This window comes from Nelumbo nucifera, chromosome 6 (genome assembly GCF_055504915.1).
Source record: "Nelumbo nucifera cultivar China Antique chromosome 6, China Antique-T2T, whole genome shotgun sequence".
Taxonomy (NCBI): Eukaryota; Viridiplantae; Streptophyta; class Magnoliopsida; order Proteales; family Nelumbonaceae; genus Nelumbo; species Nelumbo nucifera.
The window spans coordinates 32370335-32495435 of NC_142654.1; the positions used below are offsets into that span (position 1 = coordinate 32370335).

The 125101-nt window shown below is 38.0% G+C and overlaps 4 protein-coding genes across 6 annotated transcripts; all 4 read left to right on the top strand.

The window, feature by feature from the left end:
• Positions 1–17379: 17379 nt before the first annotated feature.
• LOC104606385 (Cox19 family protein (CHCH motif)) lies at positions 17380–34664 on the top strand. Of its 2 annotated transcripts, XM_088890544.1 has the most exons (4): positions 17380–17563; positions 22563–22639; positions 33713–33795; positions 34335–34664. In XM_088890544.1, exons 1-3 carry the CDS (start codon positions 17395–17397, stop codon positions 33758–33760), a joined length of 294 nt encoding a protein of 97 aa, XP_088746670.1. In that variant the 5' UTR covers positions 17380–17394; the 3' UTR covers positions 33761–33795; positions 34335–34664. The 2 variants fall into 2 exon arrangements, with proteins under 2 accessions (XP_088746670.1, XP_010269847.1); XM_010271545.3 differs by lacking the exon at positions 34335–34664 and having other exon boundaries at positions 33713–34165.
• A 3262-nt stretch (positions 34665–37926) lies between these two features.
• LOC104606386 (mitogen-activated protein kinase kinase kinase 17-like) lies at positions 37927–38670 on the top strand. Its single transcript, XM_088890344.1, has 2 exons — positions 37927–38209; positions 38261–38670. Exons 1-2 carry the CDS (start codon positions 37927–37929, stop codon positions 38668–38670), a joined length of 693 nt encoding a protein of 230 aa, XP_088746470.1.
• Positions 38671–41843: 3173 nt separating this feature from the next.
• Positions 41844–70524, top strand: LOC104606387 (NAD-capped RNA hydrolase DXO1-like). 2 transcript variants are annotated; one of them, XM_010271547.3, is made up of 14 exons: positions 41844–42024; positions 42242–42610; positions 44082–44329; positions 44824–44889; positions 45000–45078; positions 45243–45322; positions 45417–45440; positions 45563–45687; positions 63181–63397; positions 63852–63905; positions 64932–64978; positions 69097–69181; positions 69949–70012; positions 70104–70524. In XM_010271547.3, the coding sequence occupies exons 2-14, from the start codon at positions 42298–42300 to the stop codon at positions 70214–70216; spliced, it is 1515 nt and encodes a 504-aa protein (XP_010269849.1). In that variant the 5' UTR covers positions 41844–42024; positions 42242–42297; the 3' UTR covers positions 70217–70524. The 2 variants fall into 2 exon arrangements, with proteins under 2 accessions (XP_010269849.1, XP_010269848.1); XM_010271546.3 differs by having other exon boundaries at positions 41961–42610.
• A 21774-nt stretch (positions 70525–92298) lies between these two features.
• On the top strand, positions 92299–97293 carry LOC104606388 (small ribosomal subunit protein uS4y-like). Its single transcript, XM_010271548.2, has 3 exons — positions 92299–92457; positions 92808–93189; positions 96947–97293. The coding sequence occupies exons 1-3, from the start codon at positions 92430–92432 to the stop codon at positions 97128–97130; spliced, it is 594 nt and encodes a 197-aa protein (XP_010269850.1). The 5' UTR covers positions 92299–92429; the 3' UTR covers positions 97131–97293.
• Positions 97294–125101: the final 27808 nt, after the last annotated feature.

Sequence of the window (125101 nt, forward strand, 5' to 3'; positions counted from 1 at the left end):
TCCCAAACATGGACAAGATTGACGAGTGGTGATATCGATTGATAGCCATGGGTAACGCAGCAAGATGGAGATGGATGTTCCCTCTGTTTCTTTCCCTTTATTCGTCTTTTATCTTTTCATGATGTCTTCTTTGTTCTGGTTTAATTCCTAGTTCTTGGTACTAACTTTTTTCTTTTCTCTTGTTTCCTTTGAATTGTGAACTTGGATTATCAAGGGTATAAAGAAAAATATATATAAAAGAATGAGAACACTGCACGCTCAGTGTTCCTGTGGAATGATGTAAGAAAAAGAGAATATTGAAAACGAAATAAAAGCTTCTCTCCCTGGGTCTGAATTTGGGCGCCTCAGAAGAAAAACTTTGGGTTTCAGGATCGAATTCCGTTGCTGTTGGAGGTACCAGGGGTTTCTCCAACATTATTAAAAAGTCTTTTGGCAAAAGAAAATAAAATGGCAATCTCATCCATATAGGGGCAACACAAGAAGGAGGAGAATAAAGATAATAAAAATAATCAAAAGACAAAGGTAGAATGTTTTGGTGAAGGAAAATTTAGTGAGTCAGTGAAGATAGAGATGATAAAATCTTCTCTTGGGAATGTGTGGGTTATACAAACAAACAAATGTTTTTATTCCAGTGACCCTTGTTCAATCTGTGGTAAATGGCAGAAGGCTACTTCGACTGTAATGCTTTCAGTCCATCTGATAAATCTAAGATTTTCAATAGAAATAAGATTTGTCATACTGTTTCCCATGAATCCGGTGAGTTCAAATCAGCCCCCACGAGATTGCCCCCACAACGTCCCACAGCTAGCCTATATCTTACAGGAATGTTTATTCCCCATTCTCCTCTACTGGAGAAAATTTGTGCTCTCATGCATGCTTAGGATTCACGTACGCCCGGGAGTTTTGCATGGCGTGTATGGGGTTTTGTAGGGAGCAACAGTATATTCCAACACCCGAAGATAGTAAATATTGCGCAAATCGACACGCGGCTACAGATTTATCGACTGCCTCAACTCTCACGCACATACATACATATACAAAGTAAACAACCTTTTTCAAACTTGAAGACCTCGAGTTGTGCGAATTCGGATCTGTTACTTACAATGCGTGCCTCACACTAACCTTACAGCATGTTGGGGCCGCACATCGGAAACATTTCCCGCCCTTGAATTTATTATTCATGGAAAATGTTTCCACTACAGGGTAGAATGTAGCTGTAAAGTCGGGGTAAGGCGCGTTATGTGAGGAACAGATTCAAGCTGTGCCAACTGCCAATTATGAATTATTTCAAGTACTAATTCTTTGGAGGGAAAACAAAATATGAGGGGAAGCTATTTATCGAGGTACTTTTACCTCGATTATCAGAATAAAAAGCATGGTTTTCAAAACCGAATCTGACCGGACGGTCGGACCAAAAAAACCGGGAACCACCGTTTTTTCCCAAAATCATTGATGTAGGGTAACCTGACCCAACCCATTATGGGCTGAAAGGCCCAGCCCACTGATGACAGCCAGGGTCCCGGTCCAGCACGACAAGGGCTACCCTGCTCCCCTTGTTCGAAGCCAATAGTGGAGCACCCTAGTGTCCTCGTTCCTCCCGCTGACTGCCCTCGTATGGAACTCATTGGGGGCGTTCATCTCCACCAACTTCCAGGCAGTTCAAGTATAAATACGGAGGTACCCCCCTCCAAGTAAAGGGATCACAGAATACTAACTCTAGCTTTAAACTAAAGTGAAGGACCTTGCCTCCTGGGAGCCTAGTGCATACGAGCACCCTCTTCAGAGCCCTCGTTTGCACTAGATCCCTCTCTTCAACCCTCTTACTAATTTGACCATCAGAGCCTCTGCCTCGGGTTCTCACCCGGGGCCTCTGACATCTACTCTCTTGCAGAACCTCAGACTACTAGGGACTTCACCAATTAGCCGACAGCCCTCAGCTTCTACAGTATTCAAAGACAATCCGCCTCGGCACACCTCCTCTGAATCCCTCAAAGCCTCCGGCCAGCCTTCAGAGCTCAGGAGTGTTTTTACCTTATTGCCCTTGGCCAATCCGGGTAGCAACAGTTATCATTGATAAATCTAAGATTTTCAACAGAAATAGGATTTGTCGTCACACTATTTCCCATGAATCCGGTAATCTATTCGGGGCCATTCGAAGCAAACTTATTTCTTTAAAGGATATCTCTGATCACAGGCATATATAGATCGATCTTATAGGAATGGTTATTCCCCATTCTCTTCTATTGGAGAAAATTCCATTGTGGGAGATTGAACCAATCAAAGCCATCACCGAAAAAGCCGGAGACTGGAAGATTGAAGGTAAAACGTCCATCCAGACTATCGGAAATGGGTACTGCCTTCTTACCTTCACTTCTCAATCTGACTATAATACACGGGTAATCAATGGAAAATATTTTGTCATCATCCCGTGGAAGATTCAACCCTGTCAAAGCAAAACTTGAAACTGCAGATATTTTGATCAGGCTTCCTGGTTTATCTCTTGAGTTTTGGTTCGATGATCTGGAATGCATTTTATGTGATGTTGGAACTGATCTGAAGCTTGATGACGACACAATAAATATGCATCGAATGAATTTTCCTAGAGTTAGTGTTTGGACAAGCCTAAACAGACCCTTCGTTTTATCTATTCCTTTAACTTATGGTGGAGAGGAACGAAAAATTAGAATTTTCTATGTAAACTTGGTCGACCTGTGCACAGTCTATGGAAGCAGGGGACACAAAGCTTTCGCTTGTACTAAGTCAAACAAAATGAGCAATGATAATGCATGAGTTATTGTTAACCGTAGAAGAAGTGAGCTCAAGGAAGTACCTTAGTTTTTAGAACACATATTGAATTAACAAGAGATCAGTCATGGGTAAGCATGCAAGCGTTAGAATTAGGATGGAGATAAAACTCAACCTGTTGAACAGCCAAAGGTCTTGGCTGAACCTGCTTCTTGAACTTTGGCCATATGAGAATGATTTATCACTCAGCAAGGATGAAAATTTTGAAGGAGATAATGGTGACATCAATGATGATGAAGGTGAGCGAGCGAGATGGTGATACGATAACTTACAGGATGGAGAGGACAACATGGGTTCTGATTTGAAGAATGATCCAAATGAAAGTTCTTAGTTGAAATGTTAAAGGGACTGATATGAATGCTTTGTTGTTGAGTCTATTGGCTTCTCTGGGTCTCTAGATATTATGGGATAAGAGTAAATGTAATGTTGGCATTATTTTGTCTAATGATAAGAGTAGTCCATGCTTTTGTTACAGACTTTTCTTGTGATAAATCATGGTTTTGCATTTTCATATATGCTCCCTCCTAGTAAAGCTGAACAACAAATTGTTTGGGATTGGATAAAAGATATTGCTTCTAACACCGATGCTGCTGCTTGGTGTTTGATAGGTGATTTTAATGCCTTTAGTTTTAGCAAAATAAGAGGGATGGAAGACCTGTTCTTCCTTGTCTTATTGTAGAGTTTAACAATCTAATAAATGATTGTACTCTTATGGAGCTAAACATGTTGGGCGATCAATATACATGGAAAAACAGTAATACTTGGGAAAGGCTGGATTGGGTCCTCATAAATGATGATTGGAGGAGGGTGTTTGTGGATGTAGACCTTGTTAACCTCCCCCTTTCTTTCCTTTGATAGAATAAGTCCAAAAACAGCAACCAAAAGAATTGATTGAAGGTGCTCTTATTCATATAGCAAGGAGACTGAATCTCCTATTCTTCTCTTGCAAAAAAGGATTAGCTATTTTCCACTCTCTTTTCTTCTCTTCTCACTTAAAGGAGACAGATACCAATGAATGTGTCTAAAATGCTAATTGACCCTTCACTTCAAGACTAATGGAGCCCAGATTTCCTATTCACTTTTCCTGCCCACTCCCTACCCGCCCTGAATTGCAACCACACATCTCTTAATTCATAATAGAGATGTGTGGCTCCAATTCATGGCTGGTAGGGAGTGGGTAGGAAAAGTGAGTAGGATATCCCGAGTGAGACAAACGAGACTTGTATATATAAAAAGCCAAAGGACAGTGGAGAGTGAGTCCTACCATTCACTAACATGGAACCAAGACAAGACAATTTATTTTTTTCACTACCAAGCCAAGTCAGGATCCCTTTGACTAACATCTAGTATCCATGAATCCCTCCTTTGCTTGTTTGCTTCTGCACATGCATTCCCTTGTACAATGCCCTAGCCTGAGCATGGAGAGGCAGCACCATATATAGTTTGGAATTCATTGGCAACTTTTTGGGAACTATATTAGCCTTGGTTTTGGTTATTTGCATGATTCCTCAAACTACGATGGTTAGCCTACAATTTTCCCTCAACTTTGTGTTTCTCTCTTATTTTCAATCACACCAAACACAAGCTAAGCATGATTACACTTCTTAAAACATATATATTCACTTCAAAGTTCAAACCGTGTTGATACATTGACCAGAAATACAGTATCATCTTAATTGAACTTTATAATAATTTTTAACCATATATTTTCTTGATATAGTTTCCTAACTCAAATAAAGGTGCAAGTTTCACTGTTCAGATAAAGTGGGTTGTTCGTAAATAAAATCCAATAAAATTTTGGAGAGCTTATTTTCAAATGTTAGTTAATAAAAATTTTCTCCACCTCCCAAATAAACACAATGATATCAGTTTAATTTCTATGTATCCAATCTTTATTTCCAAACAATCACTTTATCCAACTATGGGCTTATAAAGAGCTTTGTTTGACTGGTTTGTCAGTAACTAACTTGGTCTCCATCTACCAATATAACCGATTCAATAGTTAAGGAAGGATCGTTGTGCTTGCATATGAATGCAACATTGTCCACAAAGTGAAAGGGCAGATGGTAGATAGGGTGAGTGCAATAATTATGTCTGACTAACTAACTTCCTGACTTTGAAAAGAATAAAGGAATCAGTAACTACCCTTTACTTGGGATCTTATCCATAGGCCGGTGTGGGTATGTGTATGTTTCTTTTCTTTTATTTTAGGTACTTTGCTTGAGCAATTTTCATTACTTGGAGAAGAGGAGAGTGAGACAGTGATATAATGGGTGGACCCCAACATAAAAGGTCCCCTTTCACACGATCACCACCCTGATGAACCAGCTCTTTTTTTTTTTTTTTGTATATCATGGTTTGATGATCCTAACACAAAACCCCAAAAAGAGAAAAATCCCCCAATCTGAAAATCATTTGGACTTTGATTCAAATGGAGCCTATTCATACTCAACATCCATACAATTATCATATATGTACGTCTAAAACCACCCAAGTGGTCAGCACTATCTCTATCTCTAGTGAGGGATCCCCATTGGATCGCTATGCATGCATCCATGTTTATTCTCAAAATCTGATTTCGATCCCCCAAAACCAGCCCCTTGCTAAAAGTATGTAAATAGAGAAAACAAGTGTTCGGAAATTGGAGGCATGTAATCATTTTTGCAAATCCAAGGTGGAAAACGAATGAGGAGACCAGGGGAATAACAATTAAAACTCTTTATCGAGAGAGAACATCCATTGCATGCAAGAGCAAGGAAGGAGAGAGAGAGAACAAAGTGAACTCTTTTTCAGATATCTCTCCTCGCTTTTGCATCCATGAGAGAGAGAGAACAAAGTGAAAATCTCTCCTCGCTTTTGCGTCCAAAAAAGAAAGAGGGGAGAGAGAGAGAACGATGTGTTCGAAAATTGAGAGAGAGAGTGAGAGAACAAAGTGAACTCTTTTTTATGATATCTCTCCGCGCTTTTGCATTCATACAAGAAAGAGGAGAGAGAGAACAAAGTGTCTGAAAATTGAGAGAGAGAGAGAGAGAAAAAAAAGTGAACTCTTTTTTTGATCTCTCTCCTCGCTGTTTGTAAATCCAAAGGTGGAAACGAGATGACCAAGTACTAGATTCTTCTACTTAAAACTCTTTCTCGTTTTGCATCCATTCAAGAGAGAGAGAAAGAGAGCTAAACTATAAAGCAAGCACCTTACAATATTGTTTACCGTCTGCAATATTATCATTAAAATCTGATCAGAGAGAAATCTATGCCACTACCGAGGCAATATCCCATGGGCAGAAATCTGCCCATCCATCGTCTCAGTAGCAGAATTAGCGACGAATCCAATCTTTACGCTCAGTGGCATTGGAAGAGCGCTGGCGATGTTCTCTTTGCCTGCGCATGGGCGACTATAGTGAGCCTGTTTACGACAACGTACCAAGCCAAAGGCCATGATCCATTTGAGAACTATCCAGTGTCCATGTCGTTCTGCGTCGTTGCTTTCTTTGCTTGCTTCTGCACATCCCACCCCCTCGTCGGCCAGACTACTCACCTGACACAGTGCATCTTGGCTTTCGTCAGTATCTTCTCCTGCACGGTTGCATTGGCTTTACTGTGTTGGATTCTTCTGTACAGCAGACTTGGTTGGCTAGCCTACCCATTTTGCTGTTGGCCCTTGGTGTATTTGATCAATATGATGATCCCACTGATCAGAGCAGTGCTGGAATATGTCCAACTCAGAGTCAGGGAAGCCGTCTTAGGGGCGTTGGTCTTACTGGGTAGGCTCCTAACAACTAATAATACTCGTCATCTGTATCAATTGCCAGTATAGTTAATATCTTCTTTTGGGCAATTTGGATTTTTCCACATTTGAAGTTTGAAATACTACATTTACACAATATAATGAAAATTATAATAGGCCTCAGATGGATTTACATTAGAAAGAATTTCTATTTGGGGGTGCAGTATATATAGCTTACAGTTCCTGGATCTGTGTTTACTTAATTTATTTCTTGGTTGATTATAGATTCTGTACTGGACAATATTAATTGTATTTGGAGGATTCGGCATGCTTGTTGACTAGAATTTTTCTTATTACGTAGGCCCGTTTCAGTCTGCATCTCAAGGTTGATGAGATGGAAAATTAACTTGGGTTGTATTTGGTACCATTGATGTTTCTAAAATACAAAATAGAATTCAACTGTTATTTGAGTCTCGATCTTTTTATATATAGTTGAAGCAAGCATACCTTCAAAATGCATATGTAGTGTGGTATTGATCATTGACATACCTTCAAAATGCATATAGTTGAAATAACAATATCTAATAATTCTATCCAAAGCGACTCTCGTATGTGATGTGATAACATATATTCATCAATCCAAAACGTTTCGGGTAAAAACAGCAATGGTACAAAATGCAACCTCGGTGATCATTCACTAAAATAATTAATTCACCATTCAAAGACATGTTCCTTTGTTCAATATTGATGAACCGATAATGATTAAGGCTCAATTTGGTACAAATACAATTATATATATATACTTAAATAATAATACAAAATACAAGGCATACATTGGGAAAACGTTGCCGGAGGCGGAGGCGGGCAGCGGGTGGTGGCAGGTGACGGCGGACGGTGGTGCTGGTGAACAAATGACAAGAAAAATATGATAAACTGTGTTTTTGACATTTATTGATATTATTTTTAAAAAGTTAATCTATTTTTAATTTTTTTAAATATTATTTTTATTGATATTAAACCCTAAAAATTGCCCTTATATGTTATTACCCCATATATTTACTTTACCTATCCAACTATGGGCTTATAAAGAGCTTGTTTGTCATGACTCTGGACTGGTTTCTTATGGTTTGGTCTCCATCAATCAATATAACCGATTGGATACTTTAGGAATGACCATTGTGCTTGCATTTGAATGCTAACATTGTCCACAAAGTGAAAGGGATGATGGTATCGTATCCATGCATCAAAGTGGTTGCATTCGATTCAATATACACTTTAGGATGGTATCTTTTTCAAAAGAATATGAAGGAGTAACTAACTATCCTTTTTCAGCTGGTATCTCATGCATCCATAGGTCGGTGTGGGTACATATGTTTCTTTTTCTTTTATTTTAGTTGCTTTGGTTTTTGTGACTTGGAGAACAAACAAAGAGAGAAAAAAAAAAAAGAATAAAACTCATATAAGAGGATATAGTCATTAGTGAAACAGTAACAAAGAGTTGGACCCCAACATAAAGGGTGCCCTTTCCTTTCACACGATCACCACCACCCTAAACGAGCTCTGATTATCATGGGAATGGTTTGATGAGCTAGCCCTAACACAAAACCCCAAAAGAGAAAACGCTACCCAATCTGAAAATCTTTTGCATTTTGATTCAAATGGAGCCTAGTCGTCCTCAAACATCCATATATAGCATCATGATATGTACCTCTAAAACCAACCCAGTGATCAGTACCATCACAAGTGAGGATCCCTACTAAATCGCTATGCATCCATATGTTTATTCTCAAAACCTGCTCTCCCCCAAAACCAGTCCCTTTACTAAAAGTATGGAGATGGAGAAAGGAAGGTGTTTGAAAATTGATGCATGTTTGTAAGTCGAAAGTGGAAAAAAGGAGACCAAGGGAATATGACCAAGAGAGATGAAAAAGGGGGACTATGGGATCAGTAAACAGAGTTTCCCGTGGAATTCAGCAAGAAAAAGAGAATATTGAAAATGAGAATGTAAGAAGGTCCCGTAACTTACAGTTCCTGGACCTGTGTTTCTTTTAATTTATTTCTTGGTTCTTAGGCCCGTTTCACTCGGCATCTCAAGATTGATGAGATGGCGAAATAATTTTGATCACTAATTGGAATAATAGTTCAACAATAACATTGATGAAGTAATAGTAATTAAGGCTCAGTTTGTTTGCGGTAGGAATTGCATTTACAGTGGTCGTGTAAATGTATGATAGTGCGAATGGGGCAAGTATGTGAATTCTGGTTTATCTTTGTTTCAGAGTGATTTGTGTTGTCTGTTTATGAGAAGTGCTCCAGGTCCAGATAGTTTTGATGGCTTGTTCTTCATTAATTGTTGGGACATTGTTCTTCAACTGATTTTACACTAAGTGTTTGCCAAGGTACCACACTTCAACTTTTATTGTTTTGATCTCGAAGAAAGAAAATCCCAAGTATTTTACAGATTTTAGACCTTTGTAACTTTTGTTATAAGATTTATGCAAAATTGCTGGTAGATAGATTGGCAGGGGTGCTTCCTAAGATTATTTCTACAGAGCAAGGGGCTTTTGTCAAAGGTAGAAATATAAGTGATAATATCAATTTGGTGCAGGAAATGGCTAGGGAGCTGAATAGAAAATCAGGAGGAGGTAATGTTATTCTTAATTGGATATGGTAAAAGCTTATGATAGAATGAATTGGAAATTTGTCCTTTTAACTCTTCAATGTTTTGGTTTTAGCAATATCCCGATGGAAATGATTAAATTGTGCGTGTGTAATTGTTGGTTTTCCATAATTATCAATGACTCTCCAGTAAGATACTTTCATTCGATTAAAGGTTTAAGACAAGGGGACCCTCTTTCACCAAGTTTGTTTATTATAGTAGAAGATGTATTGAGTAGAGGTTTGCATGTTATTTATGAAAACGGATATGTTCCTTTTTATGCTCTTCCTAGAGGTTGTGAATTCATTTCTCATAGCCTGTTTGCTGATGAATCAATGATTTTTTCAAAAGGTAATAAAAGAGGTCTGTAAAACTTGATGCAATTTATTTTGGCATATGAGAAAGCTTCAAGACAATTAGTGAATAAAGAAAAGTCTTATTTCATTGTTCATCAAAACATGGGTGCTTCAAAGGTGAATATGATCAAACAGGTAATGGATTTTCCTCAAAAGCATATTCCTTTTATTTACCTGGGTGCTCCTATTGGAAAAATGTCTTCGAATTAAGGACTTTGAACCTATTTTGCAAAAAGTAAAATACAAAATTGATGATTGGAGGGCCAAGCTTTTAAGTAGTGGAGGGCGTCTGACTTTAATTAAGCATGTCCTCCAAAATTAATTAATCCATGTCCTTGGAGATGGTTCTCCTTCCAAAATTGTGATCCACATGGTCCATTGAATGTTTGCTAATTTTTTGTGGGGAGCCTCAAATTTTGGAAACAAACATTGGAATGGATGGACAAAAAATTGTCACCCTATTAATGAAGGGGGTTTGGGAGTGCGATCCATGTTTGATATTATTAAGGCTTTCAGGTTAAAATTTTGGTTTAAAATCATTAAAAAAAAGGGCATGTGGGCAAAGTTTATGAAATCAAAATATGTAAAATCCACACCTATAACTTTGTTCACTACTCCTGCCTCTAGTAGTAGATTTTAGAAAGAGATGTTGGAGATCAAAGATATTGCTATTGATTCTTGTCAATGGATAATAGGGAAAGGTGAAATTTCCTTTTGGTATGATAACTGGTTGGGTTTTGGGCCTTTGATTTGTCAAATTGATGAAAGTGAAGTTGAAGTTGTGGATTTTACTTTAAATAAGGTTTTGAATCAAGAGGGAGTATGGTCTTTGGAACTATTCCTCATGGTATTCAACAGAGAGCTATAGACTCAAATTGTTTTTTAAGCAATGAAGATGATAGGTTAATTTGGAAATCTAATCAAAGTGGCTTTTTCACTACAAATCTACTTGGAATATCATTAGGAATCATGGGCAGCACATCTACTAGTTTAAATATGTTTGGAAGGTTAATCTCCCAATTAAAATATCCATTTTTATGTGGAGATTTATGCATGGTGTGTTCTAGTTGATGAGATCATATCACGAAGAGGTGTTAATTTGGCTTCCAAGTGTTGTTGTTGTGGTAATCATGGGTGGAATCATTTAATCATTTATTTTCCACTGGAATTATGGCTTCTAAAATTTGGTCCTACTTTAGTAATCTCTTTAGCATTCCCATCTATCCTACTCAACATGTAGTGGATCGAGTTCTTCATTGGTGGAATGTTTGTAAAAAAGATACTCAAGTGAATCTATTTATTTGCATCACTCCGTCTATAATCCTTTAGACCATATGGAAAGAAAGATGTAAACGTATATATGAAGGTAAGGGTTCTTCATCCTTATTACTTAGAGAAAATATTAAGAAATGGCTGAAGGACATCAATACTCTTACTAATGGTCCTTCAAATATGGATAATGACCCTCTTTCACTTCAAGTGCTAAACATTCCTTTGAAAGCTTCGAAACGGAACAGATATAGATGGGTTAGCTGGAAATTTCCAAGTAATTTTGCTTACAAGATGAATGTGGATGGGGCTTGTCATGACAATCCTGGTGAAGGAGGAGGTGGGGGTTTACTTAGAAACTCTTTTGGAACTCTCATATTTGCTTTTCACTGTTACTATGGTCAGTCTACCTCTACTCAAGCAGAATTTTTAGCTTTGTATGATGGTCTAAGCCTTTGTTTGCAAAGAGGCTATAAACAGATTGAAGTTGAAAGTGATAACATGATTATTATTGACATTCTAATGGGTAGATGGGATTATCTTTGGAATTCTGTTTACATCTTGCATAGGATTAAGAACTTAGTGCAGAGAATGAATATTAGGTAGACCCATATCTTACGAGAAGAAAATCGTTGTGCTGATCTCCTAGCTAACAAAGGAATTGATGAAAGACGCATGCTTAAAGTGATCAATGGTAATTCCCAAATTCCTTGAGATTTGGCTCGTCTTATTCATAAAGATAATTTGGGTTTTCCTATCCTTAGAATTAATTAGGCTTTTTTTGGTGGGCCTAAGATGGTGAGGGAGAGCTTTGTATGCTTGGGTAATGGGGCAAGGCAGGCTAATTTCTCCCCTGTTATTACAAATTTTCCTTTTGAAAATGGTTAATAAAATTTAAGGTAGAGAAGCTATTTATCTATTTTCCCCATTTTTTTGCATTTTTATTATTTTCTTTTATTTTAAAAATATAAAAAAATAATTGCTGCTTATCTTGATTAGATTAATAAAACTGCACACTATTAGGGAGAGACCTTTAGGCTTTCCAAGACCTCTTATTTCAATGCATGTTATTATTATATCTAAAAAAGACATTTAAGAGAGAGAGGCCTTTGGGTTTTCAAATGCCTCTTATTTTGATGGATGTAAGAGAGAGAGAGAGAGAGAGATAATAGTAATAATATAAATCAAGGTTTTTAAAACCGAACCGGTAAGATGTCTGATTCCCGGGTCGAATGGTTTGATCATTCAAACAGAACAAATGGCCCATTTTGACAGAGAATAATAAAAAACGGGCAAAGCCGTTGGATGGTTCAAACGTTTTGACTGCCATGGTCAGCGGTTTGCTGACCAAATCAATTGTTTTTGGCGAAATAATGATTCTAGGGTTAAACAGAATAGCCACTTGACCAAATCTCAGTTTTTCCAATCCGGTTTTGAAAACCATGGTATAAATCAAATAATATAAGTAGGTTGAGGTTAAACAATAAAACAATTATTAATTTAAAAATCCACTAAACTTTCACTAAAAATAAATATTAACATAACTTAGTAAATATTAAAAATGTGTTTCAATTCCACTTAAAAATCCAACTTAATAAATACTAATAAAAATAAGAAATTTTAATATAAAATATTAAATGATAGTTTTAATAATATTATTAGATAACTTATGAGTTGAGACCTTAATAAAGACTAATAAAAAATATTAATTGATAGTCTTAAAATACCAACAATTAATTAAAAATCCAAAAAATTCTAAAAACCTAAACATAATTAAAATACTAAAATTAACAATATTTGATATTAATAAGGGTATTTACTAAAAATCAATAAAAAATACAATTAATAATATTTTATTATTAAAAAATACCCAAGCCAGAAATTATTGAAAAACATTGAAAATTAGCTGTGTTTTTTATTAACTATGGTATTTGTTTAGTTATTTAATTTATTTTTACTAAAAGCAAATGCAAATTAATTTTGTAGTGGCTAATATGCCAAAATAAATTATGAAAATACTAGAAATTATTGAAAAAGTACTCATATAAAAAATCACTGAATAATAATGGAAAAACACCAAAAATTAATTAAAAATCCAAAAATTCTAAAAACCTAAAGGTTAATTAAAATACTAAAAAATAATTAATAAATTAAATTAATTGTATTTTATTGAAAAAAATACTAAATAATAATGAAAAAATAATGTAATTTAAATATTAATAGTAATATAATTAACAATAATTATTTTTAAATTGTAATTAACAGTAATTATTTATTTAAGCTATAAATAATAGAAATTTACATTTAATTACCAATTTTTATTTAATTACCATAAAATTACATTTAATTAGTTTTAGCCAAGGAATTAGCAATATTTCTGAAATTATGATAATTTCTAGAAATTACTATATTTTAAATAAATATAGTAATTTAATAATTATAATAGTTTAATAGCTAACAATATTTTAATAATTAATGATAAAAAGTAACAAACCATATATAACTTCACCTAATTTAATGATCTATAAATTTGCATGGTCAAGCAACTATTTTCTCTTGAGTTAGGCCTAGCCGAGTTAAGCACCATGCTCACACATTATCAAGGATAATCAGATCCAAAGTTTAATTGGGTACCAAACTTTTGGAGTCCAATGATGGCTTTTGCGGATAGGGCCCAAGCTAAACAACCTGTAATAAGCTCAACTTTGAAGTTATATGCATATATGGTAAAATATTATTATATAATATTTAAATAACAAATTTTATATTAATATATATAGAACTGTTATATATATATATATATATTTTATACTAGATTAGAATTACATAAAAATTTTAATTTGTAAAAAATCATAGTTTATAATTAACACGGGCTTCTTTATCAACAGAAAATGTGCAAGCTTGAGCCCGAGCCCGACCTGACCATTGAGCCTAGATCTTGAGCCCGAACCCAATCCCGAAGCCCGATCTATACACAAAATATCTTATTTTTAGTATACTTTTATAAACTAATATTATATTAATTTAATAAATTAATAAACTAATTTATATTTCCTAATAATAAATTGATATTTATTAATAATTTAAGAAGCACACACATACACACACATATATATTTATATATAATTTAAGAAGCTAATAATATATATATATATATATTAATTGTTATATATAACATAAGTACTTTTTTATATATGTAATAGTATCAGGGTGGGCTTATTTGAGAAAGCATGAGCTCGAGCCCACGAGTTTGAAATTTTGTCCAATTCTGAAAAATAATGGGTCAGGTCGAGCTAGGCCATTGGGCTACTTGGTCCATGAATATGACTAATTGTATATATAAACAATTGTATACATAAAAAATCATATGAAATAAAAATTTAAACATCTTTTTCATTAAAAAGAAATGGACCTCTCATAGCTTGGCCTGATCCGCAGTCTGGCCTGGCCCAAGGATTGACCTAGCATGACCCGATTTACACCTCTATTTGATCCTACCCAATACTGGGCACAGGGCAGGGAAATTCGAGAATTCCCCATCCTTAATGAGGTGTGGGGTGCCTTGCCCCTGAACTCGCCCAACATTAAGGAAATGAGGAGTGGTTGCTTTGCCTTGGACCTGCCTGACACTAGGGACAAGGTGGGGATGGGGTAGAATGCCTTGACTATGGAGCAGGGACAGGGATGGGATGCCTTGCCTTGAACCCACCCCATTGTCATTCTTATATAATTGTTAATTATTAGTGAAATTAATAAAAATGTTAGATTTAGTAATTATGTTTATTTATTTAAAGTTAATCAAATTTTGATTTAAAAATAATAACAATTATTAAAATTACTATAAATTATTAATAAAACTAAATTTATTAAAAAATATTTATTTATATTAAATTAACAAAAATAATTTTCTGTAAATTAACATTAAATAAAAATAAAATTATTAAAACTTTAGATATTAACAATAACTTTAATACTTTTAATTAATTAACAATAAATTTTGATTATTAATTTAACATTAATTAATAATAAATAAAATTATTAAAATTTTCAGATTTTTTCTTCGCATGGATCCCCGCTAGTCGGACATTGAATGGGAAGATGCGATTGCTTGTGATCCTTTGAGTTGACCTGCAACTGGTTAGTTGTAATCCTTTGATGTTAAAAGAATAAAAAAAGAAAAAGCAAGAAGGATGAGCGGTGAATTCCATTTTTCGTTCATTCTCTGCTCGTTGGGTGTGTGAATAGGGGTAGAGAGGAAGAAAAAAATGAAGTGAAAAGAACGATAGGAGAATTTCGGTAACTTTGATGTCTTTATTATCGATAGAGAAGTAGCTGTAATTTTTTTTTTTAAACTACAGCCTCGTACAGGGGAGGATCTTATTAGGGTCAAAATGTAAGGGAGGCTTATATGATTGTAAGAAAATCCTGGGGAAGGTTTTTACATGTACCCTTATGACAAATCAATTCCACAACAACTAATGGGTCAAGTTATTTGATTTTATCCGCCTGTTGTTTTTGTTAAGTCTCATGATGGATAGGCCCGATTTTAGGGTCTGGGTTCTGAAGTTGAATCAGGCTGGGTTTGGATGAAACTTGGCCCAGCCAAAGACGAAGCCCATATTTAGGAAATGTCCTGATCAATCTGGTAATTCACAAATCTGATTCTATCCAATCCAAAGTCCAAATATTTGGGTTCAATCAATTGGGTCTAACGGATCGGATCAGATTCGAATCACGTATCTAAATCCGATCCGATAGCACAATTGATTCGATCTAATCTAAAGATTTTAATATGATCTAAAGATTTGATTGGATCTTACAAATGCATATTTAAATTTAAATCTGTTAATAATGTCAGATATCTGAATATGATTCGATCCGATTAATTTTTGAAAATTTAAAAAAATATAATAAATTTTATATAAAGAATAAACAAAAAAGTATGAGTATTTTCTTCAATTATTTTCATTATATATATGCATGCATTTTTATAAATAAATAAATAATATAAAAATTATAAAAAATACAATATATAACATACTTATGAATAATATATAGGGGCTTACTCCGATTTGATCTGATTATCATATTATCCAATCTATTCCAGGAATACACGTGAATTCGATCCATTTGCACCCCTATTTGCAAGAGATAACACCTCCATTGGCTATACACTAGTGTAGCAGTGGACCCAGCCAGACCCAATACACTCTCTTTTTAGATAAGTGTGGATCTCTTACTCACAATTAGACTTGTTCATGGGCCGGGTGCCCTGACGGGCTACCCCGGCCCGGCCCAACCCTTGGACGGGCTTGAACAGGATTTTTGGCGCCTGGCCCGCATAAAATTCGAGCCAGGCTCGGGCTTTGCCAAAATAGTCCGACCCGAGCCCAGCCCGACCCGATCTATAGTTAAATCTAAGTAAAAACCCTATGTGATGTCCATTTGAATAAATTTTTTGATTTAAGAAGGTTGTTGATTCCCTTGTAGGCCCATTGTTCATTTAAATAGGGGAAAAAAGCATCTGAATTAAAATAGATAATGTCTATTTGAATAGGGAAAAATTCAAATTTCTTTTATTAGGTCGGGCTTCGGGCTTTTTATTAGGGCCAGGCTCGGGCCCAAGTTGTAGGCCCGTTGGTCGGGCCGGGCTCAGACTCGAGCCTAACATTTTTCTGTTAATAAAGAGTCAAAGCCCAGCCCGAGCACAACCCGGCCCAGCCCATGAACAAGTCTTCCCACAATGATTCTACCTACATCTGCCCAAATAGTAATGCAGTCACACATGAGGAATATCTCATGCTCTTACATATTATTATGGATGGGAAGATGTTCTCAATACACAAAGGTTAGGTGTGGGTAGAGTTCTAGTAAGTTGTAGATAAGAGTAGGGGTGTCCATGAAAAATTGAAAAACCGAATTGAACCGAAAAATGTGGTTAACCGAACCAATCGGTTCGATATTTTTGAAAAACTGAAGGATTGGTTCAGTTTTCAGTTAACCAAACCGATTGGTATATATGTTTATATATATATATTATATAAATATAATATATAGTCTATTTATAAATATATTATATAATTTTATAATATATTATATATTATTATTATAACATAATGTTATACATATATTTATATAAAATATATTATAAATATAAAAATCAAAAACCAAAACCGACGGACCAGTTAACCTATGATACCAGTTCGGTTTCGGTTTGGGGAGATGGAAAAACGGTGTTACCGGTTTGGTTTACCACGGTTCGGACACCCCTAGGTAGGAGATCCGGAGTCTTTTTAGATAGACAAACACCCGGCCAGGCCAGATGAGCCGGATTTACGTCATAGAACTCGAACCAAATAGCGATGGGCCGATGGCGTTGGCATGGAGATTGGAGAGCGATGGTTGGGAATTGGGATATTGAACTGTTGCAAGTTGCAACAAGGAACTAACGCGTGCAGTTTACGCGCGGAAAACAGCAGAAGCTGATATTTCAATTTACGAAAAAAAATCCTCCCTAGCCCACACGGTCGTACACTTCACGTATCGAAATAGACGCGTGTCGCTGTTGTTCACCTAACAAAATGTCACAAACAGTACGTTTTGCGGCAAAGGGCAGAAGCTCAGAATTCACCGCGGAGGAAGATAGAACAGAGGAGACCATGGCGTCGAGAGAAGCTTCACCATCTTATCCCAGCGCCTCCAGACTCTCCGATTCCCTCTGCTATCCTCAATATACAGCGTCTCTTAAATGTAAATTCAAATATCCTCTTCCATATTTGTTTATTTCTTCTTATTTTGTTGTTTTTGTTTAATCCTTTCTGACTAATATGCATCTCAGCAGTAGTCTCGGCGACTTCTTAGCGAGGAAAATTCTTATAATTTTGACACACATTTGACAACTCAGTTAGGTTTTTTTTTTTTTTTTTTTTAATCTTTGGTATCTACTTCCAACTGGGTTCTCACGTCTCAGCAAAATTAGTTTCTTTTTGACCTTTCTCATTGGTCTTTGATTCAAAATAATTCTCTATTAGGAATGTATAAACCACAAAAAATGACAAAACTTTGTGATTCTTTCATATTTAAAACTTACTCTATCACCTTATTGTTTAAAAACTTGTACCGCTACGTCTTAAGAAGTGGTCTATATATGTCCATTGATATCTTTATCCTTGCAAATTGAGACCAATTTTCGATTTCCTTTGTTTGCTTCATAAAGCTCCACAATGATAAAATCATCATTGAAATACCACGACCGCTTCCTAGAGACTGTATGTCTGTATCTCTATCTTGTTTTGAATTGAATTGCACTAGCCAAGAGTCTATGCCAAACACTTTTATTGCCTTCTCATTTTGCAGACCCCAAGCTTTCACTAGATACTCTTTCAGTCCAACAATTCTAATCGGCCGATCGATCTTCTAGAACTCTAATTAGTAATTACCACATGTTTCTTTCAATCCCTTGGGCCATTCAGATCTTTTTTCGCTACTTTGAATATTGTTCCTTCTTCTCCCTTGGAAATAGTGCCCCTATAGCAAGTACTAACTGTTCCACCTTTTTTTTGGGATCCAAGATCACTTCGATAAAGGACCTTAACCCTAGATCTAAGGCTCGCAAACAGAGGTGTGAGAAGAAAGATGGGGTTATAACAGATAAAGGCAACCTTAGGGCCTTAATATCAATAAAAGTAATATTTTTAAAAAAATTTCAAAAATAAATTAACTTTTAAAAAATAATATCAATTAATGGCAAAAACACTGTTCATGTTTTTCCTCTTGCAATCCATTCACCGTCCGTTGCCGCCCGCCGCCATTTACCGCCGTCCACTGCTGCCTCCGTTAACGTCTCCACCTATCTCCGCCCACCTCCGCCTCCGCCTCCAGCAACGTTGCCGAAGAGTTTTCATTAAATGAATTAACAATAACAATTTACACCAATCGTAAAATCCCATCTTGCGCTCATGCTGACAGCCTGAACCAGCTCTGTTATCACCTCTGATGAATCGATTTTTGGTGATGGCCAATTTTTTGTGCTAAGTACCTCGTCATTTGGTCTGCTGCCAAGTGGCTGATGACTCAGGCCGAAGTGGAGAACTTTGGCTGCCGGGCTGAGTCGAGCTAGACAGGCTAGGTGTCGAGTTGCCTGTGAGGTGCTGGGCTGACTAGGTGCGAGCTGACCAGGTGGCGAGCTGCCTGTGAGGTGCCGGGCTGACCAGGTGGCGAGCTGGATTGATGAGCTTCGTTGCTCTTTAGAGACCTGCAAGGAACCAAATGTCAGAGGACCCGGGGTGGCTAACCTAGTGAGGTCGTTTCGAAGCTCAAGTCAGTACTCTCATAGTAGATGGCGAGCTAAAAATCACAAAGTATGAGAGCTAGAATTTGCCTACTTGCTTACTTTTTTACTCGCCCCCATGCCATTGGGGTTGGTGCCTTTATATGGGCATTGTTTGGCATGGGCTTCACGCACCATATTCGAGATTTCTGTAAGGTCGTCTAAGTGGTCGAGATTCCTGGAGGTAACTGCCTTGCACGTTGACCACCCTCCGGGTCGTTCGGCACGTGGTCCAACTTCCAAGGATCGTGGGAATGTTTGGATATGCATGCCGAATTCATTGGCAAGCACGTCTTGCAAGTTGCTAGGTCGGCACATGTGCTAGGTCGCCAAGTCGCGCCTGGGCCAGGCTGTTAGGTTGGTGCCTGTGTCAGGCCGTCAGGTCGCGCCTGTGCCAGGCCGCCAGGTGGGACACCATCAATTTGGCTAAGGCAAGTTGTTGCCAAAGTGGTTCCGGGTGTCACCTATTTGTTTCGAGGTGCCATGTGTCACAATATCATTGGAGGGCCAAATCCACCCTCATCAACCTCCACTGCCACCACCACTACTACTACAGTTTATTACACAATTCAACCACTCAACACTAGGGAGACAAACAAAAGAATTCAAATATTCCAAGGAGGCAAACAACAAAATTGAACCATTATGGACTTGAATTTCTTCTTCCTCCTCTTCGTTGTCGTAGAATTCCGAATTAGGCCAATCTAGTACGCACCTTGGAGATGGTTCCGTAATAGCACCCATCGATACGAAAGGATGTTGTAGAAGCTGCCCGCAAGTCCACCTCTCATTCGGCTCCCTTCTCAGGCACTTATCGAGGAAATCATGACCCAATGCCGACAATTGAGCTGGAAAATCTGGCAGTTCATTGGAAAAACCGATCGACACATCGTTGCAGTGGCACCACCGCAATCTTGCCATGCTGGCTTGCCAGTGATCATCTCAATTACCGTGCAACCCAACGACCAGACATCATCTTCCGGCCCTTGCCGCTCCCGTCGGATTACCTCTGGCGCCATCTAGAGTGGCTTTTTGGTTTGTGAACTTGAGGAATTGCTAGAGAATCTGTTACGATCCATTTGTCCCATGTTGGTAGTATGGGATACTAATGTGAGGTATCCCACATCGATAGAATGGGATGCTGTTGTGGGGCATATATGTGCTTGGGTTCCCTCCCTCTAACAGCTAGCTTTTAGGGGTGAGTTCTCCTAAGGCACATATCAGAATCAAAAAGGCAGATTACTCTAACCACTTGGACCAGAAGGTTCACTGAAATGGGCTACAATCCAATATATATTTCATTTCAGTTATGACCAATTAAGAAATATATAATTTTCAAACACTTGGGAACTTATGCCCCAGGTTGGGGGAGTACTATGATTCATCAGCTTCCATGGCTAGATGCGGTTTCTTCTTTCAGATACCAAAATTTTGCGGTTGCCTTGCATGAATGTAATCAACAACTTGAAATCCTCTTTCAGTGCGAGGGTTCTTCGTTAGAACTCTTATAACTGAAGTTGGATAGTTGATCTAGGAGACTAGGACAGCTGAGCTAATTGGATTGATCTTCTTCAAAAAACCAGGTTTTTAGTTATAAATAAGGTTATGGAGTATATTTCTTTTCATTCTCAGATTGAAGAATCGGTATGGAATTTATATTAGGGTCCATGGAGGGAAAATGATGCTGGAATTACAGGACGGTTGTTTTTAGAAAATTAGAAACTAGAATCATCTTCAGTTTGGAGGGTACAAACAATGATAGGAGACCTTACAAGTTTACATTGATTTCCAACTTTTTCGAGGCACAATAAGGTCAGGTCGGTTGTTTTTAGTAAGGTTTAAGCAGATATAATGTTGCAAAAAACTACATTAGTTATCTAGGATGAGACACCTATGTAATCAAGTACTAAAGTGCAAGAATGAAATCTTGCATAATGCTAGTTCTTTTAGAACTTTTAATACATACAGGAGACTTTGTGGATTGCTAAATGGATCATGGCCTAGTTCACATTGTTCTCATACTTACTTGTTGAGCATAAAGCCTCAAGTGAAACCTAAAGAACACATTTGAGGTAAGATGGAATAGAATTTATTGTTGGTCTCACCCACACGATAAATCCACAAAGCATTTGAATGAAATAGAAACCAAGAGAATTCAATAGCAACAAAAACAACTGAAATTTAGGCAAAGACAAGAAACAAACACCACTAAGAACACCATTTTTCACTATGAAATAAAATGAAAAACAGTACATACTACATCGTGGTTTGCAACCCTTAACCTTTGCACAACCTTTCTCCTTTTCCTCTCTCAACTGGAAGAACACTAGAAGAAAAAAGAATCTACTCTTACATCAAGAGCACCTCTCCAACCTCTATTTTTTTCTTCTCCAACAAGAAAAAAGCCAAACTTCTAAACCATACGTATAAAAGAAACCCTTTATATGTAAAACCTACCTTAACCTAAAGGAGTGACCACACCAACCATTAGATTACAATCTCATCTAATGGTTGAAAAATATGACACAATCCCAACATTTATGCTAGAGACTTGAGTTATTTGCTATTAGCATGATATAGAGAAAATATTTTTCTTTCATGCCTCAAGTTGCTAAACTTGATTGTCAAGCTTATCGTTTTAGTCTTAAAACAAGTAAGAAGTATTTAAGAATCAAACAAACTAATATTTTTAAGCTGGCTTGGTTTTAAAAAGGGCTAGCTCATGCCAAAAGGGGGGGGGGGGGCTAGCAAAAGAGAGAAGGGTTTTCACCATCCAAACCAATGATGGTAAGGAAAGGGATCTTTATTTTCTTTTTACCAATAACCAACCATTTTATTAATAGGAATTTAATGTACGAGTATTTATACAAGTTATACACCCATTAGGGAGGTAAATCTTTTATGTCCCCTTTCAATCTTTCTTACAATTGTGCTCAGAAAGTTTGATCTCTCTTCACCCCTTGTTTGACTAAAACATTGGCCATGCTATTTGCTAACCTTTGTACCCACTGAAATCTCACTTCCATCTCTCTGGTCAGTCATATAAATTTTTTAATTCATTTATGTACTGCCAAAGAGATACCTCCCCATTCTGCATCCACTCCACCACTTTTGAATCTTCTTTAATGATTAGCTTGTTGAAGTTCATCTTCCTTGCCCTTTGTACACCTTCCATGATAGCCATGAACTCAGCTCTTAGAGAGTCCCCTACTCCAATCAGACCTGAAAATAAAGCACTATATGACCTTCCTCATCCCTAAAGATGCCTCCTTCAAGGACTCAAAATGAAAGTGATTCAGGGGAATTTCCTTTTTGGTAATGCAAACACCAAATGAATAGTTTCTTATTTTTAAATATTCCTGATACTTCACCCTTAGTTCTCCTTTTTGGAAATATTAAGTCATGAAGAAAACTTTGCAGGCCTGGAGGAATTTAACTCAGACAAGGGCAAATGTCAAGAGCAATTTGATATTTATAAGGAATGCAAGAAGAAGGAGGTAAAACCCATTTAACTCATCTTATCTCATGGATGTGATTCAGATATAATGAATGCTTTCTATTTTTGAGTGAGTGATGTGAAGATGTTCTTGTGTCTGTGTCTTCCAATCATCTGCTCCTCATATTTGGAAGCATTTTAACCAATATTGGTTGAGCATTACCGTTTACATCTGCTTGGTGTAAACCAAATATATAGGATAGTTCTGAACCATCTGAGCATGGATTTTCTCTGGGCCATACACTTTGGTCTTCCTCTTTTTTCAGTTATCCATCAAAACAAAAATTCATTTTATCAGTCAGTCAGGATTATATGATTTGGTCAGACCTGACCCATTTATCTCTAAGTTAGGGCCTATTAGTTAGGGAAGATGGGTAAAAGGAAAAGAAAAGGGTTGCAGAATATGGCTTCTTCCCTTCTCTTCTAATAAAATGATGAAAGGTGCATATGTAGAAAATATATCCTGTGATTGAAGATATAGAAATCCCAGGATGGAAGGTCAATTAACTACTTTTAATGGACCTTATGCATTTGGATATATGAATTCAATTTTTACCTCCTATCTTGGATGCTACCTGAGAACCTCCAGTGGCTGTAAAATCTTCCCTGCTTTTGATGGAAAAAATGTTAACTATTGCCTCATTAACTCTCCCCCTTTTTGATTACTAGGAATTGCTAGTATCATTCTGAAGTATTGTAAAAAATCTGCTAATTGTTGAATTATTTTGAATTTGTTAATTATTTGTATTGTTCTTATACACCCACAAAAACATTTAGTTTCTTTTATTCAAAAGCCAAGCATGAATCATTTAGTTTCTTCTATTATTGAGATCAAATACAAGGAAGACCAGAAATTGTGTTTTGTATGCTTATATATATAAAATCTTTGATGAAAAATTGAATTCCAAAACCCAAGGAATTCATGGAATTTTCTTCTTGGATTTAAAAAACAATGAATTCCCTTTATTCCTTTGCAAAAAAAAAACCTACCTTTTTTTTCTGGTGGAAGGGTCTGAGACTACAAGATTTGGAAATTGTCCTAACTCCTAATGGTCTTGGTTCTTCCAAGGATGCCTACTCCTGAAAAAGCTTAACTGTTTGGTTTTTATTCCTTTTTTTGAAGGAAAAATGAAATTTCTTTAAAAAAGAAAAAGTTGCATCCTGATAGCTCAATTGGTTTTTATTCCTTTTCTCTTTATAGATTGCTAGATTAGCTCAATTCCTTTTCTCTTTATTGAGTCTTATGTGATAGGTGATAGCACTTAGGCTAAAAGGAAAATTATATATGAAACAGTTGTAAGATCAGCAATGTTATATGAAGCTGAGTGTCACAGAAATGTGCATATTGAGATGGATAAGTGGAAAAGTTATAAAGGTTGTCAGAAATGAAGTTATTCAAAACACATCTTTGTACCTCTTTCTTATTTTATTGAAATTAATGAATCCAATTCAATTATTGATCAAAAAGAAAAAAAAAAAAGAAATGAAGACATTCAAAGGAACCTACGGGTAGCTCCAATAGGTGATAAAATGAGAGAAAGTAGACTTAGATAGTCTAGTCATGTACATGGTAGACCATCTACATCACCTGTAAGGAGAAGCAATCTGGTGCAGGTTGAAGACCTAAAGGGGCTAGAAGGGCTAGGGGCAGACCAAAAATGACATGGGTCGAAGTAATAAGAATTATCTAAGCACTCATAATTTAGCAATGGATATGGTACTAAACAGAATGGAATGGAAAAATAGGATTTGTGGAGCCAACCCCATACAGTTGGGACAAGGCTTAGATGATGATGATGATTTCCTTTTCCCTTTATATGCCACATCAGAGACTAAATCTGAATATTCTTTTTCTTTCTTTCCTTTTTCCTTTGAACTCTCTGAAAAACTCCCGTTGCATCTTAAATAACTTTGGACGTTCCTCAAAACATTCTTCCATTCATTTCCTATTTTTTTAGAGGAAAGAAAAATTCAGGAATCAGAAGCCTTGTTTTCAAAATGCATGCTTATAAGCTTTCAAATAATAAAACCCTTTGTAATTCCTGTTGAAGAATTTGTTGTTCTCCATTTTAGAGAAGAATGAGTGGCTGTAATTTTGTTTTATTGTGAGTGGTTATTGGCCTTTGGAGAAATATCTGCTACATTCTATCATAAGGCTTTAATTGATAAGAGTATTTCATGGTTAATTATGAAGTTGAATGTGTGGCTTAAAAAATTCTTGCTAATTGACTGTTCAATTCAAAAGAAAAATAAAAAAAAATCTTGCCAAGTTTTCTGGGGAAATATCTGCCACCAAAATGTCCCTTGTTTTTTTTTGTAATTTATCAAAAAAAAGGAAATCAAAATCAAAGAAAGAAGTAGAATGCCTATTTCTAAATAAAAGGTGAACTGTCAACCATGAATGAATCATCCCCAGTATTTTACTTAAGATTGCTTCCTTTGGAGTCTGATTCCCTTCAAAAAGGCAATCTCCTGTTTCCTTCACACCTCACAGCCCAGAATACTGCTGAGGGGAGTATGCTCCATGCTCCCTTTCTGGCCTTATTTAAACCTTCTAGACACCATGTCTCTATGAATCCCTTCACATCCGCTGGGAAATACAGCGTTACACCAAACAGACCTACCAGTCTTATCCAGATCCAATGAGTATATTCACAGTGAATCAGCAAATGGCTAGACGATTCCACATTTCCATTACATAAAGGACAAGCCAAATCTGCCACCTCTAAGCCACTTCTGACTAGATTCTGTTTTGTTAGGATCTTATCCAGCACTGCTGACCATACAAAGAAAGCCAGTTTAGGTGGTACAGCTTTAATCCATGTCTTGTCACTTGGAGAGGAAGTGGTAACCTCCCTCACTGCAGATTTGAAAAATGATCTTACAGAATTTACCTAATTTCTCAAACAACCAAATTCTTTTGTCTTCCCCTATACCAGTCGTCCTTGAGTCATACAGAATCTGGAGCTAGCTGATCAGAGAAGTCATCTCCCAATTGCTTAAGTTCCTCCTGAATTGGGGGTTCCACAAGCAATATCCACTGTCTTTCCAAATAATCAGCTACAGTTGCATTCTTATTTATAGTTATTTCAAACAGATCAGGAAATATGAACATCAAAGGACCCTCTTCACACCAATAATCCTTCCAAAAGAGAACCCTCCGGCCATTTCCTACTTTATATTTGATGCCCTTCAAAAGTCGAGGCTGTATTTTCTGAATTGCCTTCCACTTTGAACATCCATAGGCTGATCTGACCTCTTCTGTTTCCCACTCCGTGCTACTAGACCTTCTCCACAGGCTATTTGACTGCTCATTAAATCTCCATAACAATTTTCCAAGCAATGCAGTGTTTACATCTTTCCCTAGTCTGATCCCTAGACCCCCACTTTCTTTAGAGCAGCAGATTTTCTTCCAGTTTACCAGGTTACATTTTGATTCCTCCTTCCATCCCCTCCACAGAAAATCCCTCATCTTTTTTTTCCAAAGCTGCTGCCCACTAATGGGGAATAGAGATAGTAGATAGAACACAGGAAGGGAGGACAACACACTTTTAATTAAAGTGAGTTTGCCCCCTTTGGATAAGTATTTGGTCTTCCACCATGCTAATTTTCTATCCACCTTCTCCAAGATGGGCTGCCAAATGGATTTGGATTTACAATTTTCCCTCAAAGGCATGCCCAAATATTTAGATGGTAGTTTACCAACTTTACAGCCCCAATCATCTACCCATTCTTCCAAATTTGTCACCTCCTCAGCAGCCATTAATTCACTCTTCAGGGTGTTAATATGCAAACCTGTTACCACCTAAAACGATCTCAAGATTGCCTTCACATTCCAAAATTTCCAAAATTTTCCCAAACTGCACAGAAGAAAAGGGTGTCATCTGCAAATTGCAGTAGTGTTATCTCAACTTCTCCATTGCCTACTTTAAATTCTTCTAACAGTCTTCCCATCCGTGCTCTCTCTACCATCCTATAGAGGGCTTCAGCCACACAAATAAACAAGAGGGGAAATAGTGGGTCCCCTTGTCTTAAGCCCCTAAAATTTCTAAACCTCCCACATGAACTCCCATTCACAAGAACTAAGAAAGAGGAAGAAGATAAATACACTTTTATCCAGTTTCTCCATTTCTCCCCAAAGTTCATTCTCTTCGGCATGAACTTATAGGGATGGCAATTTTCCCCATTTCCCCAATCCCCATGGGGGTCCACCCCGAATGGGGTGGGGATGGGGATGGGAAAATTTTCATCCTCGTTAGTGGGGATGTGGTGGGGACAGGGAGAGCACTTCCTGCCCGGTGGGGACTCCAATCCCCACCCCGTGGTTTCCCCGCTAATATATTGTATATATGTATATATGTACATATACGTCTATATATTAAAATCTTTTTTAATAGGATTGTAAATTTTAATTATATTATTTTATTTTTTAAATAAAATAGAAAACAGGCGATCTAGACTACAATCGGTTTTGAATTAAAAAGAAAAAAAAAGGATGAAAATTGAAGAAAAGAAGAGAAGAGAGGAAGAGAAGAAGTATATGAAGAGAGTTTTAGAAAAGAGAGAGAGAAGGTCATAATTTCTGCCGACTCTCTCTTAGTATTTATATAACTATTGGCTAACTGTAAAAGGGCTGAATTACCCTTATTGCTTACATGGCAAATAGAATAAGAAATAACTAATAATAAAGCTGAAATAACTACCAACTAACACTGTCATATCTAACAGAAATATTGCTGCCATATGAACACTATGGGGACCACATCAATGGGGTCCACATCAGTGTTCTCTACACTCCCCCTCAAGTTGGGAATAGATATTTGTCATTCCCAACTTGCATAGATCTGCCTCTAACTTCTTCCTTGGAACAACCTTGGTGAGAAGATCTACAAGCTGCATGCTGGAGGTGATATACAGGAGACACACTTCTTGAGATGAAACCCTTTCTCTGACAAAATGTTGGTCTACTTCAATATGCTTAGTTCTGTCATGCTATACCGGATTATGAGCTATATTAATAGCAGCCTGATTATCACAATACAACATTAAGGGCTTCTCATAAGCAATACCCAACTCCTCATATAGTGATTTCAACCATAGGATTTCAGCCACACCATTAGTCATGGATCTGTATTCAGCTTTTGCACTAGACCGAGAAACAACACTTTGCTTCTTACTCCTCCAGGAGACCAGGTTACCTCCTACAAAAGCACAATATCCAGAGGTAGACCTTCTATCATCAATACTCCCAGCCCAATCAGCATCTGTATAAACCTCTATCTTCATGTGATTATTATTCTTGAATAGTATACCTCTACCTGGGCACCTCTTCAAATATGATAATATCCTCTCAACTGCAAGTAAGTGAGTAGTCCTAGGAGAGTGCATATACTGACTGACAACGCTGACCGCATAACTGATGTCCGGTCATGTGTGACAAAGATAGAGGAGTTTTCCAACTAATTGTTGGAACATAGCTTTATCTTCAAGTGGCTCTCCACCCTCTGCACTAATCTTGTGATTCTGTTCAATAAGTGTATCTGCAGGCTTAACACTTAACTTTCCAGTTTCTTCCAACAAATCTAGAACATACTTTCTTTGGGAAACAAAAATCCCATGTTTAGATCTAGCTACCTCAATACCCAAGAAGTATCGTAGCTTTCCCAGATCTTTCACCTCAAATTCTCGATGAAGGAGTTGTTTGAGAGACTCAATCTCACCATTATCATTCCCTGTCACTACAATATCATCCACATATACAGCAAACAAGGTCAAGGAAGAGTCCACTCTCTTAATGAACAATGTATGGTCTGATTGGGCTTGTACATAGTTGAACCTTTCAAGGGCTTGTCTGAATCTATCAAGCCAAGCTCTGGGGGACTGTTTGAGTCCATACAAAGCTTTATTCAACCGACAAACCTTCTTTCCTGTGTTTGCATCATAAAATCCAGGAGACAACTTCATGTAGACTTCTTCCTGCAAGTCTCTATTGAGGAAGGCATTTTTAACATCCATTTAGAACAAGGGCCAAGAGTAACTGGCTGCAAGGGACAATAAAACTCTAATAGTGGTCATCTTTGGTACTGGAGCAAAAGTCTCCAAGTAGTCTATACCATAAGTCTGAGTAAATCCCTTTGCAACTAACTGAGCCTTGTACCTTTCAATGGAACCATCAACATTATGTTTCGCAATAAATATCCATTTACATCCAACCGGTTTCTTCCCTTTAGGCTGGTCAACTAGCTCCCAAGTATTATTCCTCAAAAGAGCATCCATTTCAACCTTCATTGCATCTTTCCACTCAGGAACTGATAAGGCCTTCTGCACTGTTCTGGGGATAGGAATATCAACAATAGATGTGAGGAAGGATCTATAAGAGGGGGACAAGTGATCATAGGACAAGAACTGGGAAATGCAGTGGGCTGTGGATGTGGTGCAATGTCGTTTGCCTTTACGGAATGCAATGGGGAGGTCAAGGTCATCCGAAGGAGGTAAGGGCTCAACAATGGAAGGTATCTCAGTGGAACCTAGATCTGATAAAGGAACTGTAGTACCTAGATCTGGATCCGCAAAAGGAACTGGGGCTGGCCTGGACTGTTGATGGCCAAAATCAACCTACTTCCACTGCTTATGATACTCTCAAATTCCGGCACCTCTGACACCCCTCCCCATTACATCCCTCATCACTCAATGGAACAGGTAAAGGAACTTCTGATGAGTTATCCCCACACTCACTACTCTCCCCCTGAGGAGAAACCCTAAGATAATAGGGTACATCCTTGAAGAAAGTAACATCCATAGAGACAAATCTTTTCCTAGAAGTGGATTCATAGCGGCAATATCCCTTATTAGTTTGTGCATAACCGAGAAACATACATTTGGAGGCCTTAGGATCAAATTTGGAACGATGAGGTCCAAGAATCTGAACAAAGCAAGTACAACCAAGGTTTTAAGAGGAATAGTGAACAAGTCTTTATCAGGGTATAGGAGGGTAAATGGAGGCTTCATGTCAAGAACCCATGAAGGAACTCGGTTAATGAGATACACTGCTGTAAGAATAGCATCTCCCCAGAAACGAATAGGCACATTGGAGTTAAACATGATGCTTCTGGCCACCTCCAATATGTACCTATTATTCCTCTCAGCAACCCCGTTTTGCTGTAGGGTATGAGGACAAGTACTTTGTTGAATAATCCCATGGTCAAGCAAATAGGAGGCTAATTGGTTGGCAAAGTATTCTTTCGCATTATCGGATTTGAAGTTTTTGATTTTGACCCCAAATTGGGTTAAAATCATCTAATGAAAGATCCGGGTCAAAGTAGGAACCTCATCTCGAGAACGCATAAAGAAAAATGGGTATAATCATCAACAAACAACAAGAAATATCTATACCCCCCCATAGCAATGATGTGATAAGGACCCCAAACATCGGTATACACAATATCAAAAGGATTATTACTTCTTTTATTACTCAATGAATAAGATGTTCTACAATGCTTTGTAAGCTCATAACTCTCAAATCTCAAATTGGACATCTGAACAGACTTAAATAAATCAGGAAACAAACTCTTCAAAGACCGAAAAGATAAATGACCCAATCGATTATGCCAAAGCATAACCTGACTAACAGACTGAGAAACAAAAGACTTCCTATCTTCATTATCTTCCTAATGTGAACTCTCTCCAAGCAGATAGATCCCATTCGTGTCAAGGCCAGTCCCAATTACCTTCCTTGTCTCCAAGTCCTGAAAAACACATTGCTCAGGGAAAAAGGTTACTGAACAATTCTGATGTTTGGTTATGCTACTGACTGAAAGCAAGTTAGTATTTAAGCTTAGGAACATGTAGAACTGAAGATAAGGAGATGGCATTAGACAACTTGATGTCTCCCTTGCCAGAAAGGGGAACAAGGGAACCATCAGCAATGGACACCTTATCTCTGCCAGAAGATAAGTAGTGATAGGTAGTGAACAGTGATGGCAAGCCAGTCATATGGTCAGATGCACCTGAGTCTATTACCCAACAATGTTCAGTGTTACCTGGAGCTGAAGCATGATAAGCTGAGGCCCGAGTACTTGAATGGGCAAAAGCTGATGGCGGCTGAGATGATTGAGCTGAATTGCCAACTTCCTTTTCCAACTGAGTCAGGGCAGCCCGGACAGCAGCTAGGGTGTCTAGGGGTGTGCCTTTTGTGCCCGATGAGGAGGCACAATCTGTATTAACAGCCATATTAGCATTTCCCCTTTTGTTCCTGAGTTTTGCTGGGACTAAATGAGGGTGCAACTTCCAATAGGTGTCTTTAGTATGCTTGGGTTTCTTACAATGTTCACATACTAGATCCCTCTTGTCTTCTTTCTTTATATCCCTCTCCATATCACCCCCAGACTTAGGTTTGACTGCTGCCAATGCTGGTGGGAAGGGTTGATGCTGCATCATAACCTTTCTCCTAGTCTCTTCATTGTGCACTAAGGAGTAGGCTTGTGATAGGGTCATACTGTCTCTTGTCCATAGTTGTTGTCTCACAATATCATACTCAGGATTCAGACCAGCTAGGAACTCAAAAGCCCTATTAGTCTCAACCTGCTTTCTATGAGTCTGTGCATCCTTTTGGCTTTCCCACTCAAGTGTTTCTAGGTGGTCAATTTCATGCCACAAAGATTTCAGTGTAGAAAAATAACCCGAGACTGGTTTCTCTCCTTGCTTAAGGTTGTTAACCTCACATTTCAGTTCATAAGCCCTAACAACATTAAGGGGTTGGGAGTAGGTCTCTTTCATGACATCCCAGATTTCCTTAGCTGTTTTCGCCCACAAATAGTTCCGGCTGATATGTGGTTGCATAGAGTTGCACAGCCATGCCATAACCAAATAGTTCTCCTGAACCCATTTGGTATAGGTTTGGTCCTCCTTGGTTGGTTCTTTCACATGTCCCAACAAGTAGCTCAGTTTTCCCCTACCCCTAATGGCCATCATGGCCGATTGAGCCCATTCTAGGTAGTTTGATCCATCAAACTTAACTGTTGTAATCTGAAAGGTATTCTCAGACATGTTACCAGAATTGCTAGTCCCAAAAACGCCTTCCCCTTGACTCTTGAACTCCATTCTTGATCAAGAATTAATAAAACACCATTTTTTAATTACTGTAATAGGAGAAACAACACCCAAATAACTGATAACAGCCCGCCTAGGTCTTCCAAAGAACACAGAAAACAGAATTCTGAATGAAACCAGTTCAAATTCTGATCTGAAACAAATAACAGTTCTGAATTTTAGGGTTTTCTCTCAAAACCCTAAAGAAAAACACAAAAATTCTGAAGCCGCACCTCTCAGACTAAACCAAGATGATCTTTTCTAAACAGAATCACAAGAAAAAGCTTACTTTATGAAAAAATCTCTGGCCGCCACCTCCTGGTTAATGCAAAACCCCAATCTTGAGGATCCGAAGCTTCTTTTGATTCTTCCTGACTACTGGAACTCTCTCAGACTTCTACAATCTCTTTAGTAGCAGCCGCACACTACCAGTAACCTCCAAGAATCAGCCGATCCTCCTTCCTTGTTGAAAAACTTCCAAACCTAGGAGGTTCTCATGCAGTCGGCCTAATCAGACTAGCATAAGAGCTCCTAGGTCGGCCCTGATACCAAGTAGTCGATTTAGACTACAATCAGTCTTGAATTAAAAAGAAAAAAGGATGAAAATTGAAGAGAAGAAGAAGAGAAGAGAGGAAGAGAAGAAGTACACGAAGAGAGTTTCAGAAAAGAGGGAGAGGTCATAATTTCTGCCGACCCTCTCTTAGTATTTATATAACTATAGGCTAACTGTAAAAGGGCTGAATTGCCCTTATTGTTTACATGGCAAATAGAACAAGAAATAATTAATAATAAAGCTGAAATAACTACTGACTAACACTGTCATATCTAACAGAAATATTGCTGCCATACGAACACTGTGGGAACCACATCAGTGGGGTCCACATCAGTGTTCTCTACAAAAACAAAAACGAAATGATTGGCATTATAAAAAATCATGGGGAGTGGGGATTCCCGTGTGGACAGGGATGGGGATAACCTTGTCCCTCCCCGTCCCCGCCCCGCTCCATTGCCATTCCTAGTAGTTCAAGAAATTCCAGTTTACATGATTGTAAGCCTTCTCCATATCCACCTTACACAACAATCCCACGGGCCCACTTCTTCTCGAGTCTATTTCTTTGTTAGCCCCATCTACTAACATCCTTCCCCTTATGAATGCACCTTGAGATTCAGCAATCAGTTTTCAAATCACTTTAGCCATTCTGTTAGCCAAAAGTTTAGCTAAAATCTTATATAAGCTGCTGACAAGGCTAATTGGTCTGAAATCAGACAGCCTTACTGCTCCTTTATTCTTTGGGATTGGAGTAATGAACGTGTGTTTTAGGCTTTTTACCAGAGCACCTGTCATGAAACCCTCTTAAAACATTTAGAACATCTTGCTTCACAATTTCCCAACATGTCCCTTGGTAACTGGGTGAGAATTTTCTAATAGGCTTTCCCAAGGAAAACAAGGTTCAAGCATTCAGTATAATTTCAGTATGATATTTCTACTCCGAGTTAGACAATTTTCTGATATATAATCTCAGAAACCACTGTGGGATGTTTCTTTGGGGGTTGGAGGGTGGGGGCTCAGGATGATATTTTTTTTAACCGATAAGTGGAGCTCAGGGTAATCTTAATTTGCTTAATATTGTTAGAATATAATATAGGGGGCACACCTTTTAATGTATCTCCCTCAACTTTGACCTAATTATGCTATCCATGTGATCCATCTTAATCTGTTGGACAATCAACAAATACATGGTGAATAGTTTAAAAGAGAAATATTCATAAAAAAGAAGTCTAAAAGAGAATTCTATAGATTAGATGCTTGAGATCATGAAATTAGATTTATTTATTTATTTATTTATTTTTTGTATAGAAGATCTCTTAGGGAGGACATTCCACTGTTTCTACATATCATGGGCAAATACCAACTTATTTTATGGTATATAAAACAAAAGTGGATTCGTTCTTATTCTTGCCATATGGCATTTTCTTTGATTGACAGAGGGAAGCTCGATTGGAGCGCAACAGGAAAAAATCTTTCTTCTCATGAAACCTTGTATGGGAACCCATGGTCACACAGTAAAGGTATAAGGAACTTGTTGGATCCTCCTCTTTGACTTAGTGACTTCTTTGTCATGCAGCACAAGAGCTTCGATTGAACTTCTATACTAAGGTCATGTTTTCAATAATGGCTGAAATAGGAACTGAAAGCAGGATCTGGAAAACATTTCAAACTTAAATATGACCTAAACCAGGAATATTGTTGGTATATTGATAACCTTTTTTAGGGGTAAAATAATCACCTCAACGTCTGCTTTATCATTCAGCAATTATGTAGATTTTGAGTTGCTAAAATGCTGGATTGTAACATTTATAAATTTGGAAAATTTTCCACCATTCCACATTTTTTCCTATTTAATGATTATCAAACACTACCCAAGATCTTTGTATTTTTTTTTTTTGTGTTTTTTTTTTTCAAGAGAAAGCACTCATGCTCTCGCTGTTCTAATCTCACGAAGTATTCATTGTACTTCTCTATGTATGTTGTCTTGGTATACAGGATGGAGTTAACATGGTTAATACAGTTAAAAGACATTACTCAATATCTCATTTTGGTGTTGTAGGAATTAACCTCAAATTCCAATTATTAGAAGCAGCGAGTGTTTCCTCTCCTACAGTCCTACGAGATGATATGACAGAATGATATTTATTCTGTGGTACCTGCAATACTGTTAAATACTGTTTGGTGACTGCATATTGCAATCAGCTTGCCATTCGTCATTTTTCAAGGTGTTGTTCACTGCTGAAGGTAGCAATGTAGCATTTTAGCAGTAAGAGAAACAAATTTGCCATATCTCTGTTATTGCCGTTGATGAAAACTTGTATGTTATTGATATATATTTAACAAACAAATTCAGTCTTGCATTGGCAAAGGCATATTTGTTTCTCGCTCTCTTTTTGCTACTTTCAGCAGTGAACGGGCACTTGAAATGAACGTCTAATTTCAGCATTTAAGTAATTTTATGGTTGCCACTGCCTCCTAAGTGATAAATTAGAAGAGACCTGCTCAGTGTATGGGTTGGTATTATAAAGATGCCTATGTTTTATAGGGGGAGTGATTACATTGTTTCCTAAGACGAACAAAAAAGGTGAATTTAAATAGTCATATGTTTGATTTTTTTAATTTTTTAGGGAAAATTCCACTTTAATAATCTGAACTTTGGGAATGGTGTCAAGTTAGTACCCAAACTTTCAAAATTGCCACTGTAGTACCCAAAATTTCAAAAAGTGTCAAGTTGGTCACTGCCATCTCTCATCTCTCGTTGTCTCTATTTCTCCACCATCACGAAATCCACTGTTCACCTTCTTCGAGCTCTTGAAAGTTTAATAACCAGCGGCAGCTGCAAGTTCTGGTCCCGAACTCCTTTCCCCATCTTTTCTCTCATTCTTTCATTATATTTGCCACTCCCCCTCTCTCTCGTACCTCTCATTTCTCTCTCCTCCAAAGTTTTTACAATTCATCGTCTTCCTTCAGATGAGAACAAGAACCAGCAATGGCCACCACCTCCATTCACACAATCTTGCACATTGATTCTACCCGTTTTTTTGCCTTTCTTTTCGTTTTTCCATTTTCCTACTTCCCTCCATCTTTCCATTTTCCCTGAAGAGAGGCACTATTCATTGTCGTCCTCTGTAGAACAGAGGACATTTACAGCGGTGGTGCCTGGAATGTTTTCTTCATTTTTCATATTGTTTCTCATCGCAATGTCCTCATCATCTCTTGCCATCTCTCTGCCTCACCATCAGAATCCAACCTTCCTATCACTATTTTCACTCCTAACACGCTACTGGAATTGAACCAGTCCGACGGTCTTTCTCTTAGCCCACCTCTCTCTCTTTCTCTCTCTCTCTAAATTATCCCCGACTCTCCTGTTCGCTATGGCCTAAGACTGTTAACGAAGAGCATCGCCACCCTAGCCCGAATACCTGTGTTCACAACCGAACCATGCTGCTGCTACCATGTTTCACGATCTGATGATAGTACATCTTCTCCTCCATTCATTCCCGAAGTCACAATTCATCACCACCATTGTTTATAATTTTTTTAGACGTGCATAGGGCTCTTTAGCAGCAATGCGAATCAACGTTTTTTCTCCTATGTTTGCAATGATTTCTCACCGTTTCTGAAGATCCTCCCCATTTCTCACCATCTATTTTTCCTTCATCACCTTTCTAACCCTCTATCTTATATGCACGATTCCCCTGTTTTCTTGTATCTCTTCGCCATGCTTCCTCCTGTAATGAACGAGAAAACAGAGTACCGTTCCCATTGCTGAATGAAATTCCCAGCGGTACCACCTTTAGAGGTCGGATAGTTCAGATCGTCACCCATCTCATTTTCATTGAAACAAAGAAAGTTTTTGTGGAATCGTTGACAGCATGCATTATAGATGCATCAATTCTCAAGTCATGGTTAGGACTTGGGAAATACTGGGTTTGAGTCATTTTCTTTCCCCAGGAACTAACTGAATTGATACTAATCATAAGAAAATTAGATGATAGGTGAAGGGCATTTTTGTCTTTTTACATGATACTTAACATCCCTAATGTTTTTGGACCAATTAGACAATTTTTGAAAGTTTGGATACTACTGTGACATGTTTGAAAGTTTGGGGTACTAAATTGACATTACCCTCAAAGTTTAGGGTACTAAAGTGGAATTTCCCTTTTTAATTCAAAAACCAAAAATCAAACAATTCAGAGTGGTTGGGAAATAAAATGAAGAAGAGAGAGAATAGTTATGTGAAAAAAAAAAAGATTAGTTTATGTGAACAATTGCACCTCTAAGTATATAGTATGTAGAATAAGATTAGAGGTTGATTGGTACTATGGCCATTTATTGAAAAAATGTTTTGTATGGAATTTGTCTTGAAAAACGAGAATAAATATTTATGTTGTTTGACAGTTAAGTGCCATTAAATGCCATTTAGCACCACATAAACTAAACATTAAATAATTGATTGGGTGTTGGAGAAAACATTAAAAATAGTGCTTCCCCCAACGGTTAGCTCTCACACAAACTGAGACAAATGTTTATGTAATAAATATCTTATCAAATAACATATATATCTTATCAAATAAATAACAACATAACTGAACACCGTCTAAAAGAGATTCGTGTAATGTATGGACTAGTGTTAAAAGATGTTCCATGTTGTATAGGGGAGTGGTTGTAAGAAGAGCATAGATATTAAAGTTGAATCAACTTGATCCAATGACCAACCCGGATCACCAAGCAATAAATTAATTAGAACAATTTATAATAGTAGTTTGATAGCTACCACCTTAGGGGATGTTTGGAACCATGGCCATTTTTCAAAAAAACGGTGTCACGTCGGATCTACATAGGCGTTTCAACAAATGCCCATATCTATGAATGTTTGGTTCAGACATTTATTGAAAAATCGGGCATGCCTCGTAAATTGGGACCCCACCGATGTATGAAATGCCAAATTTGGTGTTTCATGCATTAGTGAACCATTGTTACCAACAGTTGACTGATGTGTATCCTATGTGGTGCTTACCTGTCAGCATATACATGAAAAACGGTGATGAAAATCACCTTACCAAATAGCATAGTATTACTCACTGCTTACGTGGCAGAAGTGTTTTTATTTTTTTTGTGAAAAATGGGTCTTGGAAGCATGGGCATTTTTTTCTTGAAAATTGGTCCCAAAAAGTGCCTATGCTTGCAAACACCTACTTAGTTAACGTGGCATAGAACACTCTAGAAACCTTTCATTAAGAAGAAAAACATAAATAATAGTCTTGGAATTTATAAGCTAAAAACTAAAAACTGATGCAAAGTCTACATCACCATCCTCCTCTCTCCTTTTCCCTCTAAAGGAGGCCACATCATTATGATTTCCACTTTATTTATACTTAACAAGCAACCTCATCTTCTCTAGGTTTAAAAAACCCAACTTCTCATTGTGGACTGAAGTCATTCCTCTCGTAGGGGTGTGTGGGATCTTTCTTCGGGTTATAACAGTTAAGGCAACTTTAGAGTCTTAATATCACTAAAGTAATACTTTTAAAAATAAATTTACTTTTGCGGTCTCCATTCAAATACCTGAAGCTCTCCTTGTATTTCTTAAGTGCTAAGGCGTTCCAAGTTACGACTTCTCTCTGAAGGTGGTGGTTCTTATTTCTGAGATGGAAAAGAAGCAGCTTCGATGGACTCGTGGGAATTACATAGGGAAAGGTTCATTTGGAATCGTTAGCCTCACCACCGATGAGTCTGACGGTCGCATTTTCGCGGTAAAGACCGTCGATCCCAATTCGTTTGTCCCTTCTCACCTCGAATCATTAGAGAACGAGATTCGGGTTCTGAAATCACTGTCCTCGCCTTACGTGGTGGAGTACCTCGGTGACGACCCGACGCAGGAGACTGCGACCACATGGTACCGGAATTTACACATGGAGTATTTGCCCGGAGGTACCATTCTTGATTTGTCCACTTAATTTGGCGGGAAGGGTACTGATGTAGGCGAGCGCATTGTACAGTCCTACACTTGGTGCATCGTCTCTGCTTTGTGGTACGTATACGCCAGGGGCATCGTCCACTGCGACGTGAAGGGTAGGAATGTTCTGGTGAGTTCGACGCCCTTGTCGATTTTGGGTCCGCCAAGCGAATCTTCGGCGGAGGAGAAAATACGAGGAGGGGATGATATTGCCTCGTGGAACGCCACTCTAGATGGCGCCAGAGGTAATATCGGACGGGAGCGGCAAGGGCCAGAAGCTGATGTCTGGTCGTTGGGTTGCACGGTAATTGAGATGATCACTGGCAAGCCAGCATGGCAAGATTGCGGTGGTGCCACTACAACGATGTGTCGGATCGGTTTCTCCAATGAACTGCCAGATTTTCCAGCTCAATTGTCGGATCGGTTTCTCCAATGAACTGCCAGACTAGGTGCATACTCTTCTTAATCAAAAAAAAAAAGTAGATTTAGTGGGGCATGAGTTAACGGAGTTCATTCAATCTCTATGGCAAAACCCAAACGATTTGGGGCAAGTAAACTCAACGAACTTGGTCTTGGTCCCCAAGAAAGATCAAGTGGAGTGAACTTGTGATTTCAAACCGATTGGGTGCAGCAAGATTATTGCAAAAATTTTGGTTCCTAGGCTCAATGCTCTCCTCCCTTCTTTAATCACACCCCTTCAGAACGCATTTGTACTGGGGAGACAAATCAGGGATTGTGGCAAAGATAGTTCACTTAATGAGAAAGAAAAAGGGGTAGGTATGTCAATTTCATTTTGAAATTAAGGCCCTGTTTGGTTCGTAAGAATAGGGGTTTAGAATCGGAATCGGAATGGGCTATTCCGATTGTTTGATTGGGTGCAATCAAAATCTCATTCTCATTCCTTTTGGAATAATAGTATTTTCCCATTTGAGGAAATGGTCAATCCCTGTTCCTTCCTTGGGAATGAAATCTCATTCCTGGTGATTTTTCATTCTCATTATTGTCTGAATCAAACACTATAGGAATAGATCATTCAAATTCCAATTCTGACTGTAAACCAAACAGACCCTAAATTTGTGAAAACATGTGATAAAATGGAATGAAATTACATAATTTTTTCTCCCTTGAGAGGTCTTAGATAGGGCTGCCCATTTTTGCCCTACTTGTTCATTCTAGGTATGGATGTTCTCTCGAGACAACTCCTAGCAGCTTTAGAGAGTAAAACCTTGCAAGGAATCTCCTTTGGTGGTGGAAATTGTAAAATAAATGACCTGGTGTTTGTAGATGATATACTCATTTTTGGTAAATGCTCCCTCAAGAAACTAAATAGGTGAAAAATATTTTGAATTAATTTGGCGGTTGGTCGGGTCAGGAGGTGTAAGCCCTCAATGTTCTTTAGTAAAAATACTGATAGAAAGATACAAAGAATTCTCATTAAGGACTTGGGTTTGGGTGTAAGGAGAATGGCAAAAAATGAGTAGTACTTGGGTTGTTTATTACTTGGCTTAAAGGGAGGGAAAGAAGGAAAGATTTTACAAAGCTGGAAGGGGCACTTTCTCTCACATGCAGGATGAACTGTTCTTTTGAAAACACACCTTTACCCCAATCAGATTTGCACTCAAATTAATGCATTAGGAGGAGCATGCTTTCTTATAGAGAGGATATCAAAATTAAATCCTTAGGCTCAGTTTGGAAGGAGTACAAATACATATTTGTAGAGTATAAAACCTTGTATTTTGTATATATTTGTACTGTACATATTCCTTCCAAACTGATCACTATAGACAATTAGGTTCAGTTTGGAAGGAATACAAATACAAATATATACAGTGCAAATACATACAAAATAATATAAAATACAAGATATATGTTTGGCATCGATGCTGTAGTTGAGAAAACGATGCCTTTATTTTTGTTTGGAAACGTTGTTGCCAAATAGGAACGTTTTTTGGAGCAACAACAACTTTTTGGTACCAATGGGAAACGTTTTCAGCACTGATACCCATTATCTAGTGCCACATCACTGCCCTGTTGGCAGCAACGAGCTTCAACTCCAGGAAATGTCAAATTTGGCATTGCTCCAAGCCATGGCTTCCCGATTTTCAAGGTATGGCTTAGAGCACCATTTTTTTATAAAAAAACGATTCCAAACAAATGCCCGTTTCCTGGATCTCTGTTTTTTTTTTTTAATTTGGCACTGATGTAGCACCGTTACTCCAGGAAATGACAAATGCCAAACAGCCGCAAGGTTTTTGCACTCTATAAATTTGCATTTATACTTCTTCCAAACTAAGCCTTAGTAACTAATGACAGGTGGATGCTTAATAGACCCTTGATCCTTAGGACTCCAAAGGAGAGAGTACTGGTAATAAGACTGTAGGAGCTTGCAAAAGAGTGGGAGAGTTCATAGATATAAATGACAGATGAAAGGAAAATGACCTAAAAGATTGTTTTGAAGAGATGGAGTGCAATTCCATTCTTCAGATTCAGATCCCATTTACTCATAATAATGTCAAAGATAAGCTGATTTAGATTGGCTCTAGTAATAGAATCTTAACTACAACAGAGGGTTATAAAGAGTTGAGGTCGCTTGAAGCCCAACCTTCCTCGACTAGCAATGCTTTTGGAACAACAACCTAGAATCAATTATGAGAATAAAGAACATCCCGCACAAGGATTCACATATTTCTTCGGCGATGCCTACGTAAATTGCTTCCTACAAGAAATCAATTAGTCAAAAGGTCAAGAAAGATATAGCATGGTTTTTTAAACCGGACAGGATAGGGAGCCGTTCTGGAGTTTGGTTTTTGGATCGAACGGTCTGACCGTTCAATCCGAATAAACAATCCACTTTGACAGAAAAAATTAAAAAAACTCAAAAAATAGCCAAAACCATTCCCGGGTTGAACAGTTCGATGGTCCAATCACCTGAGTCAGTGGTTCACTGACCAAATCAATGATTTTTGGTTAAAAAGTGGTTTTGGGGGTTAAATAGAATTGATTCTTGGTTTTTATGATCCAACCATCCGGTCTTTTTCGGTTTTGAAAACATTGGTCCCAAGAGCTGTTTGGTTCGAGAGTGTTATGGGTTTCAGAACAAATGATGAGAGTTCATTTAGTAGTTTGGAATTTGGGTCCAATTGGATGACATGTTTGATTACGTCACGGGATCTGTTCCTCACAAATGGGCGCCTCACAGGCATGTCCACCCTACATTGGGAACATCTCCCATAAATATTCACTAATAAGTACGAGAAATGTTCCTAATGCATGGTAGGATGTGCGTATGAGACGCCAAGTGTGAGGAACAGATTCGGTCTCCTACAAGACTGTGCCTTGTCATCCAAACAGTTGACGTGGCAAGTTTCGTAGAATAGCATCGGAATAGATCGAGATCAAATCAGTCTCCACAAAGACTGTGCCCCACAATATCCTACAGCACATCCTGCCGTTTATTGAGAATGTCTCCTAATAATAATATAAAAAATGATATATCCCTAGATTTTGCCAATACACGGCGGGGATGTGCGGACGTTGTGGGGGCTGATTTGAAATCGCATAGTTGCTTTAGCACTAAACACTGCCTGGACGACCCCAACTGATAAATCTGCTCCTGACAGAAGAGAAGGATTCCCAGACGGAGCAGATTGGGAGCTTCCTTACGTGACATATCCTATTTTTGCCACGTTGCAAGAATTTATGACCAGTGATCAAACAGAGAGCATTAGGTCGGAAGTCAGATCGGGCGACCAGCCATCTCTACTCAATTCTTTCGTCCAGAATTCAAGATGTGAGTCACTTATTCCTCCTTGTATAGCCGTATAGGGTTTTCCAACTTTTCTGAAATTCGATAATTCGACATCTTTCTCACGGTTTCCCTCCTTGTCTAATCGGTGGAGTCAAAAGCTCATCTTCGAATTCGACTCACCTATTGAACTCGTCGTAGAACGGGTCGACTTCGCGTCACGTTTTTCTCACGATATAAATGCTCGCGTTCTGTTACACAGATCGACCGTATCGATTCGGCCTCTCTCCTTCGTAGATATCGTACACTGAGTGGAAAATGGATTTTTCGGAACAAGACGCGGATTTATTTGGTGAAGAGTTCGAACAGGACGACGAGAAGGAGAAGGACGAAGAAGAGAGCCACGATTCTTCTTCTTCTTCGTCCTCGTCTGCCTCTTCCTCCTCTAATGGCAGTGGCGGGGAGACTAGTAGCGGTAGCGGCAGCGGTAGCGCTAGCAGCAGCGATGGGGAAGAGGAAGAAGACGACGCTGACACGGAGAAGGCAAGTGGGTCCGATGAAAAGGATCTCTTCGGTTCCGACAATGAAGACTACTGCAGAACTCTAGCATCAAGTCGTTACCCGGTGCCCGGTAAGCTTTTGCTTGATGGGTTTCTCTAATTTCAATTGTTTGATTGCTCGGATTGATTTATAGTGAACTTTGAAGCGCGCTCAGTTTTTTTTTTTTTTTCTCTTTCTGGGTTTGGGATTCTCTTTGTTTATCCCTATGTTTTTGGTTGCTACTGTTCGTTTATTTGGGATGGATTATCGTTTCTTCTCTGTGCTACTTAATTTTTGATGGTTGAAGCTTAATTTGATATTCTAGCCAACTCCATAAGGTCGTATTGAAGTGAAAAATCGTGTTTTTAACTTTAAGATAACCCCTTTGCCACAAGACAACTATAGCCATCTTCCGATATTCAAGATGGTTAATAATTAGTTGAATCTTCTACTTATCAAAAACAAAAAAAAAAAGGTTGAATCTGGTTTCTATTTGGCTATTCTTTTAGATGCCTTGTCGAGTGAAGTACTTGAATTTAGTTTCATAACGTGAATATTTGAAATAGACCTAATTGGTTTACTCAAGTTATTTCTATTTTCTTTCAATTTCTACTAATGGATTGCGTTGCTTCTTTTTCCTCTTTATAATTTAAAGCATGGGTGATGTTTGATTACTCTTCTATGCCAATTAGTACATACGAACAGTTGAGCTGAGGAGCAGGGTGCTTGTTTTGGCATCTAATTAGGAGCATATGGCCGCATTGGGGGTGAAAATGCGTCTTTTATTTGCAAATTTCTTTATATCATGGCCACAAGAATCCTGCATTAATCCTGGCCTTTACTGTTGTGTTGTTATTATCCATGCTTTTTTTTTCTGGATTGATATTATAGTACATGTATTTATCTGCACTTGGTGGTGCTTGGGTCTGCAACCAAAATGATCTACAGGGAATCTAGTGTGAGAAGCTTGTGAGGATTAGCAAAGAGCCTGTACTTCTTTTAACATACAGCATTACAATACTATTCGTTTTTTTTTTTTCAATAAAAAAAAGAATATGTACTTTTCTTCTATCATCTTTGTCATTGTTGTCATCACCATTCACCATCATTATTTTTAGTGATAGTTGGGGATCTTGATGATATTTAGAGCTTCACAACATGTTGTGAGTTGTGACAAGTGAATGGGTGGGAAAGAGAGTTCCACCCTGGAGGATGTAAGGGTAAACAATTGAAACAAATGGATGAAGCTCTTATTGTGTAACGGTAGAAAGTTTTATGATTTCTAATTTGCTCAGCAAGCAGATTCTTTGGTTAGCGATTGTTCTGGGACATTTTATCGATTGTCAAGTGGACTTCACATTGGTTGTTTTAGGGGGTTATTTGCATTATTCATATATGTACTCATACACAAATATTTTGGTACCTCTCATTTCATGGCATGTTCTTCATCATTAATTTTCTGATGATGTTGTACAATACTTGAGGTGCCTAATCCCCTTTCCTTTGCTCTCTCTGAGTTGAATTCTTACCTTTTCTTTGTCGCATTAAAATCTATATGGCAGTATTACCTCCTATCCGGAATCCTAACAACCAGGCAAGAGGGACATTTGGGCGTGGGCGCTGGCATGGACACCAAAATGACAGAGGAGGATTTGGCATCCTGCCTCGTCCTGGACCTTATCACCAGAGACAGAACTATGGTTTCGGGTCTAGATTTAACAATGGGCGGCAAGATGAACGATTTGTTTCTGAGTTGAAGCTTTCTAAGAGTGAAGAAACTTTATCTAGGAAATGCATTCAAATTCAGGAGGTAATTGATGTCTCTTTTCTTTTACTGATAAAAAAACCCTTCCTTTCTTTTCAATGTATTAAGGATATCCATGGTGTCTATTATGTATCATATAGTTCCATTTATTGGTTGCTAACCAATAAATATTGCACGAGTCAGTGACATAACCACCTTTCAATGGGATGCACATCTCTTGCACACATATTAATTTGATTTGATTATCCGAACCATCTGCCCTTTATCATTATTTTGGATGGGCAGAGTGGGGGGGAGGGAGGGAGAAAGAGGAAGGTCCTTTATGATAGAACTTGGGGGCTTTAATTGTGTGTGTTTTATCTATTTATTTTTTGATAGTCATGTGTGCTTTATCCTTGTCATAATATGTCTGTATATGTGTCTTGTATTCTTGCATGCGCACTGTTGTATACACAAGTCATTTGATAGACCATCCTAGTGGACTACCAGTTGGTATATATCTGACAAAATTAACTGTTTTTTTTTTAATTTTCTAATAGCCTTGTGAAGTTGCTTGCTATAGTCGCATAGAAGGTGGAGATGTTTACTTTGATGACCGCAGTTTGGTAATCATTCCAATAACCCAATCTTGCTGTTCTTTTTTCACAACGTTTGGTAGTTCAATAGCGCACTCATTAACCCATATTTATCATACTTCTTGCTTCCTCATTATCAGAGGCTTTTTAAGCGTTTAATCACTGAAGATGTCGGAGCTGATTTGAATGAAGGATTTCAGTCTTTTATTGAGAAAAAAGGTAGATCTTATGTCCAAAGTATATTTATTTATTTTTTTAACCAAAGAACTCTTGGAGGAAAGTTATCTAGAAAGATACCTGTAGTTTGTGACTTTACTCCTCCTGGGCTTCTTGTATGAGGGCTGATTTATGCAGGTGACTCTGTGTTGTTCTCTCTAAATCAGAATTGGGCTCTCAGGGCTTTGGTGATCTTCTCAGTTGCATAAGAGACAAAAATATCCCACTTCAAAATATACATTTTGTGGTAAGTAATGTTCTAGTTCTTGCTGCATTTATAAAGAAAATAACTAATTTTATGTTTGCAAACTTATGGATTTATTTCTTTGCTTGTTCTTCAGACTTTCAGAAACAATCTTAATAAGGTATTGTCAACTTTCTTGCATTATATGAACTTCTGTCTTTCTTCTCTGTGTTACTGAAAGCAGAGAACTTTTATCTTCTCTTACAATTAGTGAACAATTTGCTGCTTTTGTTGCATCTGTAGATATTAGCTGCTGCCTATATCAGGAATGAGCCTTGGGAGATGGGGGTGCATAAGAGAAATGGAATTGTCTATCTTGATGTGCATAAGCTTCCTGAAAGGCCACAAAATGAGATAGATCGTCGGAGGTACCAATACATTTACTTCTTATTTGAAAAATCTGTTACTTGTAAATTAATGATAAATTAGAGCATTCCTAAGGTGATAGGATTAGCATTTTAGAAGATGAACAGATTAGGTGGTCAGAATGGATGAACTGGGACTTCGACCCTTTAGTGGTTCTGCTTGCTAGTTGACCTGAGGTGGTAATAGCACTTCACAGAATGTCCATTCTGTCTGGTTTGTTGAAAGAAATCTAAATCATGCCACATTTTAGAAATTCGTTTGGTTGCAACAAGAGCTAAAAGAAATAAATAATAAAAAACAATGGGGAAATAGATGTGGATGCCCCAATATTCTAAATAATCATAATGATGAAACTAAATTACCATAAAACAGCCATGCGGCTGTTTGTCATGTTGCCCATGCAATCTCATTCATCATGCAAATACTCCATTGGAAACACTACCTTTTTTGATAAATTCTCCCCTTCAAGCAGAAGTGAACAAGAAAATCAGAAAAAGAACACTCCCTAAATTTTTCTGGATCAATAGTGAAGAAATTTATTAAAGAGCCACCAGAACATAGGCAATCCATAATAACAATACTTGGCAAAGGTTTTCTTGAAAGGTAAAAAATGAATGGATTAGGGCTTAGAGTTGGAAAAACATATATAGAAAGTGGCAAAAAGGGTGGAAAAATATATTGTGAGCAGATCATTGAGCCATATTGGATTGTATTTCTTGCCTTCCAAGAAATTGGTTTTTCTATTAACAGACGGGCATGTATGGGGAAAGATTACCAAGAAATTGTTTTCTTTTTAGCTAAAAGATAACAGATTTCATTAATAAAAGAAAAGGTTACATGAGAGAATGTACAAAAGAGGCACTAAAAGTGACACAAACATAGATTACAAAGGCATAACTCTCTCACTATGTAAAAAATCCCTATGAGTTCCCGCTTTAGCCAAACTATCTGCTACAGAGTTTAACTCTCTGGGAATCCAGAACAGAATTGCATTCAAAGAGTCCAAGATATCCCAATTCCTCATCCAGATAATGAGCTAGCCTCCATGGTCTTCCAATCTTCTCCCCAAGCCATCTGATGGTATTGTTTGAATCACCTTTGATGATTAGGGAAGACAAGACAAGACCTCTTGCAATCCGGAGTCCAGTTAGCACTCCTAAAACTTCAGCCTTTGTAGAGTCTTCCATCCCGATTGGACCACCATAAGCCCACAGTAGATTTCCATCTTTTCCCTTAAACACACCCACAATCCCTGCTAGACAGGGCTCCCAAGGGCACTTCCATCAAAGTTCAAGGTCACTTCCTCTTCCAAACTTGAGTTAAGGGTTCTTGTCGCTTTTAGAGAGGAAGGAGAGGAAAAAAGAATCTCCACAATGTTTCTTCGGAGATCATTCAAAAAAACACCTTTGAATTCCTTCGAATTCAGCATCCATAAGTTGCACAAGTGGAGTATGTGGGATAACAGCTCGTCCATGGATCTAGCTTTGTTGTTGAATATTCGATTATTTCTCTCCTCCCACACCCCCCAATAAACTTTTTCCTTTTCCCCTCTTTCCAAGGCCTCTTCCTTGCCATTTCCAAAGGAAGTCTTCAATGTGTTTGGGAAAGAAACCAGCAATAACCTACCAGATTTAAGAAGTGCCAAACTTTCCTTGTTTCCGGGAAATGTAGGAGAAGGTGCTCAGCAGTCTCACTATTGTTAAAGCACAATATACAAATATGGGGGGAAATACACAGTCTACCTTTGTTTTTCTTCTGAAGTAAGTCACAAGTGTTTATTTTTTTCAAACAAGTCCCATATGAAGAAGGAAACTTTAGAAGGGATATGGGAGATCCAAATCCTTTTGGAAGGAAACCTAGGGTTGCTGACATCTGAAGTCAGGGACCTGAAAAAAGATTTGGTTGAGAATTTACCGGTTGGGTGACTTTTCCAAATTCTTTGGTCTATTTTTGAGGGGGACAGGTAGACCTCTCTTAAAGTTTGCTGCAGATCTACTAGTTCAACTATCTCTGCCTCCCTTAAGGGTCTTTTGAGACTTAGGTTCCAGTTAGGGGTGGTTGGGGAAACTTGGATAAAGGCTGCAACAGTGGCTTCTTGGGTTTGGGAAAGGTTATAAATGCAAGGACAAGAGTTGGCTAATATGCTGTCTCCCCATCAAAATTCAGTCCGGAATTTGATTTCTCCCCATTTCCTACTTTGTATCTAATGAAAGGAATAAAGACATCATAGATAGAGGAGATACCTTTCTAGGGATTGCTAGCTCTCATGTGGTTCAAGTGAATGCTGCTATCCCAACTGTTGGTGTCCTTGCCATACTTGCTGCTGATAACCTAAGTTTAGAGAGCACCAGATTCAAAAGGGAGTTGCCATAACCACTTTCCCAATAGAGCTGCATTCTTTTCTTTCACATGTCCTAGACCAAGACCCCCTTCTTCCTTAGATTTACACACTTGATCCCAGCTGGCTAAGTGGTTTTTCTTTCCTTCACCTCCATCCCATAAGAAATCCCGCTGAAGTTTCTCAATTTTATTTTAAACCCCTGTTGGAATTTGGAAGATTGAAAGAAAAAAAATTGTTAAGTTAGTCAAAGAAGTCCTGATTAAAGTGAGTTTACCTCCTTTTGAGAGAGAACTTTTCTTCCACGTGGCCAACCTTCTTTCACAATTCTCCACTACTGGATCCCAGAAATGTAAGACTCGGGTTCCCTTCCAGAGGCATTCCCAGATAAGAGATAGGAAAAATTTCCACATTGCAACCTAAAGTTTCCTTCAGGTTATTCATTAAGCTTTCACTAGTGTTTATTTCCACAAGGCTACTTTTGGAAAAATTAACTCGGAGACCTGAAACCATCTCAAAGCACTTGATTATTCTTTTTAAAGTGTTGATGCTTTCCGAAACAACCTCTAAGAATAAAGTTGTCATCAATGAAAAGCAAATGGTTCACTGGGATGAATTCCCTACCCACTTCAAACCCTCTCAGCAGGTTGAAACTAGCCGCCTTCTCAATGAAGTAACTTAGGACATCTACTACAAGTGTGAAAAGGAACAGGGATAAGGGGCAACCTTGTCTGAGACCCTGACTGGCCTGAAAGTAACCCCTAGGTTCTCTGTTTAGCAGTACCGAGAACCAAGCAGAGCTGATACAACCTTTCATCCACTTCACCCATCTTTCTCCAAATCCCCTTAGTGTCAAGATGTTTAAAAGACACTCCCAATCAGTTTTATCATACACCTTTTCCAATGCCAGCTTAACAACCACTCCAGATTTACCTAAATGTCTTCTTCAACACATTTGTTGGCCACCAAAATGCTGTCTATGATTTGCCTTCCTCTCAAAAAAGCATATTGGTTATTGGAGATTAGATCCCCCAACACCTCCCTTATTCTGCCTGCCAAAACTTCAGCTGGAATTTTGTAGATGCTTCCCACTAGGCTAATTAACCTGAACTCTTTGACTTCCAAGGAACCGTCCTTCTTGGGATTAGTGTGATGAACGTTCAGTTGTTACCTTTATTTTCTATGGCTGAGTTGGAGTCTGTAAAATCTTTCTTGACAATAAATCCGATTGAAATATGAGGAAGTAGAGAAGAGAGGGAAAGAAGAGAGAAAGGAGAAGGAAGAAAGGAAGAAGAAAAAGTTTGGAGCAATAGAACAGTGCTGGCGGTGCCAGTTTTTATTATATTATATAGGGCGGCAGAAATAAGAAGGGAAAAGACCCTTGTGCCCCTGCTGTAAGTGAGTACAATAACAAAAATAACAGAAATAAAAAAAACGCTTTAACTAGCCAAACAGACCCTAACAAAAATAACTAAATTATTTCAACACTCCCCCTCGAGTTGGAGCATAGATATCAATCATGCCCAACTTGTCACACAAATCATTGTGTCGCACATGATGAGGCCTTTGGTGAAGATATCTGCAAGTTGTTCTTCTGAGCTGACATATGGAGTACACACTTCTCCATTTACAAATTTCTCTCTAAGAAAATGCTTGTCCGCTTCAATGTGTTTCATCCTATCATGCATGACTGGATTAGCAGCAATATTGATGGCAACTTTATTGTCACAATAAAGTGACATAGGATTGCTCACTGCAAAACCCAGCTCACCTAATAGATTTCTTATCCACATGATTTCAGCAACCCCATGAGACATCGCTCTATATTCTGCTTCAGCACTAGATCTAGCCACCACACTTTGTTTTTTACTTCTCCATGTGACCAGGTTTCCTCCTACAAAGGCACAATACCCACTAGTAGACTTTCGGTCATCGACTACTCCTGCCCAGTCAACATTAGTATATACTTCCACCTTTAAGTGTCCATGTTTCTGGAACAACAAACCAGCTCCGGGAAACTTCTTGAGGTATCTAAGGATCCTCTCTACAGCTTCAAAGTGAGTTGTCCTAGGGTTGTGCATGAACTAACTAAGGACACCCACTGCATAAGCAATATCAGGCTTGGTCATAGACAAATACAAGAGTCTCCCTACGAGTCTCTGGAACTTCTTCACATCTTTCAAAAACTCTCCCTGACTGTCTCCCAGCTGATGATTAGATTCAATTGGTGAGTCAATTGGTTTTACTTCCAACTTTCCTGTATCTTCTAGTAGATCTAGTACATATTTCTGTTGGGAAATAAAGATGCTCTTGTGAGAGCAGGCAACTTCAATTCCAAGGAAATAATGTAAGGGGCCTAGATCTTTCACCTCAAATTGAGTGGCTAAGAACTTTTTAGTCTCCGTATTTCAGCCTCCCAATCTCCTATGATCACTATGTCATCCACATACACAATAAGGGCTGCAATTTCCCCTTCTCCTCTTTTCAAAAATAGAGTGTGATCTGACTGACATTGTTTGAACCCCATCTGTTGAACTGGTAAATGGAACTTACTAAACCAAGCTCGATGTGATTGTTTCAACCCATATAAAGATTTTTTTAACCGGCACACCTTTTGTTCATTGCTTTTGGCACAAAAACCTGGAGGTTGGGTCATGTACACTTCCTCTTCCAAGTCACCATTCAAGAAAGCATTTTCGATGTTCAATTAGTGAAGTTCCTAGTCAAGATTTGCTACCAATGAAAGAAGGATCCTGATAGAGTTCATCTTGGCTACCGGAGCAAAAGTCTCTGCATAGTCCACTCCATATTCCTATGTAAAACCTCTTGCTACCAGTCTAGCCTTGTACTTTTCAACAGTCCCATCAACCTTGTGTTTCACTGTGAACACCCACTTGTAACCCACTGGTCCCTTCCCTTCAGGAAGGTCCACCAACTCCCACCAACTCCCAAGTGCCATTTTTGTATAATGCATCAATTTCTTCCTGCATTACATCTGTCCATTCAGGTTTAGATAAAGCTTCTGCCACATTCTTAAGAACGGGGACACTGCCCACGGAAGAGAGGAATGCACGGAATGAAGGTGAAACATGATCATAGGACACAAAATTAGAGATAGGATGATTTGTGGTACAAGATCTAACACCCTTTCTCTTAGCAATAGGAATATCAAAATCATTGATGACAGGTGAATCAACATTGAGAGGAACAGGCATATTGTTAGTGGTGTTAGTGAAGGGGTATTTCAGTCTTTGTACTTGTTGAGAATGCTGATGTGTACTGTTATGTTAGTTCGAGTGCCTCTTACTTAAAGAAGGGCACTCAAGTCTTTTCCAATAAGTTAATAATATAATAACAGGTCTGGCCGAATCAAGGGATTAACTTTTTTCCCTAATTCGAACCAGCCTTTCTCTGTTTTCTTCTTTCCTCTCCTACTTCTTGCTGTCTACTTTACTCTACAGTCAACGAACAAGACAGAATTCTATGGCAGGTCAAACTTCAACATGGTATCAGAGCTAGGTTCACCAAATCAGACTTGCTAGAATTCTGCCTTCTGCGCATTCGAATTAGGGTTTCACTTGGGGTTCTCAGTTGTGAGTTGGAGACTGGGAAAAGGGCTGAAAAGGAGTGATCGCCCTCTTCCCTAGGAGGTCTCTATGCCTCCGATTGTGTCGTTGGTGATTGGTTGCTGTGGTTTCTAAGCCCTAGTTAGGGCTGGTACGTGTGGTGCAGTGGTGTCTCAGCCCTTCGTATGGTTGGCCTTCAGGCGATGAGGTAAAGTTTTTTTTATATATTTTTTTTGTTATGGAATACATGAGAGGTGTAGTACAGTTCGCATGATGGGTTTTCAGATTGCAGTATGCTAGGGTTTATGCTAGGGTTTATTCTGGTTTGTGTGTGATTCGAATGGCAATAGTGTCTACTTAATGGTGAAGCTTCCTATAGTTGTGGATTAATGTTGGTGGTGTTACAAGTGTGGTTTTCAGCTTTTGATATCGCTGAAATCAGTGTGTAGACCTCGGTGAGTAGGGGTTGTGGTGTTGTAGTTTTCAGCATTTAATACTGCTGAAATCAGTGTACAGATTTCGGTGAGTAGGGTTTGTGGTGTTGCAGTTCTCAGCTGTTGAAATCAGTGTGCAAATTTCGGTGAAGTGTCTGTGTGTAGTGTGCAGTGTGTAGTGCTCCTAATTCAGTGCTCAGAATTAAGGGAGTTCGGCAATGGCAGATAACAGTGATAGTAAACCTAGTGTCATGATATCTACTGACTACCTGAATGTCCAAATGACCTCCATTAAACTGAATGGAGAGAATTATGTCCCTTGGGCCAAGTCTGTAGAGTTTTTTCTGAAGGCGAAGAAGAAAGTGAAGCATATAAGAGAGGAGAAACCCCCCGCTAATTCTCAGGAGTATGAAGACTGGGAACAGGAAGATGCACAGATCATTACATGGTTGTGGAACAGTATGGAACCCAAAATCAGTGTGAACTTCATGTTTCTTGACACAGCCAAAGAGGTGTGGGATCATGCTAAGAAACTGTATTCAGGTCAGGATAATACCACTAGGGTATATCAATTGTATCAGGAATACTTCAATCTGCAATAGGGAAATCAGAGCCTTGAGGAGTACTATGCCAATGTGAGGAATATCCGTAATGAGTTAAATGTCTATCATCCTCTCACTTCAGATGTCAAAGTTCAACAGCAACAGCGAGAGCAGCTTGATGTGACACGGTTTCTGGTGGGGCTGAAGTCTGAGTATGAACCAGTACGAGCCCAGATACTAGGGGGATCTGCTCTTCCATCTTTAGAGGAGGTGTTTGCTCGTCTTCGAAGGGCTTCCATTGGATCTATGGACTCTAATGTCTCCGATAAATCAGCATTTGCAGTGTCAAGAGGCCGAGGTGGCAGAAGTGGGACTCGAGGAACCCAGCCTGGCAGGAGTGGTAGTGGTGGATCTACACATATCCGTGGTGGTGGTCGTACTGGAGGCAGAGATTCAGGGGGAGCTCGTGGTAGAGGACGTGGCTCGGGTCCACGGAAGTGTACTCACCGTGGTTTGGATGGACATACCATTAACTAATGCTATGACTTACATGGTCCTCCCTCGACGTGGGCCAACCATGCCATGACTAGTGACACCAGTTTCAGCTCTACACAGGAGAAACGGTCAGCTGACCCGATGCCTTCTACTCCCTCAGATGGTCCAGGCAAGGAGATGGTGAGTGTTCATCGTGATGAGTATGAGAGGTTTGTTCAATCCAAGTCGCAGCAGAACACAACTTCCTTTGCACACTCAGGTATGGCTTGTTTGGCATCCACACCCAACCCCTGGATTATTGACTCTGGAGCCTCCGATCACATGACGGGAACTCCAGGTGTGTTTTCATCTCTCACTCATTGCTCAACATCACAATCTGTTACCCTTGCTAATGGCACCACGTCATCTATCTGTGGTGTTGGTAATGTTGACCTAGACCCTGTATCCCTATCCTCTGTTTTATATGTACCTAAGCTTTCATTTAATCTTCTGTCTGTTAGTAAGCTGACCAAGTCCCTTAAGTGTTCCATCACTTTTTACCCTTCTATGTGTATTTTTCAGGATCTCAAGACGGGGATGAAGATTGGTGGAGGGCATGAAGCCGGTGGACTGTATTATCTTGATGGTGGTGGACGAACGTCAACGGCTCTTCAGTCATCCATTTCTCCTCTCCAGTGGCACTGTAGATTTGGTCATCCTTTGCTGAAAGTGTTGCAGTCCTTAGTCCCTTCATTGAGTCAACTTTCTGTTTTAGATTGTGAGTCTTGTCAATTTGGGAAACACCATCGTGTTCCCTTTCGTTCTAGGGTCGATAACCGTGTGTCGAGTCTTTTTTCTTTAATTCATTCAGATGTTTGGGGTCCTTATAAAGTGATGTCATATAATGGATACCGATATTTTGTTATTTTTGTTGATGACTGTTCAAGAATGACGTGGCTCTATTTAATGAAAGAAAGAAGTGAATTATTTTCCATCTTCTAGAAATTTTATGCTGAGATCCGCAATCAATTCGGTGTTCACATCAAAATTTTCCGTTCTGATAATGGTCATGAATACTTGTCTTCATCTTTTCGAGAATACTTGGACCAACATGGCATTATACACCAAACTTCATGTACCCATACTCCGCAACAAAATGGGGTTGCTGAGAGAAAGAACCGCCATCTTGTAGAAACGGCACCCTCCCTCATGCACCACATGAATGTTCCCAAAACTTTTTGGAGCGATGCAATGCTCACCTCTTGTTTCTTAATTAATCGGATGCCCACGTCTATCCTTGATGGTCGTTCTCCTTTTAGTGTCTTATTCCCCAACATGTCTCCGTTTCTGCTTTCTCCTCGGGTATTTGGGTGTGTCTGCTTCGTTCATAATCTGAGTCCCGGGACTAACAAGTTAGATGCACGTTCCGTGAAGTGTATCTTCCTTGGTTATTCCCGAACTCAGAAAGGGTACAAGTGTTATCATCCTAGTTCTCGTCGTTCCTTGGTATGTGCTGATGTTACATTCTTCGAGTCTACTCCGTTCTTCGTGGGGTCCGGTGCTGCTGCTTCCCCCACATCACCACCTCCTCTTCCTCTTTCTGTGGCTGATCCACCTCCTCTGGTTCCAGTCATGCCTACGTCCTTGCCTCCGGTGCCACCATTGGTTGACCGTCCACCCATCCGTCACGTGTATACACATCGCCCACGTGTACCGGCTGCAGCTCCTCCAGCTTCATCACCGTCGACAGATCCAGCTCCAGCTCCGACACCAGCCTCCGACCTAGATCTTCCTATTGCCTTACGGAAAGGTAAGCGTACTTGCACCCTTCACCCTATTTCCAATTTTGTTTCACTTACCCACCTCTCCGCTTCCCATCGCCAGTTCATATCTTTGTTATCCTCCGTGGTTGTTCCTAAGGATGTCCAAGAAGCCCTTACCTCTCCAGAGTGATGCCGTGCTATGGAAGAAGAGCTCTCTGCTTTGCATCATAATCACACTTGGGATCTCACCGCTCTTCCTCCTGGGAAGCAGGCTGTCGGTTGTAAGTGGGTGTATAGTGTTAAGTACTTGCCAGATGGTCGTGTTGAGCGCCTGAAGGCGCGGCTGGTTGCCAAAGGGTACTCCCAAACCTATGGCATTGACTACACGGAGACGTTCTCCCCGGTTGCTAAGATAGGGTCAGTTCATGTTGTCATCTCTCTTGCAGCTATGTTTGATTGGCCTCTCCATCAGCTCGATATCAAAAATGCCTTTTTGCATGGTGATTTGCTCGAGGAGGTCTACATGGAGCAACCACCCGGGTTTGTTGCTCAGGGGGAGGATGGTAAGGTATGCAGACTTAAGAAGGCTATTTATGGACTTAAACAGTCCCCTCGAGCATGGTTTGATAGGTTCAGTGAGGTGGTCAAGAAGTTTGGTATGAAACAGTGCCAAGTTGATCACTCTGTCTTCAGTCTTGACTCTTCGGTAGGTAAAATAATATTGGTGGTGTATGTGGATGATATCGTTGTGACTGGGAATGATAAAATGGGCATTGATAGATTGAAGGCATTCCTACAGGAACACTTTCAAACAAAGGACCTTGGCAAGTTGAAATACTTTTTGGGCATAGAGGTAGCAAGATCTAAGCATGGCATTAATTTGTGCCAGAGGAAATATGTGCTTGATTTACTGGAAGAAACAGGATTGTTGGGTACTAAACCGGCTGAGACACCTATGGAAACAAATACGAGGTTGAGCAGTGATATAGGTGAAGTGTTTGAAGAGCCTGGCAGATACCGACGACTTGTAGGCAAACTAAACTATCTAACCATTACTCAGCCATATATTTCATTTGCGGTTAGTGTGGTGAGTCAGTTCATGCAGAAACCTTTGGTCCCACATTGGAATGCAGTGCTAAGGATTGTGAGGTATCTGAAAGGAGCTCCTGGTCGTGGTTTGTTGTACAGAAGTGGTGGAAAACTGGTAGTAGAAGGATACACCGATGCTGATTGGGCAGGTTCTATGTCTGATAGACGATCTACCACAGGCTATTGCACCTTTCTGGGGGGTAACCTGGTAACATGGAAAAGTAAGAAGCAAACAGTTGTGGCAAGAAGCAGTGCAGAAGCAGAATATAGGGCCATGGCACATACTGCTTGTGAACTAGTGTGGCTGAGGAACCTTCTACAGGAGATAGGATATGACATCAGTACTCCAATGAAGCTCTATTGTGACAATCAGGCAGCGGTTCATATCTCTTCCAATCCAGTGTTTCATGAAAGAACCAAGCACATCGAAGTTGACTGTCATTTTGTGAGAGAGAAGGTGCTGAATGGGGTGATAGAAACTGCATATGTTAGTACGGGAAACCAGTGGGCAGACTTGTTTACAAAAGGCTTGAGTCGGGGGAGAGTGGACTACATATGTAACAAGCTGGGATTATATGATATATACTCACCAGCTTGAGGGGGAGTGTTAGTGGTGTTAGTGAAGGGGTATTTCAGTCTTTGTACTTGTTGAGAATGCTGATGTGTACTGTTATATTAGTTCGAGTGCCTCTTACTTAAAGAAGGGCACTCAAGTCTTTTCCAATAAGTTAATAATATAATAACAGGTCTGGCCGAATCAAGGGATTAACTTTTTTCCCTAATTCGAACCAGCCTTTCTCTCTTTTCTCTCTTCTCTCTTTTCTTCTTTCCTCTCCTACTTCTTGCTGTCTACTTTACTCTACAGTCAACGAACAAGACAGAATTCTATGGCAGGTCAAACTTCAACGGAGCAAGTGTACCTGGCTGATGAGACGGATCTGCCTCTGGTGAATATGATGATGTTGGTTGCATAGTGTCTAAGTTCCATGGATCTTGAATTCTGTTGGCTTTTATGGCGATAATGAAAAACCCGGAATTGAGGAGGATCGGGTAAAGGAGGTAGTTGAATTTGAGCCGCCTGTTTCTCCTCAACCCTACTCTCCCCCTGAGGAGAAACCGAGAAGAAAGGTTGATTTTCAAAGAAGGATACATCAATGGAGACATAATACTTGCGAGAGGTAGGATCATAGCAGCGATACCCCTTTTGAGATAAAGGGTAACCAAGGAAAACACAAGGAATAGTCCGAGGATCAAGCTTACCTCGAGTAGGGGACAAGTTATGGACAAAGCAACGACACCCAAAAACACGCATCGGAATGGTGGACAACGGAGCTGTAGGAAACAGAAGCTGATGTGGGGCCTTATACTTTAGTAACCGAGATGGCATACGGTTGATGATGTATGTAGCACACAAAACTGCATCCATCCAAAAACGTTTTGGCACATTCATATGAATTAATAAGCCACAAGCTACTTCGAGAAGGTGACGGTTCTTTCGTTCAGCAACACCATTTTGTTGGGGTGTCTTGGCAAAAGAGTTTCGCTGAAGTGACCCACTCGAAGCAAAAGAAACTCCATGAGATCACTATGGAAGTATTCCTTCGCATTGTCCGATTGGAAGATATGGATTTCAGTTTGGAACTGAGTGAACACCATGCGTTGAAAGTCTTTCACAAATTTTGGCACTTCATCTCGAGATTGCATAGGGTAAACCCAAGTGTATCTAGAGTAATTATCAATCAAGGTAATGAAGTACTTATATCCAGCCTTAACGGGTAGAGTAATAGGGCCCCAAACATCAGAATAAACAATATGAAATGGAAATTCAGATCTTTTATTTCTCAAAGGTAAAGAACTTCTGCAATGTTTACTCAATTGACATGTCTGACACTGTAACTGACTCACTGACAAGGACTCAAACAACTTTGGGAACATAACTTTTGATGACTCAAAAAGATGACCTAGACGACTATGTCATAAATAGGCTTGACTCTCACTTGACAAACTCATGGACTCTGTAGCCACAAGACCAACTTTATTCTCCAACATGTAGAGACCATCCACCATGCTTCTTCTACCAATCGTCTTCCTCGAGGCCAAATCCTAAAACACACATGAAGATGGGAAAAAAGTAACTGAACAGTTCAAGGAGTGAGTTATACTACTAATGGACAACAAATTTATAGGTAATTTCGGAACATGTAGTACATTAGAAAGGGTAAGGCCGAGTGGGAGAGGTATGGTATCTTGGCCAGCTATGGTAGAGAAAGAACCATCAGCTAGTCTCACCTTATCTCTCCCAGAGAGAAGGTTATATGTCTGAAATAAATTTGACTTACCGGTCATGTGGTTTGAGGCTCTAGAGTCAATAACCCAAGGAGAATCAGTAGTATGAGATGACACATGGAAGGCAGTGACAGCGTTACCTGATGTAGGCACGAAAGAGGTAGAGGGAGTAAGACCAGAATTCATTTGGCGGAGAGTCCTACCATACAATTCAAAATGGTCACGAAAGGAGTTGATAATTTCTTCCTTAGGGTCAGAATTGGGATGCCTCTCCTGAGTTACCAATGGACTAGTCTCTATCGACGCCATATTAGCTGAGTTATACTTTTTCTGATTTTGCTGGCTTGGTTTCTTGCCCTGATTAGGTGTTGACTTCTTACCCAAATCCTATGCCCATTTGGGTTTTCTATGGAGATCCCAACATGTATCTCTCGTGTGTCGTGTCTTCTGGCAGTGAGTGCACCAAAGTTTACTCTTATCATCCGTTCTTTTCTGAGAGTCACCTTTCTTAAAAGCACCTCCGACATTTGTATCTGAATTTCTTCGGACAGCTAAGGCAACTAACTCCCCCTCTACACAATTCCTCACACTTCTTCTACTCTCTTCTGGCTGCACTAAGGCATACACCTCCTGAACTGATCGCAAGTCTTTACTACCCAAGATCTGCACTCTGATGGACTCATATGAAGGATTCAGCCCTAGGAGGAAGGCAAAGACCCGTTGCTGAGATACAAGTGACTTATACGCCTTTGCATCTTCATCACACTTCCAATTCACATTCTGGTATTGATCAAGTTCTTTCCATATCGATGTCAAATCAGAATAGTACATCGAGAGACTCCTCTCCCCCTGCTTGCAAGTAGAGGATTCAGCTTGCAGTTGATATATCTTGGCATAGTGTCTCTGCTCTGAATAGGTGGACTTTGCTTGTTCCCATATCTCACAAGCAGTTTCAGCCCACATAAAAGTCTTCCTTACCTGTGGCAGCATGGAAACCAAGAGCCATGACATCACCATACTATTTTCTTGGTTCCACCTATCATATTCAGCACTTCCATACTTAGGTTCCTCCACTCTCCCATTGATGTATCCTATTTTCCCCCTAGCAGTGATGTAGAGTTTTATTCCCCTATACCACTCAAGGTAGTTCAGACCATCAAAGGGAATAGCAGCCATGGGGAAACTCATATCCATTCCCCCACTCACTCCATTGTGGCTCCCTGGAATCTCTGAAGTAGCAGAATTCTCAGACGACATGGTAAGCACAAGTTTTTTTTTATCTAAGATCTCAACTTAGGATCCCTCCTTATATCGACAAGCTCCCACACACAACAATTCAGTTCTGGACTTAATCTGAGCACAAAAACAAACAACACCAACTTCCAAAGAAGAACTATGACAAGACTGATTTTCACCACAGCATTAATCAACAACGTGTAAGTTCCACCACAACATTAATCAATAAGAGAGATCCTAATACACATGAAATCAGACTAACGAGCAGAGAAAACAGGTCATAGGTACAGGATCACACGATCCAACAAATAAAAGATATAACCTTCACAAAAGTCTGCTGATATTCAGTGGTTTGGATTCATTTGCTCTCCATTTGGTACACAACCAAGGAAAGAAATAAAAGAAGAAAGAAAAGCTTAAGGGTTGTACCAGTTGCAGATCTGATTTGATCAGCCCAGATTCAGCAACTTGAAGAGAAAAAACTTGGTTGCCCAGATTCAACAGCCTTGCTCTGATACCATCTTGACAATAAATCCGATTGAAATATGAGGAAGTAGAGAAGAGAAGGAAAGAAGAGAGAAAGGAGAAGGAAGAAAGGAAGAAGAAAAAGTTTGGAGCAATAGAACAGTGCTGGCGGCGCCAGCTTTTATTATATTATATAGGGCGGCAGAAATAAGAAGGGAAAAGACCCTTGTGCCCCTGCTGTAAGTGAGTACAATAACAGAAATAAAAAAAAAAACGCTTTAACTAGCCAAATAGACCCTAACACAAATAACTAAATTATTTCAACAATCTTCTAGAAGATCTGACTTTATTGTTTCCCAACATATTTGGTAGAACAGTAGCAGGAATCCATCTGGGCCAGGGAGCCCTATCTCCATCCATGCTAAAGATAGCTTCCTTGACGTCTTGCTCATCAAAATCTCTTTCTAACCATACCTTTTTCTCCTCTGACAAAATAGATCCATCCCATCTGTTCAAGATGTATCTTTTGCTAACACTCTTGGTGTAAAGTTCCTTAAAGAAATTTATTAAGTTATTTGCAATCTCCCTTTGATCCTCTGCTTCTCTTTTGTCTACCTTTAATTTTGAAATGTAGTTTTTCCCTTCTTCCTGAAGGATAACTGTGGAAGAGCCTTGTGCTACTATCCCCTTTCTTCAGCCACTTTACTCTAGACCCTTGTCTCCAATAGATTTCTTCTCTCTTAATTACCTTTTCCCACTCTTTCCTTAGGGTCTCCCTCCAGCTTCTACCTTCATTGTCCAACATCCCATTCTACTCCTTTGCATCTAACGTCTCCATTTCTTGAATCATAGAAGCTTTCTCTTCAATGAATGCTTTGAATTCCTCCTTACCCCAAATTTTTAGCTTTCTTTTTAGATGCTTCAGCTTTCGTTGAAAACAGAACCCAGCCCAGCCTTCTACCTTACATTCCTCCCACCATTTGGCTATTTTAGACTAGAAATCCTTATGGAAAGTCCACACTTTCTCCAATCTGAAGGTTTTTTTTATTCCTTTTCTTAGCCCTTCAGTTTGAAGTGCAAATGGCCAGTGATCTGAAATGCATCTGGTTTTGATCTCCTGGAATAGACTTGGGAAGTGCTTCTCCCAATCTGCAGAAACCAGAATCTTCCATTGTGAAGGGGAAGGTCTCACAGATTGTGTCTGACAATAAATTCAGTGAAGTCTCTCATGCTTCTTGTTAGTCATCTGCTTCTGGAACTTTCATGACTGAATCTGATGACATTGAAGTCACCTCCAACACACCAAGGAATATCTTTAACCTCATGTAGGGAGTCTAATTCATCCTACAATCTTGCTCTGTCGGAAGGGAATTAGGCCCATACACCCCAAGTCAAAATCCATGTAAAATCATCTGATAGATTTTTGAACACTGATATAGAAAAGTCTCCAACATCAACTTCTGTGCCTGACACCACCTCTTCTCTCCAAGCTATTAAAATTCCTCCCACTGAACCAGTGGCTGTTATTGCTGCCCACTTTCTTCCCCTAATCCCTCAAATGGCTATTAATAGTTTCCTATCCGCCAATTCTTTCTTAGTTTCCTTGAGAATGACAATGTCTAGGTTTTCCCTCTTGAGGGTTTCTTTTACTAAGCTTCTTTTCAAATTTCTTCCCAAACCCCTGATGTTCCAACTTAGAATCTTCATCTAGGCTCTGAAATGCACTCTCTTGCCTATTTTGTTCCTTGCACCTTTGGGTTGTTCCACCACTTGCTCTACCATCCCCCATTGTAACCTTTTCAATTCTCTATTCATTCCTTCTTTCTTCCCGTTCCTTCCTTGGTCCCAGTTCTCTTGTTCCCTTTTCTTTTGGGGTCTTTCTCTTCCACACTGGCTTCCCCGTGTCTGTTCAAATGCACTAATCCCTATTAAAAAGTTGGAGATGAAATAAGCAAAGATGGATTGACCAGCATTAAGTGAGAAATTGTGGAAGAAAAGATATTTGCAAATGAAGATTGAGGGAGAAGAGAGGACATCCTGGATTAACATTATTGAGTGGGATAGAAGATGAGTACAACAAGAGGTTGTGGATACAAGTACAATAAATAGAAAACCATATAACCACTGCTTACTGCTATCCCACCCAACCCTTTTATTTTACAACATAGCCTAGAAAAATTGTTGCCTATAGACTCCTTGTTTTGCCAAATCATCAGCCAAACTGCTGGCTGATCTGTGTACCCATTGAGTTACACTCTACATATCCTTTGAAAACCACTTAATCCTTCTGATTTCATTTCTAAAGTACCAAGGAGCCCTGGACTCCTCCTTTAACCAGCTAATAATCACCTTTGAGTCACCTTCAATAATCAGCCTTTCTGCTCCCATCTCCTTGGCTTTCACCCCAACAACTGCTGCTTTCATCTCTGCCCTTAGCCTCTTGCTAGATCTCCTTCTATTTGGCCTTGAGAACATTGCAAGTATACTTCCATTCTCATCCCTTATAATTCCCCCAACACTAGATGGTCCAGGGTTGCCCATAGCCCCATACTACTCCCATCAAAGTTTAATTTCCACCATCCTCTATGGCTCTACCTAGGGTTATCCATTCCTCTGTAATTTTTCACTTTTTGGAAGTAGCACAACTGGCCCCCCAATTTCTTAGTATGTCATCAAGTGTGAAGTCTGAAAACAACTTTACTGTTCTTAACCCATTGTGCTACTCTTAGTGTAATGGTTTCAATTAAAGCTTCTATACTCCTTTCTTTTTCTTCAAAAGTTCTTGCATTCCTTTCTTCCCACAAAATCCACACCACTGCATGGTATATCAACTGGTCCAGTCTATCATCACTGTTAGTTATCTTCATCTTGTTGGATCTCACAACTTCACATGTGGATGGCACCCCTTTTTTCCTTTTCTCCCAATATGCATTCAGAAAAACATTGAACACTGGAACTTGAAGGAACTGAGCTGTTTAGTTCATCAAATGATTTTAAAATTCCAAATAGTATGGAATTGTTAAACTAGGTTCATCTAGAAGCTTTTCATTACATACTTGTTAAAACCACTCCTTTCAGTTGGTTCAAAATATAACACCCAAATAAGAAGTGGATCTAACCATGGCTTCTATCTCTTTTTTCTAATGATGTCCATGTTCATGGTGTAGTTCTTCATGTTTAAGTCATTTGTTTGTTTTCTACAGCCTCAGCTATTAGTTTATTTGGGGAATCTCTTACTATATTACTGATGAAAAGCCTCTCATTGCATCCATAACCCTTTTAATCATGTCTTGTTCAATCAGATGCTATTGGGGCTACTGCTTTGAAAGCCTTGCCACCGAGGATTCAAGGGGAGCTGATGGAGATGGGATACATCATATTGATGCAAATGTTGAGTTCTGTTCTGTGATCAAAACCAAATTAGGGGCTCATCGTATTATTATGGGTGCTGAAATGGACTGCTGTGATTCCACTGATGAGGGAAGAAGGTTTTATATTGAATTGAAGACTAGTCGTGAGGTTCACTCTTCTATTCTATAGTATTTTGTCTTAAACTAGCATATTTTTATTTATTATCTAACATGTTGGTGCAATGAGTTCCTTTATGGTACCAAAAAGGTGTGGTACTTAAAACTAATGACCAATTTTACTCAAATTCACCTAGGAGGTTCTGATTTGTTAAAGTTATGGTACCATAGAAATAGCCTAGTTCAATAGGACTTGTTGGCGTAATGTAACTTTTCACAAGGTTTTGCCCCCTCTTTGGGGTGTAAATACATCCTACCATAAAGCCCTTTTGTGGTGCCTAATCTTTATAAATAAATCTTTACGAAATTTCCATAAAGGCTTGATTTTCTTGGAATTTTGAGCTGTTATGAAACTAAAGAGCTAAACCAAACAATACCTTAGTCTTACCAATACACAAGTTGTTGGGTAAATTGTGATTTTCTCTTTGCTCTTTTATTGACAACAGTTGGATTATCACACTGAGGAGAGATACGAAAGAGAGAAACTGCTGAAGTTTTGGGTATGGTTTGCCTCCCATTCTAGCTATATATAATTCTTTATACTCTGCTCCTTTTGCACATTTGCTTGTTTTTGTGGATTTTGTTTGTAGGTCAGCATGCAGTTATTTGATCCATTTAATTCTATCTCTACTTGTGCTTTTGTAACAATATGGGTTGATTAATGTTGCTACAGTTTTTTTTTTTTTCACTCAAAGAAATAAGGATTATAGCTTTCTAATTTATTAATCCTAAGCTGTACATTAAAAAGACGACTGACATATTTAAAAAAGCCATTACCCAATGTTAGTCCCAGCTACCTGGGGTCTTGGGAGGGATGGGCACTTGTTGCTTTAAATTTCTGTAGTTAGAGTAGGTATCCTATTTCTTTCTTTCTTTCTTTCTTTCTTCACTCTATTAATGAGGAAACATTTTATTATTAAAGAGAAAAGAGAATATGGGCAGATACAAAAGGGGTAAGAACCCCATAAAATGACACTTAGGTTACAAGAATCACATTGTGACATTGCACTCTATATCAAGCTGGATTGACTACAGTTGTTTTTTTTTTTTGTTGGCTGCCAGCCTGAAACAAATAGTACATAATCAGCTAAAGCTGAGACCAGCCAACACTTGTCTTATCATCATATCATCATCTAAACCTATGCCAACTGTATGGGATTGACATGAATCCTGTTTCTCCATTCTTTTCTCTTTAATGCCATATCCATTGTCCTATAATATCAGAAAGTAATGAATAGAAAGTGCACCAAACTGGAATTCTGCAGCAGACTTATCCTCTTCAATGTGATGTGAAGAAGATTTTTTATGGAATAAGTTTCCTGTTCAATAAATCTTCCTGTGCATTTATATGGCTACGGTTTCTTGATTCATGTTTCTTCTTTATATACAATATTCCTTCTTTTTCCTTCTCTTTGTTATTACCGAAGGCTTTCTATTGCTTGTGATTTTTTATCATCTATCTCATTATTGATCTTCTTTTATCACATTCTTTCTGAAGATTGTAGTTTCTACCTGAAATGTTGCAGATCCAATCATTCTTAGCAGGTGTTCCTTACATTGTTATCGGTTTCAGGTATCCTCTTCCCTCCCTCTCTCTCTCTTTCACTGAATGGTTTAACTTCTTTCCTCTCATCCTTTACCAATTTCCTGTTTTACATTGTGGAATTTTTGTCACTGAAGAAAATGTGCCCTAGAATTTTGAACCATGGCATGATTTTAATCATCAGGAGTATTGCCATTATGTGTTGACTATCTTAACCATCATAAAGAAACATGGTGGATAGAAGATGCTAGAAAGGTTGACTACAATCCTTTTCATGCATCTCTCAGATGGAATCATGCTCACATGAGCCCAAAGTACTCAAGAGGCAGAAATTCAAGATGGGCTACTAACTCAAGTTCCATATTTCCTAAAATGACAGTTGAAATAAATGAATGTGACAGATAAGTTTATGTTATAATTATAATATTTCTAAACATGATGATAGCAATTGCAAGGTGCCAACCAGCTGGTTGGTAAGGTCTTCTGCTGGTCATAGTGGAGACTTGGGATTGAATCCCGCCTGCACCTGGGTTGGAGGGGTCATGGGTTGGGGGATGTGCTAGCCCCCGTTGTGGAGGCAACAAGTAGCATTTGTTTTACATATTATCAAGATATATTTTGTAAACTTGTATACTTTAAAAAAAACTGTAAACTTATATGGAGAAACCCTTCTGGAAAACAAACTTGACAAAATTAAGTAATTGATGGGGACAAAAGCTTGGTCCAAATTGAAAATAAGGGAGATACGAAATAGTTTGACTTTGCCTCGGTGAAATTAGAAGGATGCAATTTAAATCTGAGTCAACCCAAACCTGACCAGATCCAAGCCTGAAAAAAGTAGGTTCTGCTAAGATACTGGGTTAGGGTTGAAGACTGTCTACCTAATCTGAATCTGATACATTTATGTTGGGTGCATCAACCAAAACCCAATGTCTCATATGTATTTCATGAATGCATGGGAAACACTAGGGTTTGGGGTTGACATATGGTATCTTTGTAAAATATTGTCTTTAAATGATTTTTATGCATTAGGTGCTTTTTGTTTGTGTTTATATGTATAATAAGACCTCTGTTTGTAACCTTGGTTCCAACTCAATCAAGCTCCTTTCTTGAGGGTTGGATCAAAGGTAAACTCACATTAGGTTGGCTTTATGTTAGGGTTAACAATATATTCAGTTGGGATTGGGTGGATTTGAACCTGGTTTAGGTTACACTAAGGACAGGATTAACACCAAACAAGGAAACACTCTTTAGTCCTTACAACAGACATCACAGCAATCAAATAAGAAGTCAATTCTTCAGTCACTGTGTCTCAACTATGGAGACTGCATGGAGAATTTATAGTTTTATACAATCTTTTTGGGTTTAATCACATCTTGAAATGGAAAGATTCCTAGTTCTATATTAAATTCCCTGACTTAAAACTTAACCGTAACCATGAACATTTTCAGACTAGAACTTACTGAGTTTCCTAAAATTTTGCAATCAATTAATACTAACAATGATGCAATCCTAAAAATTGCATAGAAAGTACATGAGCACCCTTCTCCAAAACAATAGTGGGATGGACGAGAAATTCTGATACAGTTCCATGGATCATTAAAGTATCTTCAGGGAGATAAAAACAACCGCCAGAGGAGCTCATCAGCATCAGCTACAAAAAGACACCAAGGACTGGTGATCTGTAAATATTGTTTAGGGTGCCTAGTGAGGCTAGGCCAAACCACAGGATACTCATGGCATATAATGTATATACCATTCTTTAAATCAAATCAATAAGTTTAACAGTTAGCAATGAAAATACAATATTTCCATGAGGTTATGCTGTAACCTTGATTTGAGTTCCACAATATTGGGTTTTGTTATACCAAAATAAACTTCATAAGGATGCCAAGTTTGAGAACATTTGAGAGGGGACTGGGTCTGTTGCACCTTAGTGAACAATGATAATATCCTTGTTGGGAAGTGGTATTAGTGCTCCAATGCAGAACAATATGGTCTATACAGAAGATTAGTTGTCGCTGTTCCTTGGGCACTCTCCTACATATGTCCTATGGATGTATGGGGAAGGGCCACCCACCACACTTCGTTAGGCTCTTCTTCTCAGTTTGTATAAAAAAAGATCAGTTGTTGCTAAATATGGAGCATAAAACATGGGGTACATGAAGAGTTACAACATTCTATGCAGTGTTTTAAAAGCGCAAGGCGCAAAAAAAGGTGCAAGGCAAGCTGCACGCTTTTTTAAAGCAAGGCACAAAAATACAAAAAATGCTAAAATTTTAAAAAAATGTCAGAAAATTTAAAAAATATCCAAAAAAAAAAATATTAAACATAACATTAATAAAAAATATAAACTTAATTTTTAAAATTAATATTTTAAAAAATCTATTATCTAAAATTAAAATACATAAGCATAACATGTAAGGTGTATTCAAATGAAAATTTAAAAATAAATCAAACATATAAAACATTTTCAAGCATGTAAAACCCACAATCTCTTTTTTCCTCAACTGCATTACTTCAAATAGCTGATGTGATGTAAAACATACTACATTCCTGATTCTACGAGCCGCCTTTGTGCCACACCCCTTGAGGCAAGTCCATGTTAGGGTCTTAAATTCTTAATTTTCACACAAAAAAAAATAATGTTTTTATAATTTTAATTGCTACCTTTTAAGAAGATATTTTATTAAGATGAATGAATGAACAATATTAGCAAATAGGGAGTTCTCAGAACGCCAGGTTCAAAAAAAGCAAAAAAAGGCATAAAATTTTCAAAAGGCACATGCCTAGGTTAAGGCACAAGGCGCACCAGGTGTGCACCTTTTGAAAGTGCTGCTCCTAGGACCTGGGCGAGGCACCTACCCTAAAATGTGCATTGCCTGTGCACCTAGGCACACCTTTTAAATCACTGATCCTATAGGTGTCCAGCTTGTAGAGGAATTGTAAATGCGTACTCTTCCTTCATCAAGGGCACAAGGCATAAAATGGAAAATGAGTCCCATATAAAATTCAAGTGCCACACCTAATAAAATAACCATCAACCCATCAAGTTATTTTCTTCACACTTAACTGGTGCCATAGATGGAGATATTTGGTTGAAGACTGCTATAAAGCTGAGTATATAAAGGTGGTATGTAACCCAGGTTTTAGGTGTATGTAAAAGACTAGGAGATTGATTTCTTAGCCATTTTGCTTCAAAAGCTTCAAGCATACACTTCAGCCCTGATTAAGACTAGTTCTTACTACGAACTTGGGATCCAAGTGGGGTTCACTTTGTCATGTTATTACTTAGAAATCTTTAAGCTTTTTTCAGGAGGGCACCTTCCAGGAGAATAAATTTTGGGACCCCAACTTTTTAGAAAGGTTGCATCTATGGTGTGGATTGCAGTTATCTGGAAATGCCTTATGAAGGACCAACTTGCAAGTAGGAATACCTTTATCGGATATTTCTTGCAGCTTATGTGGACCTGTAGATGAATCAGGAAGCCATCTCCTCCTCTATTATCAGTTAAAAAAGTTCTCATGGGCCCATTTCTTCAATGTGTTTGGGTGCAATAGGTTTTCTTTTCCCTTATCTATCATTGAGTGATTAGTATTTAGGTGCCTTGGAGGAGTGTATAGAATTGGTAGAACATTATGGATTATTTTCCCTTTTGTGATTTTCTAATGATCTTGAATGATAGAAACACCTAGATCTTTGACAACTAAATATAGTGTTACAAATGGCAATTGGCATGGTATGCTCATGGCTCAGTCTACAAAAATTTGAATGTGCTTAATGCACATTATGGTGCCTTTGTGTGAATTTTGAGCAATACTGCATTTATCAGTTATTTTCAATGATTTATGCATGTGATATTCTTTTGGACTATTGACATTTGTACTAGCCAAGAAATTGCTATATATCGACAATTAAGATCATCTATCGGAGTGATGTTATAGACAAGGACAGGGTGGAGTAAATGAACTCTAGGTCCTTTCCCATGCCATGTGTTGTGTGCTGCTAGCTTGCTACTGATGGATTCTCGTAATCATATTTTCATTGATGGATTCTCATAATCATCTGGCAAGATCTCATGTTTCCTTCCAGTTTTGTTCGTACTTGGCATTACATAGTGGTTCATACTATCTTTTCCTGGACCCAGGGATGATTCTGGGCGTCTTGTCCGTACAGAGAGGTTACGGACCAAAGATATAACACAAAGAGTAAAGATGAAGGGATACTGGCAGGTATTAGAATTTTATTTGCTGCAAAATACAGGGAAACCAATCTTTATTTATTACTTTTCCATTTTGGCTGCCAGGAACAAATATTTTAATTTCCTGATAACTGAGATCAGAGCATTGAAGTATTTATGCAATCTTTTGTGTTATTGCTTGTTTGTAGATGCTATTTTAATAGTTTTTGTATTTGCTTTTTCTACTCAAGTCAGCATATCGTATGGAAGTTGATTCTTATGCCTTTTGGGCCAACAAGTGATGAACAGAATATGAGAGAAGTTGGAAAAATAGAGGATTTGTTTTGGCTAAATACAAGGAATTAACTTGGCATTTGATTTGAACAAATGTAGAAACAGACACATGGCATGGAAAATTTAAGAGAGACTATTGCCCAATATTGGTCCCAGCTATTTGGGGTTTTGGGAGGGGTAGACTGGATATTGACCTAACCACTGGAAGATTTTTGCACAAAGTGACCACTCTCAAACTCGAACCCATGTTCTTACATAGCCACCATTCCACCATCCTCCCACCCCACTGTATTGCATGCACACAAAGACAAACAGACGAGCAATATAAGCCCTTCTTGGGTAAATCTCTAGATCCACCATTAAGTTACAGAAGCATTTAATAGAAGTACCATGTATTAAATGATCAGGTTATACCACCAATTTTTGTCACATACTAACTAACCATTGCATTATTTCTGTAGTAAATAGCAGCAAACGCTGGCTGAAAATTAGATTGAAATACCATTTATGTGAATTGGTTGGCAGGGAGGAGTCTGCCTGGCATTTGCTGACGAGGTGTTATGCTGGCTCTATGGGACAGTAAAAGAGAGTTAGTTTTGACCTGCCCTTCTCTTCTCTATGTTTTTATGTTTGCCAATAATTAACTGATTCCCTTGATTGTCTTTGAACTGTTTCTCCAGACGAAGACTACATCTTGCAGTTTGCCCCACCTTTCAACCGTTTGGAGCTTCTGCAAGCTCAGTCTTGCCCAGACGTAATCACTAGCCATGTTGAGCAATATCAGCAATTGTGAGCATATGGATTCAACTTTACTAATATAGATATGTGGAGAGGGAGAAAAATTTTTAATTATCTGCTAGAAATGTAATTCTTTTTGTTGTATTTTTGTTTGAGATAGAAGAGCATGCTTTCATCTGAATACAAATATATTAAGTAAAAAAATATGTATATCCAGGAGAAAAGCTGGATATTTCCAACAATTTATCCTGATTTTGATTCCAAAACTTTAATTTCTCTTACTGATGAGGAGAGGTTCAAACAACTTTACATGATTTACTTTTTTGTATGAACAGTAATACAAAAGTGCCGGTTTTGGAACTACTTCTGGTGAATTCCAGCACATTTATCTTGCTCTTTGATGGAGTGATTTTGCTTTTGCATATACAGGTTTACAATGTCTGTCCACCCCACAAACTCAACTTTTTCATGAATTATCGTTATCCCAGGGTTGCTCACGATTCGTTTTACGGATTGGTTAACCAAACCATGGTATATTTTTTGAAACCGAACCAAATCAACTGGTTGATCAGTTATTGGTTTCAGTTTTTGACCGATTTGGTTCTTTATATTTATAATATATATGTATATTTATCTTATATATTATAAATAGATAAATATATTATATATATATATATATGATATATTAAATATGTACCAGTTGGTTTGGTTAACATTCAGTTTGTTAGGTGAATTTGAAAATTTTCAAACCAGTCCTTTAGTTTTTAATAATATCAAACCGATTAGTTTGATGAAGGCCATGTTAGGAAGTGTTTAAGTTAAAAATAAGTGTTTAAAAACAAGTGCTTACCTATTTACATTTGGCACCCAAGTTTTTTATGTGCTTATTTTTTTTAAATAAGCACTTATTTTATATTGGGCGTTTGGTAGTAGGGGTGGAAATTTTCCCCGTCCTCAATGGGTACCCGAGCTCCCTAACCTGATGGGGTCGGGTATGGGGGACACTTTGGTGGGGTCGGAGTTGGGGATGGGGCGTTCCCTAAATCCCCGATCGAGTTTGAGGATGGGGATGGGGAATGCAATCCTTGCCCCGATCTGCCCCCAATTAATATTATAATTATAAATTATATATTATATATAATATAATATTATATATTATATAATTATAATAATTATTAATTTATTCATAAAACACTCAAAAACCCTTCGACTAAAATTCTAAAAATCGACCAAGTCTTTGATAGAGAGAAGAGACTAGAGAGGCGATTGAACCAGTAAACCTTGTCTTCGTTGTCGATTTGCCAACCGTTGACTGTCGCCACCGCCCACTCGCCCGTCGGACATCGGATAGATGAGAGGAAGAGATACTCGAGTCTTCCTTCAACCTTCGTCATCGTCGTCGACCACCGTCACCGTCACCATCACCCTTCAGACTGTCTCTCATCATCGACCTAAACTCTCGCAACGGTCTTCTCTCTCTCTCTCTTTCTCTTTCTCTCTCTCAGTTTCAATCTTTCATACTCTCAGTCTTTCTCTCAACTTTTAAAATTAATGCCGTGATTAAAAAATAAAAAGAGAGAAGATGGGGAATTCGAGGATTCGGGTCTCCAACGGGGAATTCATCCCTGTCGGGGTCGGGGATGAGGGGGGAATCCTTTCCCCGTCGGGGATCGAGGACGGGGATGGGGGGTGATTTGGGGGTCAGGGTCGATGATGGGGAATGTAATCCCCGCCCCGTTGCTATTCCTATTTAGTAGTCTTTTTTTCTATAAGCATTTGTGATTATTTTGCCCTTCATTTTCTTTTAAATTTTGAAAATATACCCTTTGAAAGCATTTTTACCAAATTACTTGTATAAATTCACTTTTATGAAAATACTTTTATGAAAGCATTTTTGTGAAAGTATTTTTATAAAAGTACTTTTAAAGCACTTTTAAGAAAGTACCCTTACAAAAGCACAAAGTACCTTTATGAGGTGCTTTCATAAAAATATTTTTGTAAAAGTGCTTTCGTAAAAGTAATTTTGTAGAAGTGCTTTTATAAAAGTGCTTTCATAAAAGTGTTTTATAAAATTAGGTTTCTAGTCATTAAGGGCAACTTTTTGCCCTTAATATCACTAAAAATAATATTTTTTATATAATAACCGAAATGAGATATCTTTTTTTGAAAATATCAAATGAGGACATTCATCTTCCTCCTTTGTATTTGGGTGGTTTCTTTGTTAACTTTTGCCTTCGATAACTCTAAATCGAGTGATGATCTCTCAGCCAGGCTAGGACCTTCAATCCATCGGGTCATGTGTGCCATCAAGAATGGAACAAAAGCAAGCTCCTCTAATCCAATCGGTTTGAACTTGAATTGCTTCAATAGAATCCATCACGTACTTCATTTGAACAAAAGCCATCTCCTTCCTTAGTCACACCGCGTCCGGCTTGAAACACCGGGAATTGAGGCACCACTCGGACCCAAGACACAACACTCTATTTAATCTTCAACAACGAAGATGGGAGTGGATGCACGCCTGGCGCTTTTCTCGAAGGCTATGTCGAAAGCTCCGGCCAAAACCGATATGTGAAGCAAAGAATCCAAGCAACTAGGATCGATTCGCAATGACAACATGCACACCGTGTTGAAGGCAAACCTCTTTAACAAGTCCTGCAGGTCTACTACTTGGTTGGTTTTCATAGCAAACGCAAGTACCTGCGTCAAGCGATCTGTCACTACTTCCTCCAACGTCTTCTCGACGAATTCTCGCAGTGACATGGTACTGACTCATGACTTGCTAACTTATGTTGAGTGCGCCAGACGAGTAAGTTGAATATACCGCAATCGAGCAAGTCTCTTAGGATGTCGGTGAAGGGTTCGCCATGACAACTGTCCATCTTGCACCGAAAACGGCGTATCACAATTGTTTGCATCAGGGATTCCATGAGGAGGTCCGTATTAGAGGGTAGGTTGGTTGGCCATCGATGGAGGACTTACATAGAGGCAGAAAGACGATCAATAGTGACATTGCCCTTGTTTGATATTTTCTCAAAAAAAAATCATTTTAGTTATTATATAAAAATAGTGTTTTTTATTGATATTAAGGGCAAAAAGTTGCCCTTAACCCTACTAGGGATAATATTATAAGTGGTATTTTAAAATTCAACTATGGATAATTTTGGAAGAAAAAAATTGAATAAATGCTTATTGTATAAGTACTTAAAAAAAGTAAGAAATTTAGGCTTAAAAAATAAGCCCTTATTTTTAAAATAAGCACTTATTTTGGGCTTATTTCCCAAATACCAATTAGTGCTTAATGACCCAAATAAACACTTATTTTAAGCACTCTCAAACATGGCCTAATTAATTTTTTTTTTTTTTTGTTTTGGTTTGAATTATTTTGTTTTTCATCAACACCCCAAGAGCCGTTAAAGTTATCATGTAACCGAATTTATGCCTAATTCAAGCTGGATCCATAAGAACAAAGAAAATAATGTTTACATCCATTTGATAATGGCTTCAAGATCATATCTGATGCACGCAAGGATTTTGAGCGCCCATCTATTTGAGAAGCTTGGTCAACGGTTTCACCGTTAATTGGATGGTCCGGTCAATCATGTGTTATAAGGAATTAAGAACTTTCTACCAAAAAAAATATATAAGGAATTAAGAATCAAGCCTGTGTGTGAAGTATGAGAGATAAATAGAGTGGTAGAGATCTATCATATAGATGGCTGAACCTCGCAGGGAGGTTGGGCAAAATTTAAAACAAAAAATTCTCTCTCTCATCCGGGAATCATATTCCGTGGTTTAAAAATTTGCATTTTCAAGGTTTGTTCTTGAAACAAAAGCAGATCAGATATGAAATCAAAAGAGGGAGAGGGATATACCTAATATGGAATAAAAAAGAACTCCTAGAAGCTTGCTTAAATCCATATATGGATCGATTAAGTTTACATACCATGTGTTCTTAATCTGCAACAATGAATCCTTGCAGTTGCTGCATGTAGATATCTTTAGTAAGATCTCCATTCAGGAACACAATTTTAACATCCATTTGCCAAATCTCGTAGTCATGGTATGCTACTACGGCTAGTAGGATCCTAATGGATTTAAGCATGGCCACGGGCGAAAATGTTTCCTCATAGTTGATTCCCTCTTTTTGAGTATACCCTTTCGCCACAAGACGAGCCTTGTAGGTCTGAACCTTACCATCGATGCCCTTCTTCCTCTTATAGATCCATTTGCAACCAATTGCTTTTACCCCAAGGGAATGATCTACTAGAGTCCAGACTCTATTGGTCTCCATTGAGTCCATCTCAACTCCCATGGCATCTACCCACTTCAAGGAATCTATGTCCAACATAGCTTCCGTATAAGTCACGGGATCCGCCTCATTAGTCGTGGCTTCCACTAAGTAACTTTCTTGGTCATAGCTGTAACGAACTGGAGGCCTAGATTCCCGGATAGACCTTTTAGGTTGGTTATTTTCTAGAGCTTGAGAGACATCTCCCACTACCCTTGAGCTTTCCTCATCAAGAACAACTTCCTGATAAAGATTATCTAGGATGTAATCTTCCTCTAGGAAGTAGGCATTTCGACTACAAAACACTTTTTTCTCTTTTGGATCATAGAATAAGTAGCCTACAGAGTCTTTGGGGTAACCTACAAATAGGCAACGACTGGTCTTGGATTCCAATTTGTCAGCACTAGTTCTTTTAACATGTGCTGGACAACCCCAAATCTTCAAGTGTCTTACACTTGGTTTCTTGTTGATCCATAGCTCATATGAAATCTTAGGAACGGATTTGGTTGGAACCCGGTTCAGCATGTAAATCGCAGTCTCCAATGCGTAACCCCAAAAGGATATAGGTAACTCTAAGTGGACGAGAAGTGAACAGACCATATCTAATAGAGTTCGAATTCTCCTCTCTGATACATTGTTTAATTGTGGTGTAGCAGGAGGAGTTAGTTGTGATACAACCATGTTTTCCTTTAAATAGTCCCTAAATTCATCGAAGAGATATTCGCCTCCTCGATCTGATTGAAGGGCCTTAATGTGTCTCTCCAACTATTTCTCGACCTCTTGTCTGAACTCTTTGAACTTTTTAAAGGATTCAAATTTATGTCTCATTAGGTACACGTAACCATACCATGAAAAATCATCGGTGAATGTTATAAAATAAACGTGTTGGTTACGTGTCAGAACATTCATGGGACCACATACATCAGTATGTATAAGGTCAAGCGTGCATGTAGATCTTTCATGCTTTCTTGTAAAACCATTTCGTCATCTTACCCTAAAGGCAAAGTTCACATGTTGGAAGATCTATATTAATGTGGTCAAGTCGGTAATGCCACAAGCACGTGGGATTAACTGTATCACGAGTTCTCTTTTTGGGGATTATTTCCGACGTAGTTTCGGTTATGTTTGTTTCCAGAGAAGGATGGAGAACATAGAGACCATTCTCAAGTTATCCATATGCGAGGAATTTGTTATTTCGTTTAATAGTAATTACATTACTAAACAAAATAGAATAACCATCCATGTACAATTTTGAAACAAAAATCAAATTTCTTATAAGTGTTGGTACATAAAGATAATCTTTAAGTACAAGTATTCTTTCTCTGAAAACTAATTCTACAGTTCCTATAGTTGTAGCTGCAACTATTGTAGAAATCCCCAAGTAAAGCACAACTTCTCCATCACTCAACCTTCTGCTTGTCTTGAACCCCTGCAATGTGTTACATGCATTAGTTGAAGCCCCGAAGTCAATACACTAGGAAGAAAAAGTGACCAACAAATTGGTCTCTATGATAAAAGATTTGTAATTACCTTGCTTCTTAGTCTCCAGATACTGAGGACAATTCATCTTCCAATGGTTGGTCTGCTTGCAAAAGTGGTAGGCATCCGATGTCTTGTCCTTCTTTTGCCGTTTAGGCTTGCTAACCTTTTTCTGATGCTTTTTCCTTGCCCTCCTCTTTTTTTTACCCGAATTGCCACCTTCAACAAGCATGGCTATTGGTTTGTCCTTCTTTATCAGTTTTTCAGCCCTCTGCAACATATCGCTGAGTTTCTAAAGGCTAACATTTAGGTTAATCATGTTGTAATTCATGATAAACTGATTGAAGGAGGGAGGCAAAGAGTTTAGGATGGCATCAACCTTAGTGACATGATCTAGCCTTGACCCGAGTGCCTCCAGTTCATTAATGTAACCCATCATCTTAAGACAATGATCATGAACCATCTGGCTCTCGGTCATTTTAGCGGTCATAAACAACTTTAAAACCTTTTGTTGAATAGAACGATTCTACTCTTCATACATGGTCCTCAGACTATCCAGGATATCCTTGGACACTTCGATCTAATCGAATTGTCTCTGTATCGGATTGTCGAGGGTGGCTATGATGTAGCACCGGGCAAGAGAGTTCATCTCTTCCCATTCTTGATACTCTTTCCAACGTGCCTCAAAAGCCCTATCACCCGAACAATCCGGAGCATGACTCTTAGCAACCTTGTCTAATTTCTCGGACGTTAATACCAGCATAAGGTTACGGAACCAGTCAACATAGTTTGGGCCCTTAAGCTTATTATCATCAAACAACTTGGCAAATTGTTCATTTGCCATTTCTTATAAAAGGCAATGCGAATTATTAGTCCACAACCTAAATTAATTCATGTTTACTACACAAATATGACTTTTAAGCTATGTTCCATTTTCATTTGTTTATCTCTGAGATTTCCCTTCTATCTTAGTGACGGAGACTGCGAAGTATGCCTCTAGAAATGTGGGAAATCACATACAGTGCATGGAGCCAACTATTTCAGCTACATAACCCCACCACCTTCTATGAAGAAACATATCCACTCATCTTATGAGCTTTTCCTTTGATCTCTATCAGACAAGGTTCATTGTCATTTTAATTTAAACCTTTCTGTCTAGTAAGTGCTTATCCATCATATTCGTGAACGCTAAGGTACCATGAGTGAGTCTTCCATTTTAGGATAGGCCCCTCCCACATCGGTCTACGACTCTCCTATCATGTTATGAAACAATCCAACAGAACCAATAACAAATGGATAACCCAATTTTGATGGTGCATCTCCTCATTACTGAAGAACCCGTCTTCATGCTAATGATGGAAAGCCTTTAGAGAGTTCATCATATGAATCTCCATATCACATGCACTTATATTTTACTAGAGGGAACAAATAATTATGCCCTAGTTCTTATGTAGGTCAAACCAAAGTGGCTTCCATTGACTTTCTTAGAGTCAGATTCAGGTGGACCCTAAATGGCTAGGGTTCCGCACGGTTCCTCTTGAGGAGGAAGCTAATGTGGGGCCCATCAAGAAAGGAGATCATCCAATGATCTTAAGGACACCATGGCAATGATGTGCATTCAGCCATGGAGTGCGAAAGAGCCACTATCGTATTAACATGGGCGAAGTGCTTATGGCCCATGTACGTAGCACATCACACATCATACATCACATGCATGAAATAAAAACCACAATTGATTCGATCAATTTAATCATTTGTAAAATCCTAAATTAATTAGGTTAAATTGTATCAGCCCATTAAAGCCCATAACATTATTATATAACATTATCTAGGTGTATAGGTTGAATTGCCTTTTGCAGTTTAGCCCATATAGCATTTATGCTAAATCAAGGCTAATGCAGATTTAACTTAATTAAACTGCGGTTTTACAGGTAGGGCCGAATTACATTTTGCAATGGGCCATCAAAACCCCGGTCCATTATAAAAAGTTTAGAGCTGAGAACAGTCCCTATTGAACCACAAATTCAATCCAACCAGTTTGGTTCAATCTGTGTCAAATGGGCCTAGGATTTGGTATTTATTGCAAGATTAATTCAAGAAGATGATCTGGAAATTAAAAGGCTGAAAGCAAGACAATCAAGAATCAGCAAACAATAATTAGGGGACTGTTTGTAAGGCTGCAACCCTGCAAAACAAAGGTTAGTTTACAGATTGCAGGTTCCAAATCTGCAAAACGCAGATGACTGAACTTGATTCTGCAAAACTTCTCCTCCATGTGCTTCCAGCATTTCTTCCAATGAAAAAAATAGAAAAACCTAATCTTCTATTAATTTCATCAGAATAAATCCCATACATTCCATCTAAAAAAAAAAATTATTTACAGACCAAGAATGAATAAAATAGTATAGCAGGGGCGCAAATTCTTGGCGCCAATAAAGATTTTGATCTCCACCATACGAACAACCCATAATTCAAGAAATAAATATAGAACATTTCTATAAATATTGCAAATAAATTAAAAAATTAATTTTAGATCATTCGCCCATAACTAAGAACTGAATTCTCAGAGAAAACCCTAGTCTGCGCAAATGGGTAGAACCGATTATGCTTGTTTGTGCAGGTTTAAATCAGGTTTGATTTTGGTTCAAGAATGTGAACCTGGCTCTGATACCACTAAAGGGATGGGAGATCTATCATATGGATGCTTGGACCTTGCAGGGAGGTTGGACAAAATTTCAAAAAAAAAAATTCTTTCCCTCCCATCTGGGAATCGTATTCCCTGATTTAGAAAACTGCATTTTCAAGGTTCGTTCTTAAAGCAAAGTCAGACCAGATATGAAACCAAAAGGGGGAGAGGGATATATCTAATATGGAATCAAAAGGAATTCCCAACGTAGGTGTTCATGCCGAAAGAGTATACCAAATCCGCCTCCACTAAAGATGACACTGCATATGTTGAGGCAGGATCAACAAGAATGGTTTTTCAGCAAGAACCTAGGATTCTTCACCAAGAATTGAATATGGTAGCGTGAGCACAACTTCAGGTGTTTCTTCACCAAGAAACAATATCAAAAACGGTTCTTGATCACTCCAGGAGGTGGAGATTGAACTGGGATGGCACCAAGAAACGAGGGAGAGAAAAGACTGCAAAAAGGAATGTTATTCTTTCTGTGGACTTCGCCCTCTATTTATAATCCTTTCAGGATCAACTTCCTAATCTGATTAGGAATGAGATTTCCTAATCTAAATATTGTATTTAGATCTAGACTCTCAAGTTGATAAGACCTATCTTATCCAACTGCTAATCCTAGTCAGATTATAAACCCAAAATGGCCCATTTTAATTAAATCACTTAAGCCCAATTCGAAATGGGCCTTAGGCCCATTAAGTCATATTGCTCACTTAACCCATTATATGCTGGTTAGTTTGGTTCTCTTTGTATGGTGTGTGACCTTAGCATTGATCTACACATCAGCCACATGGGTTCAGCCCAGCCTTTGTTACAAGGCCTGGCCGAATTCATTGTAGGTCGCAGTAAACCCTTGAGTCCATCACCATGCGCTCTTAATGGGTCCAACGTTTACAGTAAATGGTCATTGGGTCGAGCCATCTTGTGAAGGCCCAAGGACTGTGGTCAGATGCAAGATTAGCCCATCATGTATTACCCTCAATGGTCTTACACTTAACCTCTCAGCCCTTAATGATCATACACTGCCCGACAAGAGAGGACCTCTCCTCAGCTACAAGGTATAGTGTTGCACTCTCTACTCATATGAATCCCGGGAATTAAAACATTTTGCAAACATTTTGTGAAACCATAATATATATGTATATATCTATATAAATATATTTTGCAAAACAAATTTCAACAAATTTGAAATCAAATGTCGGCAATTTAGGTTTCCATTAGAGAGAGTGCATTACCTGATCATTCACTTTGTTCGACAAAGGGGTTGATTTTGTCACTATGATCACCTACTCAAGTGAATTCTTGGATTGCCCCAACATACCTAGGTTTTGACCCAGTCAATGATCTCATTGATTGGCATATCAAAGACAACCCAATCCGACACCTAGTGCAGTACCATAATCGAGTCTAGGGGTCAGGTGTAACATTCCAGTTTTGCCCATCTATCTCCAAGGTCTAAGGCAATACTAGAATTTGGTCTGGTTCAGGGTTTCAAGAAAACCCGCACTGCATGTACCTCAGGTCTCACCTTGGCAGCTGAGACAAGCCACCCCAATCCACTTGGCGGCACTTCAATGTCAGCCTTGGTAGGATAAATCTCCCCAGATCTATCCAACGACTATGAAGATTCTAAACCAACACGAGTCTCATAAGTGTCCGGTTTAAGGGTATTACACAGAAACACACCATAATAACATGAATCAATTATGCACTTTATTCATTTACAATAAATGACAATAAGTACGTCAATATGATTGGAGCTAAGGGCATACACTGTCTAACAATCCCTATATATCTCTCTATCATAGTGGGAGTTTTGGAAGATAACATAAAAAAAAATGTGAGGTGGGGTAAAATGAAGATTTTCTCTAGAATCCTTCCGTGCATGTCCTCTAATTGTTTCAAAACATCATGGTTCTTCTTTGCTTGTTGTCGAACATCCCCTAGACCCAAGGTTTAAAGTATTAATACATATCGCCCAATACATATCATGTCGATGGCTTCCCGATATGCCCCTACAGGGGGTGTATCGGGGTTCTGACCGGTTCAGGGGGTGGATGAGCCTTAAACCGCCCCCCTGAACCAATTTCAAAAAGAAAAATAAAAAAAGCCTGAAAAACACTATCGATACCAACCGATACGCCCCTACCAACGTATCGGGTGTATTGATCTTTTGAACCTTGCCTACACCCATCCTCCCTTGGACCAACCTTGTTCCATTAGGACTTGTCGGGAGGGCTTAGACCTTTGATTGGGTGGCTTTTATTGGGTCTACTTTGAAGGAGCTGCTAAAATTAGTTTCACCACATACCTTTTTTTTTTGTTGGATAAAAATATTTTTAGGTTTTTCACCAAACATAGATTCTAGTGGTGTTTTTATAAAGATACGCCATGAATACAAGTGTTTCGGAACCCCACCTTTTTTAATTAAAAAAACCTATTTTTAGCTTCCTTAAAAACCAAAATTTGAAAAAAAAACTAAAAAAAGGTGTTTTGAGTGTTTCTAATTACCGATACGATACTGTCAATATGCGTATCGTGTTAATACTTTAAACCACAGACTATCCTTATGGGGCACACATTGTTAAGCTGGAAAGTCGTTGTGTGAAAGCCTTCCCAAACGGACACTTAGTATAATTGGATAGGACCATCAAGAGACTCAGAAAATCCGGTATTTGGTTTTCCCTTTATTATATCGAATTTGAATGTAATCAGAGTAGATGCAGATTTGATCCCATCCATCTGAAATTATAAGTAATATAATAATTGTTATTTTTATATAAAAGTTAAAAAATAATTAATTCTTTATTTATTAGCAATAAAATTAGGATTTCCGTTTCAACAACCTTGAACTTTGCGAAAAGGCCAATTTCAACCCAAAGTTGCATTTGTCTGCAATAAAAACGTCGAATCAGGGTATTTATGTACTCCGGTTTGCATTTGCAAGCGTTTGTTTGCGATACATATATGCATCGAAAATGAGTGCAAAACTATATTTTCTGACAGGAATGTATTGATCGAAGAGTGCATTATTGCATCGATTTTTTCGATGCAATCTTGCTCTCTTTGCTCAACGATGTAATTAGGGTATGCATTTGCTTTCAACTGTGTGAGAAAAATAGTCATTTCGGGTGAGAGGAGATCTGCTACGCCACCGCCCCTGCCTTCTAATGGTACTTTCTCACCTCCATCTCTGACCAAGGCATGGTCATCGGTGGTCGGCGATCAGTATCTTGTGTTTTTTTCTGACTTGTGTTTTGCTATTTTCATGTTTTTATGTCATCTGGTTACGAGGTTCCTATCGAACTGATAGGAGGTTAAAGATCTTCACTTCAATCTACACAAGGTAATGTTAGATCTGTCTTGAGCTTCACAGATCCGGTATTTTGCTTTGACTAATAAAGGTTTTTTTTATCATTTTTTGTTGATTCTTTATCAGATCTAGCCAAGTTTACACGTCTTCTGCTCTGTCTTCAACAATCAAGTACGTGCATGGTGAAATTCTTCTTTTTTGTTACTCTTCTTCCTAATTAATCATTTTTTATGTTATCGTTCTTGTTTGATGAAGATATTTTCTTGAATATGTGATACCTTCATTAACAAAGCTATGAATTATAAATTTTATATATATATAGCACAAAAAGAAACCAAATCTAGAGAGATAAGAGGACGCTTTGTGAAGAAATAAAGACCAAAGAGAGACTCTAGTTGGGTTTCTTTTAGTAGGATTGTTCAATATGTTTATGACCCTGATTTTTCTTTCTTTTTGTTTCGCTTTCATAGTTAGTTGAACTTTGCTTTTTTGAAACAAGTTAGTTGAATTTTCGTTGGTGGTGGATTTATTACTGTCATGCATTCGATGATGCAATGTAACTTCTCTCTCTGTTTATTTTATTTTATTCAATCAGTTCAAGTGTTCAATAGTTTTCATCTTTTCTCTTATTTTCTGAAAATATTTTTTTATATTTTTATTTATTTATTTATTTGGTTTCATGAGGATACACAATAGGGGTAACCTATCTCCCATACCCACAACATCCAACCTGGTGGTAATGGGATTTGATCCAGTCTCTACTACAACTAGTCAAAGACCCCTATGGGGCCTTTCTTTTTCCTTGTTCTAACTTTTAGTACAAACCATGAACCTGGCAATTAGGATCTGCATCTCCAAACCGATGGCTTCATTTGGTGGACAAGCTTGGGTATTGGGTTCTAATGCCATGCATTCCTTGAGGGAATGAAGGGAGAGATTGAATGTTCATGGCAATGGCATGTTATGCTCTTGGATGGCAATGCATAAGCCATTACAAGGGATGCCATGCATACTCTTCTTTTCTTGATCATGGTCATCTTTTTGTAATCAGGAGTGCAAATTTGTAATAAATTTGGTCATTGTCATTGTACAGTCCCTTATTGCTTATGGGCTAATACTTTTTAAAGTAATGAAATGTCATACTTTTTCGAGAAAAAAAAATATTGAGTCTACAAATAGGGTCATTTTAATTAAAACTTAGAAGAGCTTATAAAATGAATAAGAGTTTGGTTTACTGAATTTAGTTTAACATGGACAGAATACTCTCTACTTCTCCACTTATTCTTCACCGTTAATCACCTATTTGTCTTCTTTCACCCTCAAAAACCCACCACTGGATCTGAAGGTTGTAGATCCCCTATTTGTCCTATATCACAAACAATACATGTTGCAAGAAAGTAAAAATCAATTATAATCAGCTATCTATGTAAAGATGCAAATCAATACAACTTTGGCATTCCTACACCTTGTCCACCTAGTCTTTCAGCCAGATTATTGGATGACCTTCCAATCCATCTGAACAAGATGTTAGTAACTTAGTATTGATCATGGCTTTGGCTACTCTCTAGAGGAAGACCAAGTTTGAATAATAATAAATAAATACATGTATGATCTGATATAGAATAATATTAGTTACTACAATTTTCAATACCCAATGGTTGTGGTGATACATGGGGAAGTAAGGCAACAAAGATATAAGAATTTTCCCTTCATTTGAAGAAAGCAAAATACAAATTATCACCTTAGGTAAAGAGTATGTACACACATATGCAAGTATGCATTAATGAAGCATTATTGACTAGGGGCATTGCTGAAGTAGGAACCATAAATTTTCCATAATCCTCATCCTACAACAGGAAACAGGAGGAAACTTGATTCATAAACCAACAGTTGGTGATTAATGCTTACAGTTAGAACTGAAGCTGGAGCTGCCAATACTGTCAGAGGAATGTAAGCAACAGCCCTGCACAAATTTCAATAAAATGTCAATTAAAAAGCAACAAACTAAAGGCAAAAAGTTGAAAGAAAATGATCAGTGGAAGTTAAAACATTTTAGTAAAAAAATTATCAGTGGATTTAAATTTTAATCACCAGTTTATTAATGACCATGTGTAGAATCATTAACAGGATTTTTGATATGATACTGCTAGATCTATACAGGCATGGTATGTATGTAAATATGGAAGATTTGAACCCTAGTCACCTAGGTTGCAATGCGTGACCAGGGATATCAAAAAAATCAATTCTTATCTTGGAATATATAAAAAGATCAACTCTTACTCATTTCCTTGAGAGCTAATTACTGTTGTTTTCTCCATCTTTGGAAACCCCATTCAAGTAGAATTATGATTCCTGTACATACCCTAGTCAGAACTAGACTGTGGGAAGAGAAAGCCCACCTATTTTGGAATCACAGTTTGCAATCTAGATTGTTCCTATTTAGATTGCCAACGTTTATGGAGGTAAGCACAAGATATGAGTTGCCTAACCATTTTTTTGGCTGCCTAACTATTGTGTTATTAACTTATCATGATTCACTTGGCCAAGTGAATGGACTTGCTAATGTTATTATGATTCAATTAGCAAGCCTAAATGAGTATTTTTAAATTCCACCTCAAAATAGGCTTCAATTTACTAGAAACTTAAAATACCCAAATAGTGTTTTCATTGTAATAGCACTCTAAACATTGCTTTTTCCTTTTATAATAATCCATTCCTTTCATAAATATACTGGATAATTCTCATGGAATCTTTTGACTTGTCAGTCAAACATGGAGGTAACACATGACGCTATGACCAAGCGTAGGTGGATTAGTGTGGACATTAATTCCATTATGACATATCTTGCGGTGGTTGTCATCATCAAACAGTATATTGAATTTGCGAGTCGAAGGGTGTGGGAGGTCAAAAGCCTAGGGAAGGGAGTGTTTTTTAACACTATATTTAGTAGTTAATCATCTTGTTTATCTCATATTAGGATGAGAAAGCCATGTTTTGATTCCCTCTGTCATTTACTTGTTACCCATAGTAGACTTTGGCCAACCATTAACATGTCTATTAAAGAGCAAGTTGCAATGTTTTTGCACACTATAGGGCATAATGAAAGGAATAGTGTCATACATGTTACCTGTGGGCGTTCACAAGAGACCATAAGCCGATATTTCCACAAAGTCCTACATGTTATACTTAGTTTGTACCTTTTGTTGGTTATACAACCTACTAGAGAACAAGTACCACCGGAGATTAGGAATGACTCCCGGTTTATGCCATATTTTAAGGTATGTAACAGATTACTAAACTTTTTACCTTAACACCTCCCTAGACCATGAAATTAACATAATTTAGTTAAATGTAGGATTGTATAGGTGCAATTGATGGGATTCATATCCCGTACAAAGTGCCTGTTGTGGAACAAGGCAAGTTTCATGGTAGAAAGGGGAAAACAACACAAAATGTAATGGATACAGTGACATTCGATTTAAAATTCATTTATGTATTAGCTAGGTGGGAGGGTTCGGCCACTGATGCCACAGTCCTATATGATTCCTTGTGAAGGGAATGCAAACTCCACGTCCCATAAGGTAACTTAAGTTGATACTTCATCATTTCTAATATTCTAATAGTGGACTCCATTATCTTAATTAATCGCATGTTGCCAATGATCACTCAACAAAATATAGGAAAATACTACTTAGTAGATGGCGGATATAGAAACATACTAGGCTTCCTAGCACCTTATCGAGGCACCAGATACCACCTCAATGAGATATGAAGGTGGTTACCGGAATCCCCTCGGGAGATTTTCAACCATAGACATTCATCATTGAGAAATGCAGTGGAACATGCTTTCGGTGTTCTAAAGAAGCATTGGAAAATTCTTGATGCAACACAACATTTTGACATTGACACGCAGGTCAAGATTGTTATAGCTTGGTGTGTGCTTCACAACCATATCATGGGAGTTGATTCACATGACCAGTACACCCAAGAAGGGATCCGTTAGGTAGACAGGCAAAATACATCCAATGGGCATGAATTTATGGAAGAAAGTGCCAATGTAGATTCTCTTGCACCAAGGCTACAAAGAAATGAACTAGCAAGGTGGTCTATATTTAAGGACTAGATTGGGTCAGACATGTTTCAAGACTGGAGGAGACTTCGAAGATGATTGGGAGTTGTAGTATTTGGATTAATTGCACATCATCATTGTTAGAACCAATTTGTGTTGATCCCAATTTTTATAATGTTTAAAACACACAATTTATTTGTTTTATTAGATATCCATGACTTACTTGTTAGACAGTTTAATATATCAGCAATATTGTTTAAACACCATATTTCTGTATTGCACATGCTTACTTTTATGTTGTTGATTACTAGAGGTATTTTCATTATTTATTTATGATAATGTATGTACATGTCTATGTGTTATTTATTTACTACATGAAATTGAATACTTTTGGTAGGGATGGCCTCTAGTAGATATATAATAGGAACATCTATCAATAATAGGAAAGATGGCAATAAGGGAAATGATGTGTTGTCTGTCTCTCAAACTATGTCCAACAAGGGTGACCGAAGTCGACAAGTAAGATGGAATGATGCCATGGACAAGGCATTGATTGAGATACTTGCTGATCAAATAGCATTGGGTAATAAGATTGATAAGGGGTTTCGGACATCTGCATACATATCAGTATGCAAGGAGATGACTGCCCGCTTCAATATTGATATGAAAACACCCCATATTAAGAGTAGAATGAGAATATTAAAACCCATATACATGGAAGCCAAGAAGTTGCTCGAGACTAGTGGCTTCGGCTGGAATGAATCCAAGAATCAAGTCATAGCTAACCCGGTTGTTTGGGATGATTACATCAAGGTAAATGTGGAATATTTGGTTTTTTTAATTAATGTTTAAAAATTAGCAATTGGTAACGATGCCATCTACAATGCGGACCAATCCACTTGCACTGTGTGTTAAAGGCAGGGTGATGGAGATGTTTGAGGAAATGTAAACAGTTCTAGGAAATGATCAGCCTACGGGTGACAAGGTTATGGCAGGGTTTGAGTCCATGATTGAGTGTAATGTTGATGTTGATGGTGCTGAAGAGGATGACCCTGAGTTTAATGATAATGCAACAACCCCACTAACTGTTGATGAATTCATTTGTGAAGATGGCACTCAATCAGTCTCCAACAACAACTGGAGGGCAAGTTCCTCAAGCTAAAAAAAAGAGTGCATGGATCAAAATTGAAGCCCAACCAGGACTTTTATTGATATAATTGACAGAATGAATATTACAATGTCAAAAATTGCATATGCACTTACAGTGGAGACTGAAATGGATTTCTTAAACCATTTATGGAAGGAAGTTCTTGACTTGGAAGGGTATGACATCCAAGTCCGGAACAATGTCTTTGGGTACCTAGGTGAACATGAAAAGGAAGCAAAGTTTTTCCATGCGAGGGACAAGGCATTTAGGGCTCAGATGATCCTATCCATCATATCTAAGATGACTAGTTTTGGTGGAATGCAGTAGTACCCCTTCTCTTATTATGAAGTTTAGAAAATGGAACTTTGAGACTTCTACCCTTTTTTGTTATAACTTAGGTTGATGCACTTGTTGATAAAACATATTAGTACTTATACATTGATACTTTTTCCTTATTGATATAATGGAACTTTCTTGTTATATCTCTTTGTTTGTAGTATGTCATAATCTATCTGTTGCTTTGAAATGTACTCACATAAGCTTGTCATAATGATGAGATGTGTAGGATGAAAAAAATCCTATGTTGTGTTTAAGGAGAGAAAGCCAAGTGTGTATGACTCATGGCTCATGTGTCAAAAGCAAGTTGTTGGATTCAGGGGGAATTCTTATTGTTCATGTAACAATCAAGAAGAAGTTGAAGATGTATACTATAAGTATTGTGAAGTACAGTTGAATATAACATATTCCTCTGAGAAGTTGGTTGTAGAGCCATCCACATCAACAATTAGGTCATATCTGATAGGAGGCATCACTGGATTCTTCACTAGGATTGTGGCATGGGGGTTGTTTAATTAACCAAATCATTTGGAAGGTTATATATATAAATATATATGAGAGAGAGATAGGGAGAGGGGGAGAGAGAGAGAGAGATTGATAAATAGATAGATGGAGAGATAGAGAGAGAGAGATATGTGAGGGAAAAAGAGAGATAGGGATGGTTCAAATGCAACTAAACTAAACACTAGGTGGGTGGGTGGGTGTGTGATTCTGTGTTTGTTGTCTTCTGTTATGGTCATGGGTTTGTTTTCATGTATTCCTTTTTATCATATTATCATTAGCAAGTCACTTATATTGAGCAGGAACCACATTTTAGATCACTTATCATTATCATTATCATATATGATTTTATCACTATTATGGATCACTTATAGTAGGAACCACATTTCATCATCTGTTTTCATGTAGTTATCCTCTGTGTTCATTATCAGATCAGATAAATTGATCTCATCACTATATACTTATCAGTTGTTAGCAGGTCACTTACATTTATCAGGTCTCATTGTTTGAAGGTTGACATGACATTCAATGATTTGTGAATGGATTGATTAGTAAATGTGAATGCAAACTGTTATCATGTATCATTGTTTGAAGGCTAACGGTACCTTCAATGAAATATGAATGGATTGTTTAGGGCATATTAGAATATCTCATGTTTGAATGAAATGTGAATGGATTGAATAGGAATGGGAAGGAGATCCAACAAATGAGCAGATATGGAGTGATATAGTTATCATTCTCATATTTGTTATCAGATGAACAGATATATGGACTGATATTCAACAAAATATGGGTCTGCCCATATAGTCTACATCATCTTAATCTGAGGGAGATCCAACCCATGTTTCGAAAGTTCATTTGTTAACAAATGAATAGATATATGGACTGATATTCAATGAAATTATTTCCTTTTATACTAACAAATAGAAGAAAAACTATGGACTTCACTCAACTAAAATGCAACCACATACATACAGCTTGTAGAGCTTGAAGGGAGAGTTTGTTTGTTTTGTCATTTCATCAGCTAGATGCTAAGAAGAGGAATTGGATACAATGTGGTAAAAATGAAGTAGATGCTGAGAAGAGGAATTGTGAAGATGGCACGACAACAAAGCCTGAACAATGAATTCTGGGGTGGAGACCTAGAATTCATAACAATGGACGGTCCAGATTTCTTGCACCTGGACTCGTGGTTATTAATTAGAAAAAGCGCACTAGGTAGTTAGAGCATTTATGTTTGCTCTCATAGTTTGCATCGATTTCGAACAAATGCCAATAAATTTGTGCCCTAATTTATATAAATTCCAAACAAACGAGAAGAGTGCAAAAAACCATACTAACTCTTGAACCGATTTTGCACTCATGAACCGAGATGAGTCCAAAAATGCATGGTACATATTTGCATTTGCATTGGAAACAAATGCAGCCTAAATAATAAAAAAAGTCATTTTCAACCCCGGATTTTAGTAAAAAGTCAATGAATCCGTTAAACAATGTTGTGTGACACCGTTAAAGTTTGAAAAAGACCAATTTCGACCCTAAGGTTTAAAAATGGGTCACTTTAATAAAGTTAATTAAGTAAATTACTTCATGGTGTAATTAAATGACCATAAAGTATAAATAAATATTTAATTTACTTTGTTAATTAATTAAATGACCCTAAAATATTTAATTAAGTTAATTAAATAAAGCACACTAATTAAGATAATTAAGTAATTAACTAAGTAAATTAAATTATGAAAACAAAATTAATTAGCTAAATTAAATAAACAAAGCTAATCGATCTAAATAAGTAAATGGATCATTTACTAAAACACCCCTAGAATTTCATGAATTTACTAAAACCTACCCTATTGTTTGTGTTTTACTAAAACATCCCCTATGGCTTGCAATCAACTTACTTAATTGAACTTCCATTAGGTGAAAATAGAAAATGATCCATTCAAATAAATTTAATCAAAAGAAACTGAAAACAAAGATGCCATTGTTGCTCCTAGTAAAACACGGACAAACACTCTATTTTCTCTATTTGGTCAATTTTGTTTTCTATACAAAAAAAGTGTTAGGGGTATTTTTGAAATAAACAACAATGGATCCATACCTATGAACAATTTCACTCAGTTTAGGGGTACTTTTGGAATAAACAACCACGGGTCCATGCCCTTGAACATTTTCCAATTAGTTTAGGTGATCATTCTACTATTTTCAGATGGCAAAACAAATAGTTCTTAATAAAAGATCATTTAAGTAAATAGCTTACAAACTATAAGGGGTGTTTTAGTAAAATGCAAACTATAGGGTAGGTATAAGTAAATCTATGAAATCATAGGTATTCTAGTAAATGGCCCTAAGTAAATTAAGTTAATTAAGCAAGCTTTTAAAAACCGACCCAAAATGAAACCACTTTGGCCATCGGTTTTTGGGTCAATAGTTTGATCATTCGGTTTGAATGGATCAAACCATGACGTTTGGAAATAAAAAATAAAATATAATTAAAATAAAAAAAATGATTAAACAATTTAGCAGTTCAACCGTCTAGGAAAGTAGTTTGTCGACCAAGTCATATTTTTTTTTTAATTTTTGGGCCAAGTATAAAATAGAACTGGATAATTGACTAATTGCTAGGTTGAATGATCTGACCCCCAAGTATAATTGTTTGATTGCCCGAAATTTTTAACTTGGTCAACAAATCACTGACCCAAATGGTTGAATTGCTAAGTTGTTATATCTAGTAAATAGTTTTTGGGCCATTTTGTTTTAATTATATTTTATTTTTATTTTTCAAAATGTCATGGGTTGATCCATTCGGAGCAAATGATCAAACCATTAACCTAGAAACCAATGGGCAAAGTAATTTCATTTGGGTTGATTTTTGAAACTTTGCTTAATTGGCTTAATTTACTTATTTAGATCGATTAGTTTTTTATTTAATTCAATTAACTTCATTTCCCTAATTAATTTAATTTACTTATCTAAATACTTAGTTTACTTAACTATCTTTATTAATGTAATTTATTTAATTTACTTAATTAAATACTTTAAGGTCATTTAAGGGAAAATTCCCGATTAGTACCTTATGCTTTGGCCCTAGTGCCACTTTGGTCGCTGAACTTTAAAACATGACAATTCAGTACCCAAATTGTTAAAACATGCAAATTTAGTACCTACCATACTGTTAACTAGCTATTAAGTGACATTTGAAAAGACAAAAATGCCCTTTAAATGTCATCTAATTTTCTTTATCAACAATCCAAACATCGACAAAAAATGAACAGTTCAAATCCTTGCCTCTTCTATTCGAGAAAGTTCGGGTCACCAAAATGCCCACTAAGATGTGACCCCAACTTTCTTGAATAGAAGAGAAAATGATTTGGGACTATACTAGATCACCACGTTTTGAAGATTTGGATTCTGAATTATTATGGTTTAAAGTTCAGAGACCAAAGTGACATTAGGCCCAAAGTACAAGGTACTAATCATGATTTTTCCTTTATTAATTAATTAAATATTTAATTATAATTTTAGGTAACTTAATTAGACCCTAAATTAATTTACTTAGGTTGAATTTGGAAGGAGTACAAATGCAAATGCAAATATGTACACTACAAATACATACAAAATACAAGGTTTTGCACTCTAGTACTCCTTCTAAATACAAAATACAAGGTTTTGCACTACAAATACATACAAAATACAAGGCCCATTTTTCACCAAAAAAAAAAAAAAAAACGTTTTTGCCACGTAGGTAGTGAGCAACACTATGCTGTTTGGTAAGGTGATTTTCATCACCGTTTTTCATTTATGCACTAACAGGTAAGCACCACATAGGATACACATCAGCCAATCGATGGGGTCCTGATTTTCGAGGCATGCCCGATTTTTTAATAATCGACTAAACCAAACAATAAAATACATAAGTGTTTGTTGAAACGCCTATATGGATCCGACATGACACCATTTTTTTAAAAACGGCCACGGTTCCAAACATCCCCTCTATTAAAGTGACCCTCTTCAAAATTTTAGGGTTAGAAGTGGACTTTTTCCAAACTTTAAAATTGCCACATAGCATCGTGTAGCGGATCCGTTATAAATGGCTTGTTTACCAAAATTTGGGATCGAAAATGGTTTTTTTTATTCTTAGGTTGAAATCAGACTTTTCGCAAAATCCAAGGCATGGTCCGGATCATCCGGTCTGATCCCTATTACTAGCCCTACACCTATTGATTGGGTTCGGCCTTCGGGAGTTCGGATAAATTAGGCCAAGTTATACAAGGCATGGTCCGGATCATCCGGTCTGATCCGGTTTCAATAATCAATATACCAAAGTTTGACCCTAAAGCTAGGAATATATATTGCTTCTGAGTTACTGCCTGCTTTCTCTTCCAGTTCCTTGTTGCTCCTCCCTCCACAATATCAACCCAGAAGGGAAAAGCGTAGGGAGCAATGGTGCACGTCAGTTTCTACAGAAACTGTAATACTCTAACTCTGCTTCTTGTATCTCGATCTCTTTGGGCTTATTTGAAGATCTTTTTCCCCACTCCCCATTTTCCCCCCTTGATCGGTGATCCCCATTTTGTTGTTGTTTTTTTTTTCATGATTGTTAACTGTAATCCCCATTTTGTACGATTTCGATACCCGTAGTTACTTATTTTTTGCGCTTTTAATCTAATTTTCTTTTTTTTTGGCAAAAAACTTCTAATTACTGTAGAAAGGGTTAGACTTTATAGGGTTTAGTTGATCTGTACTCGCTATTCCGGCATTCTCTTATCGCAATTGTTGAATTTTGGTTGAAAATAAACCCTAGTACTGGGATCGTTTCAGATGGGAAGACTTTCAAGAAGCCTCGTCGTCCGTACGAGAAGGAGCGTTTGGACGCTGAGCTGAAGCTTGTTGGAGAGTACGGGCTTCGATGTAAGAGGGAGTTGTGGAGGGTTCAGTATGCACTGAGCCGCATCCGTAATAACGCCAGGATGCTTCTAACTCTCGACGAGAAGAACCCCCGCCGGATCTTTGAGGGTGAAGCCCTTCTTCGTAGGATGAACAGATATGGGCTTTTGGATGAGAGCCAGAACAAGCTCGATTATGTATTGGCCCTGACTGTTGAGAACTTCCTTGAGCGCCGTCTTCAGACGCTTGTGTTCAAGTCGGGTATGGCCAAGTCGATCCACCACGCCCGGGTGCTCATCAGGCAGAGGCATATCAGGTACGAAGCGCATTTAACATTTTAACGGGAGGAAACCATATTTCCCCAGTTTATCTTCTTTGGTTCTGCTATGGTTGTTTGTTGCTTTCCCTTTATTGGTTATTGGTTATGTGGCTTATTACATGTTTTCAGTAGTTGTAAGGAGCATATTTTGCAAGGGGAGTCTTTTGTGTTATGACGTATCATTTATGCATTTGTAGGGTATGAACATGCAGACTACTAGTCTACTAAACTAAATTGATTGTTGATGGTAGGTTCTTGCATGTTAACCAATTTTGTTGTTTCTGATATGCCAATTACTTCTTCTTCAGCCCCTTCTTTTTCTTATTCCTTTTTGTTTGCTTTGCTTTGCTTTAGTTTGCCATTTAGTTTGATTTCATAGGACTTGGGTCATTTGCTTGTAAAGCATCTTGACATTCAATGATTCAATCCAATGTTTATTGTTTCTATATTTGAATATATGTCTGTGTGTATATAACACCCACATGGAGACTTATTAATGCCCTGCTTGATGATTAAGTGATTGTTAAAAGTACTTTTTGCACAAGTACTTTTTAGAAGTACTTATTTTAAGTTTTAACAACCACTTAAGGCTGTTTGGTGACCCACTTGCCAAATCACTTATTATGTTTTTAAGCACTTTGAGGTGGGGATGTTTGGTAAGCTACTTTCCCCATAAGTGCTTATATTGACACAAATGGCAATTTTAGCCCTCACTTCACTCATACATATATACAACTCCAAAGGAAGGTGCCGACCACCGGTTGCCGGTTGACGGTTGACGGTCACTCCCAAGGGAGGTGCCGTCGCTGGTATGCTTGACCCTGTTCAGAAGGGGGTTTATTGGAGAGATGGGGGTATTCTGGGTATTTATGTAAAGAATGACGAATTTACCTCATGAAGATAGGGTAAAGGTGAACTTGCTGAAGCTTTTGGTGCACCAACAATGATGCTATATTCATATCATTCTGTGGTCATTTGGCATGTTTAAGCACAATAGGACCTCATTGTGTAGCAGAAATCAGTATCCCAATATTATCTGGAAAATAAAAAAGGTAATTTGGATTTTGGAGGCTGTTCTTCCTAAACAAGAGGTGCAATACAAGTTAGAGTATGCAGATGATGTCAACTGTCAACTGTATTGTTGTAAATGATATTCTAGGTAGCATATTTTCACATTGCCTAGTAACCTCTAATATTTATTGAAAATGGTAGGAAAACAATCTTCCGTAGGACATGATTTGTAATACTTAATTCCTTGTATAATAGGGCTGTGATTTGTTGTAGATTAATGTAAGCTTATTTTGTCAAAAAGGTTATTGCTTAATCTTTCTAAATTATGTAATAAAGCCTTTTATAGCTTATTCTGAATTATGTAATAAACAGTTTCTAGGAAAAATGTTTGTACTAGGAACTGTTTATTAGATCAATTGAGGTTGTCTACAATTTTCCTTTTTCAAAAAAAAAAAGAATAAAAAGAAAAAGATTGTATGCAATTACTTGGTGCTGAAACTTCAAAGTGTTTGGTTTGGCTTTTTATTCTTCTTTAATTTTTTGTCAAACATTTGAACTGTGGGATCGATAAGAGAAGCTTCTTTTCTGTTAAATGTTTTTGTACTAATTTAAGATTATATATATTCTATTCTATGAAAAATATATCATAAGTTATTATTGTTCATTCCCCCTTGTTGGTAAATATAAACCAGCAATTCCAACAGGTCATAGTATTGAATTTTTAGGTGTCTTTAAATCTTATAACCTCTAATTTATAAAGCACTTCCAAAAAGATTTGGTTATTAAATCACCAATGTTAAATTTTCTTTGATCAGAAACAAGTTTAAAGGAATTTATTAATCAAGATGACTTAGAACATATTCAAACAGTAACTAATTAGGTAGCTGAAATGGACCTAAGCAAGTTGGAATCAAACTAGATGGATGAGCTTACAATGTAGAGAAAGGTTGGGCCAAAACAAGGAAAAGAAGAACAAAATTTAAGGCAAATGACAGATTGAACTAATATTAAGTAAACATCAATAAAACACCTGCTGTAAGGATAAATAATAGCCTAATGGTGTCAGCAGACTCAGCACAATTAGATTTGTTTAGGAGTCAGCACCTAGAGATGGAGTCAGGCAATGGACCCATAAATGACATATATAGAGGAAAATCAAATTCCTTTAAAGATCTACAACATAGTTATCTTCGTAAAAGATGTAACTAAGCAAGGAAACAATTGCTAACAAAGTAAAGGAATTGAAATGTAAAATATTTTCTCAATTTCTATCAAATCCTTGATTGATATGATGTCAACTTAATATCCATGGGCCCCACTTGAGGTAGCCAAATCTGCTAGAATGGTTTGAGTTCATAGGCTGTCTTGTATGTGGCTGCAAGTATAGGTTGTCAGGCCCATGGTTTTAGGCCTTTTTTTTAGCCCATGTGTTCTCTCTATCACAAAATCAATGATAATGATACAAACTGGAATACTGAAAAGAGAAACGTAGTATAAAGTATAACCTTACAAAATTTTAGGTTGTAATCTTATACAATCTGTATGCACTTAGCTATGAGGGGTCCCTTGTTAGTTGGGCTAGACTTTCCAGTTCTGCCATGATAAGCCTGAATGTGCTAGAGAAGAGAGAGGTCAGAGGTTGAGTCTTGCCATTTAGCATTTTGAAAATTCCATCATTTAGTGACACCGGTGGTTATATAAAACTAGGACCAGTTCACAGTTTGGCTGGTCCGGTCCAGTTTCCAGAACACTGGTTTGGAGATGTATTGGAATGTTGCAGTTTTGACAAGATCTCAACCAAGAACTATCCACTTCTAGAAATTTATATTGTGGTTGGGATACTAGAAATTTATATTGGGGTTGTTGATTTGCTAATAATGATTTTAATGAGTGGTGGAATGGTAGGGTATACTAGAATTTTATATTGGGGTTGTTCATTTGATAATAATGATTTTAAAGAGTGGTGGTAAATGCCTTGATGATTTTAATTTCCATTTACATGGATTGCATTAAGCTTGTTTATTGTTTATGGTGTTCCCTTGTGCACTCCACTTCAATAAACTTAAGGATTAGATTGGTATAACGGATATATTCAGGCACTAACAAGGACCAAAATTTTGTAATGTATCTGCCAATACATTGTATTGGTAGGTCACTAATACACGGAATCTTTAGTGTTTCGGGGTAAACCCTATTTCATGGGGTAGACAGTCCTTACACTGACGCCCCTGAATAGGTTCAAAAAACCTAGAAAAACATAGCATGCTGTTACAAAGTCTGATATGCCCCATCTGGCATATTGGACTGTATTGATACTTTGAACCTTGGGTACTAATTTGTTCGAAAGGAAGTTTTTGCCGGGTATAGCGAATACCTTTGTTGAGATTTCTCTAGTTAGTGAGCTTCTAACTAGGTAAATGAGACCTTTGACATGATTTCTAGGTAAATGAGACCTTCCTTCAGAAGCTAGAACATATGTACTGGTGTCGGCTTCTGCTAGGGCTTTGGTACAACATTACTTCGTTGTACATTCATAATGCTTGTGTATCAAGTCTGAGAGACCTTGCTTTTCTTACTATATGCCATTGTTCACGAGTGATTTCAAGATGTGTAGCTAACCTTGTTCTTGCTCTTAATTCAAATTGCCAAAGTGTAGCCTAAATAGCAGAAGTTATGGTCAATGCTCTGAGATACATTTTGCTAAACAAGAAATGTTGAAATGGTTTTTCTCCTTAATTGACAGGGTCGGGAGGCAAGTAGTTAATATTCCATCATTCATGGTGAGAGTGGACTCTCAGAAGCACATTGATTTCTCGCTCACCAGTCCCCTTGGAGGTGGTCGCCCTGGAAGAGTGAAGCGAAAGAACCAGAAGGCAGCTGCGAAGAAGGCTGCTGGTGGTGATGGAGATGAGGAGGATGAAGATTGAGAACTAAGCTTTAATACTTTGTCGTGATAGTAATAGAGACAGTAATTTTTGGTTGCTATATTTCCTTTTATGTAATAGTGGTGATGGAGATGAGGAAGATGATGATTGAGAACTAAAGTTTTAGTGCTTTTGTAGTGATAATAATAGTAGGGATTATGAGTAATTTTTGATTGGTATATTTTTTTTTTGGTAAAAAAGGATCAGAGGCTTTCAATATATTAGGGGGGTGGGGGGTTGTTACATCAATTTATAGTCCAGTTAAACTGCTTTGACAGCCAAGAGGGGCGAGGCTTTCAATATATTTTTTTCCCATGTTTAGAAGAGTTAGCAGTCTTGATGCATAGTTAAACATACACTGGTCAACAAGAAGTTTAATATCCGAACATATTCCTCTAGTAGCCTGGTTTAAAAATAATTTTGCCCTCTCTAATCTTTGCCACCTCGACAGAGCCCACCTTGATTGCTCTGCTTTCGGCATCCATGACTGGAACCTGGAATACAAAAGTCTTTTTTATTGTCTGCCAATAATAAATTACCAGTATGGTCCCTGTCCTGATAGCACAAGCTACAGAAGCTTCAATAGAAGAAGGATTATAAGCCGCATCACAATTGCACTTTAACAATCCCTGAGGGGTCTTCCAAGCACTCTGATGCTGATCAGAAGTAGAAAGGGTAGGAGGAGCTTGTGGGAAAAGTTCCTGAAGTAATCTCAGACAGTCAGACTTTTGTTTACCAAAACATGGAGGACAATCCATCTTGACTGATCCTCATTGGACCCACTCGTTGAAGTAAACCAACTCCCCACCCGGCCATCAAAAAGACTGAACATGAATGTCCCTTGATCTGATGTTTAAAAGGGCTTTCTAGCCAGGTTGCCCGACCAAAGTCTTGTTCTAAAATTATATAGACAACCGACTCGCTAGCAGCACTACAATGGGAGCATAATTCATTAGAAGAAAAATGTTTCTGAAACAGCCTTTGCTTGACTACAATTGCTTGGTGACAGCTTGTCTAAGGCTTCATTTTGCGGATTCTAGTGAGGGAGAAAGTCAATGGGACTGTGATTCTTATTGACCGAGACTCTCCTATATTCTTTTTGAGGATTTAGGTGGGATCCACAGTAAATATTTTTTCCTTGGGTATCAGTTATCCAGAGAAGTGTCACCCTTCTCGCACTTGAGAATGTTAACTTTCTGAGTGGAAAGTAAATGCACAAAATGCTGTCAAAAATACCCATTAAAACAATATAATCCTAAAAAAAAGGACTTGAGTCCAAGGGTAAAAATCAAGGTTTTTAAAATCGAATCGGACAACGAACCAGTCAGGGGTCTAGTTCCTGGGTCGAATGGTCCGATCGTTTGCACCGAATGGATTACCCCTTTTGACAAAAAAATAATAATAATAAAAACCAGCTAAAACCATTGGACAGTTTGAACGCCCCGGTCAACGGTTTTCTGACCAAATCAATGATTTTTGGCAAAATAACTTTTTTGGGGTAAAACAGAACTGATCACCTAACTGATTCCCAGTTTTTCTAGTCTGACCGTCTGATTTTGAAAACCATGATAAAAATGACAAAAGATAGAAAAATTAATCACTTATTTGAAAAAGTGGGTGAGGTAAAAAAACATGAGAAAATTGAGATGCCTCATCTACCTGAATAAATTTAACAACAACAAAAAAAAAACATAGGTAAGTGCATCATACATGCCATTTTCTTTAGTCACCACCCATGAAGGTATGTTCAATCTGTAACTCCTTTGCCAAGTTATCAAGGGTATCAGGAAAATTATGGACATAATTGTGCCATTTTTAAATTCCATATTTCCGCAAACATTTCTACAGTTAAAAACTTAGACTTCATAAATAAAACCTGTAATATGAGTACTAAACCCTTCTCTAAGGTGAGAACATATGAACTCTTTCACACACATCATGATATTCGAAAAGTTTTTGCAAAGAAAAAAAACACTTGCTAATGAATTGACGCCAACAAATAAAGAGAAGTGATCAGTAGACATAAGAATGACAAGTCATTAATAGCTATAACACAAACCAGATGGTAGGTTTAATAGGGGAAAATGAGCCAAAGTAGGAAAAACGACTACCATTTGCACATAAAACCTGCCAAAACCGAGGAGATTACGAGAATGTAGAAGAGACTTGGGCAATGAAATTATGTACTTAAAGTAGGAACAATATAAGCCGAGGATAAATCATACAAAATAAAACATTTATCACATACAAACCATTGAACTGCAATAGCACTTAAAAAACCTCAATAAAAATAAGGGAAAAGGGCACAAATGTCTAATGCATTTCAATTATTTGAAATAAGGGATGGTTTAGGCCATGTTTGGGAGTGCTTAAAAGTAAGTATTTATTTGGGCCATTAAGCAATTATTGGTATTTGGGAAATAAGTCAGAAATAAGTGCGGAGAAGTACGGAAGGCCCATTGCAGAATTCTGATTTCCACTGCAGATCTACAATATTTAAAAAGGTCAATTACCCCCACCCTATGCAACAATGTCCGCCTGTGAATTAGCATCAATTCCAAGTTGGCACCTACCCCAACTGTACTTCAAGCCTATGAATTCTGACCTTGGGTCGAACCGTCATTCTCCCAAATACGTGCTTATTTTAAAATTAAGGGCTTATTTTTTTAGCCCAAATTTCCATTTTTTAAGTGCTTATACAATAAGCACTTATTCAATTTTTTTCTTCCAAAAATATCCCTAGTTGAATTTTAAAATACCATTTATAAAATTATCCCTAATTGAATTTTATAAAAGTAATTTTATGAAAACACATTTACGAAAGTATTTCTATGAAATCACTTTATAAAAGTATTTTTATAAAAGTGCTTTTTAAAAGTGTTTTTATAAAAGTAATTTAATAAAAGTGCTTTTATAAAAGTAATTTAATAAAAGTGCTTTTAAAGGATATATTTGGAAATTTGAAAGAAAATGAAAGACAAAATAGTCACAAATGCTTAATTTAAGTGCTTATTAGAGAAAAAGACTACCAAATGCCCAATATAAAATAAGTGCTTATTTTAAAAAAATAAGCACTTAAAAAAATTAGGTGTCAGATGCAAATAAGTACTTATTCGAATAATAACTTGTTTTTAAGCATTTATTCAATAAGCACTTTTTTTAACTTAAGCACTCCCAAACCTGGCCTAATCATATCTGCTTAGGTGTCAGATACAATAAGCACTTTGTTTCATTTATGTATTTACTTTATACACATCTACTTAGTTAGATGACAGTTCAATCATCGTGGTTGATTACATAGTTTAGCTAAGGCGATGGTTTATTAAAATGACAAATGGATCTAAGCTGGTGGTCTTGACTATCGTCTTCGATTGAAAATAGAATTATGTGACATCAATACTAGTGGTCTTAACTGTCGTCCTTAATGGTGGTAAGGTGATGGTCAAGAAAAAACCGTCGTCTATCATAATTTGTCTCGGTGGTTATTTGAAAAACTACCAATTTGTTGTCATTACCGAGACCAGTCGTTTAATTATACCCCCTAGTGGGAAAGTTGCCAACACTTGAATGGAACAGAAATACCCCTTTTAATAATAGATTTTTATGGCTAAAATGGTCATTACCTTATTTACATGAGAAATAAAACAACTTACCCGGATAAATGTTTTCTAGGAAAAATTTACCGAGATAACTGCATTTACTTGGATAAATAACTTACCAAAAAATAAACGGGGCCTTGAATGATTTGATTAATACCATGAGGTGGTGGTCCTTGTCCTCTTAAGTTGGTGCCAACAAACTAGGCTCACAACCAATGATGGAAGCCATTAAACTATTAGCATAGATGATAGTTTAAAGGGCTAAGCTGATGGTTATTGGCCACGGGCTTATGGGGATTTTCCTGTGAATGATGCTTTCAAATTTTATAAACAAACTAGTAAAAGAAAAGGTGTAACATTACCTAAGAGTAGACTCTAACTTTAAGGGAACAATTGAGCCAAAGTAGCCAAAAATAAATAAACATTGTAAGTCTAATATAAATGCCATTTCCAAGTAAAACCTACCAAAAGCGAAGATAATATAGAACAAAGCTTGGGCAATGATCTGAAAGTTAGAAAAGGTCAAAAGCTGTATAAAAAAAAACTCAAGGTAAATCATATAAAAACCTGAATGTTGAATGTTGTTAGACAACTTATGTCCTTAGCTCAAATTAAATTGATGTATAATGAGATATATGAATTGATTTAATTAATTAATTATTGTTTCATGTTTGCGATTGGTTTGTTTTGGTATATTATCCCTTAAATTAGATATTTATCGGATTTGTGTTAGCTTAGAATGCTCTAAGCCATTGGATAAATTTGGGGAATTTATCTCGATAAGGTTGATATTGATGTATTATCGAAATCATAGAGTAACTTGTCTCAATTGTTGGGATTGGACCCTAAATACAACCAGTGGATGTTTGTAAGCAACAAACACTGAACATAGACCGATTTCTTGTTATGCCCTGCACCTTGGAGACAGATAGACAAAGTTGGAAAGTTGCACTTGACCCCATACTTGATAATGATATTATACTAAGTTTTGGACCGGACTACTTTTGATATGTCAACCAGTGAGGTCCTCTAAGGGTCAACCTAGGCATGTGGAACATATTACATGAGTGGGAGATCATTGTGATGGAATTAGCCCATTTGTTAGACAAAGATAATATTAGGGTTAATACTCTCTCTGATGATAACTTAATATTGCCAGTGGTAGATTTCACCTTGTTTTTGAAGTCATCTTGAAAAATGTATTTATATTTATAATATGTTATTTTATGAAAAGATTTGCAAAATGTTTTAATTCCAAGATCTATCTGAGCAGAAAGTGTGACACTACATTTAGTAGTTAGGGAAAAGGTCATTCCTTGTGAACAATGTATGATTATTTTGGGAAGAGGTCACTTAGACTTAAGTGTTGGACCTATATTAAGTTTAATTCGATTGGCTTAGGGGTTCATTGGTTTACTCAATGAATTCAACCCATGTACTTTTTTGCATGGGCCAAACCCATATGGACATATATAAGACATTTGTTAGTTCCACGTCATACATTATTGAAGCCCAATAAGGCTTGCAACAATTATGATAATGAACCATTTAAGTAATGACCTAAACCCATTAGCTATTTAGACTAGTTACATGGCAACTTTGTCATGTGCATTGGGTAAAATATGATTAGGATAGTCTTAATTGCATTAGAATTTGGTTGCATATAAAGGAAATAAGTAGAGGTTGACATACACTAGTGTACCTATTTCTTGCACCTTGTTCTCTATTCTCTTGCTACCCAAAAACCCTAGTTCAACCTATTTTTTGAGAAGCAAGTTTTCTCTTGTGAGATGCTATGTTTCTTCTACAATATATCAAAAAAATGAAATGGCTAACAATTGTATATACATCCAAGTAAGTTCGAAGAGAAAATCGGCTAAGACTAGTTGCAAGATCAACTTCACTAGATTAATTGTATCATTTTCAACTAGTAAGGCAATTTGAGCTTGAATTTTGGGCACGAACCACCACTTTGGGATCTGTATATTGTAATCTCCATATCAGGTATGCACAATGTTTTATTTGAAATCAAATCTGATTTGATTCTAGATTGACCATAGGAGAAATAATGGATAGTTTACTTCTAGTAGTCGAATCCCTTTTCAAGATCCTTAATCTTATGTTACTTTTTCCCCAAAAAATTATAGATATTGTGGGTGTTCAAGAAATGCCCTAACTAGCTGAAACCACCACATGGGTGCCTCTGTGGCTGACGCCCTCGAATCATGTCAACGCACTGCTCACCTACAAGTGTTGATAACTACGTCACCAAAGACATCGGACAAAAGTGGAGTGTCACATGGACAAGGATAAGCACCATCTCCCAAGGGTAAGCGCCCTCATCGGGGAAGGCAAAGCTTCCCGAAAACCTCAGTGGGTGGCCTCATCCCAATAACTCTGTAAATAGCATACTCAGGTACAACTTGGGCATTCAATTATCTAAATGCATCTCCCCTCAAGGTAAAAGGACTTTCAAATCTTCAACTCTCTAGACTCTCTATCCCTCTTGCTCTCTTATTATTCTCCTAAGCTCGAACTAGCCCATCCTCTAAACCTTAACGTGAAACTTCATCACCCTATTATTGGCTTGAGCATTGGAGTGCCTTTTGAGGGACCTCATCCTCAAGCCTCTGATTCTTTCCTATTTGTAGGTCTCCTTGGTACATGACCTTATCCTTCCACCTTGGCTTCATCCAATTGGCATGATTATCTGTTGTGTATTTAGTTCAACATACCTCAGTGGGTGGCCTCATCCTAGCTCTTTGATAGATCTACCTCCAACCGCTCTCTCTTCGGTTTCTTCTCCTCTCTCTCTCTTCGTGCAATGAAAGTGATGATGGATCCAATTGGCATGATTATCTGCTATGTATTTAGTTCAACATACCTTAGATCGGAAAACATTATCTCCTTAGCTTCATCCAATTGTTTGTTGAAACCAACACAAAAAACCTTTGGTTTCTTCTCCTCTCTCTCTTCGTGCAATGAAAGTGATCATGGATCCAAAAAACACCTCTGACCGCTCTACCACTCCATCCCTATCTCGAGGATCCCATTCTCGATGTAGCTTTCCCCCAATGAGGATTGACCACAGAACCAAGTCAACCCTAAAGAGTTCAATGCCCTACAGAAGATGGTCATCTGCCTCATTACAATGATGGAAGCATTGGGGCAGCAAGGGTGCGCTTCAATGACAATACAATCAGCCTCACAGGTGCCTACAACTAGTAGATAACCGAAGCTTAAGGCCAAACATGAGCGACCTCAACCATCTCGAAAATCTGACTCCCAAGCTTAGATCTAATCCCATGATGCTTACTCTTAGTCCCACTATTCCAATGCTTGTACCCCCAACAAAGAATGCATTGGCCCATAAGTACAACACTAGCAGCTACAACTCTCCCATGCCAAGTCCAACTCTATCAAAGACTGACATGTGGGAATGACTAAATGAGTTGGAGTGAAGCCATGTTCAACAAAGCACACCTACCATAGGAGCTCATCCCCCAAAAGAGCTCCCTGCAAAATGGTGGCCCCCTTAGTTTGAAAAATACGATGGAACCTCAGACCCTGCCAGTAACCTAGAAGGGTTCAAGACCATCATGCTCCACGACACTTCCAAACCCTTGATGTGCAAGGACTTTGCTTTTACATTCCAAGGTGCAGCTCGATAGTGGTATGTCACACTCCCCCCACGATCGATAGCCACCTGGAACCAACTTGATAGCATGGTTCACGAGCAGTTGTCGGAATTGGAAGACCTTAGCCAGTCTCATGCAGATCCGACAAAAGGAGGGCGAGTCCTTATAGGAATACTTGGCGAGGTTCAATGCCGAGTCCATTCAAGTCCAAAATTTGAACCAGTCCATGGTCATGGCTGCCCTAATGAACAGTCTTCAAAAGTCCAGATTCAACTTCTCACTACATAAGAAGCCCCCCTTCCGAACTGATTGAGCTCATGGAACACATGTTGAAATGCATCAATGTTGAGGAGGCTCAAGCGCAACACAGGTAGGATGAAGAAGACCGACACGATAGGAAGTGCAAGGACAGGAGTAACGACTAAGCCGACCACGATCACAAGAGGGCGGACCATCATAGAGACCGCAGGGTGAGGACTCCACCTCCGACCTTTAGGAACTTCACTCCAGTCAACACTACTTGGATTGAGGTGCTAATGTAGATCCGTGACTCTCACTTTATACAATGCCTGGAGAAATTGAAGTCTCATAGAAGTAGGATCAGGGACAAGTACTATGAGTTTCACTAAGACCATGGCCACACAGAGGACCTCATCCACATAGACTCAAGCCGCATTGACACACCTAACGACTAGAGCCTGCCTTCATCTAGAGTCATCGTTGTTATCTTGGGTGGGGTGACAATCGGAGAGGAGAGCCCCTTGGGGTGGGGCGACTACCACAAAAACCAACCAAACTCCTTGTATCTGATTTTAAAGCAATAAAAAAGTTATCCTTGATGAGATGTGTCCGCCTTACTTAAATGTGTTCACCATACTACATACACCAAGTGCCCTCCACGATGACCCGGCTAAACCCTAACGACTGAGCACGAACACTTGGGGTTCCTAGTTCGACTAGGTGAAGTAGGAATGGCATGCCTGCCACTTATGGTTTGAGGGTGACCAGCAAGGATTGCTCCATGTTGTCATAACAACCTTAAGGAGTCGAGAACCCATGGAAATCCCCTTGACTTAAGGCTGCAAGTCGGGTCGAGGCCAACCCTAGCCCAACCCTAAGTTCTAAACCCCTAACCCTAGTGAGGGCTATACAACTATAGTACATCTAAAAAAATCAATGTATGATATATAATATATATTACATATATTTATATATGACATATACTATAGAGTCGGGTTCGGGTTACGTTAGGTTGCCCAAGGGGTCAACCCTAACCCAACTCGAAATAAAGTCGTGTTCATGAATTTCAACCCTAACCCATGCATCAACCCGATCCAATCCAACCTAACTTTTTTGAGTTGGGTTAGGGCCAACCCAGCCCAAGTTGCAGCCTTACCTTGACTTAGTGTTAAGGAAAAATCAACCGAGCACCACGACTGACCCTATGAAGCTTTCGACCAGCTCAGACATGACCAGGCTCCATCAAGCTTCCTAAGAAACCTAAGAGCTTGGAAGTGACTTCGCCAACTAGGCTTGTGAGTCACCTGAGACATCAAGTCTGAGACCTTGGCCACCTAGCCATCAAGCTCGAGACCTCGGAGAACCTAAGACCAAGGCCACCTAGCCATCAAGCTGAAGATCTCAGCTAGCATGAGACCAAGGCAAAGGTCAGCAAAGGTCACGTTGCCAACCAGGCAAATCAAAGCCAACCAATGATTGAAGTTGGTTCCTAATCAGTCAAACAATAATGAAGTCCAAGGCTTTGGCCACTCAAAGACCAAAGCCGATTCCTAATCGATCAAGCGTCAATCCTCGTCCTTAGCCTCTCCCTCACCTTCGGCCTCATTGACCTTGGACTCGGCCTTTCCCTCACCTTTGGACTCCTCGACCTTGGCCTCTCCTTCACCTTCAATCTCCTCGACCATGGCCTTGACCTCTCCCTCATCATCATACTCTTTGACCTCGGCCATGTTGGTGTCGGCCTTCAACACAATGAACCTGGGTGCTCTTGCTTAAAATGGCAAAATGGCTCGCCCCCTACTTATATAGAGATAACCAACATTCCAAACAAAGCATGACAAACAGTCTAGATGCACCGTTGCACTCCACACACGTGCAAGCTTGGGAAGACAAAATAGTGTGACCAATGCACCGTATGATCAATAGTAAAGTACCCATAAACTGGCACAACGGTTCTCCAATATGGTTTGACCAATCTCCAATTAGCCAAGAAAATCTACTAAGTTCCTCAGCCAAGCATTTCAAGAGCTCTTTCACTCCACCGCAGCCTAGTAGTTCACTCCTTGACTTTGGAATTGGGGGACTACTATTCGAGCGGTGCCCTAGCTGGCCAGAGATGCCACATGGGTGACTCCATAGCTGACACCTTCTTATAACGTGAGTGCACTACCACCTACAAGTGTGCATAACTACGTCATCAGTTAGGAAAATCTACTAAGTTCCTCAGCCAAGCACTTCAAGAGTTCTTCCACTCCACCATGGCCTAGTAGTTCACTCATTGACTTCGAAATTGGGATTGGTGTTTGAGTTGTGCCCTAGTTGGCCAAAACTGCTATGCGAGCGCCTCCATAGCCAATGTCCTCGGACCACATCAGTGCACTACTCACTTACAAGTGTGGATAATTACGTCACTGAAGACTTTGGAGAGAAGCAGAGTCCCGCATGAACAAGGATAAGCATTGTCTCCCAATGGTAAGCGCCCTTGTCGGGGAAGGTGAAGCTTCCCGAAAACCTTAGTGGGTGGTTTCATCCCAATAACCTTGCAAGGAGAGTGCCCGGGTACAACTTGGACACTCAATTATTTAAAGACGTCTCCCCTTCAACTCTTTAACTCTCTACATTCTTTAGCCCTTTTGTTCTTTTATTATTCTCCTTGGCTCAACCAGCTCATCCTCTATAGCTCGGCCCGATTGATTTCATCATCCTTTCACCTCGGCTTCATCCAATTAGCAGGATTCTTTGATATGTATTTGGTTTAACACACTTTGGATCAGACAACAACATCACTTGGCAAATCAAGGGGATTAGTTGAGCACGCAAAAAAATGAAAATGGAAGATGACAGATCGGTACGCATCCCTTTTGAAGAATGGTTTATGTTCATATGCAGGTAGAAACCTTTTTGTCTTGCTTAAAAGTTCAAATTAAAATGGTTAGTAAAAGTAACTAATTTAACAATTAGATAAAGAAAAACATATAAATGAAACAACCAAATTTTGATGAATTGCCTCATGCACCCCATCCTAAACTAAAATACATTAATGAAACAATTACATGAGCAATTAGTAAAATTAATCAATCTAACAATTACATGGACCATATATGCATAAACTAGAATACATAAATGAAACAATATAATTTTGATGAATTGGCTACATCAAGCATTCTATCTCATGCCATAGTCATGCACACCGATAGAAGAAGATTTCATGAGAGTTGTATTAATCCCTTCAAATTCGATACAAAAGAGATGGATAAAGGGGAATATGAAGGCAGCAATAGATGCCAAGGGTATTAGTATAATAAAGACACTCCTCTCCGCCTCCCTTCCTCAAGACCGGTTCAATTAGTGCAAGTTCATGCTCACACCATTTAAATAGCCTCTTGCAATCTTGTATTGAGAATATTTTCCCATGAAATAAAATATATAAGTATGGAGGTATTTCCAATACAAGGCTGTAAAGGTTGTTCGAACGGTCATTGCTCTGATCGAACCCAAACTCATCCCCTTCCTTTCCATCTTTTCCTGAAGTGACAATCCTCCTCCTCTCCTATCTGCTTCTCTCTCTCTCCCGAAAACCAGAAAGGCTGACATAATCTCCTTGCATTTCGTCCAACTACTGCACTGGACCAATATTTTCTTGCTGCCAAGCTCAACAGTTCAATGGAACCAACTGAATCCGAGGTAAACGGGATTTGATCTGGTAAAATTAAATATACCATGAAAAAATATCAACTGTACACTAGGAGAAGTAAAAGCAACCTGAAGGCATGAACATTGCTCCCCAAACACACACCTAACTTAAGAAGTGAGTAAGCTGATGGCCTTCTACTCCAATAAGGATATTAGTTTTTTCGCTATTCAAATCCAAAATAAAACAGCTAGCTAATCTAACATTAACAGACCCTATATCAGGCTTAAAAAAATCAAGGTGTATGTCAAATTTCATTACCACATACAAACTGTAAACACCGAGAGGACACAAAAAACATGAACACACACATATCTATATGTATGTATGTATGTATGCATGTATGTATGTATGTACGTATGTACGTATAAGTAAGAGAAAAGGACAAGTAAAAGGCCAAACCAGCACACAGTGCAGTTAGAAAAGAGCGTACCTCATACCGACGTTACGGCACATATCAACCATGTATTGGGAACATCTCCCCGTGAAAACAACACACAAGTATGGGAGATGTTCCCTATGTGTGGTTGAGACTTTGGTGGTGGTGGTGGTGATATCTCAGGAACTTGTAGTGAATTTGAGCACCGGGTACAAAGTCTTTAAACAGCCTAACTTTTCAGTTCACACCTAATTTTTTCTCGTTGGAAAATGGATAAAAAGATTAGTTCCGAGGGAAACTTTTTGATTTTTCTCAAGGGTACGTAGTAATCTCCTCAATGTGGTGTGTTTGGAGTTCTTTTTATAGACTCCGGCCAATTGAACCCTGGGTGTTCTAAAAATAGGGAGCAGCCCTATTCTTCCTCTTAGAAATTGGGGGGGGATTCCTCCTGGATGAGACACTTGTCCTTGCACTTGAGACTTTTTCTCAACCAAATAAATGTTATAGTGGACCAAGTTCAAAAGAGATAATCCAAAACAGATATATAATAATAATAATAATAATAAAGATTTTTCAAATGCTGTTCCACAGTAATCTATCTTCAATAAACATAAAGATTTGGTTAGTATATAAACTCTTGTTTTTTTTTTTATTGTAACTTTTTTTATATTTATATTTAAAAGGATAAATTTCATAGATTGTATATAGGATCAATTTGGTTAAAAATACTTGTTTATTTTTATCAACATAATCGTTTTTATCAAGGTTATGTTATCGAAGATAAAGTTTCAAGTTATTATTATCAAAGGTAATTATAGATCTCAAAGTATAATCGTGCAAAACCTGATTGTTAAATAGTTTTGGATCTGCAAACTGCAATATGAAACCACTTATTAATCAGCTTAGGACTAGTATGGTTTCGAATTGGACCCAATCCATTGATAGCTCCAAATTTACCATGCAACCATTTCTTTGCAATCTGCATGGAGGAGACCATCTTTTATTAAAGGATAAATTGTTTATACCTCTCCTACGTTTTTCGAGAAATGATACATAAGGTTCAAAGTACTGATAGGTATCAAATGATACTAGCATAAGGGTATGTACTATGCACGTGTCCAAGTAAAAGGTAAAAGATATAAATTGATATTATATTATTAAATTCATGACTTGCACCAAACTAATAAGTGAGGATCCGCTTTACAATAGTAAAGATGTATTGATTGGACTTGAGGTAAAATCTATGGTCTATGTACCAGCCGCACGGTGAAGTGAAGTGAAAAACCTGAACCAGTGATAAAGCATACAACTAACGTTTTTAATGTTGTTAAAGTCTTGATGATAAGTATACATTGTGAAAAGAGAAAATATATTTTGTGAAATGTAAATCAAATAACATGCATCAAAAATGTAAATCATAAACAACCTCTGGATATCGTGTCTGCAGCTAACCACACTTCCTATAAAGGCAAAAATTAGTCATCCCAAGAGCAGAACTGAACTTTTTCAAATAATTGAGACAGAGGCCGCGGTCGTTTCAATGATAATGGAGGTAGAGGTCGTGGTTGTTCCACCATTATTTGTCAAGTTTGCAACACCCCTAGGCATAGAGCACTAAAATATTGATGATAGTATGATCTCAACTTTAACAATGTACAAACTGAAGAATTTACACCCACTACTTATCATGGAGGGTTATCTTCAAACTTTGATCCTACATGGTACCTGGACTTTGGTGTCACACATTACATGACGCTAGATGCTAACAATCTACGAAGTCAATACAAATATGGTGGTTCGGATCAGGTGAATGTAGGCAACAGAAAGGTCTGCCAATTGCCCACATCGGTTCTTCTACTATCTCTTACAATTCTCATTTGTTTCAATTGAATGATTTAATGCATATTCCTACTATTTCCAAAAATTTGTTATCTGCTAGCAAGTTTACTTACGATAGTGATATATATTTTGAATTCCATCATGATTACATTGTTTTGAAGAATCATACAGTGAGAACAACACTGTGAGGACCTAGTAGAGACGGGCTTTACTTCTTCTCGAGTAGTGTCAACATCAAGAACACTTTTCCAGCTACTTTTGTTAGTGAACACACTACTATAAATGGTTGGCATCAATTATTGGGTCATCCTGCCCTTCGTGTGGTGAGGCAAGTGTTAGCACCCAATTTTTGCTCAGCTCCTTTGCCTTATGTCTTTTCAAAACCTTAAATTAACTCACCCATTCAATTTTAACTGTAAATTCCCTCATTTCCTTACGAAACTAGCAATATTCCAAGTTGAAACCTTAATTTTAACTAAATCTTCCAATCCAAATCTCTGATCCAAGATCCATCTTTTTCATCAAATCCGAGATGATTAATAATGATTACTCACCAAATTTCACCTCAAGATTCCCTCATTTAACCCACCATCAAGCTAAGATTCTATTTTGGTAAATCTCATTAATTAAAGCACATCGTGCCATGGATCTCCATCATCCCAGATTTATTTGACTAATTAGACTTCACCAGAGACCCAAAATACCCCATTACATTAATTTTTGTGGTCTAATTCCTCCATCTTTCCTAATCTCGTCCCTAATTCATAGCTAAGTCTAAGAAACACCAAAATATCTATTTTCTACCATCCAAGAACATTTAGAGCCGAACTACCAATGAGGATCACCCTCAACATGCATTTCAGAGTCTGTCTTAGCTGCTGGAATTTGTCTGTCAATGCTACACTTGAGAGGTATCCCTCTCAGCTCATCTTGTTATTGTTTTTTCTTGATTTTTATTAATCTTATCTGATTTTTAGGTCATTGCTTGCTTATTGTTGTGGTAAGGTTGAAGAAATTTAAGGTTCATGGAAGGATTCTTTAGTTTTTTGAGCCATGGTACTTAAGGGAGAGAGAGGAGAGGGGTTTGGGAAATTCAGTACCCACTCCCTGAAAACATCTCCATTAAGCCATAGTTGACATTTTTCTTTGAAGCAATTGTTTTCCATGAACTTTATAGTCCTTCAGCCCTTCCTTATGTTCTAGTCTTGTTTGTTGGTTGTTTTTTTTTTTTTTTTTGTCTTGTTTTTCTTCACTTTAATACATGTTTTCAGATCTGAAATGAACCATGTTAAGGCTTGTTTAAATCCCAATTCAGATATTGTTTTGTTCTCTTTTCTTTTACAAATTGTTTTTGGTTGTTTTTGACTTGTTTTCCCTCTCTTTAATGTGCATTTTCAGATATAAAATGATGTGTATAATTGATTGTTTAGGTCCTAGTTCAATTGGTGTAGATGGTTATATTAGTGGTTTCTTAAAACTTGTTTGCTTTGATTATGGAGGTGCCTTACATAGGATCTCTTTTGTCATTTTACAAATGCTGTAATCAAGTGGCTGAATTGAATTTCCTTTTTTATTTTCCATTTCTTAGTTTCTTACGTTTGTTGAGAACTAAAGCATTGGGCATGTGTTGATATTATCTTGCCATTAAACATGCTGATTTGAACTTGTACATGCTTGAACAATATTATATCCATTAGGAGATTTTAGCATGCTATTATTTCTTTTTCTTTTTTTTTTTGTTTCTCCTTGCTACACTTTACTTTTTTTATGCTCCTTCATTGACGGATGCCTTTAGGATGATGCTTAACATAAGAAGGAGAGGTAAGTGCCTTTGTTCTCTACGTCATTTGATTCCCATGGGTTGTGGACATACTAAGAGAACTATTGCATGTTTAGGTGATGAAAATTCAGCAAAGATTAGATTTTGTTTCAAGGTTCTTGAAAGCTGGGAATGTTAGGACAACAATTTGATTGTGTGTAGGATCAAGTAGCAAGCTAAAATATATTGTTTGTATTGAGTTTGAAGTCATTGAATGATAGAAATAATGGTCTTTAGGTTTATGTCAATGCTGAAATGTAGTTTCTATGTTGAAACATGTTCAAAGCATTGTTGTAGGAGTAATGATCATGCTGAAACCTCACTTCTCTTATGAATTCTTAGGTTCATGAGGTTAATCTCTAGGCTGAAATGAATAGTACTTTGTTTGTATGTGAAATAAATTGGATGTTTATGAGATCTTTCTTTAACTTAAGAGTCAAGTAGAGGTTTTGTTTGAAAGAAAAATTAAATGCCTGCAATCTGATTGGGGAGGAGAATATCAATGTGTTTCAACCTTTTTGGTTGCTCATGGCATCACCCACCAACTTGCTTGCCCTCACACTCATGAACAGAACGATGCTGCTGAACAGAAACATAAACACATCATCGAGTCTACCCTGTTTCTACTGGCTCCCTCAAATCTCCCTTATTCCTTTTGGGACAATGCTACCTCCTCTATTGTCTACTTGATTAATCGACTTCCTACATCACTGTTACAAGGTGCTTCCCCCTTTACCACCCTATTTGGTAAGACACCTGAATATAATCTACTTCCCTTTACATGTCTCTTCGGTGCATATTCGTCAACTACAGTGACTCCCACTAAGGATATAAATGCTTACATCCTTCCTCTAGTTGATTATACATTGCACATCATGTGGTGTTCGATTAGAGCTCATTCTTTGGAATATCTTCTCCTCCGGCTGCTCCACCGAATCATACCAGTGTGACTATTCATGTGTCTCCATCTACGTAGGTAACACAACCAGCTGATCCGCTGGATCCATTACGATCCAATGGTGTATGTCGATACCCAGTTCCTAGAGCTCTCTTAGCCGCTTTGACAGATATTGAACCTTCCTACTTCTCTAAGGCATATAAGGATCTTGCCTGGCGTGAAGCTATGTCCCATGAATTCAACGCTCTTGTAGATAACAATACTTGGACGCTCGTCCCATACTAATCACACTTGAATGTCATCGGCACCAAATGGGTTTACAAAGTAAAATGACGGGTTGACGGCTCTGTTGATTGTTACAAAGTTTGTCTCATTGAACAAGGGTTCAACCAGGTTTCAGGCATTGATTTCATTTACACCTTTAGTCTGGTGGTTAAACTAGTCACCATTCACACTATTCTTACTCTCACAATTTCTCTTGGTTGGCCACTTCGGCAATTGGACTTTGATAATGCTTTCCTAAATGGCTATGTGTTATAGGAAATCTATGTTCGTCAACCTAAGGGCTTTGGAGATCTGGCTTCCCCCTCTTATGTTTGCAAACTGTTTTCTTGGTGCTAAGATGGTGTGATTCCAGAACAGAGAAAAGAAAAGAAGGAGAAGGGAGAAGAGAGAAAAGAGAGAAGAGAGACAAAATTAAAAGAGGCAAAATTCAACTGGCGGCACTAGTTTATTTTGGTATATATACTAGGGCGACCATAGATAAAAAAAATAAAGGAGAAAATTACAAAGGTGCCCTTGCGGCATTAAACTTAAAATAAAACTAAGTTATTTCAACACTCCCCCTCAAGTTGGGACGTAGATATCAATAATGACCAACTTGTCACATAAATCATCATGCTGTGAGTGATGTAAGCCTTTTGTAAATATATGTACTAGTTATTCTTTGGAACTCACATATGAGGTGCATAGTTCTCCATTAACAATTTTCCCCCTAATGAAGTGTTTGTCAACCTCTATATGCTTAGTTCTATCATGAAGAACTGGTTTGGCTGCAATATTAATGTCTGTTATCACAATACAAGGACATAGGACCATCAACAGGAAAACCCAGTTCACTCAACAGATTCTTTATTGACATGTCTTCAGCCACCCCATGGAACATTGCTCTATATTCAGCTTCTGCACTAGACCTAGCCACCACATTTTGTTTCTTGCTTCTCCATGTGACTAGGTTTCCTCCCACAAAGAAACAATACCCACTAGTAGGCTTTCTATCATCAACTGATCCAGCCAATCAACATCTATATATACTTCAATCTTCAAATGACCATTCTTTTGGTATAACAAACCAGCTCCAGGAAACCTCTTTAGGTATATAAGTATTCTTTCTGTTGCCTCTAAGTGTGTGGTCTTAGGAACATACATGAACTAACTAAGAACACTTACTGCATAAGCAATGCCTGACCTGGTCATGGATAAATACAGGAGCCTTCCCACAAGTCTCTGGAATTGTTTTACATCTTTGAAAACTTCACCACAACAGTCACCCAGTCTGTGATTTGGATCAATGGGAGAGTTAGCTGGCTTAACCCTAGTTTTCATGTATCCTATAATAGATATAGGATTTATTTCCTTTAAGAAATGAAGATCGCCTTTTGAGAGCGGCCTACTTCAATTCCAAGGAAATATCGAAGGGGACCTAGATCCTTCACCTCAAATTTAGTGGCTAAGAAATCTTTTAGTCTTTGAATTTCAACCTTCCAGTCACCTGTGATCACTATGTCGTCAACATACACTATCAAGGCTGCAAACTTTCCTTCCCCTCTTTTCACAAATAGAGTATGGTCAGTTTGACATTGTTTGTAGCCAATCTATTGTATAGCTAGATGAAACTTGCTGAACCAGGCTCTCGATGTTTGCTTCAAACCATACAAAGACTTCCTTAGTCTGCACACTTTCTACTCTTTGCCTAGAGCACTAAAGCCAAGAGGTTGAACCATGTATACCTCTTCCTCAAGGTCTCCATTCAAAAATGAATTTTTAATGACTAGCTGATGAATATCCCAATCAAGATTTGCCGCAAGGGAGAAAATGACTCTAATGGAGTTCACCTTGGCTATTGGGGTAAAGGTCTCTACATAATCTACACCATATACTTGGGTAAACCCTTTTGCCACCAACCTAGCCTTGTACCTTTCTATCATACCATCAGCTTTGTGTTTCACTATGAACACCCACTTTCACCCTATCGGTTCCTTACCCTTACGAAGATCCACTAATTCCCATGTACTATTTTTATGTAGGGCATTTATTCTTCTTTCATTACATCTATCCATTCAGGTACTAAGAGAGCTTCTGCCACATTTTTTGGGATAGGGACACTGTCAATAGAAGAAATAAAAGCACGAAAGGAGAGTGAGATGTTCTCATAGGTAACAAAATGGGTAATAGGATACTTGGTGGTACAAGACCTAACTTCCTTTTTACAATAGGAATGTCAAGGTCATCACCAGATGGAATTTCTATGGCAAGAGGATCAGGAACATCAATAGGGATGATAGTACCTGGTTGGATATGATCTATCCCCAGTGAATTTGATGATGTTAACGGTATGGTTTCAAGTTGCTCCACAGCTCTCGAATTTAGCTGGCCCTTGTGATGACAAAAAACATGGAATGGATGAGGGTCAGGCAAAGGAGGAAGAACCTGAATCTGAATTGATTTCTCCTCCACCTTACTCTCCCTCTAAGGAGAAGCCGGGAAAAAATGCTCACTTTCAAAGACACATCCATAGAGACATAGTACTTCTTAGAAATGGGGTCAAAGCATCGATAGCCTTTTTAGGAAGAAGGATAACCCAAGAAGACACAAGGAATGGTATGAGGATCAAGTTTTCTACGAGTAGGAGAAATGTCATGGATAAAACAATGACAACCAAACACACGAATAAGAATAGAAAAGATTGGAGCCATGGGAAAAAGAAGCTGATGGGGGGCCTTGTACCCAAACAAGCGAGATGGCATACGGTTGATGAGATAGGCAGCACACAACACAACATCCAACCAGAAATGTTTAGAAGCATTCATGTGTATAAGTAACCTACGAGCAACTTCAAGGATATGACGGTTCTTTCTTTCAGCAACACCATTTTGCTGGGGGGGGGGGGGGTTCTAGCACAAGAGCTACGGTGTATGGATCTGCACGAGGCAAAGAACTTCGTGAGATTACTATGGAAATATTCTTTGGCATTGTCTAATTAGAAAATTTGGATTTCCATTTGAAACCGAGTGAATATCAAGCATTGGAAATTCTAATGATTTTTAGTACTTCATCTCTGGATTGCATTGGATACACTCATGTATATCGGGAGTAATCATCAATAAGTGTAATGAAATATCTATAGCCATACTCAGTTGCTAAAGTAACAAGGCCCCAGACATCAAAATACACAATATGGAAAAGAAAATTAGATTTATTATTTCTTGAAGTAAAGTGATTTCTACAATGTTTGCTTAACGGACAAGTTTGACATGTGAAATCCGATACTGAAACTGATTTAAATAAATACGATAACAAAACTTTCATTGACTCAAAAGATAAATGACCCAAACAACTGTGCCATAAAAGGACTTGACTCTTATTAGACAGACACTTAGACTCAATAACCGCAAGGCAAGCTTTATTCTCTAAAATGTAAAGACCATCTACCATACAACCTCTACCAATCATCTTCCCCAAGGCCAAATCCTGTATCATACAAGAGGAAGGAAAAAATGTTACTGAGCAATTCAACAAATTTGTTATACTACTAATAGAGAACAAATTTATGGGCAGTTTAGGAACATGTAGAACATCAGAGAAGGTGAGTCCAAGAGGAAGGGAGATAGTTCCTTGACCAGCTACAATGGAGAAAGAACCATCAACAAGTTTCACCTTGTTCCGACCAGATAATAAATGACAAGATTGAAAACAATTGGACTTACCTGTCATATGGTTTGAGGCTCCAGAGTTTATTATCCAAGGGGAGTTTGAGGGATGAGAGGGCACATGGAAAGTTGTGGCAAAATTATCGTTACTTGATGTGGACGCAAAGGAAGTCGAGGGTGGAGAAGCAGAATCCATCTGGTGGATTGCCCTCCCATACAACTCTAAATGGTCAAGGAAAGAATTAATGATATCTTCCCTCGGATCAGTCCCGGAAGAACTCCTAGTGGTGGTAGATGATTGAGGCTCTTGAGAGGCTAAATTTGCTGCATTAAACTTTCTCTGACCTTCCTGTCCTGGCTTCTTATTCTGATCCGGCATTTTACTCATTTTCTGAGCCCACTATGGCTTCCCATGAAGTTCCCAACATGTCTCCCGAGTATGCCTAAACTTTTAACAATGTGTACACCATAACTAATCTTTGTCATTGCCTTTCTTCTTGAAGTCACTCTTCGTGAAGGACTTTCCACCACCCGTAGCAACACTCCCTTTACCTGCTAAAGCCATATGCTCCCCCTTAGGATTATTCATCACATTCTGTCTGCTCTCTTCTGACTGTAGTAGAGCATATACTTCTTGTACGGATGGGAGGTCTTTACTCCCCAATATCTGAACCTCGATAGATTCATATATAAGATTTAGCCCTAGGAGAAAGGCAAACACTCTTTGCTGTGAAACCAAAGACTTGTATGCTTTGGCATCTGCATCACACTTCCAGTCTATATTTTGATAGTGATCGAGTTCCAAACAGAAGTCAGGTCTGAATAGTAGGCGGAGAGACTCCTCTCCCCCTGTTTACAAGTTGAGGAGGCAACCTGCAACTGATATATTTTAGCATAATTTTGTTGTTCGGAGTATGTAGATTGTGCTTGCTCCCATATCTCATGAGTTGTTTCTGACCACATGAAGGTCTTTTTCACTTGTGGTAGCATAGACAATAACAGCCATGACATCACCATGTTGTTTTCCTGGTCCCACCTATTATGTTCCACACCACTAGACTGGGGTTTTCTAATTCTGTCCTGCCTTTCCCCTTGCAGTTATGTAAAGTTTGATTCCCCTTATCCATTCTAGGTAATTAAGGCCATCAAAGGGAATCACAGCCATGGGAAAACTCATGTCAAAACCTCCACTCATCCCACTCTGACTAGAGGTAACACCAGAAATACCAAAATCTTTTAAAGCCATAAAAGCTAAATCTGATCAGTCACAAACCAGCTAGAGAACAAGTTTTTTAATTCAGTTCAGACCCACAGTACAGTCAAAAATAGGTTGCAGTTCAGCTACACTTTTGATCAAGTTTCCACTTCAGCTACACTTCTGGACACAAGAAAAAACTTGTTCTCACTCAAGGAAATCACAGCTGGTCCCACACCATTATTGCTCTCTGATTTCAGCCCTACTGAACCCTTTCAGACTGATCACACACCATTCCAGATGTGTAGGGAGTATAAAAAAAAACAGATCTAACCATTCTCTCCAGCAACAAAACAACTTTCACATAGTAACTTAGCTTCCATATGAGTAGAAGAAGAAAAAAAATCTACTGTCACAACAGTTACAGATCTGTAACCTTGAAGTAATAACATTTTTCTGGGCAAAAAAGGGATCACTCTATCCACATACAATGAGAGAAAATACTCTCACACTAGTCGCAGGTCATTAGACCCACATAACCCATACATTTGAGTACAAAAAAGGATCAGTTTGATCCATAAACTGAGGAAGAAAAAACTAAAAAAGAAAAACTCACAACATTTGACTTTTTTTCTTTCTAATAGTTTCTAGGATCATGACCAAGAAAAAGGAACAGTCTTGCAGTGAGCTTCCTTACACGTCCACTAGAGATCTTGTTCTTTGGTTCAACCACCAATAGACAGAAAAGGAAAGAAGTGTCGCCCTGGTCCTAAGGTTGGATCTGTCGCTCTTATACCATGTTTTCTTGGTGCTGAGATGGTGTGATTCTAGAACAGAGAGAAGAGAGACAAAATTGAAAGAGGAAAAAATCAATTGGCGGCGTCAGTTTATTTTGGTATATATACTAGTTTGACCATACATAAAAAATAAAGGAGAAAATTACAAAGGTGCCCTTGTAGCACTAAACTTGAAATAAAACTAAATTATTTCAACACAAACTTAACAAGGCTCTTTATGGTCATCGATAGGCCGTGTGGTACTCTTTCCTCAGCACTCATCTTGTTCAACTTGGTTTTCACATATCAACAGTCATTCTATACATGTTGGTCTATGTCGATGACATCCTTCTCATTGGCTCATCCTCTTCTGTTCTTGATGACCTAGTTATCACACTGGGTCATATCTTCTTAAAGGGTCTTGGTCCGGCTCGATACTTCCTTGGCATGGAGATTACACCACAGTCCTGTGGCATTGTTCTTACTCAACAATGATACATCTTGGATCTCTTGCATCGCATCAACTTGATTGAAGCTAAACCTCTTACTTCTCCTATGGTTGTCACTACTAAGCTCTCCAAGTTTAGTGGTGACCCTCTGCCTGATCCTTCTAAGTATCAAAGCATTGTTGGCACTCTTCTCAGTTTCTCCACTCCCTAACAATAGAACACTGGACTGCTGTCAAGTGGATACTTCGACACCTTAAGCATACTGCTAATCATGGTTTGCATTTTTACTCTACACTGACTCCACTAACCCTTCAAGCCTTTTTTGATGTTGATTAGGCTAATTGTCCTAATGACAAATGCCCTACTGGAGGCTATCTCATTTATCTAGCCCACAATCTAGTTGCTTGGAGTTCTAAGAAGCAAGCCACCAATGCTCGCTCCAGCACGGAGTCTGAATTTTGAGCTTGCGCAAATGTCAATCAAGCTTCTTTGGATACATTCCTTATTACTTGATCTAAAGCAACCTCCTGTTTGCATTCCTATGGTTTGGTGTGACAACATTGGATCCATGCTCTTACTAGACATATTGAAGTTGATTTCCATTTCTTACGAGATCTTATTCTCAAGCGCTTTCTCTATTCAGTTTATTTCCTCAACTGATCAAGTGGTTGATCTACTTACTAAATCACTCAATGGAGCTCAATTTAATTCTCTTAGATCCAAGCTTATTGTCCTTCTTGGACATTTCACTTGAGGGGGCGTTTAGAGACATGCGATAGACTTCATGTTAAAGTCCATCGCATGATCCTTACATGCGATGAACTTTTACTTAAGGTCTAATCACTTCCTTATCCCGATAGACTCTATCTGATAGAGTTTTATTGTAACTTAAATTAATATCTTAACCTTGAGTGTTGTACACAAACTCTAACTCTAACAATTGTATTGTACTCAATCTTTATCTGGCCATCTATTAATAGATCAAGGTTTAATTAAATCATCATCGAACCATTTACCCATTGACTTTGAACTTCTTTCTACAGTTCTTTCTTTCCTTAACTCTCAGATCATCCAGTTTTCAATTCTCTATGGAACCGGACCAGCTCGTTGAAGGAAGCAGAAGCACGACAGAAACTGTTTCCTTCTCCATCTTCCTTGTCGCTCTTTTAAAATACCACACAGTAGCTCCAATCCCTACAACAGAGACAAAAACTGTAGACATCATCCTGCATTGATAATTGACACAATAGTCACCATGGCCATCACAACAACAAAAACCAAAGTAGAACATAACACCCCTTTATAATCTATCTTACAAGCAATTACTCCCACCTTTGCACTATACCAAAAACTGCCATCATCTGTGATATGGAAAATATATGCATTAGTATTGAGATTATGAAAGGCACAAAGCATTTCAAGCCACTCTCTTAAAGGATTCAAACTTCAATTTCCATCAAGCAAACCCAAAATTGAACTTAAAGCTTTTGGTAAGGTATGGGTGACTAAAGAAAACAATATTGATGGTTATAACGTCTGGTTGAGGGCTTGTTACAGAGGTTCAGCATTAAATCAATAGCCATGCATGTTAACATATTTGAATAGAAAGTGGTTGCATTTCCTTCCTCGCAGAGACGCAAGAAACTGTGTGTCCCAGTACCAAATCTGCATGTCCCTCCGCCCCTGGAATTATCTTGGCACTAAAGTTAATGAATGGTCACCGGAATATCAAAATCTATCTGGATTCCATACTCAGGGATTTGATCATAACACTGTGATAGAAAAGCTGCAAGTGGAGGGTCTGATTTTATTGATCCAATGAAGGGATCCGTTGAAGAACATCCCTTCCAGCCAACCACCATAGCCAATTTCAGGAGGGGTTTTTAATTCTCTCCATGAGCTTTCACTGAGAGTAATGATCTCACTCTTGAACTAATACATGTCCTGAATTATGTCTTCCCCTCCACGAGCCACTTATTCCCTTCCAACATTCTCACCATTGGCTTCTACAAGTTCTTCCATCATAAGGAAGACTAGGTTTCAACCTCATTGGGCAAGGTGCCACCGGAGAAACGAAGTACCAGAAAGAAACCTCTCACATTCTTGAACCCCTGGGAATGGCAATGGGTAGGGTACTTGTGCAAATTGCCGTACCCATTCCCAAACCCGCCTATGTATCCCTGATTCCAAACCCATCTATCTTTTCCTCTCAATTTCCCAAATGTGTCCCATTCCAAACCCATTAAAACCGTCCTGACCCATCAACCCATCCCACCTGTTAAACCCCTTGACCAAACGTTTTCTACGAAAAAAATTTCTTAATGCTTATAGTGTAACTTGAACCCGGATTAATTAATGATAGCACCAAATCTCTTAACACTACTTTAAGCCACTAAGTCATCTTGCCTTTTTGTTATTTAATGAAATAAAATAGATTTTATTAACTTTTTTGTTCATCAAAACAATGAATACATGTATATGATTAACAATTCCAACTAAAAATTAAAAGAAATAATATTTAAAATTAGCATTTTATAACTAAATGAAATAAGCAATCTATCAAATCCAAATTTACATTAAATGATGATTTTAATCCCAAGAAATTTATACAAATAAAATATTGATAATAGAATAATTATCTTAGTACTTAAAATTTATAAATTTGTGGATCATATATAATATAATAGGTTCATATTTATGCATCCTGGGTATCGGGTATCAGATACCCTAAAGTCAAAACCCAAACCCTATAGGGTTTTTATCTAAAATCCCAAACCCTATAGGGTTTTGATAAACTGGTCCTATTAGGGTCAGGATGGGTCGGATACCCGAAAATTCCCGTGAAATTCCCTTCCCATCTCCATCCATGAAGACCTTAATAAAACCTCCCCGCACTCACACTACCATGGCACCTTCCTTGGAAACACCTAGTTTCACCATTCAAAGTTGGAAGGCTAATACTCTAAAAAAATTGTTTCGTTCATATTAATATTATGTATTCGTTCATATTAAACAAAAATATGTGTGATAGATAATAATTAATTTTATCAATGATAATATAATTTGAATTAAAAATTAAACTAACTTAAAAAGAATATTATTTTTGCGTCTAATAAATGGTCAATGGTCCATTTGAAGTAAATTAGATGGGCTTAACTCGAGCTCAAATGGGCCTAGCTAGTAATTTTATATAGGCTAGCTTCGATTTTTGGTCCTCGACTTGGGCCTAAGCCTATGTTTAAAAGTTTAGGCTTTTTTTATTTTTTAGGTTGGGCCCAAGCCTATCCATTAGGTAGTTAAAGTCGAGCTTGTTTATATACATACAATTGTAAATACATATATAGCACACATTTGTATACATGCATGCATATACAATTATACACATAAATTTTATGATAAATTTTGTCATGGGGCTAAGTCATAGACCGAAGTCCAAGACTAACCCAAGTGCATCAAATTTCAATGCAAGTTGGAGGTTGGGCCCAAGTTGAATAGAATAGGCCTAACTTTGGTTTGAAGCCTTAGGTCCAATGCATAGGGTTGGGCCTAGGTTAAGCTTAAATTCAGCCCAACCTACTTGACTTACACCATAATGGTCCAATAGTTTGGGTAAGTGGTTATTAGTTAATCAATGATGTCATAATTAAATAATAAAAATGAAAAAAATGGATAAACACAAAAAGATTAAAAAATACATAAAATTTATAGAAAATTTTGAGATATCTAAGATATTATAAACTTATCATGTGTCAAACAAAAATAAGTGCGATAAACAAAATTTATTTTTAAAGTTGCCCAAAAATGAGATTGCTTTTTTTTTCAAGTCAAATATAGAAATACAAAAACTCAAAAAATAGATAGAAATAAAAAATATAGAAAACACAAAAAAAAATGTCTATAAGTTTGTGCACATCTCTACTATCATATGTTTATCATATTAAATAAAAAAAATATGATAAATAAGAAGTATCTTTGTTAACAATGAAAATGAAATATAAAATTTAAATACACGAACACACTGCTTATCCTTTTTAAATGATTCTAATAAAGATATTGAAATTATTAATGTTATCTGAAATTACACATGGGTACATATTTACTAGTTGTTAATAAAACGAATTAAAATTTACTTTGACATTCTGACTAAAATCAATTGAAAGAAAGTTACATGAGATCGACTTGAAAAACTTTAACCAGATCAGATTCCAAGTCGGGCAAAAGATGCACCATTAGAGTCCTAAAAGTTTTCTTAGCCATTTAGGGAAGCTCACTAAGTGACCCAACTATAAAATCTCATCCTTAGTTGGATTAATTTTTCCAATTTTCATGCGTGCTTGTTCCATAAATTAGTGTAATTTAAAATGCAAAAGGTGGGACAAAAGAAAAGTAACTTTCATAGGAAGGAAGGATCCTCGAAACTGAGATTGGATTTCCACTATATACTGTGTTAATATCTGAACATGGCCGTAATTAATGGAAATGCTTTCTCAGATTATATATATTATCAACAACCATGAAACTCTCGTCTCCTCAGGACTTCTTACGGGAAAGAGAAATGAGAAAACTACAAGCTTTAGTTTTGTAAGGCCCCATTTTGGACAAATTAAAAGAGTTCTCTACTGATCTCTCTCTCTCTCTCTCTCTCTCTCTCTCTCTCTAAGCTCTGTGTGTGTGTCATGTGCTGCCTCTATAGTCTCCATGTGGGCTTTCATCTTCACAAGAGCACGTTCATACCCTAATAAAAAAGAGAACCATAGACAGTTAATTATAAGTAATGATCCATAGCCAGATTTCCCTGTAGCAAATCCATGTATTCCCGGAATGTTGTAGTAAGCGGCAAACAAAAACAACCAGAGTCCTGTTGCAGTAATCAATCCCATAGCAGATTCTAGCACTGAAGTAAGTTCAAACGAAACAGAAGCTTCACAGTACAAGGGGGAAAGCACCCCTGAAGAAATTGAAATTCTTTACAGATATATATACAGCAGTACTGAGATTATAAATCAGCAATACAATTATTTAAGAAGCACACAATAACCACGCACCTGAACAATTAAGAAACTATCAACACAGATCCGCTCAGACTGTTAGTTGCTGCTTAGAGCAGATCAATCTGGGTAAATACAGGGAAATATATAGTAGTACTACTGGTGCAATAGCTGGTGAACAAAATGGGATATAATATCTAAACTGGCAGCTCAATTGGATTATTATCTACAACGATGGGTTCTGTATGAGTAAGACTACCAAGTGCAGACAGTGCTTTAAGGATGGCTCCTACAGTTGCTCGATATGCCCATTTCAGTAGCCATCTAAACGTCTTCACCATCAGAAGCAACAAAGGAAAGCCACAGAAGAAATACGCCAACCCACCTAGTTTGCTACGGAGAGAAACTGACCCAAGCAAAGCCAACGCAAAAGCTCCGAAGAAAACACTGGTGCGAGCCAGAGTGCACACTACTGTCTTGATGGACAACCGCGGGATTGACGGAGCTGCTATGGAGGAGCAGAAACAGAGCAGC

Bases quoted from the DNA above. Each gene is read 5' to 3' on its own strand.
- LOC104606385 (XM_088890544.1), top strand. From the start codon at position 17,395: ATGTCACAAACAGTACGTTTTGCGGCAAAGGGCAGAAGCTCAGAATTC. The intron at 17,564-22,562 runs GTAAATTCAAAT...AAAACTTTGCAG, and splicing joins ATATACAGCGTCTCTTAAAT to GCCTGGAGGAATTTAACTCA. The intron at 22,640-33,712 runs GTAAAACCCATT...TTTGATTGACAG, and splicing joins AGGAATGCAAGAAGAAGGAG to AGGGAAGCTCGATTGGAGCG.
- LOC104606386 (XM_088890344.1), top strand. From the start codon at position 37,927: ATGGAAAAGAAGCAGCTTCGATGGACTCGTGGGAATTACATAGGGAAA. The intron at 38,210-38,260 runs GTACCATTCTTG...GTACTGATGTAG, and splicing joins CATGGAGTATTTGCCCGGAG to GCGAGCGCATTGTACAGTCC.
- LOC104606387 (XM_010271547.3), top strand. From the start codon at position 42,298: ATGGATTTTTCGGAACAAGACGCGGATTTATTTGGTGAAGAGTTCGAA. The intron at 45,688-63,180 runs GTACCAATACAT...TTGTTCAATCAG, and splicing joins AATGAGATAGATCGTCGGAG to ATGCTATTGGGGCTACTGCT. The intron at 63,906-64,931 runs GTATGGTTTGCC...GAAATGTTGCAG, and splicing joins AGAAACTGCTGAAGTTTTGG to ATCCAATCATTCTTAGCAGG.
- LOC104606388 (XM_010271548.2), top strand. From the start codon at position 92,430: ATGGTGCACGTCAGTTTCTACAGAAACT. The intron at 92,458-92,807 runs GTAATACTCTAA...GGATCGTTTCAG, and splicing joins CGTCAGTTTCTACAGAAACT to ATGGGAAGACTTTCAAGAAG. The intron at 93,190-96,946 runs GTACGAAGCGCA...CTTAATTGACAG, and splicing joins ATCAGGCAGAGGCATATCAG to GGTCGGGAGGCAAGTAGTTA.